Below are 144179 nucleotides of genomic sequence, written 5' to 3'. Positions count from 1 at the left end.
ACAGCCAGGATACAATACAAAGTTACTCAGCACGTTAGTTTTCAATTGCTGCCGAAACAAATGACCACAAACTTAGTGGCCATTTATGTTTTACGCCAGTTAGTGGCTTCAAACAACACAGCATTTTAAATGTTAAAGTTCTGCTGGTCGAAAGTCCAAAATCAGTCTCACTGGACTAAGTTCGGGTGTCAGCAGGGCAGATTCCCTCTGGAGGCCCTCAGGGAGAATCTGTCCCTTCCCTTTTCTGCTTCTAGGGGCTGCCCACATTCCTTGGCTTATGGACCCCTTTCTCCATCTTTAAAGTCAGCAACGTAATATCTCTCTGATCCTTCTTCTGCTGTCACAACCCTTTCTGACCACAGTCAGGAAATGTTTTCTGTGTTTAAGGATGCTTGTGATTATGTTTGGCCTATCTGGATAAGCCAGTATACTCTCCTCTCCTCAAGGTCGTCAGACAAGCAACCATAATTGCATTTGCAACCTTAATGCGTGGCAACCTGAATTCCTTTGTGTCATGTAACATAACATATTCACAGGTTCGAGGAGTTAAGACATGGCATCTTTGATGAGACTTGATTCTGCCTACAGCCCTCACAATAAAATGAACCATCAAATCTCAACCCACATGAAAACAGACAACCAACAGATGCCAATGTTGATGTGATGCAGATGTGGGAACTTTCTGACAAAGACTTTAAGGTGGCTATTATAAAAAAAATCTAAGAAGTAAGGAAGAGGACTCTTGAGATTAATGGAAAGATAGAAAGTCTCAGTAGAAAAACGGAAGGTATGAAGAAGATCCAAATGTACATTTTTAGAATTAAAAATATAAAAACTAAAATTGTTTAACTTACTAGATTAACCAGTAGAAATTATCCAATATAAACAATAAAGAAAAATAGAGTTGGAGGAAAAAAATGAAAAAAAACTCACTCCTCAGGGACCAGTGAGTCAATATCAAAATCTCGAACAGTTGCATCACTGGAGTCCCAGAGCAGAGGAAAAATACTGGCAAAATAATGGCTAAAAACTTCCCAAATCTGGCAAAAGACATAAACCTATGGATTCAAGAAGCTCAGTGAGCTATGAACAGGATAAACCCAAAAAATTATGCCCAGTCATTCTATAATCCAACTGCTAAAAACTAGGATGAACAAAACTTTTGAAAGTAGCCAGAAAGACGACATATTACTTATAGGAGAACAATTCAAATAACTGTAGATTGCTCATCAGAAGTCAAAAATATGCAAACATAGACGAATTGAAAATTTTTGCCCATCAAATCAGCAATTTAAAATTCTTACTATCTGGTGTCAGGATATGAGAATGTTGTTGGGGAAAAAAAATAAGAACATTTGTGAAGGGCAATTAGTGATTATCTATCAAAAATTTATATTATTATTATTATTTTGAGATGGAGTCTTGTTCTATCATCCAGGCTAGAGTGCAATGGCGTAATCTCAGCTCACCGCAACCTCTTCCTCCTGGGTTAAAGCAATTCCCCTGCCTCAGCCTCCTGGGTAACTGGGATTACAGGCGTCTGCCACCATGCCCAGATAATTTTTGTATTTTTAGTAGAGATGGGGTTTTGCCATATTGGCCAGGCTGGTCTTGAACTCCTGACCTCGCATGATCTGCCCACCTTGTATCTATCAAAATTTTAAATCTACCCACCACTTACCCTCAATTCTGATTTTAGGAATTTTTCCTAAAGAAATACTTGTACATGTGCTCAAAGATGCTTGACTGTAGCATTGTGTATAATGGCAAATAAATACATTAATTAGTAAAACATTATGAATTATTACAGCTAAGGCAATATATAAATAAATTATGGAGCACCACAGAGTGAGACATAATGTACCTTTTAGAACAATTACATTGGAGTCAAGTATACTGGCATGGGAAGGAGTTATGATATATAGTTAAATGAAAAAAACTTGTCGAACAGCACACACACACTTGTCAGATTTTATAAATGCGAGTGTGTGTGTGATTATAATTGATAGGGAAAAGATCTGGAAGGATAAAACCCAAACTAATAGCAGCAGTTGCTTCTGAGTAGTCAGACCAGAGGAGAAGAAAGATACTTGCTCTTTTTATCTTATATATCTATGTGTGTACTTTTTACAAAGAACAGTATTATTTTTGACACTTTTGAAAAATGGTAAAAGGCCTATCAATGTAAGTTTGATAACATTATCCTTCAGTGTTCTGAGTTTAGAAATTCACTAGTCTTTCACTGTTTTCTGGGAACTTAGCATTTTATTCACTTCCCTTAAGGAAATCCAACCATCTCATTCAGCATCTACTAGTATAAGGGATATTTTACTGTGTAACCAATTATCTCAGGATTTACCAGCCACAACAATAGAAATATATTATCTCATGTCATTTTTGGGGGTCAGGATGCCAAGAGTGACTCGGTGGGGTGCTTGGGTCAGGGTTTCTCATGAGGTTCAGTCAAAACGTTGGCCGAAGTTGCAATCATCTGAAGGCTGGACCAGATTGGAAGATTCACCACCAACTTCCTCATACAGCTGTTAGCATGAGGCCTCTGTTTCTGGCTGGCTAGTGGTAAGAGGCCTTAGCCCCTCACTGCATGGGCCTCTCTCTAGAATGCTCACAAGGCAAGCTGCCTTCCTTTAGAATGAATGGTCAAAAAAAGAGGTAGAGCAATGAAGACGGAAGCTGCGATGACTTCTATCACCTAATCTTGGAAATGACAAACCATCACTTCTGCTATGGTCTATTGGTCACACAGGCTGACCTTGGTACAATGCAGGAGGGGACTACACAAGAGTGTGAATACCAGAAGACAGGGATCATTGAGGGCCATTTCAAAGATACTACAACTAAATTTTTCTCCACTCTCTTTCTCTTCTCCCTTTTAAAGTTCACAGATGTTCTAAAAACAACTCTATCCATACAGTATCACTGATTCATTTAGGGGTCCTGGAGCATTCAATCTTTCATCAAAAGAAAAGCTTATGGACTAATAAGGAACTCCAGTTTGTGTAGCTCCAACCTTTTCCCATGAACAAGGGTATTTTGATTTTCCTATAGTGTGATGATGGAGAGTAGGGGAAACTGCAAGTGTAAATAATTGACCAAAGAGAAAAACATAGGGAATAACCAGGTGCCTCAATGAGAATCTCTTCAATAGGGGGTCACATCATTCACACCTACCCTGCAGCCTCACCTTTAATCTTCACAAGTCAGGACAGGCATCTGTTCTCCCAAGTGGAATTTCCCATAAGCCATGCAGACAAAGTAGAAATGCTTGCCAGCTCACACATCAACAATAAAGGCTACTAGAATCATCTGTCACTTAGAAAATGTTAGAAGGCAACAAATAAAAACTGAGGGTTAAAGGATACCTGTGCCTCTGCACTAAAATAATATGAAGTACTCCAAGGCAGGGCATAACTGAGCATTTGCAAGAAATTATCCTGACATGTGAATGCACCTGATTGCAAAAGATATGTGTCGTCTAACTGGGAGTATAATACAGTGTTATACTGTATACCTTAGGTTCACCCAAGCATTTGATTAAGGTTTTCATAATATGCCTGTAGGTATGATGGAGAAATACAAGGAAGAGTCGATTCATCATAGGTTGAGCAATCTATGCAAAGAGTGTTGATTGAATCATTGTTGTCAGCTTGAAAGAGATAATATACCTCAGGGCTTTGAATTTGGCCTTGCTTCATTCAAAATTCTTATAAACTATTTGGACAAAGACAAAGAAAATGCATTCATTAGATTTTCAAGTATTATGTAGTTAGGAGAGCCAAGAAGTTGAACAATAAAATCAGAATTCCCTCCAAAGGTCTCCAACAGGCTGAAAGGATAGGTCAGAACCCTTGAAAATGACTAGGAAGCAGCATAAAATCCTGTGCAATATGGGAGAGACCTGATGCAACACTAGTTAATGCAGAAAAGCTTGAAGTCAACCACAAATGAAATATGTCAGCAGCTTGCCAAGTCTGCCAAAAAGGCAATGCAAAACTTCAGTCTGCATTGTGATGAATATAGTGCTTAGAATCAGGGATATCTAGTTGTGATGAACCCCACACTAAATATATGGCTTCCTAGAATGACTGAGAGATTCGTCTATGACCATATGTACCTTCTAACACCAAGATTATGCCATCCTCTGCTTATAACAGTCCCCTTTGTGACCAATCTAGTAATTTTATCAAAAAAAGAAAATGAGTTTGTTTTATTATTTTTGTATTCATTCAAGCAATATTTATCAAGAAAAACAAATTAGCCAGTTACTCTTCTGGAATCTAGGGACACAAAGATGACTGGGACACAGACCCTGAGGATTAGATTCTGGGGAATGAGGATGCTATGGTCTGAATGAGTCCCCCAAAATTCATGTTAAACCCCCAATGCAATAGTATTAAGAGATAGAGCCTTCGGGAGGTGATTAGGTCGTGAGAGCTCCACCCTCACAAATGGGATCAGTGCCTTTATAAAAGAGGCCTAAGGGAGCTCACTCATCCCTTCTGCCATGTAAAGACTCAGGGAGAAGGTGCCATCTATAAAGCAGAGAGCAGGCACTCGTCAGACACCATATCTACTGGTGTCTTGACTCGGACTTCCCAGCTTCCAGAGCTATGCAAATAAATTTCTGTTGTCTATAAATTATCCAGTCTAGGATATTCTGTTATAGCAGTCTGAATGGACCAAGACAGGAAGTATAGAGGATGTGGTAGGCAGAATTCTCAGATGGCCTTTCAAGATTCTCAGCCTTGGTGTACATATATCTTCTCCCACTTATTCAGCCAAACACAAAGATTGGTGCTGCTGTGAGTAATTTTTTCAATGGAATAGGGTTCCAGGTTAGTTGACCTTGAAATAAGGAGATTATCTGGATGGGCCTAACCTTATCACATGAGCTCTTTAACGGCAGAGTCTTCTGGGAACAGATGAGAAAGCCAGAGGTTCATAGCATGAGAAGGATTCCATGCATCATTGCTGGCTTGAAGATGGAGGGAGCCATGGGCTAAGGAATGCAGGCACTGCAGGAGCTGAGAGTGGCCCCAGCTGATAGCTTACAAGGAAACAGAGACCTCAGTCTTATCACCACAGGAAATAAATTCTGCCAATAACAAGAATGAGCCTGGGCCAGGTGTGGTGGCTCACACCTGTAATCTCAGCACTTTGGGAGGCCGAAGCAGCATAATTGCTTGATCCCAAAGTTTGAGACCAGCCTAGACCTCATCTCTAAAAGAAAAAAAAAAAAAAGAAAGAAATTAGCCGGGCGTAGTGGCACATCCCTGTGGTCCCAGCTACTCGGGAGGCTGAGGCGGGAGGATCACTTGAGCCCAGAAGGTCAAGGCTGCAGTGAACCATGACCACACTACTGCACTCCAGCTTGGGTGACAGAGTGAGATCTTGTCTCAAAAAATAAAAGAATGAGCATGTAAGAAGACCCCAAGTCCCAGATGAGAACTGCAGCCCCAGCCAACACCTTGATTTCAGTCTAGTAAGATGCTAGCAGAGCATCCAGCCAAACCATGCCCAGACTTCTAACCGACAGAAATTGTGGGATAGTAGCTCTGTGTTGTTTCACAACATGAAGTTCGTGGCAATTTATTACAAAGCAGTAGAAAGCTAATAAAGGGGATAAATAAGCAGTGGCCATACAAGGAGATAAATGGCTATGAAGGAGCAAATTTGCAGTGTACATTGTTGGTTGTTGTTTCAGAATCTAGTCCCCCTCTCCTAGGCAAGTCTCAATTTTGCTCAGGTAGCTGCTCCTCACTCATATTCATGGCCACTAGCTGTACTCCCATATGAGTGCAGGACTAATTGGGCCAAAACAGGGCTTCTCAGCTTTGGCACTATTGATATTTTGACCTGGATAATCCTTTGTTGTGGAGGGATGTCCTGTACAGCGCATTGTAGAATGCTTAGCAATGTCCCCAGCCTCTGTCCTCTAGAGCTAGTGACATACATTTTCTCTGTCTCCCTGCGGTGACAAACAGTCTCCAGATATTGCCAAATATACCAAGTTCAGGGCAAATAGAGGCAGGAAGCAAAAACATCCCCTGTTGGGAACCATTGATCCAAAGGTAGCTCATTGTCTTGCTGATGCTTGGTTCAGGAGTAGGTATGTGACCGCTCTGGGAAACTAAGCTGTAAAAAGAAGTTTCACTGGGATTTCTGAGAAAACCTTCCTTACTCTTCAGGGTATGCTACTGGAAGTAACCCTGTTTCTCTTTCTGCAGAGGTTCTGATGCACAGATTTGAGTCCTAGCACTGCTGCAGCCATCTCAAACCCAGCTTGAGGGTGGAGCCAATACACAAAAGAGGACACAGCCAAGAGTACAGCAGGGACCTGGGCCTCTGGCCCCTGGCTGAAGCCAATTGTGAAGTCTACTCTACCTATAGACTTCTGGTTATAGGAGCCTATTAATTTCCTTATTGTTCAAGATAGTTCAAGGGATATCTGGTTTTGACATCCCACAGCAGCTAATTGGCACCACTCTATAAAGGTGCTAAGAAAGCCCAGAGAAAGACACACTTCATGAAGCTGAGTCAAGAAATTAAAAAGGATGGAAGGTAGGTCCAGAAGTGTACAGTTGACAGGCTGCTTTCCCATGACACCGTGGATCCTAACGCTAGCCTGGAAAAATGGACTATTATCCTCATTTTATATCTCAGAAGAGTTCATGGTTTGTCCATGGTCACAAGGCAAGGATGAGTCAAGATTCAAACCCAGGCCTTCTAGTGCCACATGGCATACTTTCCCCCATATTCTCCTGAACCAGGACTTCTTTTCTATCATCCTTCTGCTCAAAAATATTTAACATATGCGCTTGTCTCTAGAGCATGTTCAAACTTTCTAGCTAAGGATTTGAAGTTTTCCACGAAGCCGCTCTACTCCAAAATATTTAAGCTCATCACTCCAGCTCATTCCTCCAATTGGACCTTCGCTTAGACTTCCCTCATCTATGCTTTCTTGCCATTTCTTCTCCATGTGTTTGAGTTCATTCTTTCATAAAGTTCAAGTTGATTCCTGAGAATATGCAAAACTGCCCTAGTTCTTGGTGAGGTTTCTTCCTCTTAACTCTTAGAGTATAAAACTAAGCACATGTTACCCAGATGGCCTCAGGTTTCACCAGATGGAGCCCTAATAGTAGTCACTATATTTAGAATGTTTACGACTTTGGTTCCCACCTTCTTTTGTAGACCCCATCACCATCAACTTCTACTAAGCCCTCGTCACTGAGGGCCTCCTCTTGGGATACTTTGCCCCCATCCCTGCACCCCCTCACTATGAGAACGTCAGGGTGTGATGCCCTGAGTCTTCACCCTTCCAGTTGCAGAGCGGACAGATGTGGTCATCCATTAAAAGAGAAAAAAAGAACATTTCTCCTAGTCCAGGTCACTCTTCGGCACCTGGAGGCTGAAGCAGCTTTGCTTCTGCCTCAGCTCCTTTATGCTCATCGAAAAGACAGAGCCCTGTGAGAAACCGCTTCTTCCATTTCCACCTGTTGCCCTTCCTGATGTGGCATTGCTGGAATGGACACAGACCACATGCTGCTACCAACCTCTCTTGTTTGTTTATTTCCAGAAATGGTATCAGCCGCCAGGTTTTCACTGCTTTCTCTGGGCCAGAAATTATGTTAATCACTTGACAAGTCACTTTATTTAACCCTCACTATCAGCCAAGGTAAGTGCCCTTATTATACCCAGTTTACAAAGTGATCTCTTATAAAGAAAGAGTTTAGGTAACTTGCCCAAGGTCACCTGGTTCATTGAAGAATCCGGATTCCACAAAAGTCCTTGCTGAATCAACACAGCACCAAAGTCACAAGTTACTCCCCTGTCTTGGCCAGTCAAAATGGAAAGCCCTTTTAAAATGAGATCATGCACATCAGCTTCTCTAGTGCCCACTCACCTGTTCTGCAGATGCACGCAGACATGCTACACATGATATCATAAATAATCATTAGCATGTATCGAGTGCTTACTATGTGCCAGGCACTATTCTAAGCACTTTGCATTATTAATGAATTTCCTCTTCAAAATAACTCTGTTAGGTAAGTACTATCATTACCCTCACACCGCAGTTAAGAGGCAGAGCTCAGATGAGGATGCAAGCAATCTGGTGCCACTCTGTTACTAATTATTGGGCATACTCAATGTCCCAGATACCAGCCTGGGTCATCTGCATACATTTTCTCTAATCTTTACAATATTCCTATAAGAAAGGTATGTCCCCAATTTTACAGCCAAGGAACCTGAATGTCAGAGAGATTCAATAAACTTGCCCAAGATATTGTTTAGTAAATGTAATGTCCAGATCCCACCAGGCCTATGCTGTCTTGTAAAGTTATTTGCCTTTTCATACACATGTTTTTTTCCATAGCATGAACCAGACTCCCTACTTTATCCTCCCAGGACCTCTCTGAAAGCTATAGCCCAGGTCTGTGTTCTGGGCATGGGTAGGAGGAGGAGGGAGAGAAAAAAAGGTGGTGGCTGCCAGCTGCTGCTTCAAACAAAATATATCCACATATACAAAGGCACCAGGGCTGGTTGCCTAGCAACATCTTTCTGCCTCCCCAACCTGCTTCACTCCATCCTTACCCAACACATTATGCATACCCCTTGACCTGCAATGCCCTTCTGAGACATCCCCCTTCATGGCTGCCTTTGTTCATCTTAACCTGATTTGCTAGGCAAAGGCTTGCAGCTTGAAGCTTGCAGGGAGTCCAGGAAGCACACAATTTGTATCACAGATGGCCCTGGGACAGGCAAAACAGAGCTATCCTCCCTGCATAGCCCATACCTTGGCACTCACAGGGTATCCAATGCTGCAGGAAGGAGGGGGTCTCATTTCAGGAGCTTTGTCATATCGCTAAAGGTTTAAAAAAAGAGTTTTGTTTTTCACATATGTCAGGTCCTTTAAATAGTTCTTTAAAATAAAAGTTTGATTGAGATAGAATTAAAGCAGGCTGTCTGGATTTCTTTTTTCATCTTATCTCCCATGTTGGAAGTTAGAGCCTCTTAAATTTAAAGTTATCTTCAGTTCAACCAGTCCAAAAGGCCTTGGGGATATATTTGTCCTAGAATCTTAAAAAGAGGCAGAACAAGGCAGATACCCAGTTCTCTTAGTTCTTCAAGCATAACTGAAAGGGTACAACAGTAGTGGAGCCCCCAACCCAGTCGAGAGCTTCTGACTTCGTGGTAAGAAGGTGATGCTGGACTGAGAGCCAGGGCTACATTATTGCTTTCATGGACCCTAGGCAATTTTGCCCTCATGGGCCCATTCCTCCATAAAAAGAAAGAAAAAATATTAAAAATTGTATTTTATGACTGTGCTGGTATAAAGAAAACTGTAATCCACACTGTATTCATTTGTGTATATATTTATTGTTTTCATTATGTAATATTCATTTTTCCTGATTTTAAAAGAAACAAAGAAACTAAAATATATTTATGCACCCCCAAAAGTATTGTAGGTCCAAGCCTACTGTGCCCAGTGGATAAGATGGCCCTGCTGAGGGTATGTCAGCACACAGCAAATGTTATTGAGACATTGGTGCTCAGCCAGTGCTCAGAACTGTGGGGTAAGGATGCTGTGGGGTAAGGAAAGCACAATGCTCTGTGCCCAGAATTGTGGGGTAAGAAAAAAATTAAGGTGTAGTACCTGTACTCAAAGGCTTCGAGCCTAACTGCAGAAAAAAACAAAGCAGAAAACTACAATCACTGAGCCACAAAAACTCAGCTTGGCAACCACTAAGGAAATCATTGAAACCCTTTTCTTGCTTAGTTGTATTATCACTTAAACAAATAATACATATTTAAAACACCACATACTGAGGAAAGGCCAGAGAGGTGAGAGACGACACTGGCAAGTGTAGTGATGGATTGGATACTGAGGTTAAAAAAAGAGTCAAGAAAGATTTCTGAGTTTGGGCCTGGGTGATCATCTACATAGACACAAAGTAAAGAAAGAGGAATAAGTTGGAGGAGGAGACGACGGATCCAGTGTTAGGCAGATTGGTTTGAAATGCCTCTGGGGATTACAAGGCAGAGACCGAGGCTGCTTTACTCCCCACTAAAGTCTCATCTCCTAGTATAAAACCTGACACTTCTTCTGTATTAAACAAATGTTTGTGGAATGAATTAGATACAGGTAGATAAATCTAGTGATTGATTAGTTATTTTTATGGGCCTAATACCCAGAACAAAGACCTGGGGTGTTGTGGCAGATGCTGGTCCCTGACGTTCACTCTCTACTCCAAATCTGCTTATGTGAACAACTGCAACTCCCTGCCTTGCCCTGGCCTCAGGAACAGATTTGGCTTAAGTACAGGACAAGCTGGAATCTCCAGAGACTTAATGCCTGGAAGCAGCCTTCAAACAGTGATTGACAAGGAGTTAACATATAAATAACCCATCTTCTGCAAAGATAACTCTGAGGCATAGTCTATGCAATCTCCTAGAATTCTCCAGTGATGTTAAGTTTCTAGAGCCCTAACTGAGGCTGGAAATATCCTGCCACACCTTCTTTGAGTGAGAGGTTTCTTTGGATGAAAGGGCTGTGTAGCCAGCACCAGAACTATGTGCATACGGAAAGCAAAGGCTGATATTCCTAACAGATGATCATCCACTTCTACTGGACGATATATTTGCTCATGTAAAGAGAGCTTTGTATTAATCTCTAATTTTATTCCATATGGCTGGAGAACATACTTTGTATAATCTCAGTTCCTTCAAATTTATTATGGCTTGTTTTATGGTTTAGCATTTAGTCTATCCTAGAGAATATTTCATGTGCTCTTGAGAAGAACGTGTATTCTGTGTTTTTTGCACTTGTTGGGTGCAGCAATCTCTTACATTTAGTTGGTTTATAATGTTAAAGTCATACATTTTCTGTTTATCGTCTGCCTAGCTGTTCTATCCATTACTGAAAGTACGATATTAAAGTTTACAACTATTACTGTTTGATTGCCTATTTCTCTTTTCAATTCTGTTGGTGTTTGCTTTATATATTTTGGAGCTCTATTGTTAGGTGCATACATGATTATGATTGTTATATTTTCCTGATGGATTGACTCATTTTTATTATAAAATGTCCTTCTGTAATCACAAAGGAAATTAGAAATTAGAAACAAATGAAAATGAAAACATTCTATACCAAAACTTACACAACACTGTAAAAGCAGTACTAATGTAATTGATAGCTATAAATGCTTACAATAAAACGAGCCAGGTATGGTATAGTGGCACACATCTTTAGTCCTAGTTACTTGGGAGACTGAGGCAGGAGAATTGCTTGAGGTCAGAAATTTGGGGCTGCAGTGAGCTCTAATTGCACCATTGCACAGCAGCCTGGTCAACAGAGTGTGATTCTGTTGAAGAAAGGAAATAAAGAGAAAAAAAGGAAAGGAAAGGAAAGGAAAGGAAAGGAAAGGAAGAAAGAAAGAGGAAGGAAGGAAGGAAGGAAGGAAGGAAAGAAGGAAGGAAGGAAAAAGAGATCGAGAGAGGGAGGGAGGAAGGGAGGGAGGGAAGGAGGGAGGAAGGAAGGGAGGGAGGGAGGGAGGGAGGGAGGGAGGAAGGAAGGAAGGAAGGAAGGAAGGAAGGAAGGAAGGAAGGAAGGAAGGAAGGATTTCAAATGAATAACCTAACTTCACAACTTAAGGAGCTTAAAAAAAAAAGAATAAAGTAAACCCCAAAGTTACTAGAGGGAAATAATAAATATTAGAACAGAGATAAATAAAATAGAGAATAAAAAACAGAGAAAATTAACAAAAACAGAAGTTGGCTTTTTGAAAAGATTAACAAAATTGACAAACCCTTATCCAGATAGACCAAGAAAAAAGAAAGAAGATTCAAATTTCTAAAATCAGAAATGAAAATGAAGACATTACTACCAATTCTATAGAAACAAAAAGGATTATAAGAAAACATAAATAATTGTATGCCAACAAATTGGACAACCTGGATAAAATGAATTCTTAGAAACACAAAACCTACTCCATCCATTTGTATTGTATAACAAAATACTTGAGACTGGGTAATTTATAAATGACAGAAATTTATTTTCTCACAGTATTAGAGGCTGGAAAATCTATCATGGCTCTGGCGGGTTCAGTGTCTGGTGAGGGCCTTTGTCTTTGCTTTCATGTTGGCACCCTAAATACTGTGTCTTCATATGGCACAAGAGTAGAAGAGCAAAAGGGAATGAGAATGGAGAACTTGCCTCCTCAATCCCTTTTATAAGGCACTGACCTCATCCATGAGGACAGAGCCCTCATGGCCTAATCACCTCTTAAAGGCCCCACCTCTTTGTATTGTACCCTTGTGGATTAAGTTTCAACATGAATTTTGGTAGAGACACAAATATTCAAAGCATAGCACCCAAAAACCGTACTTTCAAGAATCATTTCTATAGTTTGTTTCAAACCACAGCACCTACCAAGGCTAATTCACAAAGGAAGAGAAAATCAGAGTAGACCTATAACTAGGTATAACTAGGTAAGGAGATCAAATCGGTAATCAAAAAATCTTCTGAGAAAGAAAGCCCTGGGCCTAATGACTTCACTAGTGAATTATATTACACATTTAAAGAGAACTAGTAGCAATTCATTTCAAATGTTTCCAAAAAGAAAAAAAAATTGAAGAGGAGGGAACATTTCTTAGCTCATTTTATGAGGCCAGCATCACCCTAATACAAAAGCCAAAGACGCCACAAGAAAAGAAAATGATGAACCAATATTGCTTATGAACACTGATGCAAAAATTTTCAATAAAATACTAGCAAATTAAATTCAACAGACATATTAAAAGCATATAATAGATCATTACCAAGTAGGATTTATTCGTGGAATGCAAGGATGATTCAGCATAAATAATCAATCAATGCAATACACCACATTAACATAGTACAGTGAAAAAAACCATATCATTATCTCAATTGAGACAGAAAATGCATTTGACAAAATTCAATATCCTTTCATGATAAGAACACTCAACAAACTAAGAATAGAAGGAAATTATGTCCACATAATTAAAACCATACATGAGAAACCTACAACAAACATCACACTTAATGGTGATAGACTGAAAGTTTTCCTCTAAGATCAGAGACAAGACAAGGATGCTCACTTTTGGGTATAATACTGGATGTTGTAACCAGAGAAGTTAGGCAAGAAAAAGAAATAAACATCCAAGTCGGAAAGGAAGAAGTAAAATTATCTCTGTTTGCAGATGATATGACCTTATATGTAGAAAACCCTTAAAATTCAAACAAACTGTTAGAGCTAATAAATGAATTCATTTGTATTTTGCAAAATAGCAAAATACAAATTCAACACATAAAAATTAGTTGTATTTTTATACACTAACAATGGATAATCTGAGAAAGAAATTATAAAAATAATTTCATTTATAATAACATCAAAAAGAATAAAATACTTAATAACTAGCTTAACCAAAGAGACAAAAGCCTAGTACAATAAAAACTACAAAACATTAAGAGGTTAAAGAAGACATAAATAGGCCCGGGCGCGGTGGCTCAAGTCTGTAATCCCAGCACTTTGGGAGGCCAAGACGGGCGGATCACGAGGTCAGGAGATCGAGACCATCCTGGCTAACACGGTGAAACCCCATCTCTACTAAAAAAAAAAAAAATAAACTAGCCGCGCGAGGTGGCGGGCGCCTGTAGTCCCAGCTACTCCGGAGGCTGAGGCAGGAGAATGGCATAAACCGGGAGGCGGAGCTTGCAGTGAGCTGAAATCCAACTACTGCACTCCAGCCTGGGCGACAGAGCAAAACTCCGTCTCAAAAACAAAAAAACAAACAAACAAAAAAGAAGACATAAATAAACGGAAACACATCTCATGTTCATGGATTAAAAGATGTCAATACCACGCAAAGCAATGTACAAATTCAATGCAATTGAAAATTATTAAGGTGTTAATACTACCCAAAGTACAGATTCAATGCAATTGAAAATTGTTAAGGTATCAATATCACCCAAAGCAATGTACAGATTGAATGCAATCCCTGTCAAAATACCAATGATGTTTTTTGCAGAAATAGGAAAACCCTATGTGAAGACTCATATGGCATCTTAAGGGACCATGAAGAGCTGAAACAATCTTAAGGAAAAAGAACAGAGCTGGAGGAATCATACTTTCTGATTTCAAAACTACTACAAAGTTACAGTAATCAAAGCAATGTGGTATTGACATAAGACAGACATATAGACCAATGAAACAGAATAAAGAGCCCAGAAATAAACTCTTAAATAAACAGTTAAATTACTTTTGGCAATGCCAAGACCATTCAAGGGGGAAAGTACAGTCTTTTCAACAAATGCTGCCGGGGAAATTGGATATCCAAATACAAAAAAGAAAAGAAATTGGACCATTACTTGACATCATATCAAAAAGTTAACTCAAAGTGGATCAAATACCTAAATTTAAGACCTAAAACTATAAAACTCTTAGAAAACACAGTGGGCAAAACTTCACAACATTGGATTTGGCAAAGAATTCTTGAATTATGACACCAAAGGCACAAATAACAGAATAAAAAATAGACAAATAGAACTTTATAAAAATTTTTAAAGAGAATATCAACAGGGTGAAAAGGAAAGCCCAGAATGGGAGAAAATATTTGCAAATTGTGTATCTGATAAGGGATTAATATTCAGAAAATTCCTATAACTCAATAACAACAAAAATATGACAAATATAGCAAAAAACTCAACAAAAAATAGGCAAAGGACTTATATAGGCATTTCATATACAAATGGACAATAATCATATGAAAAGATGCTCAAATCACTAATTACCAGGAAAACATAAATCAAAACTACAGTGAGATACCACCTCACATCCATTATGATGACTACTATTAAAAGAAACAAAAAGTAACAAGTGTTGGTAAAGACACGGAGAAACTGGAAATTATGTACACTGTTGGTAGTAATATGAAATGATGATATGGCACTGTGGAAAACAGTATGGCAGTTCCTCAGAAAATTAAAAATAGAGTTACTATATGATTTGTTAATTTCACTTCTGGATATATATCCAAGAGAACCGAAAGCAGGGTCTGAAAGAGATATTTGTACATCCATGTACACAGCTGATTTACTCACAATAGCTAAAATGTGGAAGCAACTCAAGTGTCCATTGATAGAAAAGCAAAATGTGGCATATACATACAATGATGTATTTTTCAACTTTAAAAAGGAAGGCAAGTCTGACACATGCTACAACGTGAATGAAACTTGAGGTTATTTTGCTGAGTAACTCAGTCACAAAAAGACAAATACTTTATGATTTCATTTAAATGTGATATTTAGAGTAGTCAAAATAGTAGAAACAGAAAGTAGAATCATGTTGCCAGGCGCCTGTGGGAGAAAGAGATTGAGGAGTTATTGTTTAATAGACAGCAAGTTTCAGTTTTGCAAGATGAAGAGTTTTGCAGAATGGATGTTGGTGATGGCTGCACAACAGTGTAAATGTGCTTAATAACACCTAACCATTCACTTAAAAAGGGTTACCAGCCTGGGTAACATAGTGAGACTGTGTCTCTACAAAAATAGAAATGTAGCTGGGTGTGGTGGTACACACCTGTAGTGTCAGCTACTTGGGAGGCTGAAGTGGGAGGATTGCTTCAGCCTGGGAGGTCCAGGCTGCAGTGAACTATGATCTTATCACTGCTTTCCAGCTTGAGCAACCGAGAAAGACCCTGTCTCATTAATTAAAGAAAAAAAAAATTTTTTAATGGTTACTATGGTAATTTTCTTTTTTTTTTTTTTTTGACAGAGTTTTGCTTTTGTCGCCCAGGCTGGAGTGCAATGGCATGATCTCGGCTCACTGCTACCTCTGCCTCTCGGGTTCAAGCGATTTTCCTGCCTCAGACTCCCAAGTAGCTGGGATTACAGGCATGCGCCAGCACGCCCGGCTGATTTTGTATTTTTAATAGAGAGGGGTTTCACCATGTTGGTCAGGCTGGTCTCAAACTCCTGACCTCAGGTTATCGTCCCGCCCCGGCCTCCCAAAGTGCTGGGATTACAGGCATGAGCCACTATGCCCAGCCTGGCCTTCGAATATAAAGAGTCATGATATTTCCCCTTATCTTTCTTTCCAGGTGAACCATTCCAGTGACCATTAACTATTTCTTTGAATGACACGATTTTAAATTTTCATCATCCTGGACTTCCTACTCTCCCTGCCTTAAAGCTGTTGGAATAATAATCACTATATGACAGTAATAAATACTTACTGAATGCTTGCTGTGTCAAGCACTGTGCCAACCTTTTTATATAAATTGTTTCATTAATTATTATAACAAACCCATGAGATAGATGTTATTAACTGCATTATGTGTGGATGAGGAAACTGAGGTATAGAGTGGTAAAAGAACTTGCCAGGATCTTATAGCTAATGAGTGGCAGAGCCAGAATACAAACACAAAGAGTCTGGTTTGGGAGGCTTCTTTCTTAGTCACCTCCTAAAAAAAACACACCTATTCCATTAAATTCAAGAAAAGTTTGCTTTAATAATTTAATAGAAAAAAAACACATATTGTATGATATCATTGTGCAAAATTATTTCTCTCTCATTGCCTGTTTCTGCCTGTCAATGTGCATTTTAAAAATATCTAGAATGTCCAGGTGTGGTGGCTCACACCTGTAATCCCAGCACTTTGGGAGGCTGAGGCGAGCAGATCACCAGAGGTCAGGAGATTGAGATCAGCCTGGGCCAACATGGTGAACCCCCATCTCTCCTAAAAATACAAAAATTAGCTGGGCGTGGTGGCAGGCACCTATAATCCCATCTACTCTGGAGGCTGAGGCAGGAGAATCACTTGAACCTGGGAGACAGAGGTTGCAGTGAGCCAAGATAGCACCACTGCACTCCAACCTGTGTAGCAGAGTGAGACTCGATCTTAAAAATATATATATGTGTATTATATATAGTGTGTGTATATATATATAGAGAGAGAGAGACATATAGATACACAGATACTCCTTAAATATTGATCATGACTATTTCTGGGTAATGGAATTTGGGGCATTTTGTTTGTTTATATTTCCTTTGTTATTGTTTTTTTGTTTTCTTTGTTTAACTTTTTATGTTGCTTGAGTTTTTATGATGAACATGTACTATTTTTTCTAATGTCTTCATTAAGATATAATTTATATCTTATATAAATTAAAATTCACTCATTTCAAGTATATGGTTCAATGAATTTTAGTATATTGACAGTGCTGTGCAACTATCACTACAATCTAACTTTGGAACATTTCCATCACCCTAAAAAGATACTTTGCTCCCATTTCAGTTACTTCCCTTTCCTACTCCAGCCCTAGGCAAACCCTTGTCTACTTTCCCTATCTACATACTTTCCTATTTTGGACATTTGACATAAATGAAATAATGCAACATGCAGTATTTAATGTCTAGCTTCTTTCACTGAATAGAATGGTTTTGAAATTCACCCACATTGTAGTACATGTATCAGCACTTGTTCCTTTTTACTGTCAAATAGTATCCTGTTGTATGGATATATACAGTATTTATTCATTCATCAGTTGATGGGCATTGAGTTGTTGTTTCCATTTTGTGGGTATTGTAAATAATGCTGCAAGTTTTTGTGTGAGCATGTTTTCATTTCTTAGATCCCTAGGAGTCTAAGATTGCTGAGTCATATGGTAAGTCTATGTTCAATTTTTCAAGAACCCGCCAAATTGGTTTTCCAAAGTGGCTGCACCATTTTACAGTTCCACTAGCAAGGTATGTATCTTTCCATTGCTTCACATTGTTGCCAATGCTTGTTATTACCCATCTTTCTTATTATATTTATTCTACTGGATGTGAAGTGGTATTTCATTAAAGTTTTGATTTGCATTTCCTAATAACCAATGATATAGAGCATCTTTTCATGTGCTTATTGGTCATTTGTTTATCTTTTTCAATGTGTGTTATTTTTATAATAACCAAAACTATTATTTTTGAACAGATTTTGATATCTACTATTAGATTTATCATCTAGATGACACCTGACCAGCACAGAGTACAGTTAAATGTGGTTGCCTGTGACTTGCTCTCTGCACTTCCACTGATGCAGCCAAAATACCGAGCTAATATTTTAGCAGACACGTTATGCCACTGGCTCAAATTAGGCCTGCAGTCAACTAAATACCCCAGATTCTTTTCTCATTGACTATTGTAGAGCCAGATTTCTCTCATTCTTTATTTGGGCTATTGATTTTATTGAATTTAAATGCTGGAGCTAATATTTATCCCTGTTGAATTTTATCTTGTCAGTTTAGGTACATATTGTCATCTGTACAAGTAATATTTTATCTTAATTCTGTCATCTCATTTTACATACCTTGAAACTCCCTTTTGGATGTCAAAGTAACTAAGAAGGTGGATTTTTAACCATTATATTTTTGGTTTTCTGTTTATTTTATTTTATTTTGTTTTGTTTTGTTTTATTTTTTGAGACAGAGTCTTACTCTGTCACCTAGGCTGAAGTGCAGTGGCACAAACACAGCTCACTGCAGCCACGACCTCCTGGGCCCAAGTGATCCTCCCGCCTCAGCCTCCCAAGTAGCAGGGACTGTAGACGCACACTACCATGCCCAGCTAATTTTTATATGTTTTTTTAGAGATAGGGTTTTGCCATGTTGCCGAGGCTGGTCTTGAACACCTGAGTTCAAGTGATCTGTCCACCTCTGCCTCCCAAAGTGCTGGAATTACAGGTGTGAGCCACCACACTCAGCCTTCTGTGTTTTCTGAATCAAAATGAATTTATACTTTTCCATAAGCAACACAAGGACTCAATTACAATGCATGAGTTTGTTAATGGCCAGGCACAGTGGCTCATGCCTATAATTTTAGCACTTTGGGAAGGTGAGGCAGGCGGATTGCTTGAGCCCAGGAGTTTGAGACCAACTTGGGCAACATGGCAAAACCCTGTCTCTACAAAATATACAAAATATTAGCTGGGTATGGTGGAGCATGCCTATAATCCCACCTTCTTGAGAGGCTGAGGTGGGAGGATCACCTGGGCCCAGGAGGTGGAGGTTGCAGTGAGCCAACATCGTTGCTACACTCCAGCCTGGGCTACAGCGTGAGACCCTGTCAAAAAAAAAAAAAGAAAGAGAGAGAGAGGAAGGAAGGAAGGAAGGAAGGAAGGAAGGAAGGAAGGAAGGAAGGAAGGAAGGAAGGAAGGAAGGTCAGTTGTTAAAAATAAGCGCCTCAAGAATAAAACTGAAATATAAGACTCTATATTTTCATTTTTCATAATCAACATATGTATCTCTAATACATATATGAAAAATTGTTAAAAGTAAGCACTGCCACTCAGCTTTGCATCATAGTAGAAGCCACTTTTAATAGATTTCTGTTTAAAAAGAACAAGACTGATGAGAAAAGAAAGTATATACAATGTTACTGAAATGTAGACATGTCTATGTAGGATTTTCTATTGCATTTTGATTGTTTCTAATTTCACTCTCAGTAAGACTTTTTGTCTGGACATTCTGGACGTGATTAACCATCACCTTTATGTACTAATTACTTTACCCATAACTATTCATATTCCAACTCTTTCTTGAAAAGCCTTTTGGATCTTCCCAGACCACTCTGACCTTTCCCCTCCTGGGAAGTTTCTACGCAGTACTGAATCACTCATTCTCTTAGGTCCACGTCATATCCTTCCTATTTTGTGCAGTGCCCCTTTTGGTTTTATTTTCTCCTTTTCACCCTCCAGCCTCAATTCTCACTTCTCTCCCCTCTCCAGCACCCACTCTACTGTATTTAATGTGTGTCCTTCCAGTCCAAATTGCAAATGTCTGCTTAGATAAATGTGTACCATAAGAAAGTGTTTATGTGTCTTTGCTTGTAAATTGCATAAATTACATTGTGCTAGAAATCTTACTTGATTTCTAACTTTAATTCCTTCAACACCATGTTTCTGAGAGATATCCATGTGTTACATGTCAATCTAATTTAATACTTCTGTATGCTGCACCCTTTTCTGTCAAATGCACACACCAAATATCACCTGTGTACTTTAGGATGGACCCTCATCCTGAAAAACTCTTTTATGAACTTCCTTGCAAATTTGCTGTACTTACTATTTTATATGGGGATCAGAGAAACTGTACATAGACAAAAATTTTCTTTTCTTTTTTTGAGACAGGGTCTTACTCTGTCACCCAGGCTGGAGCACAGCGGTGTGATCTTGGCTCACTGCCACCTCTGCCTCCCAGGTTTAAGCTATTCTCCCACCTCAGCCTCCCAAGTAGCTGGGACTACATGCATGTGTCACCACGTCCAGCTAGTTGTTTGTATTTTTGGTAGTGACAGGGTTTCACCATGTTGGCCAGGCTGGTCTCCTGGCCTCGAAAGATCCATCCACCTTGGCCTCTCAAGAGAAATTTTCAGTTTCCACTTATGGACAGTTTCTCTGAGGCATGTACTCAGGAAGGAGATTGCTGAGTCATAGGATCATGCATGTAAGATTTCTACGAAAATTGCCATATTGCTTTCTGGAAGAGCTACAGTAATTTACATTCCCATACCAGTAGGGCAAAAGTTTTGTTCCAACTTATACTCAATAGCACTTGGTGTTGTCTGATTGTATAGATTTTGCCGATCTGATGGATGTGAAGTACCATCTCAATAGTGCTCTGTTGCGCTGTTCTCTGATTGATGGTTAGGTTGAGTATCTGTCTTCAGGAGATTATTAACCACTCAGGATTTCCCTTCTGTGAATTACCTATCCGCATCATGGTTTTTTCTATCACTTTTTTCTATCTTTTTTATTGCTGACCTGCATTAATCTGCTGTACATTCTAGCTATTGATACCTTAAAAGTTTTAGGCATTGCAAATACTTCTAGAATGTCACCAGTCACTTGTCACTGTTAACTTTGTTCACGATGCCCTTCATTGAACGCAAGTCTTTCATTTTTGATTATTGTACAATTCATCAATTCATTTATTGGCAGCTTGAGCATATGAGGCTTTATTTAATAATTATTCTACCACCCAAGGGCAAACAGATATTCCCCTACATTTTCTTCTATTCGCTTTACAGCTTTCCTTTCACATTTTGAAATTAATCCATTTTGAGCTTTTTTTTTTTAATGGGTCAATATAGGGATTCAACTGTATTTTTCTCCCAATAGTAATACTTTTCTCCAAAGGATTTTCTAAATTGGCCTATTCTTTTGCTATGCACTTGTCAAGCTGTCCCCATCATTACTTATTTTTCACAGATGCACAGTTTGATTTGGGGACTTTTCATTTTTCCCTTTGGTCTCTGCTTATTCTGCACCTAAACTTTATAACATCAGTTACTATGTCTTTCTCAAATCTCATTTTCTAGTAAAATGGTTCTATTCTTTTGTTCTTTTTCAAAATTGATTAGTTACTCAAGAACCTTTATGCTTTCTTATAAACTTTAAAATCAGTTTACCATAATTTCAGAAATTTCTACTTGATTTTGATTGGAATTGTCGTGAAATATGTAAAACAATCTGGAGACAAATGATATAATAGCAATAATAAATTGCCCTAGTCATTTATTTAGGTCTTTTCTTTTTTCCTTTAATAGAGCAATAGAGCTAAAATGTTTTCCTCAGTAAAGATTCATACATTATTACTAAAATACCAGACACTCTTGTTGCTTCAGTAAATGATATCTTTATATATAATTTTATAAATTCATGCTACATTTGATATTTGTACCCTGTGGTCTCTTCAGGGTTGCATATGAGAAGAGGGAGCCAACACCTGAGGGATATGCCCTCTTGTTTGTAATCATATTTAATATCTATATATTCATGCACATATTCAACATCTTGTTCCATTGGTAACTAGTGGTCCCAATAAAACTGGAATGTTCACTAAGATGGTTACCTGAATACTAAATGTCATATTACTTTCCTAAAGACTTAGTTCAGTGCTATATGCACATAGACAGGAGATAGCTATAGCCTGAAAGGTACACAGTTGAACTGAAATCAAAAGACTTGAGTGAAATCTTTTCTGTACCTCTGACTCTGAGCCAGGCAATAATCCCTCTGAATCTCAGCTTCCCCATTCCTAACACATGATTAATGAGGTTGTCACAAAAATTCAAAGAGAAAATGGATTTATCATGCACAGAATTTGACACATGGAACCAATGCCCTGCTATTTGAATCTAAAGGCAAGAAATACTTAAATCAGCTACAGCCAAGAGAACAGTAATGGCAGGAAAGCATTATAAACTCCAAAAACTCTTTTCCAGGGATTAAAAATTATTACCAAAGTTACTCCAGTCAAGGACATCAAAGAAAATTTATAATCTTGTCTCCAGATAACATGTACGTTCATCAGTTGTGGCTGAAAAGAGAAGTTCTCACCACCCTGAAGACCATTACTGGCCCTGGACTTTCTAAAGTAGCCCAAGAAACATTTTCTCTGGAAATCTGGTCTTTTGTGTGAGGGTGAAAGCTACTGTGGGTGTTGCAATACTCTTCCTCTGCAAAGAGATGATTTTAGCAGAATCCCAAATAGCACAATAGAATTATCTGTATTCATATGCAAATATGCACATTTTAAAATATAGTTGAAACAAATAGGAATCCCTTTTATTTCCAATGTCATCTCATGTTTCCATAATGGAGATACTGGGATTAAAGATGATTGTAAAGCGAATGTAGATTTGTGAGAAGTAGGCTATCATGAGAAATGCTGCGGGTATGGAGCCCCTGAAAACCCTTCCCAGGATACCACAGCAGAAAGGATAGTGGAAAGGCATTAGACTAAGCCATGAGAGTCATGGCAGGAAAAAGATTTGAAGAATAAAGCTTGCAGCACTCTTGTTGAAAGACTGAAGGTAAATGGGCACCTCTTCAATAGCAGCCCTCCCTGACCGCACTAACAAAAATATTCCCCACACCGCCTTGCCTCCTCCCGAGTTACTCTATCATACCACCACCACCTGCTTCATGGTTCTCTTTAAGCTGATCACTATGTTGTATTATCTTGCTTATTTGTTTGCTTGTTTGTTTCCTTTGCTATTATTTATCTCTTCCACTAGACTGGAAACTCTAGAGAAACAGGGACATGACCTATCCTGTTCATGTGCCTCGATCAGTGCTAAGCACAGAATGGACATTCAATAAATGCTATTTGAATGAACAAAGGGAGTCCAGAGCTATCAGAAATGAGGTAATAGCTGTTTCTTGATTTTTTTACATCACACATGGGCATTAGAGGATCTTTGTGGTAGGAAGTAAAATTAGAGGATGGAAACTTGCTATAAGGTGCTTTGGTGGAACAAACAACTGTTCAGGTAAGTGCCATCTCAAGCAGTGCTTTGAATTGATCTGCCTGTAACCCTAGGAAAAAAAAAAAAAGAATGACCATACATTGGCCCTGACTTGTGAATCCATACGTTCCTGGGTTTATCTTTCAGATAATTATTGTGGAGTAATACGAGACATAGAGTCTATGGCAATGGCCTCAAATAAATGAGTAATGCAACAAGTTACAAAGTTCTTATAAGAAAGCCTGAGTATATCTCCTCATTCTTTTGTGCTTCTCTAGCCTATTTCCTTTATATATGGTGGCTGGAGTTGTGAGGGGAGAATTTCTATAGAGTAATAATCAATTGTTCTGTTGTTCCTTTGCTCATACCCTTCTCACTTTATTTTTTGAGGGAGAGAAGGAAGAGAATAGGACTGGAAAAATGTCAGACTTCTAATGAAATTACAATTAAAAAAAAAGAAAGTGATAACACTAAAACCATAAGGCAAACCAGCAGGGGGTGTTAAAGATAAAATTACCACTCAGAAGTCAATGGAAATGTAGTTACAGGCAATTATTGCATGTTCTCTGTGTCTCTTATAAATGAATTGACCTTTAAAAATAAAATTGCTCTTGATTGTTTTTTAAATCTCATTTTCTGTGCTTCTGAGATTATTTCCAACTGATGCCCATATATTTTTAAAATCTCCAAATGGATTATTATAAATAATAGTAACCAAAATTTCTTAGATTATTAACCTTCCCTTAAACTTAAAAAATATTTATGTTGTGTATCTAACAATGAATAAACAAATCATGGCACTGCCATAAAGCAGGCTGTCACACAGCCATGAAATAATCTATTTTAAATGCCATTTTAAGATACATAGAAATGTTCATTATATAATCTTAACCATTGTATAAACAGGTATTAAACCACACATAGAGAATGCTTTTTGTGTTTTCTTGTGTTTAAAATGATTATGGAATTATGAGTGTGATTATGGGTGAGTTTTGTTTTCTTATATAACTATTTCTCTGTAATTTCTGAGTTCTCTTTAGTAAACACGTCAGTCTAATAATCAGAAAAAAATTCATAAAAATGCTCAGATACCTTTGAACAGAATTTAATTTATCTGTAAGGTATTTGTTTCGATGGGTAAGGAATAGAAACTATTCATCTTTTTTAAATGGAAATACTGAGGCATCATGAAATGCCCTGCTTCTAATCATATAATTCATGGCAAAGAACTGGAATCTGAAATAGAAACCAACCTCCTGGATTGGCAGGGTTTATCTTCCTCTTTACTTACATAAACCTGGTGAGAAAGGCGCAGGGACAGTCTTTCCCTGGGGCCTCTGGGTGGCTGGCCCTGCGGGACTGCCTTCCTCTCTGCACTGGGTGTCTCTGGAGGAGGCCCACTGTGTGAGTGAGCCTGAGGCTTTCCTTTCATTGGTCAGCTCTCTCTAACCTTCTACTAAGGGAAGGGAACAATCCTGGAATATAGCTGCAGATTTTCAAAACTTTTAAACAATTGGATCTATCTGGTTGAGATCATTTCAGATGCAAATGCTACTGTCAGCAAAGGGTAATGTTTCCATGTTGCTAAATTGCTGGAAGCCTAACTTCAGAATCACTGTGTTCTTGTCTCCTTGAACAATGCTTGAGAACAGGGACTATGCCTATTTTTTTTCCAAAGACTCCTAAACCAATCCCCCATACGGAGACATTATGCTCATCATGAAATATTTGTAAATATGTATTAACTCACTAGTCATTAGCCTTCGAGCATTGCACCTAGGGGCACTAGTTCACATGTTGGTGGACAGCACGTGCCGTATGCACTCTCTCACCACCATGTGAGATGGCACATTCATCAAATGTGGGATCTCTGAATTTCCATTTGGAGAATCAGTAAATCTTTTCACTTACTTTCAAGTGGTTCTTTTAATTTTTTAAAGTGCCAAATGACAACTATGTCTTTCTTTTGGTCCTGGCTCTTAATAAACAATAACAACAAAAGTGGTTACTTGACCCCACCCATAGAGATTTGGCTTTAATTGGTCCCAAATGATGTGCAGGCATTAGGTATTTTAAAAAATATCTTTTGACAATTCTAAGGCTCAGCCAGGGTTGAGAACTACTGATTTAAACTGTGAATCTTTGTGAATCTTTGCCTCTATGACATATTTAGTATCTGTGATTTATCTGATGCCAAGTCTTTGGTCAAGAAATGCAACATCCAATTATAACACAGATCCCACGGGTAAGATCAGTTTTAGGATTTTCCATGTGGTTTCCAGAAATGTACTGCAGTATTGTTGGATATTTTATATTTGGCCAACGCTCCCATACCCTCAAAAAAAGTACCTAGGAGAGACCTGTTTCCTTGATGTTTGTAGAGGTTGTGGGAGTACCCAGGAAAAATCACAATATGGGTCTCCTACAAAAGCCTAATCTTTTATTATCAGTGAGATATGGTAAGAAGAGTAGCCTGAAGAAGGAAAATGAGGTTACCCAAGGAATTTCTGATGCCTGTGTTGAAAGAGGGGAGTTGTGCTGCTAAGACAACATCCCCTGTCCCTAGGGTACTGGGACTCCAGGTCCCTCCAGCTTCCCTGCATCCCTCTCCAGCAAGTAGACCTAGAATCTGTACTTTCCCCACCAGCACCCTATTCCAAAGCATGAGGAATCTGATTTTTTTGAACTCTAAGCAAGGATTCAGATGTGGGAAGATGGAGTCTTACCTGATTAAAGTCAGGAGAAGAGGCTATTCTACATAAAGGCAGGGATATGAATAGATGAATGCCACGGCATCAGAGAGAGAAGCAAGAGTGGGCCAAGGAACCAAGAGAGTTGAGATACTGTCCATTTGGCAAGAAGGAGGAGAATGAAGAGACAATAATGTCTCAGAGGCTTAAAATGTTAGTGATTCATGATCGATATTGAAAGAGTCTTATTGGACAGAAATTAGTTTTGAGGAGGAAGTTCATGAACTTAAATGCCTGAGGACAGGATATTGTGGATGAAATAATATTATGGCACCTTTTCAAATTTAGGCAAGTGGCCCTTTATTGGATTAAGAAAGGAGATCATGAGGCTGAGTGAGCCTGCTGGGAGTTGGTCCAGGCTATGTGAGGCTGTGTTAGCCTCAATCTCCATCCCCAGTATCTGCTCAGGCCTGCTCCACCTGCACACAAGGCCCAGGCCCTCAAGCCGCTACCCTCCCTGTCCTCATCAGAATTTTTCTGTAGGATCCTCCTGTTCTCCTTGGCTTCTACTGGAGCCAAGATGGCCATGGAGTGGAGCTGAGCAACATCACCCAGCAGCCTGAGGAGCCCCTGTGCAGGTGTGATGCAGGGCCCAGGGGACTGTCATTGGACGGAGAAGTGGCTTCTCAGGAAAGAAGTTGAGGGAGCTAATCCTGAGCTTGGGAAACCTGTAAAAAATTTTTAATTTAACCTTACCTTGACAAGGCCAGGCATGGTGGCTCACACCTGTAATCCTAGCACTTTGGGAAGCCAAGGCAGGCAGATCACTTGAGGCCATAAGTTTGAGACCAGCCTGGCCAACATGGCAAAACCCCATCTCTATTAAAAATACAAACATTAGCTGGGTGCGGTGGCACATGCCTGTAATCCCAGCTACTTGGGAGGCTGAGGCACGAGCCGAGATCACACCATTGCACTCCACCTGGGTGATAGGGCAAGACTCTGTCTCAAAACTAATAATAATAATAATAATAACAATATTTTTACCTTGATACAATTTTGCTAAAAGGAAGATGCTTCCATGAATTCTCTCAACTTGAAAACAGTTTGTGTGTATCTCTGTATGTGTGTGTGTGTTTGTGTGACACAGAAGTACACAGGGCGTCATGGAAAATTCTGTTTTAAAGGAGCTGGCCTTTTAAATTACATGTTTTGGATAAGCCTCATTTTTTTGTTTAGAAGCAAAACATTTCTACTCTCAGAATTGATTCTTTTCTAGTGGCCCCTAACGCCAAGGAAACAGCATGGTGCAGTGGAAAGAGAAGGGGCTGGGGATCTCGCTTTGACATTAAGCAGTAGCTCTGTGACCCTGGAGAAAGCACATGTATCCACTCAGCCTCAATCCCACCCTGTAAAAGAGGAGGGGAAATTTCTGGTGTAGAATTCTCATTCCATAAGCTCAGTGCTCTTTGTAAAACCCAACCTACTTGTGAACAAGAGTTCAATCCTATGCATAGCTATCCTCTCAATTCACGAATCCAACGTTGCCTGAGCAAAGCTCCCACTTGCACACAATTCTGTTGCAGACATTTCAGACACATGGGAAATGGACTCAAAGGACTTGCTCAAGACCACCCAAGTTCACAGCAGTTCTGTTTTATGCTATATCTTGTCCTAGCCAACCCTTTCTCTTGGCATCAGCTCTGTGCACGTAGATGGACAGCATCGGTGGCCCAGACAGCTCCGGCTGGAGAGGTGCATATTTGTCTTAATAAGTGAGAGTCTGAGGTTGGGGAACACGATGGCAACTTCCACAAACCATTCATGCTGCATGATTGTGCTTCCCCTGGAGGAACAGGAGTAACTGGCAACGAAGAAAGCAGCAGAGAAGGGTAGGATTTGGCATCCAAACCTAAGGTAGATCCTTGACATCTCTCCCAGGCTGCCCACTCCTCTCTCCGCTATTGGAGAAGCTGGAAACGCTAAGCCTCTTGAATCCTCTAGGAGAGCAAGGTGATTTAAGTCACACATATTTCTGTGACATGAATGTCCAAACAGGAAGCCAAAGGGAACTGGCTTTGCAGTTTTTATTTTTTTAAGGCACCATGTGGCTAGGAATGGACATGACCAATCATTACTGCTATAATTTTATGTGTCTGCAGTCAAAGAAATCTACCATGCATTGAGGTAACCTGATATAAAACCGCTCTCACTATTTTGAAATTAACGTTTTTCCACTGCTCATGGAATGTGAGCCTGTGTTTAGAAGTCAATGCAGGACCTTAGCTGACACTTCCATACCTGCCAAGAGCCACTGATGTGAACCAGGTGGCCTGCTTCAAGCAGAATTCAATTACCCAGATGGCAACTGTTTCTTAATTCAAAACTGTAACAGTGTTTTTTTCTTTCCATTATGAAAAATGAGAGGGGAAAAAGAATACATTGAGTTTGAGCACTTCTGGTTTATGAGATTAGAGGCAGGGGAGGGAACTGGGTCCCTGGCCTCTGCCAGGTCCCTGCAGCTCCAGCCAGCAGCACTGTGCCTGCCTGACTCGGCTGCTTATTCCTGGAGCAGGAGCGGTGGTCCTGAAACTCAGCCTCCTCTTGGGTTTGTTCTTAGGAAGCTAGAATAACTCTCCCTCACTAATTAGTGATTGCATTAGCAGATGGTATCTTTTTATTTAAGTAAAAAGGAAAAAGAAGAAAAGGTTTTAAAGGTTTTAAATTGCATTTGGAGACAATGCTTTCTTTCTCCTGAGGAAGTCAGTGCAGTCTAGATCCTAGATAGTCAGGCTTCTTATTCTGAAGGTGAAAATCAATCAGCTGGGCGACGGCTCTGATATTTTAGTGGACTTATTTTCCTGGTCCTCGCCTGAAGTTTGGTAATAACCAGACCAGTTCAGACAGGTGGAGTGCTGACTGACCTCTACCTCCCAACTCGGTGCACTCGGCTGGCTGCGTTTCAGTAGATGGGTTCTTTGTTGGATAAAGGAGATTGATGTGGGAAGAGGTGAGCCAGCATAAAGTAAATTCTGTTCTCATTCTCTCCTCCTGTAGACAAATTTTTGTAACTGCCTTCATTTCTTCCTTGGACTTTATATCTCCCAGACTGAGTAGGAATTTGGAATCAAGACAAGATCATTGCTTACACTCTTTGAACAGTTACTACATGGCAGGCAATGTTCTAGTGCTTTAAGTATATGGTGTCAATTGTTTCTCATAGCAGCCCACTGGTAAAGTTACTAAGTTGGTTTTTCTAGATAAAAAGCTGCATGCTTATACGCATTGTTTGAAGAATCTATGTGGTCAGAATCCTGTCACGTGATCAACTATTTTGGGTCTACCACCTCCATCACCACCATCCCATTACCTCCTACCATCACCTTCATTACCGCCACCACCATCTCTATCTCCACCGCTATCTCTAACATTGTGTCCATGACCACACGTCAAATGTTAAGTTGACAGGGACTTGTCAAAAAAACAAAAAGCCACGCCCCTGTTTAGGCGGGGACATCTTTAACTTGAGCTATTTGAACTTTTTTTTTTTTTGAGGTAGGTCCCACTATATCACTCAGGCTGGTCTCGCATTATTAGCCTCAAGTGACCCCCTCACCTCAGTATTTGAACAATTGAAGCTAAATTATTCATTAACTTGGCCTCTTCCTTCTTTTCTTTATCCTCTATAATTTCAGTCTTCATATGTGAGATTGCTTACCAGGCAGCTTAACATTTCTTTAGTCAGTGGAGTTGCATCAAGCACTGGACTCTGAGAGAAATGGAAACCAACAAAGTCCTTGGCCTATTTGGAATTTGCCTTAGCGAAAAACACTGAGAAATCAGATAAAATGCCTGAGCCTTCCCCGCAAATTGAACTATCTTCTGAGGGCTAGGGAGTTATATGTTGACCAATTGTTAAAATTATGTCCTAATTCCAGTTTTTCATCATATCCAGCAATTCAAAAGCTTCTGTTCAAGGGATGTAGTAGGTAATAGGGATGGTAACGGGGGTTAAGGCATGCTACCTGTGTGTGCACAAGAAAAGGAAGAAAATAAAATTAGCATACTATGACAAAAATATACAAGGAAATATAGGTATCTTGAGATTCTGAATTCAATAATGTGATCAGAGAAGCTTTCATAAATGTGCTGGCTATGAAGGCATATCTACTGGAGAAATCTTTCCAAAGCACAAATCTGATCATGCTACGCCCCTGCTTAGAACCCCGCAGTGTCTCCCTATGGCCCATAGGATCAAGTCCAAGCCCTTTGATGGCATCCAAGTCCTCCACAATCTGGACTCTGCTCACCTCTCCAAGCTTATTTCCTGCTGCCATTCCTCTCACAACCTAGGCTCTAGCCATTTTAATCTACTGGCCAGTCCTCCAACACTCAGTTTGTTTCTGTCCTGAAGACCTTGCCCATGTGCTACTTTTGCTTGCATCCCCCTGGTCCTGCCTAACACACTGCCCATTCAATGAACTCCTATTCATCTTTCACAATCCCAGCCAGGGAAGCCTTTCCCATTCTGCAGGCAGAGCTGACCATTTCTTCCTTCATGCCCCCATGAAGGCCTGCATATATACAGCACCTCTCACTGTGTTACTAATATATCTTTGCATGTCTTTCTTTTATGCCAGATGGTGAGGTATTTGAGGGTAGAGAATGTGTCTTAGTTATCTTTATACAACAGCAACAAGCACTGTGCTAGGCTCAGAGTAGATACTCAATAATGTTTATTCTGATTTTTTGCATGAACTAGTTCTTACTTCTGTTAAATCCTGTACAGTAACTAGAGTTAAGGATTGGAGTATGCTCTTTATAAGAGGGGGAAAAAGCGGGGAACCCTTCTTAGGGGCTTATTTGTAATAGTCCACATGTAGAGGTCACCATCGCCAAAATGGAAGCCTCCAGAGTAAAACATAAGCTGTTAAAAATGAATTGAGCTGGTTGCTATTTTTGCGTCTGACCTACTTTTTGGTTACTTCTGCTGTTGCAAAAACTTCCATTCTTATAAATGAACCAAACCACTTTTTGATGGTTTTGTATTCTCTCTCTTAAGGTAGCTCTTTACTGAAACGAAAATCTGCACAGTCTCTGAAACCCAGCTTTAATGCAAAGGCATCTATGGAAAAGTATTACTCCCAGTAGGACCAACTTCCACAGAACTCCCTCAATTGTTTTTCCATGGAAGAGTTTAAGGCCAAGCATAGCAAATCTATCCACCACGATGATGGCACTTATTTCCTTAGTGCTTTGTGGTTGTGCGCCCTGGAGAGCAGGAAGGGTTAGATGCCAGTTACCTCCTGCCACCTCTTCCCAGCTTTGGGCTTGCCCTTTCTGAGCCATAAGCCTGCCTGAAGCCGTCTCTGTTGGCTGGATGAAGATGGGACTCTGGCAGTGGAATATTTTTCAGTCCAGATCCCTTCTTTGTTACCATTTGATTTTTTTTTCAATGCCTCAGTAGTTGTTGATTTACTGAAAACAATTGGTGAGTTTTTAAATGTAGCATATCGTAACATCACATAGTGTTGTGAACTTGGGTGAGGGGAGTAGAACTGTATTGGGGGAGTGTGCTAAAGGAGAAGACAGAATCCTGGCTCAGGATCTGGTATAAAACACACAGGAAACAACTAAAGAATCCTTTATTACTGTTTCATTTACAAAGAACGCTATTAATAAGAGCAAATTATTTAAAGGGCAGCTAGGTTAAAGGGATGCTGAGTAAAACACCAAGGACTTGATTCTGTTGTGGTTGGTGATAACCTATAATAGTTACCAAGTAAATGTGGACTCTTTCAAATTTCCCAATTTCCCAGAGGCACAACTTGAAGTTTTCAACCACCACTAACAGGAGAAAATATGTTTAAAAGAATACTAAGGAACTTTCTAAAAGATTGAGAAATGGCCAGGCGTGGTGGCTCACGCCTGTAATCCCAGCACTTCAGGAGGCTGAGGCAGGCAGATCACTTGACATCAGGAGTTGAAGAACAGCCTGGCCAACGTGGTGAAACCCTGTCTCTACTAAAAATACAAAAATTAGCTGGGCATGGTGGTGCGTGCCCATAATCCAAGCTACTCAGGAGGCTGAGGTACAAGAATTCCTTGAACCCGGGAGGTGGAGGTTGCAGTGAGCCAAGATTACACCACTGCACTTCAGCCTGGGCAATAGAGTGAGACTCTGTCTCAAACAAAAAAGTAAAAATGGAGAGTCTGGGAGGAAAAGTTATAGGAGTCAGAATTATTTAGCTGTCAGATTTTGATAGTCAGTAATGCACCCAGAACTGTGCTTTTAAAGACAGGTGATATGTCTGCTGCTGAACAGAAGAAAAGGAAATAGATTTGCAATGGATGCAAATTTGCAATGGAGACAGAGATTTGCAATGGAGGCACAGAGATTTGCAATGGAGGCACAGATAATGGCTAGGAGGAACTTTGAATGATGAAGAGAGTTGACTTTAAGGCAGCAAGAGTGGCTTTCTGAATAACATGGAAAATTCTGGATAATGTGGGAAATAGGTAAAGGATAAAGATGCATGCTTATGACTGTATCCATGCTAACCCGGGAGCACCAAAGCCAAAGAAAATTCTCTCCTTACAGATCCCTAGCTCATAGATCCCCCCAATTTTTGTGTCCTATGGAAAATGCTAAGTTGGTGTGGACTCCAACTCATATTTTAAAGCCCTTAATTGCAATGGTGTGTTTATTCAATTCAGCAAATACTCAAAGTGCTAGCATTCTTGGCTCAAAAAACTGACTTGCATCATATTTTTCATACATCTGCTGACTCTATTCACAATGACTGGAGCAACCATCCACAGTTGTGATCAAATTCTCCTCGAAGCCATCCATACTTGGCAGCCTTAATGTCTATAAATGGCTGAGTCTCCAGGACAATCAGTTTAACTGTGCCCCAAGCTAGGAGCTTGAAAAGAGTTGATAGGATAAGAAGCAGACAGAATAGAGAGTCTTTACTTTCTTCACCATCTCTTCTGGAATCCAAATTTGTCCGCTGCACTGGAATTAGAAAAGCTACCTGAAAGTCTTGCCACTATTCTTGGAATATTCAATAACAATTACTCCCCGGGCCTCAGTTTCTTCATCATAAAATGAGGGAGCTTGATGCTTCATCTGTAAAGTTTCGTTTCATTCAGAAGCCCTCTTCCAAGGGAAGAAAAGAAGGCTTTTTCTATTTAAAAAAAAAAAAAAAAAAAAGACTTTTCCTCCTTTGGTTATCCATTTTCCAAGGTGTCTCTCTCACATCTGAGATTTCTGTCTGCACCTCAGTCTTGGTCATGCCTTACCTTTTTCTTTACCTCAAAGACTTGTGAGAATTCAAGGGCACTGTGCATCTGAAATTACTGTGTGGCATCAAAAGCAAAATACAGATTTAAGATAATGTTTCTTATAGTTTTTGCCCTTTCTTCACACCGGAACACAGATAGAACTCTGGGATCTTCCTGAAAGGACCTTCGGCAATTTTCAGTTGCCAAATAAATAGCTCTAGAGACAAAGGGAAGTGCCTTGATCTATCAGGGTTATTTTGTTGAGTGAATTAATGAGAATTTTACTTATGAAGGGAGAAAAAGGAGATCAGCTGGCAGGAGAAATCTACATTGTTCCGACTCTTGCTTTATATATTTAGTTGTTGCCACAGCACTTTTCCCACTCAGACTAGGGCCCAAGGAGTAATTAATCTTTTGTTTGTTTTATTTATTTATTTATTTATTTATTTATTTTGAGACGGAGTCTCGCTCTGTCGCAAGGCTGGAGTGCAGTGGCGCCATCTCAGCTCACTGCAACCTCTAATTCTCTGGTTCAAGTGAATCTCCCGCCTCAGCCTCCTGAGTAGGTGGGATTACAGGCATGCGCCACTATGCCCAGCTAGTTTTTTTGTGTTTTTAGTGGAGATGGGGTTTCACCAGGTTGGCCAGGATGGTCTTGATCTCCTGACCTCATGATCTGCCCGCTTCAGCCTCCCAAAGTGCTGGGATTACAGGCGGGAGCCACAGCGCCCGGCCCAGGAGTAATTAATCTTAAAGAAGCTATCTTTAGCAAGCAAAAGCATCTTACAAAGTACAGTAACTGAGGCTATCAGTTATATTTCCGAGCATGTAAAGAAGGCATTTTCTAGAAGCTTAGAGGTGGATCCCTGAACACTCTCTCTGTTGAATTAACAGCCTAGGGAATTCTGTTCTGAATTTGGGGGCTCTTCTCTAGGCAGTCAGGGTTTTGAATTCTATTTACAATTCCTCTGCTCTCCATGGCCTGGACTGATTGAACCAAGTCTCTAGATCACTGTAGGAGACATCAACCCTTAAAAATACATTCTTGAGGAAGAACAGACTCCATCCAGTAAGAAACTGTCTTCTAAGAAGGGATGAGAATTACCCTAATGATGTAACTGACAACACAGTTTCTAGTTTTTCCTTTCTTTCCTTCCTTCCCCATTTTTTCCAGCGTCATATCCATGTTTGTTCATGCTACATGAATACTTGAAGTTGATAGAGTTGGCTTTAACTTAGGAACCTTTGCTTAGAAAGTCAATATCCTGGCCTTTCTCAGAATACTTGACTTCCTGCAAATCTTGTTAATAATACTTTGTTTTTTAAAATGTTGGAGAACTTCAGCCATTGCAGCCTCTTGCTAAGAAGCAAAAGCTATAACGACAGAGAAGCCCCAAAGTGCAGTGGAAGCAGGGATATCCGGGGAGAGGGGTACTTTCCTGCCCCACCTCCCCCACCAGAGATCCCAAGGCTGTGCTGGAGATGCTCCCCTGACAGGTGGAGTCGTGGAGAGGCACCTGGCAAGTCCTCAAACGCATCCCCCTTCATTTAGCTCCTCTAGCTAAAGATATGCATTCCTTTGGGTTTCAGGTTTTTCTTCCCTAAAAAGAGAATCCCCAAACTAGGCAAACAGGTTACATTGACACAATAGCGTGAATGAATTCGCTGGTCGCCCTTTGGATTCTCATTTTGGAATCTTGAAGAAAGAGAGGTGGTGGGAGGAGGACGCTTGAAACTTCTGGCCATGCCAGTTCAGATCCATCCCAGCTATGACGGAGCGGGAAGTGGATAAAGAGGACCCCAAGTCAGAGGAGGCACTCTGAGAGCACCAAGCGCCTGGGGAGGCCATCCGCAGGTGGGCGCGGGGCCTGGATTCCACAGAGGGGCGGAGTCCCTCAGTCAGGCCTGGCTGCAATCACACCCGAGCGCCAGCCCCCTTCAGCATCCCTGAGTCCCAAAGGAGATCCTCGAAGCGCTGGAAAAGCCGTTCCGCCCAAGGTTTCTGGTGCCGAGTCGGCGGCGACTGGGGGAGCTCAGTTCGGAGACCGTACCGCACCCACTGCGGACCTCCTGGGCCCTACATAGCAGGCGGGTCATGCAGGGCGGCGGGAGGAGGGGCGTGGGAGGGCCAAGGCAGCCAAGTCCCTGCTACTCAGCCAGCAGGAGCGCCCCGCAGCCCTCCCGGGACACGGTGGACACTCTAGTCCCGGGCCCGGGCGCCTTCCTGCCGGGAGCCGGGACTGGCCGCAGCAGGCGCTGTCCGGGCCCGTGGGCGGGGTTTGGGGAGGGGCGGAGCCAGGCCCGCTGCCGGTGTCAGGTTGCTCCGGTAACGGTGACGTTTCGCGGCGTGGGCGGGGCCAGCACGCAGGTTGCATATTTTAGGAAGTGAGGAGGAGGCGCGGGCTGGAGCTGCGGCGGGGTCTGGGGCGCAGAGCAGCGGCGGGAGGAGGCGGACACGTGGCAGCAGCAGCGGTAGCAGAACCGGCGGCGGCAGCAACAGCGGCGGCGGCATCGGCCCGAGCCGCCGGCCGCCCTCCCTCCCTCCCGCCCCGCGGCAGCCCTAGCTCCCTCCACTCGGCTCCCCCGGCCCCGCTCGCTCGGCCGGGAGCTGCTCTCTGCTTTTCTCTCTGATTCTCCAGCGACAGGACCCGGCGCCGGGCACCGAGCACCGCCACCATGGGGAAGGGGGTGAGTGTCCGGCGCGACCGAAGAGGGGGCACGGGGAGCCCTCGAGGGGAAGAGAAGGAAGTCGGGAGGGCAACCGCGGCCAGCGGGAGGCGGCGGAGGAGGAAGCGGCGCGGCGCGGAGTGGGCTGGCAGAGCCGCGCGGCTTAAAAGACGACGCACTTTGGAAATGGAGGGAGCGCAGTAACGGGGGGCGGGGGAAGGGAGCGCCGAGGGGCTGGAGCGCAGCATTGCTCGGGGGCGGGTGAGCGGACCCCAGGCGAGGGCTGCGCGCCCCCGAAGCCGAGCGGGCCGGGGGCTCGGAGAGGCGGTGCTTGGGAAGCCACGGGGCCGGGAGGAGGGGGGCGACCTGCAGCGGGGCGGCCCTGGGACCGAGCCGGCATCCCTGAGCCCGGCTCCCCTCCCTGCGCCCGCCGTCACCTCCTTCTCTCTCCTTCCTTTTCCCTCCGCCCTCCGTGCCCTGAGGAAAGGCGCGCTCCTCCCCTTCCCCTGGGGCGCTCCGCCGGGGCCCCTCCCGGGCCTCCGTTCCCGCCGCGGCCCCGGCGCCGGCGGGGGCAGTCTTCGGGTTCGGGGCTTCTTCTCCTGGAGGCGCTGGGGCTTAGCTGGCTCCGCGCAGAGGCGGCCGCCCTCCCCCAAGGAAAAAACTGGCTTCTCCTGAGTGCGGAGCCGGCTGGGCGGGCTGGTGCCAGAAAGGGTGTGTCTTCACTGCCCTAAGATGGCCTTTAAGGTATACTTTTGAGGTATACTTTTATTGGGCCACTTTCCGTAAACACAGGATGCACCGATGGCAACTGGAGTTGTCATCCGACGGTGGGGAGAGGCGTGCAGATTTTTTTTGAAGGGACGAGCCCTGAAGGATAGGCAGACCCATCAGGGCCTCAGGGTACAGTAAACCCGAAAAAGGACTGGAGGCTGCAGGCAATACGGTGGTAGGAATGCTTTGCCAGTTTCCAGCGTCGCGGAAGCACCAAAGGGCGGTTCCTGAAGGAAACGAGGGGTCTTGGGGCTGGAGAGCAGCGCGGAGCGTGGTGGGAATATCATCACAACGCCCCTTTCCTGCATTTCTGAAGCGAAGACTTGATTACCCGTAGCTACTGCAGGAGACTGGGTCCCGGACCCCAAAGGAGCCAAAGTCCAGTTGAGAAAAATTTACATAAAATAACCTCGGAATTCATGGGTTGAAAGTGACCATGTCATGAGAATACAAATGGGAGAATACACTCCGTTGCCTCCAGGGTTTAGCACAGTGCAGACACTGAGTAGGTCTTTGAAGGTCCTGAGGCTTCTGGGTGTAGACAGAGTGACAGGAGCAGAGGGAGGCTGCACTCCTTGGGGACTCTAAATGAGTTTTGAAGGAGATAATTGAAAGGCTTGGACCTGGTGGGGAGAACAGGCACAAGTGGAAATGCACAACTCGCCTTGCTTTTGAAAGCATACAGCGTGGGGGGCCGGTCCAGGTCAAGTGGCATCAGAGAGCAGAGCGGAGTGCAGGGCGTCTCCATTCCCCTGATGGAGACTGGGTTAGTGGCCTGTGCTTTTACCACACCATCAAACCCTTGCTCATTTCTGTAAACAAGCACTTTAAAGCTCATTGTTTGTCTCTCCTCCCTTAAAAAAAAGAAAAAGAAAAAAGTTTACTTCCTGAGCTAATTTGGGGGGGGGTTAGAGATCACAGATGTGTGCCCCAGGCCTAGGAAGGTGAAGTGACTTGCTCAAGGTCAAACGGTTAACTAGTGACAGACCAGGCGTCCCTGATTCTTGAACAGCCTGTGGCCTCAAGCCTGAACATACATTTACTCTTTAACATTGAGTTCTTTATACAGAACTCAAAACTTATTCTTCAGATGAAACTGGGGTATTTGTGATGTTGAATTAATAGGCCATGGAGATGGTTTGGGTAATTAAGTTATGCCCACGTATCTAGATGTCTTTTTTCTAACCACACGCAGGCACACATGCACAGTAGTGATGCGGTAGTAACCCACCTGAATAGTTAGTAGAGCTTAAACCCAGATGTCTTACAATAAAATGTATAGTGGCTAGCAAACCCAAGATTAAATTACAGCTGCGAACACTGGGATAATGAGCTGCTTGGCTGCTGGGTGGTAGTTAGCGTTTTGAGTATTCTGATACATTGAACATTAGTTTACTTGTGTGTTTGTGTGTGTGTTTGTCCAAGTGTGTTTGTCCTCAGTGACTTATTGTGATCGTCCAAATGTTCAGAAGAATATTTCATGTTGGGATTTTTCCACATGGAGATTAAAATGTGGGTGGAGTGGTGACTAAAGCCCTGCTGATAATTGGTTAACCAGGAAGCCTGTGCTGGCAGCTAATTTTTAAGGTCATTGTAAATTTCTTCCCCTCCTCTCCTCTATACCCTTTGTGGCCTAGCTTTTGATGATATTTCAGGTGGTTTTATATGTCCTTAAAAGTCTAGTTCCTAAGCATTTGGTAAGAAAATGAAAGAACAGCTCTTGCTGAATCATTCCTGGATGAAATAGGATTTTGTCCCTTTTTTTCTTACTGGGTTTTATTGCCAATGACTCGGCTTAAACCTTCAACTAGGCCTACCACCCGCAACTGTTTCACTCACCAAAGGTACACACCATAACTGTTGAGAAATGTGGGAAAGTTTATTTTCTCAAGTGTGTAAAAGATGAGGAGAGGGAGTCTCACCAGGTCCTTCACTACATTCTGGATTTAGTTTGAATATTAGTTACCTAAAAGATAAATCATAGCTTATGAGTCGTGATTTAAAGAGGGGCAGGGAAAAAAGGTTCCAGTGAAGGTGGCAGTGGGGGATGCACATGTCAGCAGAAATCCTGGTTGTATGGTACTGTTATCAGCTGCCCTTTTGGAGCTCAGCTTGAAAGTGTGACTAAAGCTCCTCTGGCTGCTATAAAGCTAGTACTTTAGACTTAAAGTATTGTAAGGCAGAGGCCTCAGAGTGGAAAGTTGCCCGGGCCTGGCTGGGAGCTAGTGGAGCAGTTACAGGAAGAACTAGTGCCTAGAGCTGGGGGGAGGAGAGAGCACTTGTGCCTCACCCTTTGCCTGTCAGTTGTTCAGTGTGTAACAGTTCCCTGCTTCTTGGGTTCTTTCTGTACCCTTTTATAAGGGTGTATCCCCTTTTGGTAACTTACTGTTAATTTGTAGTGTTCCCTGCCAGTAAGCTTGTAACACTCTAGTGACTCACCTTCAGGTGGGAGGGTAGGAAAGGGGGAGGCCTGCCTCCTAAACCTGGGAAGATGGGGAGAGAGTGGTAAACCTGAGAGCCCAAAAAAAAAAAAAAAAAAAAAAAAAGATGCCTTTAAAAATCCAGTTGTCCAGATGAGGGCTAACACTTCAAATATACAGATTTCTGGGAACGTTATTCCTAAGTTGCATTTAAAAATAAAAGTGAATTCAACATTTTATAGCACAATAGAGTTGGCACTCATCCATGCTCCATTCCAGTACCCTCAGTCATTGTTTTCTGATTATTTTAGCAACACATGAACAGATAAGTGACTTTCTATTCAAATCAGGCTATGTTCTTTTAAATATATCTAAACTTAAGAATAAGAAAGGCTTTAACTGAAATAGCTTTTAAGGATTTTGTATGGTAAAGTAAAATTGGTTTCTTCACTCAAAAACAAACAGGTTTAAAAAATAAAATAAAAGCCCTGAAGCTTCGGTTTCTCATCTGGCTCTTGGATAGAATGCTCATCCTGGGGATCAAGTGAAGTAATCTATGTTATGTTTATGGAAGGAGTGCCGTGCCAGCCTGAGTTGTGGCTATTGTTATTGGGCTTACATAGGTACAGTAATTAGAGCCAAGAGAAGATCAAATCTTTACAGACTGGGTTTGCTGTTCGTCAGTAAGTCATTAGCCCTTTCAAAATTAGAGAGCAGTTTTTTCCTTCACCATGAGAACATACTAAGATTTGAAAATAATGGGAAATAATGTTAATTGCCTTTCATAGGAAAGTCAAGTAGAGGTGTCAGTTGACATTACTGCAACTGTTATCTTTGCTCAACAAGCAAATCTCTTGTTTAATAGCATCTTTCTGTCTACTTTCACTTTTCAGGTGAAGGACTTTGTTTGCAGTTGATGATCATTTTTACGTTTTCCAAGTCTTGCAAAATAAAATGGGCTTTTCGGCCTTCTGTGATGAGAGGGAGCCTGAACATTTGTGCTGTGCTGACTTCTTCTAGCTGCCCAGGGCTCTCTGCCAGCCAACAGGCTAGAAGAAGAAACCCGAGTGTCAGATCAGATGGGCTCACAGTAATCAGAGTGGCTGGGTTTGGACGACAAAACACCAGGGAAAATGTTTCCCATCCCTGCCAGAGCTGTCCAATTCTAGATTACACTGAAAGTACATGTCTAGTACATGATAATGTGCAGTAGAGAGAACTGTAAAACCTACTCACTCATTTTTAAAACTCTCCTTCATTTATATATTTTGGAGGAAGGATATGGAACCTAGTCAGGTCTGAACTTTCTCACGTTGCTATGAATTGAGTGTATGAGAGGAAGTGTGTATTCTTTGGCTGGAGTCAGAGAGAGACTGTTCTTTGCATATGACTCACCTCATTAGTTGTGCTGAAAACTGTTGTCAGGAATCCACAAGAAGTTCTTCGTATTTATTTGGTGTTTTGGATGGCAGATTGTGTTAGGAAAGAAGTACCCTTTACCCTACACTTTCTCTTTGGTTTAGTTTTTATTTGGGTCCTGAGCAAAGGGATTTTTCACCAATAGACTGCATTCCTTAGTTCCTTTGTGACTTTACAGTGAATCTTTTTATCTGGTTTTAGACCTCACTCACTGGTTCCTTTGTGACTTATGTTGAAATATATCTGCACGTGATCTCTTTCTGGTTTTATTCAAACCCTATTTAGTAATGACTATTGGCTGTCTCGGTGATTTGACAAGTTGATTCATGGTAGCTTATGCTTTGTCTTTGGGACTTGTATTGTTTGGGGGCCTGATGATCAGTGTAAGATTTTGTGACTCAGTGGGCCTTGCTGTGTGGATCAGTGAGCTGTGATTTCTCTTTCTAGTCTGTTACCAGGTAGGGGCAGGTCCCTAATGCACTTTGGGGGTTATCCTCTTGTGTGTTTCTTTTATCTTCCATGTGATGCTTCCATGGCACCATATTTGTTTTATTACTTCAATTCATGTGACATTTCTTTAGGGCCTTGGACAGCCTTTATCCTTTTCAGCCTGGCAGTCATTTTCCTTCCTAGCCTAAGCTTCAGGGTACTAATTGAGGAGTGATCAGGACTTACTGGGAATTGTTCTGGTCCTCTCATAACGCATATGCCGATTATTAATCAGTTGTCTCAAACCAGAGCACTCTGGTAAAATGAAAAAAAGGCGGTAAGGTGGTCAGCAAATAGTCGGAGAGTTAAGGAATAAGCAGAAAGTTTTAACCCTTCATAACCCATGTGCCTAATGTAGAGGTAGAATATTCCATTGAAGAAACTGAAGTTTTTTTTCTGAGTCTTAATAACTGTTAAAACAAAAGTATATCTAAACTGCACTGATTCTTTACACCTTTTAGAATTTTTATTTTTTGAATGATCATGGATGTATACTACTCCAGGTAGGGTAGGCTGTCAGACTCATTAAGAATTGACATGCAGGCAGATTGGAGAGGAAGGTCAAGTCATTTTCTTTTGGGTTGAGGGAACTTGCTGGCTAGATCTGTCACTGTTCTTTGACCCTTGCTGGCTGATGGGCTGCCCAAGTTTGGATATACTAAACTGGGTTCACAAAGGGACCTCCTGCTTTGGCCTTAGTAAATTATATTCTCCAGCATGCTTATTTGGATGGGCAAGAGAAGGAATATGAAGGCATGGTGGCCCCTCAGGCTCACCTCCTCTTCCTCTGCAGAGAACTGCTGCTCCTGCAGTGATGTGCTGCTGCTGGGACTGGATAGCAGCCATGGTACTATGACAGTGTCCTCCCTCAACCCCGGCCATCCCTTAGTCCTCCACTCCCTGGCTACACAATTCCTTGCACATAAACTAAACTACTTAGTCATTTAGGAGCAAATGGAGATGTAATAAACTGGGCCAGATCATTTTTTTGACTGTTATTTTCTTTAAGTTTTCACTGATAAGATCAAATGAAAAATAATGCCAAAGGAGTTTTCTCTTCAATGGTTTGAAAAGAATTTTTGTAGAAAGTGAAAAATGGCAGTAATGTATATGTTGATTAAGACCAAGTTATAATAAATAGCCTTTGTGTAGTGCTTTGCGAATACTTTTACATACACAATGGTGTTGGATGATTTAAAAATGTATTGTCCAGGAAAATGAGAAAGCACCCCTCCCCCATACCTATTATATTAAGGGGAGCCTAGACTTGGCAGCCTCTAGGGAACCAGCAGGGTCAGAGTCCATCACACAACTTCCCTGCTAAAGTGGTATTTGCCACATCGTGTCCAGAGGTGCCGTTTCTACAGTCTTCTTGGCAACTCTGAAATGGGCTGCATTTGGGGCACTTCCTTTTGCTGTCCTGGCCCTTCTTGCCAGTCAAAAGCTTTTGTTTGTGGGCTTTGGAAATAGTCCAGTTTTTAGATGTTTTATTTTTTCAGAGTTGATGGTTTCTTGACTAGACTATGAAAATGCCTTCTTTAGGTTCTTTAATAGTTATACCAAGTATTATTCCAATTTTAGGGATGAGGAAACTGAGGCCGACAGGCAAAGGTCATGTAGCCAGCATGTGGCAACACTAGAATAAATTGACAGACTCAACACCATTAGCAGACCTGTCTGAAGGGATTGGGGGGGGGTCTTGAACTTTCAAGTACCCTCTAGACTTTTTCAGCAGGAATTTCAGAAGTCTGAAGAATTCTGAGCTCCCTGCTGGCCATGGGACATTGTGCTGATATGGTGGGGAAAATGCAGGTTGAGAAAGCCTTCACATCCTGCCCTGTTGGAGGCTGGTATGAAGGCCTTTGGTGGTGGCTGTAGTTTATATAGACCTCAAGCGATACACCTCTGGGATGGAAGCTCCTGCTTATTTTGGGATAATTTCTACATCTGTCATATCTATCCCCAACCCTGTCCCTATTAAATGGCTAACTGCCAAAAAAGAGGAAGGAACATCTTTAGCTCTAGCAGGTCTTGGGGATGTCTCACTCATTGTGAGGACTGTGAGGATCCGGTATATGTTTTTAAGTGAGTGAACCTTGTTACATGTTTTAACCTTGGTTCCTCCTGTCAAGAATTTTATCTTCTTATCTCTCGGGCACCTTTTCCCTCTACCCAGATCAAATAGCAAAATGCTTAGTTAATCTTTGAGAGGATAGAATCCATGGGAAGCACAGGATGAAATGATGACGCTGTGCTAAGCTCTGTCACCGTGGGTAAACCCCTGCCCTTGCTGTGACTTTCCACTTCCTAAATTAGAATGGAAGGGCGGGGGGGGAACCATAACCCAACTTCATTTTTATGAGTGGCCCTTTAGAGAATGGTGTAATCCATTGAGTTTCCACTGTACCTTTCCTCAGAGATGCTCAAAGGGGCGGGGGTGCCCTTACATGGAACATGGTGAGAGTGAGGATTAATCACTCCCAGTCCTCTGGGAGGGTGGAAGTGACCTGAACTTTCTAATTGAAAAAGTAGAAGTGTGTGCCCAATGCCCAGATGAGCAGGAAGGTCACAGCAGTTGATCGAGGAAATGCCGTATTTATCATTCACCCTTCCCATGACCTTTGTTTTTCCCAAATGCCTTAAAAAATAATAAGGAAACATTGCCCTGATTCTACCACTGTTCATCTCACCCAGTGTGTACTCCCTGACTCTGAATTTTGCAGCTTTGAGACTGCGGTAATTGAGACTGATAGGGACTTAGGTAATATTTGGTTCCCACCAGGGTAAGCTAATATTAAGTTATTATTTTACTTGTGAAGAAGAACTAAATTGTATAAGCTGCCTGGTTCTTCTAGACACACATTGCCTAGTGAAAAAACTAAAATTTAGAAGAAAAAGCAGTTTCACTTGTTAATACTTACCATGTCTCACTCACAAATGGCCTCATTTAAAACTTTGCCTTACCTAGCATGAATGGATAAAGAAAAGGGAGAGTTATTAGGGAATCTAGATTCCCAACTAACTTTAGCATTGATAGTGGTGAAGCTATGGGCAAGACATTTATTTTGTAAGTGGGGGTAAAACTTTGGAACGTGTTCAAAGCCTAGCTGCTCTAGTAATCCTCTCTCTTCTGGAGTGGAAGATACTGGAAGTCTGAGAATAAGCAAAGTATCCAGATGATGAAGCTGAGGGGTTATAACTATTTCATTTATTGAAATATATTTCAGTGATATTCAACTTGCTCAGAGAGAATCTGTGAGCTGTATTTTAAAAATCAATACAGGCTGGGCGCGGTGGATCACGCCTGTAATCCCAGCACTTTGGGAGGCCGAGGCGGGTGGATCACAAGGTCAGGAGTTCAAGACCAGCCTGGCCAAGATGGTGAAATCCCGTCTCTACTAAAAATACAAAAATTACCCAGGCATGGTGGCAGGTGCCTGTAATCCCAGCTACTCGGGAGGCTGAGGCAGGGAATTGCTTGAACCCATGGGCGGAGGTTGCAGTGAGCTGAGATTGTGCCACTGCACTCTAGCCTGGGTGACAGAGTGAGACTCCATCCCCCAAAAAAAAAGAAAGAAATCAATACAGAGTGGTCACATAAATCTTTCAGAGATCCTTAGTCAGTGTCTTTAAAATGGTTTTTAAGTGTTGTGCTTTCTCATTAAAGGTATGAAGGAAATACTACTTTAGCTGTGGTTCCTTTCTGGTAGATGACTTGCCTTTTCCTTTTTGTTTTATTTGTCCATTTGTATGTGTTACTATTTTGCATTTAAACTCTGGCACCAAGATCTGTACTGAAAGAGGCACCAACAAATGTGGTTGCTCCATAATGGAGAGAATGTCAAGAATGTTGACTATCTTTAGACCTGCTTCATTAATAGATAAGATAGAAACTAAAGAACCCACCCAGTTGGAAGAAGTTATTAGTCAAGTAGTGCTGCACACGTGACCACAGAAGTTAAAAAGGTAAATAATATGTCTCTACATGGGGGCCACACCAGTGAATTTGGAGAAGGATTTCTCCTTGGAGTCTTAAGAGCATATTTTTAAATTTAAGTGAACACTGTATTTTATTTGCAACTATATTAGTTATGACTGAAACACACATAGACTTTTTGATTTTCTTTTTTCATTTCAGCACAATAAAATTACAATCTGGACACGAGTTACTAATTACTGCTTTAGTAGCTGGTAAGGCACTTAGGAAAGTTAGAAATGAGTAAGGGAGAACCACAAAATAATAGTAATAGCACCATATGTCATGCATTTTAAGAAAACTGCTAATGTCTACTTTTTGGCCTTAAGTTGTAGTTGTGGGAGGCTGCTTCAGGGGGAGGTGTCTGGAACAAGGGGCTCTTCTGCTCCTCTCAGCTTTGGAGCACCAAGTTCAGGCTTTGTGTAGATAAGCTCAAGGATTTTCAACAGGGGTGGGGGAGTGGAACAATCTAAATTTAAACTATAGAATCAACATTTTCTTTAAAAATTGTTCCAGTTTTCGAGAGGCGTAGGTGGATCCTGTGAATTATGTGATAATGCACACGCTTTTCCTACATCCTGCTTATGTCAAAACATTTCCAGAGACTTTCATTTGGAGGTTTTATTTTCACGCTACAGAATGGGGTGGGGGCTCCCTTTTTTTTTAATCTCTTATGCAAAGAATTTTAAGGAGTCTTAGGCTGACTTTTTAATATGAGAAGCTGGTAAAGGTGAGTGTTCTTATGTGAGCACTAAAGATATTTAAATTTGATATGTAATAATGTATTTGCAAAGCAAAGAATATAAATAATATAAAAGTACTAGCATTTAGATGTCTTGTATCATTTAATCCTTAAAAACACAAAATGAGGTTGGCAGTATTCTTTATCTCCATGCTATGGAAGAGGAAATTGAAATGTAGGAGTTAGTAACTTGCCTAAGGATACATTGCTGGTAAGTGGTAAAGCCCAGGATTTTAACTCAAGCCTGTCTGATTGAGACTGCGGACTCATAAGCACAATATTGCACTCTAAATTAATAATGTAAAGTTAGTTTCAGTCTTTCAGTAGGGAAGATGGAAGGCTGCAGAATAGGGATTTTGATAGCAAAAATCTCATTAACCCCAAATGGAAGTGGCGCTGGCAGGGCCATTCTGAAGCCTACCAGTGGCTTCATAGGTGTTAAGAGTTTCCCACTGGTCTTAATGCTCTTGGATGGAGAGAATGTATCTTAAGCCAATGTATTAATAGTAGATTGCTTTGCTTATGTAGTATGCAATATACGGGCATACATTTTCTTGACTATTATCTTAATGACTATTCCAAATTATGACTACCTTAAAAACTACCAAAATCCCCTGCTCCAGAATTTTCAGTTTCAGATGAGGTCATAATTCATAGCCTTACTTTTCCCATATTCTCCTACAGGTTGGACGTGATAAGTATGAGCCTGCAGCTGTTTCAGAACAAGGTGATAAAAAGGGCAAAAAGGGCAAAAAAGACAGGGACATGGATGAACTGAAGAAAGAAGTTTCTATGGTAAGTACTAGGAGGAATATTGTATTCCATCCTTATTAAAAATCCATGATTTTTAATCCCCCAAACCTCACTGTATTCTTCAGTCAAAGAACTGCTTTATATTAAAAGAGATCATAGCAGCTGTACAGATCTCATCTTGTTGTAGAGGTTAATATTGAACATTTTCTTTTTAAAAGCTGTTAGAGGATAGGTAAAGTTAATGCAGTCACTCTGGCATAACCACAGATCAACAGAAGGAACTTAGGTTGATATCATGAGTCTTTGCTTTTCTCTGTATTATATCAAACACTGGGAAATTCAGCCTCTCCAGGCTATGGAAGCTTCCATCTACTTAACCTGTCTAGAATTGACCTAGTCATCAGAGAAGGCAGATAAGGTTTTACTAGATCCCTGAGAGCTGCTGGGTTTCTCTGAAGTGTTGCGGCAAGTAGTAATGGGCCACCGTCACTCAGCTTCAGCCATTCTCCAGTGAAGAGCTGTCAATGATAGCTGTATGGTTGTGAAGCCATGAAGCGATGGTGAAAAGTGTACCAACTTCTGCACTGAAGAAAACATCTGCACTTCGTTTAATAAGCTTAATGATAGTAATGAGTAATGCTATTTTTTTGTCATTTTTTTATACTACACTGTTTATTTTCTTTGTTTCTGTTTTTTTTTTTTCCCTTAGGATGATCATAAACTTAGCCTTGATGAACTTCATCGTAAATATGGAACAGACTTGAGCCGGGTATGTTCTAGTTTGAAGGCTGTTGTACAAAATCCTAGTTTTCCGTATTGTACTTTCCCCTGTATTGCATACAGGTCTAACTTCAGGGGCTCTAGTAAGAAAACGACAGACACATCTGCGTATCTAGTATGTGACATGCACAGAGCTTGGGCTTTTATATGCTACTGTTTCTTTTCCCTGAAACTTTTTGAAAGTGGATGTTATTTTCTTCTCCCTATTTTATAGTAGTTGAGAGCCAGTAAGTGGGAACACCAGGAGTTGCAGTTGGCTTCAAAGCCATGCTTATGCCTTGACCTTTTGATGATACATTTTCCCTTTATTTTTCTACATTTGTTAAATTCAGTTGAATATTTCACCTAGTTGAATCTTCAACAGTTCACATTTTTGCCCTTTTCCCAGCTAGTCCGTTGCAGTATGTTATAGTTATACTATCATTTGTTTAGTTATTCCATCATTTATTTGTAAATTGTTTTGCACAAAATTTAAAGAAACCTTTTCATAAAATACACGTTATGTATCCTTGTTATCTAGAGGATTTTGACATTAAATGTGTAACAAATGTTATAAAAGTAAATAGTCTAGGCATGTCTTATTTCCAGATAATCACTGAAAAGTCTGGGAATAACTTGAATAGCAAGCCAATATGTAGTATTTTTTCAGTAAGGCATCAAGAGCCATGGGTACTGTGGTGTTCTGATATATATTGTTTTTTGTCCACAGTTCCTGGTTCATAACTCCCTTAGCCCTTATTACAGTCTTTTGTTATAATGTTGGGTGTGTTAGACCTCGGTGTCAGGCTTCAAGAAACAGGATCTCTCTCCTGCCCTCCTTTCACCTGCCACAAGGCAAGACTCTAATCTTGTTCCACCTTTCTGATTTTCCAGGTAGATAGTGTTGGAATTGAACTGGAGGAAATCTTGGTGGTGGGGAGAAACCGCCACACCTTTGGTCACAGAAGTCATCTTCTGTGTTGATTGTTGTGGTGTAAGAGTAGAGAAGAGGCCGGGTGCGGTGGCTCATTCCTGTAATCTCAGCACTTTGGGAGGCCAAGGCTGGTGGATCACCTGAGGTCAGGAGTTTGAGACCAGCCTGACCACCATAGAGAAACCCCGTCTCTACTAAAAATACAAAATTAGCCGGGTGTGGTGGTGTGTGCCTGTAATCCCAGCTACTCGGGAGGCTGAGGCAGGAGAACTGCTTACACCTGGGAGGTGGAGGTTGCAGTGAGCCGAGGTTGCGCCATTGCACTCCAGCCTGGACAACAAGAGTGAAACTCTGTCTCAAAAAAAAAAAAAAAAAGAAAAGAAAAAAGAAAGAGTAGAGAAGAACGTGGTTTGAGAGCGTTTTTCTTGACACAGGCACTTTAAGCTCCAAGAGGAGGCCTCGACTCGACTCAGAACAACATGCCAACAGTGACTCTGCTCACTGTGTGCCAGGCAGTCTCTGTTGCCACTTCACATCTCACTTAGGTTTTTATTAGAGTCTTAATGAAGTGTGCTCTCTCCGACCTGTGCCCATTACTCAAATGCTGTGGGTCTATTTCCTTCCTTGTAAAATGAGGTTAATAATGCCTTAAAAAGGATTGTCATGAGAATTAAACAAGTTAATTAAAACACTGAATTCAGTTCCTGGCATGTAGATAGCACTCAAATGTTTGGTAACATGAGCACAAAATACAGGTAAATAGATTCTTTAGACAAAAATATTTTATTTTTTTTGACTTGATATTTTGAGAGTATAAAAGTGATCATATTTTCCTCTCTTAATGAGAGCTTATATATAATTGCCTGCTGTCAGTGAATCTTGGGTTTAAGACCCATTAGAAAAATAGCAGGCTTTAGTAGAGTAGATTTTTCCAGTGAGTACTTTTCAGTCAACAGGTTTATTGGGAGTTGGCTAAAATGCACATGGAGGTGAGCCCTTGCCTGCCAGACAAGCAAAGAATCAAGCTGTATATTTAAAACTTGGCTGTTAACCCAACGGATTTCTACAGGAAGTTTTTTCTCCTTTGATGTTTGTAGAGGGGTTTTTTTCCCCTCCCCACAGAATCAATACATAGAAAACTCAAAGCTGTTAATTTGCAAAACTGAATGGATTTGTGAAAGTAGATACCTTTTTGGCAGAAATGCAATTTGGCATTAATCCCTTGATCTAAAACTTAGAAGAAACCAGGCTGAATTCAAATTTATTGATGGATCAATTTAAAGAGTTTTAATCTGGGTGTTACGGGTTCCTTGGGAAACGTGGGCATATTGTTTGCCCGAACCCTTTGGAGGCTGGCTCATCAGCAGAATTATTCATGGAGGAATTTGCTAGGTTTTACCTTGGCTCTCTAGCTTGGGACATTTTGTTTCTTCTTTAAATCCTTATTGCAGCTGTCCAGCTATCAGATAGGTATGTTGGCTTGTAAGTGCTAGTACAGTTTGCCTTATTTATATTCCACTGCTTCTCAGGGATTAACATCTGCTCGTGCAGCTGAGATCCTGGCGCGAGATGGTCCCAACGCCCTCACTCCCCCTCCCACTACTCCTGAATGGATCAAGTTTTGTCGGCAGCTCTTTGGGGGGTTCTCAATGTTACTGTGGATTGGAGCGATTCTTTGTTTCTTGGCTTATAGCATCCAAGCTGCTACAGAAGAGGAACCTCAAAATGATAATGTGAGTTCTGTAATTCAGCACATGGATTTGTAGTACACATCAGATATCTTCTCTGTCTTTGTCTCCCACTTATTCTCAATTACCACTCTTTACTTAATGGTTATGAACACTGAGGAATAGTGTCAGCAGCTGTTGCCTTCGAGGCCCATCCATTCTTCCTTCATTTCCAGTTCCTCTCTCTACCACCCACGTTGTAGATGCTCTTACACGTGGGATGCCCACGTGCATGTGCTGCTGTCAGCAGGCAGCTCTGCTCAGGCCCCGGCCGCCACCCACTGAATGGCAGAGCACAGCTTTTAATGTTGGCACATCCACCTGTCCAGAAATGCTTGGTGGCCATTTTTCAAAATCCACAAGTTGGTTGAAAAACAATCTTTGTTTTATAAAGCAGGAGAAACTGATGCATCTAGAACATTTCCAAAAGTCCAGTTAGTGGTCAAGTGTTGGTGTGACTGACTCCATTTCTGACCCTTTCTATGTGGTCTTTAGAAGGATAAATAAGAAAACATGAGTTCTATATTTCTGAAATCTTGGTTTCTCTATTAAAAATCTGTTTTTTATTCAGTCAAAAAATTAATTGAATGCCCCTAATTCTTGTGTAGAGCCACGGGCCCTAACTTGTCTTTTCCCTTCCAGCTGTACCTGGGTGTGGTGCTATCAGCCGTTGTCATCATAACTGGTTGCTTCTCCTACTATCAAGAAGCTAAAAGTTCAAAGATCATGGAATCCTTCAAAAACATGGTCCCTCAGGTACCAGACGCTTTGTCCTTCCCCAGTGGATGACTTGACAGCCCCAAGCATGTCAGCCTGTGAATTAGTGTGAAGTTAAGGTTTTCCAAATATTACATGACTCCATCAGAGAGATGGATGTCTTCTACTCCGCCCCAAAACAACCTGTTTTCCTTCTACCCCAAAAAGTGGTAGCCTTTCTTTTGAATGTAAACTCTGAATACAGGCACACTGTTACAGCAATATCTCTTAAACTGGTGAGCAAGCTTTTGTAACTTGTGTAAATAAAAAAGTGAATAGTATAGGTAATTAGGATAATAGACCATTCTTAATTTTATTTTCTTGTTTTGGACACTACCTTCTCTTTGTTGGTATACTAACGGTATAAATGGTTTCCTTTCCAAAGCAAGCCCTTGTGATTCGAAATGGTGAGAAAATGAGCATAAATGCAGAGGATGTTGTGGTTGGGGATCTGGTGGAAGTAAAAGGAGGAGACCGAATTCCTGCTGACCTCAGAATCATATCTGCAAATGGCTGCAAGGTAGAACTTTTATTTTAACAAACCTCATGGCTAGCTCTGCTGTTTGGGCAGCTGGATTTGAGGGGTACAGTAGCCCATGATAAGGCAGTGTATTCACATGACATTTTTCTTCTTTTCCTCACATACAGGTGGATAACTCCTCACTCACTGGTGAATCAGAACCCCAGACTAGGTCTCCAGATTTCACAAATGAAAACCCCCTGGAGACGAGGAACATTGCCTTCTTTTCAACCAATTGTGTTGAAGGTAGGCCGTTTTTTGGCACTTTGAGCACTGTGTGGTATTTCTCTTGGGCATTAACAAAATCAAAACCATAGGCACAATCTCTTGTTTTATTGGCTCCATTTCTGACAACTTGTGTCAAGCACAGAGCAGAGGTGTTTTCCTAGCTGGCAGGAAACCTTGTGGCAGTTTCCCTTACCTCCACCTGCCTCTTCTGTCAACACCACCAGTCTGGCATGGGTGTTGGAGCTGCTGTCCTGCTAATGGAGAGAAGTCCCTTTGCCAAGCAGCATGTACAACCAAAAGTCTGGCCCTTAAAAGTGTGCTTTTGTCAACTCTTTTTCTTTTTTAGCCATGTTATGTAATTGTGTAAAATCTGTGGCTTCCTTCAGGTTAGATACAATTAGGTACAGTTCTTCCTCCCCTTCTTTTTAAGGCACCGCACGTGGTATTGTTGTCTACACTGGGGATCGCACTGTGATGGGAAGAATTGCCACACTTGCTTCTGGGCTCGAAGGAGGCCAGACCCCCATTGCTGCAGAAATTGAACATTTTATCCACATCATCACGGGTGTGGCTGTGTTCCTGGGTGTGTCTTTCTTCATCCTTTCTCTCATCCTTGAGTACACCTGGCTTGAGGCTGTCATCTTCCTCATCGGTATCATCGTAGCCAATGTGCCGGAAGGTTTGCTGGCCACTGTCACGGTAAGAGGCAGGTGATGGTCACCCTGACTCAGATCAGCTTGCATGAATGTTACATTCTTCTGCTATCCTATTCTAAGGTATTGCCAACTTATGTTTTATTCTGGATGTTTGATACAGTTTTTCTTGAGAGCCACATCATATGGTGAGTTTTGACAGTGAGAAAACCTCAGCATTTGTTTATACGTAAGATAACCCCAAAGCATACATTTTGCTTTTAAATTATCACGTGGTCTAGAACAGTGCAGTGGAGAAAGGAGAAGAACTTGGGATCAAGTAGGGGGATAGAATAGGGTAGAATCCTGTTACTGTTTTTCTTAATAGATTGCTTTTCTGGAAGGAAGGGGAAGCCTCATGTATGGGTTCCCCTTACTATTTCTTCAGACTTCAGAAGAAGGTTGGAGAGATTTAATTTTAGACTAATTTCTTCCACATTAGGGTATAGCAAGAATCTGTGTAGAATTCCAACCTGATTGAGTGAAGTAATAATCTTCCTTATATTTTTTAGGTCTGTCTGACACTTACCGCCAAACGCATGGCGAGGAAAAACTGCTTAGTGAAGAACTTAGAAGCTGTGGAGACCTTGGGGTCCACATCCACCATCTGCTCGGATAAAACTGGAACTCTGACTCAGAACCGGATGACAGTGGCCCACATGTGGTTTGACAATCAAATCCATGAAGCTGATACGACAGAGAATCAGAGTGGTAAGGCCAGGGCTACCACACACCTCAGCCACCTGCTCCACTTGGTTTTTTTTCTTTTAAGAAATTACATGAAAAAAAAATTTCTTTTTTAATGCTCATGACAGCTTTTTCTTTCTTTCTTTTTATCATTTAGTGAAGAGTCAAGGGTATGGGATTTTGATTTTTTGCATGTTAGCAGAAACTTTAAATTGCCCTACAAATGTGATTGAAGAATGCCTGAAATGTGATTGGTTTCATTAATTGGGAAATGAGATGTATCACTGCAAATTTCTGTAGGACTTTAATAGGAGAACTGAGAACATAGCCTTTAATGCATTATTGTCCTGTTGTGTTTTCTTGCCTCCATCAGGTGTCTCTTTTGACAAGACTTCAGCTACCTGGCTTGCTCTGTCCAGAATTGCAGGTCTTTGTAACAGGGCAGTGTTTCAGGCTAACCAGGAAAACCTACCTATTCTTAAGGTAGGCTCAAGAGTTAATGATGGGTTGCCTTTTGGAGGGGTGTAGACAGCACATGAGAACTGCCATTTGAGTGTTAAAAGTAGCAGATTACCTTTGTGGTCTGTGTGACTGTTCACTGTAGAACACTTGGAGTGGTCTGTGCAGTACTTTGCTGTAACTTACATTGTGTTGCCTGTAGATCCTGATGTATTATAGGACCCCCTGCTCCATATAAGTTGATTAAAAAGGGAAGCTGCAGTAAAAATCTGACCAAAGTGGGATGGGAAGAGATGGAAGACAGTCTTTATTGGTGAAAAACCTAATTCATCTGCTTTTACTACTCTGAGTTTATGTTATCACCTAACCTAGTGGACAGTGAGAGCTGAGGGCTGTAGTGACTCGATAATCGTATTTGCATATTAGGATACAGTAGATTCCAGTAAATCCTTTAAGCCATTTATTTTCCTGAAATAGCTCAGCTTATCTTATCTTATTGGTTCTTAGCTTATTTACTAATGATGTAAAAATAAGCTCCAGGCCAAAATAAGCCCAGCCTTAGCCTGTGGAATTCTGATGCAGTTTGAAATGATTGAGATTTTACTGTGCTGCCCAAGTGAAGATGCAGTCTCAGAAGGATCGTGAATTGTACAAAGTCCTGTAGGAGAAGAAAGCTATGTGAGGCTCTCTGGGTCCCACATTCTCTGTGAAGCTGCCTGTAGTAGTTGTGGGTATAAACTAAGTTGCCAAAGGGAATGTGGCTTGGATGTAACTCAGATGCCTTCTGTGGTGAGGATAGGGTTCATTTATTCTGCAAAGGAGATTTTCTTGGCATTGAATTGATGTTGATTTGAGGATAATGTTGTTTATCTTGGGGATAAAACTTGAGATAAGTGTTTCATGTTTTTCTTTACCTCAAAGTGGAAATGTTCTAGGCTTTGAGCATCAGGTTCCACAAGTATCAACTCTTTCCTGATTAAAAAACCCCAGAAAGGTAGCAGAAGCTGTATTCCAAGTATTTCTGGAGTTGGGCCATATTGATGGCATTATTACTAAAAAGTGGGGAGGGGGAAGCAGCCCTATTTTGCTTTTATTAAAATAGCTGGCTTTTATTTAAAATGTCCCCCACTTATTTTGTGTTTCTTTCCAACCCAGCCAACTTTCTTGCTCTGTGGAGCTGCTATACTTCTGAGCATTGATCTGTTCATCTGCATATACAACCTTAGATGTTAAAGTTCTAAAAGGCTTACCTATATAAAAGTTGTTTACAACTGAAAATGCTTTCAGTATGTCAAAATATAAGTGTGTCATCACGTATCACAGATAATATGTGTCACCTGAGGCGTGGGCTTTGACTAAAATGTTACATGGTTCGATTTTATTACTGTTGGAGCTGGTAATAGCTTTCAGTTCACATCCTTCAGGCCCAATTAATTTTGCGCAATTATGATTAGAATGTAAAGTCTTCTACTTTGCCCTTGACATAGGCAATTTGTCCCCAGTCCTGAGACCCTAAGCATTTTCTTATGAATTCTACAGTAATGAAAGGTGCTATAAATGTTTAGTCTCTCACTTGGTATTTTCAGATAAGGAACCAGAAATAGGTAGTTGGGAATAGCATTGGCTTTGAGACTTTTCAGTAGGCCGGGAGAAGATAGAAATAGACTGCAGTAGGTTGGAAGGGTGTGTTATACCTCTTCTAGGGAAGGTGACACCTTCCCACAGCCTTCTTTCACTAGAAGCTACTGTGGGCCGGGGAAGGACATTGGGGTTTGAGTCTGAAGCACTGTGAACAGCAGTGGTCTGGGCTAGAGGGACTTCTGTCCCACTTAACACCGCTGCTTCCTTCTTGCCCATCCTTTGCTACCTCTGACAAGATTGGAATGTGTCTTGAGTTATTTTTCCTGTTTTTCAGTGATGCCTCAGTGAAATTTTTTGGAGATAATTTACAGATGATGTCTCTGTTCACAGCGGGCAGTTGCAGGAGATGCCTCTGAGTCAGCACTCTTGAAGTGCATAGAGCTGTGCTGTGGTTCCGTGAAGGAGATGAGAGAAAGATACGCCAAAATCGTCGAAATACCCTTCAACTCCACCAACAAGTACCAGGTCTGAAGATAAATGGGTACACGGAGGGCGAGGGCAAGCTGGGGGACAAAGAGGGGAGGTACATGAGCAGGAAGAGGAAATATTCTCCCTTTGGAGTTTTATAAGCTTTAGCTTTAAATTTTACCCTTGATTACATATAGAATGTCATAATTTAGTTGAGTATCAGCAGGATAAATGAAGCCTCTTGCAAAACACTGTTGAGCCCTTTTGAATACTTTTGGTTTGGGGTGGGTGTGGGCATGTGGGGTGGGTGTGGGCATGTGGGGAGGGTGCTGGAGGTGTGTGTGCGCAAGTGTGCCCCAATCCCTGTGTTCTGAAATTCTGTATGTGTTATTTTTTAATGTGAACAAGTGTCAGGAATTTATGAATACATCATAGTGCTCTTTTTTTTTTTTCTGTAGCAGTCAGAGTATGTTACAGGTATAAGATACTTCAGAGTTCAGAAAGAAGGGATCTTGGGTCTTTTATAGCAAATACTAAATAGTAAGTGAAGCTCCATTTTCCACCATGGACTGCCACACATCCAACCATCCAATGTTTATATCTCAACAATCCTTCACAGTTGTCCATTCATAAGAACCCCAACACGTCAGAGCCCCGACACCTGTTGGTGATGAAGGGTGCCCCAGAAAGGATCCTAGACCGTTGCAGCTCTATCCTCCTCCACGGCAAGGAGCAGCCCCTGGATGAGGAGCTGAAAGACGCCTTTCAGAATGCCTATTTGGAGCTGGGGGGCCTCGGAGAACGAGTCCTAGGTATGCAGACAACCTGGTAACAAAGCACCTGGGCACGTTTCTATCAAGTAACCTAGTCTGGTAGACAGTTAACAAGTGATCCTATGAACCTGTATGTCTTGTTGACCTTCCTCTGTGTCTTTCAGGGGCAGTCCTCCTACTTGTTTATTTGCCCCCTATCATTTTGAAAACAATAAGTGCTGGAGAAATGGTCAGTGTATTGGGCTGTGAGAAACAGCGTCCTGATGGTTTGCTTCTGACTTGTACTTAGACCTTTGGTCTCATGCTAGTCAGTTCTGTTTGTTTTTTAAAAAAACACAATGGTGGAAGAAGATCTTTCTTATCTAATCTTTGTTGCTATGGACATAAATAATAAGCCTAATTAAATTAAAGGTAATTAATTCTTAGTGTGTCTAAGTTAGACATACTATTTCCTGACTGCTTTGGAATGGGTGTGAATTTACATGAGCATTTATGTGCTCAGCTCAGAAACTAGACTAACGGTAAACTTTTAGTCTAAGATGCTATCCATTTTTTTCTACCCTGACAGCTACTGAGGCTGAGAAGTTCACTTTACCCATTGTCTAATGTATTTGGGGAAGTGGTATTTATAATACTTTGTAGCTTGACAGATACTACATTCATTATTTATATAATGCTTCCTATTCTTCTTAACTTGGGTAAATCTAATTCATGGTATCTTTCGTATGTGTCTATCCAACCGAAGGATTGCTATCTTCTCTTAAGTATTTTTCACTTCACTACCTCCACCACCCCAGAGTGGAAGCAGTCTCTCTTCTTTGAGTCTACATGGCACGTTAAAGATCATTGTAACCTCATACAACATTGAAAGGAATGTCTGACATTATCTTGATTTTTGTATTAACTACTAGATGATAAACCCCTTGGGCAGAATGCATCTGATCTGTACTTATCCTCAAAAGTAGCTAGTATGATGTCCCATATTGGTGCTCGGTAATATGTTTCAGTTAAATGAACGAGAGAGCAGAGGTATGGCCTTGATGTTTCCAGAGAAGGCAGCTGAGGCACGTAATTCCATGATTTGCCAAATCCAAATAACTTAGTGTCATCATCAGTGGGCAAGTCTAGAACCCTAATATCCTGGTGCTCAAAATTAGGGTTATCAATTCAGTCTTCTCCACATTAAACAATTTCCAATTCCTCTGAGGCCTGGTGTGATGGATTCTCTCTTTCAAATGCTTTTTTTCTTTCAGTGACTCTGTCGTTCATAAATGTTAAACAAAACCCTCACTCTGTTATAAAAATATAGACTTTAAAAATTTTCCAAAGTAAACATTCCAGAGAAAGGTAGGCGGGCTGAATAGGCTGCTGTTGTCCTCCTTACTGCCTGGCGTCACTGAAATTTTCAAAGGCTCCTGTCCTCCCCTCAGGTTTCTGCCACCTCTTTCTGCCAGATGAACAGTTTCCTGAAGGGTTCCAGTTTGACACCGACGATGTGAATTTCCCTATCGATAATCTGTGCTTTGTTGGGCTCATCTCCATGATTGACCCTCCACGGGCGGCCGTTCCTGATGCCGTGGGCAAATGTCGAAGTGCTGGAATTAAGGTAGTGCCCAGGCGCCTCCTTGGCTTCATCTCTTAGTGCCTTGGGACACCCTACTCAGTGAATGTTGCCCTTTGAGGTCCGGATGGCCACTGTTTTATCTCACCTGGAGTATTAATTTCTATCTCCAAAGCTTTACTTGCACCCAGAAAAGACCAAATCGTATTAAAATGATGGTGTAAACACACAAGAAATTAAAAATTTTTTGGAAAGCAGTTGTTTAAAAAAGAAATGTAAGCAAAGTAAAAACAGCAAAAGACTTGAAGTTTTAAAACATTGCATTATTCTAAATTAATGTACCTTATGCAATGAATGGCATATCTTCTGTGTTTTCAGTTAACTGTTTGTTAGTGAGTGTTTGGTGTCCTCTGTGTATCCGTCTTTTTTTAAGTAGCTGAATGTTACTCAAGTGCACTAATAATCCTGTTGCTGGGTATGTGATTTGTTTCCGTTTTTTACTCTCAGGATTTTATTTTATTTACTTTTTGAGACAGAGTCTCGCTCTATTGCCCAGGCTGGTGTCATAGTGCGATCTCAGCTCACTGTGACCTCCGCCTCCCAGGTTCAAGCAATTCTCCTGCCTCAGCCTCCAAAGTAGCTGGGATTAGCTGACACCACACCTGGCTAATTTTTGTATTTTTAAGTGAAGATGTGGTTTCACCATGTTGGCCAGACTGGTCTCAAACTCCTGACCTCAGGTGACCTGCCCACCTCAGCCTCCCAAAGTGCTGGGATTACAAGCGTGAGCCACCACACCCGGCCTGCTCTCAGGGTTAATACTGCCCTGAAAAGCTTTGTAGAAGTTATTTCCTCACCACTCTGACTACCTCTTTTTAAAGTATATTCTAAGTACAATCACTGCATCAAAAAATAATAACAATTTTGAATTCTTGTCACATGTTGCTTTTCCTCCAAATTGTGCCAATTTGAGAATGCTAGCCAGTAGCATGTGGTGTCTTCACAGTCCCACCAGCATCAGATTTTTATTTTTTTATTTTTATTTTTTTTTGCTGGTGTAGTAATTTTCGAGTATTTTTATGTGACTGTGTAGAAGGAAAAATAGACATTGTATATGCTAGTGATCGTGTACCAAGATAAAACCTGAGTATTGCCTTTGTGTTTCCTTTCTGTGGATACATATGTTTATATTGTTGGCTAATCGATGTTTATTAGTTTTATATTTGCATTCCTTTACTTTTGATACTCTAAGCCGAATCATCCTTAGTATTTACTCTTGCCTACTGGATATAAGACTTTAAGGTCATTTACTTGGCAGTTGCATTCAACACATTGTCTTGTTTATTACAGGTCATCATGGTCACAGGAGACCATCCAATCACAGCTAAAGCTATTGCCAAAGGTGTGGGCATCATCTCAGAAGGCAATGAGACCGTAGAAGACATTGCTGCCCGCCTCAACATCCCAGTCAGCCAGGTGAACCCCAGGTAAGGCAGGAAGCTCAAATCACAGTCTGCTGAGCAAGTAGTGATGGTTTAAAATCTTCAGTGTGGTTCTATAATGGTTTGCATCCAGGCTTGCTCTGAGTAGGAAATGTACCTGCACTGCCAGAAAGCAACCTTGTCATTCCTAAGGAGGATTTTAAGTAAGAGCAAGTCATAATAATTAGCATTTAGATGGTATTTACTGTTCTAAGAGCTTGATATGGTGACCTATTATTTGCAGAGCAGGGAAGCTAGGGATTCAAGAGGCTTTTGAAGTACCTCAGAACTGGTGAAGTCATATAGTAAATTCAGCAGTCTAGCTTCTGATTTCATGCTGTTAACCACTGAGCTCTACTGCCTAGCACCTAGCACCTTGACACTTTCCAGGTCCACACTAACAAAATAAAATAAGGAAGGGACAATTACTTAGGTCGTTCAGGCAAACACAGGAAACACTTGGCAATGAAGTAAAATAGGTAATAGCAAATTGGTTTCGTTTTAAGGTTTAGGACCCTTTCACCCTATGTTAGGGTTAGAGGAGGGTTTGGTCTTGTATCAGCGCTGCCACTGTCTAAAACTTACATTTCTTTTTTTCTTTGATGGAGTCTCAGTCTGTCGCCCCAGCTGGAGTGCAGTGTCATGATCTTGGCTCACTGCAACCTCCGCCTGCTGAGTTCAAGTGATTCTCCTGCCTCAGCCTCCCAAGTAGCTGGTATTACAGGCCTCCACCAACACACCCAGCTAATTTTTAAATTTTTAGTAGAGATGGGGTTTCACCATGTTGGCCAAGCTGGTCTCGAACTACTGACCTCAAGTGATTCGCTCGCCTCAGCCTCCCAAAGTGCTGGGATTACAGGCATGAGCCACCACACCCAGCTAAAACTTGGTTATATTTCAGCATGTCTTATAAAGGTAGGGAAAGAATACAGACAGGCCTGCCCCAAAGATTGTCATGAGCCTCAAATGAGATAAAATATATGAAAATACTCTGTAACCTGTAAAGTACTGAACACTTAATAGCTTTTACATGCTGGGGAAAATTCCTTCTTTGTTTTGTTTACAGAGTGATCTGCATAAGAATATCCCTTCTTGAGGTGATGGACACGTGCTGGTGATGTGATGAGTGACTTTTTTTTTCTTTTGTCCTAATTCTAGGGATGCCAAGGCCTGCGTAGTGCATGGCAGTGATCTAAAGGACATGACCTCCGAGCAGCTGGATGACATTTTGAAGTACCACACTGAGATAGTGTTTGCCAGGACCTCCCCTCAGCAGAAGCTCATCATTGTGGAAGGCTGCCAGAGACAGGTCAGCCAGCACAAGGATCGGGCTGCTTTGGGCACTGTTGGCTTTAGGGATTGGAGTTCCAGTGGAAACACAGCAACGTTGATGGATGCAAACCTCGCTGTATTAGACTCTGTATAAAACAGGCCAGAAGGAAGCTCCCAGGCATAGAGAGGGTGACTTGTTAATGGTTTAGCAGTGACAGAAGCACTTTAAAGTCCAGGTGTCCCACTGTGTCCCAGAGCTTGACCCCTCCGTGGAGTCATCTGATATGGGGTCCTAGTGTTTGCAGTAGACATGTGAGTGGTCAGGAGACTACTGGGCATGCATACAGGAATGGGATTTTCTGGAGTGCCACCCACCAGAGTCATTACTTTGAGTAGCCCTTGTTAATGCCGGGGGCTATGTTTGTTGTCACTTGTCAGTTCTGTTATTTGGTGTAGGGCCTGTGTGAATACTTCCCTATGATGGTTCTCAGGCTTCATAAATAGTCTCAGTAGGAAAGGAGTAGTGTCTGTAATGAGTGCTCAGAGGGGGCATGCGTCGCACTATTTCCATCACTAGAAACAGTGATTGGTATTAACCCATTTTCCCTTTTCTGGGGTAGGGTGCTATTGTGGCTGTGACTGGTGATGGTGTGAATGACTCTCCAGCTTTGAAGAAAGCAGACATTGGGGTTGCTATGGGGATTGCTGGCTCAGATGTGTCCAAGCAAGCTGCTGACATGATACTTTTGGATGACAACTTTGCCTCAATTGTGACTGGAGTAGAGGAAGGTGAGAGCTGTTTAAGGTGTACACCAAGATCTTATTCAGATACTGCCCATTAGCATCCATTTCTGTATATTTCTTGGATATGTTCAGTTTCCAATGTGCTTCTCTCATAAGCTAACAGTAAAAAATCTTGCTTCTTCATAGGTCGTCTGATCTTTGATAACTTGAAGAAATCCATTGCTTATACCTTAACCAGTAACATTCCCGAGATCACCCCCTTCCTGATATTTATTATTGCAAACATTCCACTACCACTGGGGACTGTCACCATCCTCTGCATTGACTTGGGTACTGACATGGTGAGTGTCGCAACAGCCACAGATCAATAGTAGTGAGGTGTGAACTGTGTCTTCATTCACTGGCACTGTGCTCCCGGCATCCATGAGGCTGGTGTTGGGAAAAGAAATTCTCAGGACCAATATCCAGTGTGTGTCCCAATCCCCACATCACAGAATCAGTATTACCGCTCTTCAAGGCAACAGTTAACATCAGATGGGAATCTTTATTTTTGTGTACTTCACCTAAAAGATTTTTAAATGGGAGGGCAAGAATTTTATAACAAAAGGTTCACCATATTAGCTTCCTTATTTTTAGTAATTAAATTCCTTGTCCCCACCCCTTCCCAGGTTCCTGCCATCTCCCTGGCTTATGAGCAGGCTGAGAGTGACATCATGAAGAGACAGCCCAGAAATCCCAAAACAGACAAACTTGTGAATGAGAGGCTGATCAGCATGGCCTATGGGCAGATTGGTAAGCTGCAGCCTGGAGTGGGAAGCTGGCACATCTAAGGCATCTGAGGTGATGGCGTCCTCTTCAGGTTGTGATTTATTTCAGAGACTGCAAATCCAGGGTGACTTTCAGGTCTAGGATGAGCCCTAACAGGGTGAGCCTGTGGAGTTTCTGTAAACTGTCTTCCATGTGAGAATACATCTGTTGCTGTTTGCCCAGTTACCTTTTGTGGAAACTGGTTTTCTCTAGTGAGCACCTTGGAACTGGTCTCAACTCTGCCTGAGAAAAGAGGATGTCCTTCCTCACTGAGCCTTGTGGAACATGAGGCATGGTTCTGAGGAATTGTGTGTGCTGACACACAGGCTGCTTTCCCTGGAGATACACACTTATCTGTCACTCACTTAGATGGAGAGTTAGGCATTGGAGAAAGTATATGTGTTTGAGGGTTTGGCTAGTAGGTCACCACCAAAGGGTGATCCTCCATCCACCTTATGCTGGACTTCCGCCCCCACAATGGAGCATGACTAGCTAACAGGTGGTCTAGGTGGTGGGCAATCAGCATGCCATTTGTTTTTAAATCCTCTGCCTAGGGTTCTTTCAAGAGAACCTGGTGAAGCCACCATGAATGTCTTACTCTCCTGGATTAATGGGTCACATAACTGTGAACACTTGGATAAAGTAGAACAGATTAGAACATTGTGGAAATTATGGCAAAGATTCATTAGACAGTTTTTGGCAACAAAGTGATTGGCTGGTGGCCCATCCTGACCTTCTCCAAGGAGGCCTACTTTTGAGAGGAAGGAAGACTAGGTCTCTGGTGGTATAGGATGAAACCTTGCCCTGAGGAACTTGGAGCAGTGTGGTTAAATTGGATGCCAGGGGAAGAGGGTCCTGAAGGTGTAAAGGAGAGTCAGAAGGTGCCACAGTGGCTAGAAAAATGGCAGCATGTGGGAATTTTGAAAGATGGAAAAGAAGTTATCATTTGTCAGAGATTAAAAAGTAGGGAAGTGGATTTCCCCTAAGGGTCATGCCCTTAGAAGCAGCCGGTCAAGTAACAGAGGTGGGCATTTTGAGAGCAAGGCACATGTGTCTCTGTGTCAGCTCCAAAAAGTGACTCAAAAAGCAGAGGGCCCTGAGATTGGAGTGTACCTCTGGGGTCCTCCATCCCATCCCTCATAGCCTGTGAGTGACCAGGCAGTTCTTCCCTGTGCTTTTATCAACCAGTGGGAAACACTCCTCCATATGTGCTCTCCCAGGCCCGCTGCAGTAATCAGCTAAAGGCTATACAGGTACCGTTGCATGTGAGGTTCTAGTAATTGGGATGTTTTTCCAACTTAGGTATGATCCAGGCCCTGGGCGGCTTCTTTACTTACTTTGTGATTCTGGCTGAGAACGGCTTCCTCCCACTTCACCTGTTGGGCCTCCGAGTGGACTGGGATGACCGCTGGATCAACGATGTAGAAGACAGCTACGGGCAGCAGTGGGTGAGTGGGCGCCTCTGACCTGACCAATGTCAGAGCTCCTCAAGCCCCAAAAGACTGAGGCCACACTGCCACCGGCCATGCAGGTGAAGAGCCAGAGCTCATCTTCTGCCTTCTGCATTTCAGACCTATGAGCAGAGGAAAATCGTGGAGTTCACCTGCCACACAGCCTTCTTCGTCAGTATCGTGGTGGTGCAGTGGGCCGACTTGGTCATTTGTAAGACCAGGAGGAATTCGGTCTTCCAGCAGGGGATGAAGTAAGTAATGAAGGACATATCAGGGCCTTGGCTCAAAGAAGGGGACTGGTGATTTGTAAACCCTTTGCCAGAAACTCAACATGTGACACATATAGCCAGGTTTCTGGAATCCCTGGTTTATAGGGCAAATTTAGGAAGCAAGAAATGTAATTTTCTAGTTTTTTCACCTGACCTCCAAGTTTTCAAGTACAGCTAATACATAAAGATGTTGATCTGCCATTTTAATGCATAGCATTAAAAGATAAACCTTTATTTGCATCTTTTAAGCTTTTTCTCCCCCACTTTGATTTTAGGAACAAGATCTTGATATTTGGCCTCTTTGAAGAGACAGCCCTGGCTGCTTTCCTTTCCTACTGCCCTGGAATGGGTGTTGCTCTTAGGATGTATCCCCTCAAGTAAGTTGATCCTCTTGTAGCTCCAAAAAGTATGAAATAGTATGTGTGGCTTGTCCCCCCATTATTTGTGGTAATAGCTGTTATTTTCAGAATTTTTAGTGGTATGTACAAAAATTCCCATGGATCAGAAAACTGGGAAAGCTTTACATGTCAGTAAATCAGACTAACAAATCCTGAGGCTTCCATGATAGCAGCTAGTGCTTAGGATTTGGCCCAAGGTAAGATAAAGCCACACAGGCTTTAGCTCCATGGAACAGCAAACCACAACACTCAGGTCTACCACAGCTGTAGTCCAGTTGTCTTTAGAGGCCAACTGGGGGTACCCTGGAGCTTAGGCACCCACGCTCAAATCTTGATTTGCTTACTTAGTCACTGTCCCATTACAAGTCCTCCACCTTTCTGGGACTCTGAATCCTCTGCTCTCAAAGAAGGTTGGAGAAGCAGATCTAAGGTCCCTTTTACTTCATAATCAGTCATGGGTAGAGTTGATGAAAGGAAACACTGCTAGTCTTTGGCCTTAAACGCAGTGAATGACTCTGCATTTCAGATAAAGTTGAATTTTCAAATAGAGGGTTTATCACAAACTCCATTAGCTTTTTGCAACATTGGTTATGTTTGGTGATACCTGGTAACTGATACCTGATTGAGGTTAAGCAGCTGCAACTTGATTAAAACGTGCAAAGCCACAGATTGTGGGATCCATTTACAAGTTCCTTCGAAGCTTTTGATTTAAAGCATTAGTCTCCTTCGAATTCCCACTGTCCCCATCCTTGCTTACACCCGTCTGGACCATCTCTCAATCCCCCTGTTGCCAGCACTTCCTTTAGCTCATCTTATCCCTAAAGTAACCAGAACTCATCAGCCTCATTCACTTTCTGTGGGGTATGTGCAGACATCATCTGTGGTGCAAGATGAGACTGGCATCCAGAGTCAGTCTCATTGTCCCAACCTGTCTTTATAGCTTTATCTTGTATCCCTTACCCATCCAAACTCATGTTAGGTGAATTCGACTTTCTTCCTCTTCCTTTGTATTTGGTAAGGATGCTTCCTCCCCACATCCCTCCTTCTGTTCCCTCCTACCCTGCCAATCCCGATAGTCCCTTCAGGGCCAGTTTCCTTAGAGCTTGTCCCTCCAGGGCCTGTGCACTTGCACCTCTTCTCTGGCATTACTTGTTGCTTATCATTTCACCTCCCTGCTAGGTTTTAATCTAGAAGGCATGGGCCACAGTGTCTTTCTTCTCTGTGCATCCCTAGCTCCCTACACAAAGCTGGTGTACAGCAGGGGCCAGCATCTCCAAATTGAATTCTGTCAGCTTGGGCCATTATGTATCAAGAAGGGGCTGGGAGAGGTCACAGAGCTTTCCAAAAGGGCTGATGGAAAATCACACTGTAAAGGGGGCATTTCCATCTTCTGGGTCCTTCCATGGTGTTTTTTTGTTTGTTTTTTTTGGGTTTTTTTGGTTTTTTTGCCACCACCAAAGAGATTGTTCTGACAGGTTCTGCCCATTTTTGGAAGGTGGTTCAGTTATTCGGTGACTGAGTCAAATGAGGTCATCTCTCTTAGCTGCCGTGTCAGACACAGGAAGAAGAGGAGACCACCAGAGTCCTGCCCAGGGACAGCCTTTCTCACGTCATAGCAGGGAGCTGGTGATCATGGAGGCTGCCTGGAGCCTGTTAGCAGGCTGGAGACTGTGTGGCTCAGCCTCTGGGCCCCTTGGAAGCCTTTGGGCTCAGCTTTTTTCAGTCCCCAGGACCAGGACTCAGAATACAGAGCTGCATATCCCAAATGCTGTTGTCAGAGATCAAATTTGGGGAATGAATAAACTGGTTTTGACCCACACTGGCAGGTCTTTATCTTCAAATGCTGGGATATTAGGCAGATGGTCTTAAGAGCTTCTTAAACACTTTAGAAATGAAAGAAAGAAAAAAATGTTCAGTTGCTCTGGGATGTTTAACAGAAAATGTACTCTGCTCATCCTATAAACCAACTCTTATGAAACCCAAACTGAAGATGAGTAGGGATTCCATTACAAAGTCTGCAGACTGATTTCCTCTGCGTCTCTAGGCCCTGGGCACATGGAGCAGCAAGCAATCTGTTTTAAGACATTTTTATTTGTTCTGTTAATGACTCAGTAGTTAACTGTGACTGTACTTGGCTTCTTCTTTCAGACTGATTACTTCGTTGTCACTGTGGTGACGTGCAATTTCTCTTTCTTTATTTGAACTGTGTTCACGTGCGTATAAATTGGTACCTCATTCTATTTCCAGACCTACCTGGTGGTTCTGTGCCTTCCCCTACTCCCTTCTCATCTTCGTATATGATGAAGTCAGAAAACTCATCATCAGGCGACGCCCTGGCGGTAATTATGGGCATTCTGACTTTGGTTGGAGGAGAAGCGGGGAGGGGCTATAGTTCTGTTGGCTTTTTGTTTCCCTTGAGGTGTCTGGGCTCCCTCAGTGGTCAGTCTGATTAGCTAAGGTGACTGGACCAGCAAACTGACCATAGTCACATCTTCAGAATGTAGATCTCAGTTACAGTTTGAGGACTGGTCATGTTTTAGACTTTAAAATACAAACCAAGTATGACTTAGTGAAAATTTGTCAGAAATCTAAACCATCTTTCCAGGTAACTTGGTATTCCTAAAAAACATTTAAATAAGTACAGTTGAGGTCCCATGTTGAATTTGGATTTTAACACACCCTACCCCCGTCATCCTTAGGTTGGTTTTCATCCGTTTCCCTCTGTAATGCTGGAGCGTGGAAGATTCACTGTTGTGTGTCTTATCTGTCTCTTTGCCACCCACAGGCTGGGTAGAGAAGGAAACCTACTACTAGCCCCCCGTCCTGCACGCCGTGGAGCATCAGGCCACACACTCTGCATCCGTCACCCACCCCCTCTTTGTGTACTTCAGTCTTGGAGTTTGGAACTCTACCCTGGTAGGAAAGCACCGCAGCATGTGGGGAAGCGAGACGTCCTGGAATGAAGCATGTAGCTCTATGGGGGGAGGGGGGAGGGCTGCCTGAAAACCATCCATCTGTGGAAATGACAGCGGGAAGGTTTTTATGTGCCTTTTTGTTTTTGTAAAAAAGGAACACCCGGAAAGACTGAAAGAATACATTTTATATCTGGATTTTTACAAATAAAGATGGCTATTATAATGGAATTTGTCTGTGCCCTCGTCGCTTCTCTGGTACAGATGTCTGTGTGATCTGGAGCTGTGGTTTTCAACATGTGCATCCCTGACCAGCATTTTATCAGCATCACCTGGTTGCTTGCTAGGAAGGTGGGCCCAGACCCACTGAGTCAGAGATGCATCAGCAATGTGGCTTAATAAGCCCTCGGGTGATTCTGATTTACATTCAAGTTTGGAAACCACTGGCTAAGAGGAAGCATTCTGCCCATGCTCTTTTATTTGGAGTAGGTGAGTTTACCTGACATATTTTTTCTGGCTGCTGCCTGGGGTGATAGGGCTGTAACTCCACCTGCTGCTTTCGCATCTGGCTTTTTGATGGAAAAGCACCTTGCCTAAAGGACTTCCAGAGCCTCAGAGTGTAATAAACTGCAGATGAGGCCCTTCTCTTCCAGTCTGAAACACAGACCTGAAGCCTTCCTGCTTTCCCTCCAGAGATCACCACCACATCTCAAGTATGTCTAGCCCAGGGCTTATCTGAGAAGCAGAAATCTATCCCACACAGTCTGCCTGGGCATGTGTGCTGAGAAGTGGTTCCCTTCCTTCCATATAATGTGTTCCTAATTTAGCATCAATGACACAATTTCAGCAAGTGGTTATGTGCCAGCAGGCACTCAAGAAAAAGGTGAAAGAGATGTGTTTACTTCAGGGTCAAGTCTGAGAACACCTCCTGCTTTCAGAGCTGCTGTAAAAGGCTCCCCTCAGTCTCAGCCATGAGTGGTGCAGAGTGCTGTTAACTGCTGGTGCTTCTCCCAGGCTGTCATTGCCAAGTGTCACCTCCAAGCAAACACAACAAGCAAACTCCTTACCTCTGGCACCAAACTGATCGTGATCTGCCAGATGATCAGTGTCTTTTCTCTGAAAAGCTTAACTCAGTCCTCATGCTTGGTTGCTGTGCATTTCCAAGCTGGGCCAATGGGGGAGAGGGCAGGAGTGACTCTTGTACACTGGGGCTGTGGTTGCTGTACCCACCCACTCCAGCCACAGAACCCACCAGGGGCAGGTGCTCTTGGACTCTCCTTTCTTGGGGCACTTCCCCTGGGATGATCTCTACATTTGTCTGCAAGTCATCTTTAAAATGTGTCATTTGCTCAGACCAAGATAAGGAAACTAGGATGAAACTAACAGAACTAAAAGATCTTGGGATTAGAGGGTTGTGAGTCAGGTAGCAACTAGATCCTCCTGGAAGGCACTTTACTGGCCCAGCTGTGACGGCAGGGCCAGTCACACAAGACGTCTCTTGTGAGCTCAGGCTGGCACACTGGTGATATCCATACCTCGACTCCCTGTATGTCTACTCTTGGCATCCCTGGAGAAGACCAGTGCACTTAGCTGCTGTGATGGAGGTCGTGGGCATTTCCTGATGCAAAAGATTTGAAACACTGAGACTTTAGCTTCTGATGAGGGGACCCCAGAGAAAGCTAAGCCAGTGTTTCTCTGACAGCTTAAGAAGCCCTGGTCTTCTGGGGAAACCCTGGAGGGAGCGAGGCGAAAGGCAGGCTCTGAACTTCCCACTCGATTTTCCACCAGAATATTTCTGCCCTTTACTATGTGACAATCCTTTGAATAAAAAGTTTTACAGCCAAACATTTGATTTAGGAAGAGCAGGTAAGTGAGCGGCTCTTCAGGGGTAAAGCTGGCACCAAAGCCAGGCCTGCTGTGGGTTAGAGCTTTCCTAGCTTTCTAAAAGCAGGAATGCTTGGGCTGTCATTTCTACCTCTATGCTCAAACTCTCCTCCTGGCCCTGTCACTAGCAGCTAAAATCACTCCAGAGGATTCACAAGCAGCTTCTCAAAATGGCCCTCAGCATTGTCAATTCCCTACAGATCTCTGTCTCTGACCCCCCTTTTAAATGCCTTCCTAACACTTTTGACCACATACCTTTTTCAATATATGGGCCCTCACTGATATGTTCAACTTCTTAAGGTCCTTCTCAGCATTTAAATTGGAGTCTTACCCCTTTCACATCCTGACCCCTACCCCTTTCTCTAGCTATCACCCTCCCTCATGGACAAACTTCTAGAAGAGTCACTGCCACTTGTAATTGTTCACCTCCCAATCATCCCTCTGCCTCTTCCAGCTCCCATGAATACCAGTTCACAGAAATTGTCTGATTGAGGTCACTCATACTGACCTCCTGATGCGTCTTAGTCCTTCCTTGACCTCTGCTGCATCTCTTCCATCTATCACACACTTCCTGAAACCAGACCTCCCACCTTTCTGTCACTGTCTCTGTGCACTCCTTAGTTCTCAGCCCCCTCTTCACCGGCTTGACCCCTCGCTTCCTCAGGGAGGGCCTCCACACCTTCTCTCCCTGCTTCATACTCTTCCTGGCATGATTTCCAGCTCTAATCTGGTCCTCTCCTGAGCCCTGGATGTACAAATCCAGTATGTCCTGGACATCTGCATTTGTTCAGAAAGAGCACAGCATACTTGAGTCTTAGTACCAATGGCAAGCCTAAGTTTGAGGTTCCACAAATAAATATGCTTTAGGCAGTGATGACATTCAGCACCCTACTATTCAAGGCAGAAACCGGAGAGGTGAGTGAGCCCTCTCTTTTCCTGCTCTGCCCCTCACCCAATTACTGTGGATTCCAATGTTGTGGTAGAGAACGTAGACTTTGTGTCTTTTAACATAGACACAGATAGTGACCCATCACTGAATGACGAAGGGCACATAATTAAGCCTCTTTGTGCTTCCTTTACTCTAGAATATTTCAGAGCTGTTAAAAGGATTAAGTGAAATTATGCATAAAAGGGAGTCTCATAGTGGCTGCTGTTCAATAATTCATTCTCTCTACTGCTGGTGTCCTTTACATCTGGGTGCCTGAAGCAGCTTTTTGGTGGTATCCCTAATTTTTGCCTTTCTCTAATCCAGCATTTCTCAAAGTGTTTCTGGACCAGCAGCATCAGCATGTTAGAAATGCAAATTCTGATGCAGACTTACTGAATCAGAAACTGGAGATGAAACCCAGCAATCTGTTAAAAGCAGCTTTCCAGGTGATTCTGATGCACAGCAAAATCTAAGAACTAATGCTCTAATCCACCCTCCAAGCCCACATGGCTGCCCCTCTCCACCATCCATCTTCACACTGGACTCCAACACATAAACCCATTTCTGCTCAGCCATTCAAACTCCTGTGCAGTCCCCTAATGTGCCATACACCCTTTCTTCTGCCATCCTATAAGTCCCTTTGGCATTCTCCCAACCCACCCACCTTACCCCCGACCTTCATTCACTTGGCAAATCCACTCACCCTGTGAATACCCATTAGGTCTGGATCCTCACTTTTGCACACCTTAGTGTAGCATTTCCACTTCTGTTGATTGCCTGTTCCCAGATAGACTATGAGTTCCTAGATGACATGGACCAGGCTATATCCTCCCCAGCATCTAATGCTATGGATGTTTACTGAATGAATGGATGCATGCATATTTTTCTGTTGCCCAAACAGCCATCATTTTAACATTTAACTATCACTTTGAGTCTGCTGCTTGGCTTAGGGCTGCCACTTTAGCCAAGGGAAATCCATGCCCCGACTTGCTACCCATCTGTGAGTTAGGGCCTCTCCTCTCTCAAGACTTTGAAGTTAGAGAGGGTAAGAATGAGTCATGCATGGAATTAGGGTGTTAGAAAGTTGAGTGGGGACCCATGGCAAGCAAAGGTACTAGGTAAAGAGATCCACAAAGACAGAGACACCAAGAGGAACATCAGCCCCGGACCTGCCTGGTTCCAGAGCTTTTTAGTCTCCGTCCTGGGCCTCTAATGCTCTCACAAGAAACCCCTCCCTTCCCCCAACTAGACTGGAATCTCCCATCAGATAGTTGATAAGTACTCTGTATTTCTTCAAAGAACTCACAATTCTAATTATCTATATTACTCAGTTATGTAACTATTAATTTAATATCCCTTTTTTTTTCCTGCTAAGCTTTATGAGGTCATAAAGCCAATCTGTTCTTTCCATGTTATCCCTGGTGCTCAGCTTAGTGCCTCACAAAGAAAACTAAGCACTTAGCACAGGGGGTCAACACTCCCTAGTGAAGGAGGAGGGCATAGAGGCAAAGGGACTTGTCCATGGTATCCTGTGGTTAAGAAGAGGAGGCAAGGCTGGAACAAGACTGGAATGGGTGGGTCTCACATTTCCCACCAGCTACGCTGTGTGCTGCCCTCCTAGATGCAAACCTGAGTGCACAGGATGTTCGGGCGTGCACAGTGGGAGGCATCTCCTGGCTGGGCTCAGGCTTGCTGGTGGGGCTACACAGGATTTGTGCCCACAGACTTTCAAGTGCTGGGTTTCCTTTTCAGCCCCAACCCCTCACCCGTGTGCCTGGAGACAGTGTAAGTCTCAGTAGTGGGTTGGGAGGCCTGGATACTGGGCGTATTAGGTGGATAATGTGGGCAAGTCATGTGGTCTCTCCAAGCCTGTCTGTAAAATGGAGGTGACCCCCGTTCCTACTTCATGAGGCTATTGTGAAGACTAAGTGAAGGAAAATGTGGAAAGGGCTAAGTACAGTGACTGGCCCTTCATCATAGTTCAACAAAAGGTCACTCACCTCCTACACCCGCCCACACACACATCTCCACCCCAAACTGTGCTCCAGATGTTTCCTGAAGATAAACCCAGGGGAACGCACTGCTGTTCCCACCTAATGGAAGTAGCTACTTACTGTATAGTGGTTGTTACATGCCAGGCAATATCCTAAACTATGACCATTTCACAAGTGAAAAAACTGAGCCTCAGAGAAGTGAAGTAACTTGCCTGAAGTCACACAGCCACAAAGTGGCAGAGTTGGGCGAATCTGCCTGAACCCAGACAGGCTCGAATCCTGGGCTCCCAACATGCTAGGGCAGTTCACTGTGGTGGTAGAAAGCACTAGCAGGGGCCAAGAATAGGAGAAGGGCAGTGTTTTTATGAAAAACAACAGGGAAGGTTAGAGTTGGTGTTAAAACATAAGATCATGGAAAGTTTCTTGGAAATTAAGCACATGCTGTTGAACAGTTACTCAAATGGATTTGCCCCCAGGAGCTGCCAGGTGATCAAGCTGCAACTTGTGTAACTGGGGAGCAAGAAGGTGGGAGGCTCTAATCCCAGGCAAGCTCAGCATTGCCTCTCCTGTTAGGTGAATGGGCAGATCTGCTCCCCCAGGCTGCGGCTGTCTGCGTACAGGGATGTGTCCCTTGCCTCCTGTGGGCTGTAGAGAGGCCTCCTCTGTGTTCATGATTGTCCTTTAGCTGACAGAAGTTTTAACACTGTCCCTTCTGGCCCTGTCTTCTATAAGAAGCAGGGATCTCATCCCTTCTCATCTCTTCTCTTCCCATTTAGGACTCTGATGCAGTACAGTTAATCTGTGCATAGGAAAGAAGAGCTGTTTAAAGAGGTTATTCGGTAAATGCAGAGAATGTCTTTGTAGTATAAATCATTGTTCTATTTAAAACTGCTTGTAGGTTTTTGTTGGCGGTGTTTTTGTTTGTTTGTTTTAGAGATGTGGTCTCACTCACCATGTTGCCAGGCTGCTCGCAAACTCCTGGGCTCAAGAGATCCTCCTAACTTGGCCTCCCGAAGTGCTGGGATTATACCTATGAGCCACAGTGCCCAGCCTGGTTACAAGTTTTTAAAGTTTTGCTAAAATGACAAGCATCTGAGGACATTATTGCCAACTATATATTGTCCCAGAAACAAACATTCATCCTTTACTATAAAAATCTTCTGTGTATGGGTTCTCTCCCAAAGAAGAGACAGCAAAATGCTCACAGCCAGCTCTTCACCCGATGTGCATGTGCCAGGAGAGAAGCCCAGAGTCCTTGCTGGTCACCCAATCCAGTTCCCTTATCACTGGTGCCAACAAGGCAATGTTTTCTAAGGGAAGGGAAACCAACATTTATTGAACATGTACTACTGCCTACAGCACTATTTTGGGGACTTTTTATTTCATTTCATCCTATGAAGTAGCTAGAGGTAAATACAATCCCCACTTTGCAGAGAGGGAAATTGAGAGGTTAATAGCCTGTAAGAAGTGGTTGAGAGTATGTTTGAACACATATCTATAAGCCTTAATCTTTCCACTAGATCAAGCTGCTTCCCATTAGGGACATAAAAGAACCCTGTGTTGCCACTGGAGGTTTTTACCTCAACATACCCTAAAGCCAGAGACTCCCATATACTACTGTGGACTCATCAGATTCTTGTGGGTCCATACACTTGAAGAGCTAGCTAGGTATACTTATTCCAAATAAGTAGCTAATAGATAGGCATGGCAGAAACTTATTAGTTGTTCAACAAACCATACCCATTCTTCTTCCTAAGCACCCACCTTGAACACATTTCTCACCCCAACTTGTGGAGGTACAGCCATGTGACTGTTCTAGGCAACGGAATAGGAGCTCACCTGATGTACATATCACTTGCAGGCCTGGCCCATAAGCCCTTCCACAAAAAAGCACTCTCTTTGTATACCCACCAGATGCATGGTGGAAGAAACAGGAAGGCCCTCAAGCAACAGTTATCATCATTGGCTGTTGACTGAAATCACAGGGGAGTTTTAAATATCCCCATTGTCAGGCTGCATCCTAGACCAAATAAAACAGACACTCTGGAAGTGGAACCAGGAATCAGGACTTAACAAAGCTTTCCAGGTGATTCCAATGCGCTGCCAAGGTAAAAAAATCATTGCCTCAGGCCAGGCACGGTGGCTCACGCCTGTAATCCCAGCACTTTGGGAGGCCAAGGCAGGTGGACCGCCTGACATCAGGAGTTCGAGACCAGCCTTGCTAACACAGTGAAACCCCGTCTCTACTAAAAATACAAAAAATTAGCTGGGCGTGGTGGTGGGCGCCTGCAATCCCAGCTACTCAGGAGGCTGAGGCAGGAGAATCACTTGAACCCGGAGGCAGAGGTTGCAGTGCAGTGAGCTGAGATCGCATCATTGCACTCCAGCCTGGGCAAAAAGAGCGAGACTCCATCTCAAAAAAAAAAAAAAAAAAATCAAATCACTGCCTCAGAGCAATGATTCTCAAAATGTGTCCCTCAACCAGCAAGACCAGCAAAGACTGGGAACGGTTTAGAAAATGCACATCTGCAAGTCCCATCCCAGACCTACTAAGTCAGAAACTCTGGGGAATTGCATTTTAAGTTCTCCAGATGACTCTGATGCATATTGAAGTTTGAGAACCACTGCTCTAGAGGAAGTAAGTGCCAAGACAGAAGGAGCCTGGTCCTGAGCTGCTGCTTGGAGGAGGGCCATGTGGGAGAACCACTCTATCAGGAACAACATATCACACTATTGTGTGAGAAATCCACTTTTATTGTGTTAAGCCATTGACTCAATGGGTACACATTTATGTGGCTTATGACAACATAAAAGATTGGAAGGTGGGGTCTAAGCAGTGGTGTGCAGGAGCTGGTTCACACCAGCTCATCTGTTAAATTTTCAGTAATTTTGCAAACAAGGTGACTTCTCATTGCTAATATTAAATTGGCCAAGGTTGGAATAGTTGCACCATGGAAACTGCCAAATGCTACAAACCAGGACTTGTTTTCCCAGAGAGCTGGTTGTTAAACATTAACCAGCACACCACTGGGATTAAGCATCAGACAGTAGAAAGGCAGGATGATGGTATAGTGGCCCTGGGCTGTAATGAACCATCAAACGAAATGCCATCATGTGAGGCTCCCTAGGCCCAGCCCACACTCAGGCTTCTCTTGAAAACATTGTGTCTTTGCCATGTCCTTGTATTTAGAGATTCTGGAAGCTGAGAGAGAAAGACTGTGGAACCAGAATGATGGTCAGAACTATCATTCAGGTTAAGAACTGGTGGGTTTCAAGCAGGGTTTCTCAACTGCGGCACTGTTAAGATTTTGATCAGATGAATCTGTTTGGGGGATGCTACCCTGTACATGTGCATTTTTAGCATGTTTAGCAGCCTCCCTGGGCTCTACCCACTAGATGTCATTAGCCACCCTTCTCCCTCCATTTGTGACAAGGAAAAGTGTATTCAGATACTGTCAAATGTTGGTCCGCTGGAGGGCAAAATCACCCCCAGTTGAGAACTACTAATTAAGAACTACCTAGAAAGCAAGAGACACCCCCATAAGTGTGAGCTGGGCCTCAGCCTACCATCTCAACCCCATAACAATTTAGGGAAGATGCCTTTGGATTCAACTGTAATCACTTCCTATCACATTCTATTAATCTCTTTTCCAGTGTTCCCCATCTCTCTGATCACTCCACTCCCTTCTCAACCACACAGCTCCTAGAGCCTGTACCACCGCATTAGCTCTTGGTTTGGGAGTGTCTGATGGTGACTGAAAAATATTTCAAGTGTGTTAGCTTCTCTCCTCGACACCACTGGCCTCCATCCCTCTTCAAGATAGTATGGTGCAGAGACTGAGAACACTGGTTCTAATGGCAGCTGGTCTGCCTGGATCCTTGCTCTGCCACACTTTAGCTCTGACTTTAGGCAAGTCTCTTAACCTCTCCGAGCCTCCTCCATTTCCTTGTTAATCAAATGGGTGAAAATACTATTTCCTACTTCACAGAGTTGTAGAATAAAGTGAGATAATACTCAACAAACATTGGCTACTGTTTTTCACTAAATGGATTTTAGAGCGCACCCAGAATGGTGGACCCTGTGCCACATGCTGGGGGCATGGAATTGAGCAAAACAAACACAGAGGCCCACTCGCTGTTATAGTCTTGTGGGGAAGACAGTGCAATGAGCAGGTCTTAAGATGATGTGTGGTAAGTGCCAGAATAGGAAAATCCCCTGGTACCACAGAAAACCACAGGAGGAGCCTAACAAGCCTCAGGGGTTGGGAGGAGGCTCCTGGGGAAAATAAAGATGGGCTCCAGGCAGGCCCTGCTGGTTGCCTGCCAAATGTACATGCCCTCCCCTTGGTCATCCCAATTTTTCTGGACCTTTTTCCTTTACATTTTTTTCCATTTATTTACTTATAAAAATATGGAATGCTTCATGAATTTGCACGGCATCCTTGCACAGGGGTCATGGTCATCTCTGTGTGGTTCCAATTTTAGCATACGTGCTTCTTAAGCCAGCACTCTTCACTTTTTTGCACTACACTCAGCTCTTCTTCCTTTCTTTTCCTAAAAGGTAACCAACCATTTTAATGTTTATCTTCTTACTTCAATGTGTTCTTGCAACATGGGTATTGTTTTGTGTGTGTGTCTATGTACTTTTAAACTTTTATCATATAAATTTTCTAAGGTACACAAAAGTAGAGAAGATAATATCACAAACCTCCATGTAGCCATCACCTAGTTTGAACAATTTTACCAACATTTTGCCAACTGTGTTTTATCTAGTCTCTCTACACCATCCTTACTTCTTTCTTTCAGAAGTATTTTAAGACAATCCCAGACATCGTTTCACCCATTATACATCTCAGTATGCATGTTCAACAGAAAAATGACCTTTCAATAAAGCTCATAACCACCAAGTAGATTTTTTTTTTTTTTTTTTTTTTTTTTGCTATGAGTACCCCTGATCCATTGCTTCTAACCGCTGCACAGTGCTTTTTGTGTGCCCGCCCCGCATCTGACCTATTCTTTTCCACAATAATTGACACTCAAGTGGTGGGCAACTCCCTTCCACCACTAATAAGACTGCAGGAACATCCTCGCTTTGTGAGAATTTCCCCTGGGACACAACTGTGGGTCACACGATATATTCATTTATATAATTTCACCAAGAAGACCAGACTGCCCTCCAGAATGGCTGCACCAGTCCACAGTCTCACCAGCAGCGTGAGGTTCCCATGTCCTCACACCCTGCCAATCATTGGAATTATCCAGCTGGCCTTTTTTCCTTTTTTTTTTTTTTCACTTTCTCAGACCTCACAGGTTTCTATTAATAATTGTTTTCAGTCTAATGTATGTAAAGTCTCATTTAAATTCATATTGTTGATGATTAACAATGATTTTGAGCATTTTATCATATTTTGTAAGATTTTAGGGTTAATTCTTCTATAAATTGCATGTTCATATCTTTTACTAATTTTTCTATGGGGTTGCTGTCTTTTTCCTGATTTGTAGGAATTTCTTGTGTATTCTAGATATTAGTCAGTTTTAGATATTGCAAGCATCTTCTCCCATTCTATCATTTGGTCCTACTTTTTGATCACTTTTGTATCCACCTTTCTCTCCCACCTTCAGCTCCAGGGGGATCTCCTGCTCAGTCTCATCTACTCATGAGACTCCTATACCCTCTTGCCAGTGATGGATTTAGGAATACAGTTGTGACCAATTCTCTACTGAGAAAGTGAATTCAGCCAGAGGGCTTCCAAGAAAAATTTCTTCACTCCTCAGAGACATGAGAAGATCTAGTCTCTTGTCTCTCCTCCCACTGAGTGTTCTCTGGATATGACATGGAGCTTCTGTAACCATCTTACTACCAGTTTGAGGATAAAACCCACTGTGAAGGCATGGTACTGTTGGTGGCAGGGTTGAGCCACTGTATTAACCACCCTGGGGCCTGCAACGCCTCTAGTCTTCCCTTTAAGTGAGATAATAAATGTCCTCCTCGTCTAAGTTAGATTGAGCCAGGGTTTCTGACACTTGCAGTGAGAAGGATACGGACAGACGCAGCCTCTAAGCCAGGAGTTTCTGAATCTTTTTTTTTTTTTTTTAATCACAATCACCAGTAAGAATTTGGCTTTTTATATCATGATCCAGTATACACATAACTGAAACAACACTTAACTTCATGGTGTCCAGTGTGCTCAGATAGCCTCTTTTCTATTTCCTTTGTTCTTTTGGTTTTTGTTTTTTTGGAGGGTATGGGGGACAGTAATGCTCGATGTAACCTACTAAATTAATTACACAAGCTACTAATGGGTCATGACCCACAGCTTGAAAAACATTGCTCTGGGTTTTAGGCCTCTGAAGTGAGGCCTATAAGAATAATGGGCTTTAGTCAAGTAAGATCTGGAGCGGGGAGCGAAGATGGTGGGGAGGATGTTTTCTAGGAAAGAATACTGTAAAGAAGCCCTCAGCAGGATGGGGCCAATCAGATACCTCCCTCCCCCAAGGGTGACCACAGGGTGAGCCCTTGATAAACCTTTGTTGATTGGTTGTATTCCCTCCCACAGCTCTCCTCCCAGGGTGCCTTTCTGCAGCCTTATTCTATGAATAGATGAGAGCTTTTATCTCCCCTCTGCCTAACCCTCAGAACTCCGGAGAAGGGCGGCGGGTGGGGGGATCCCTGAAGTCGGCTAATTAGAGATGGCTGGGAGGATTACCAGGGCCTTGCTCTGGCAGCTGTGCCCACCTCTAAATTCAATATCCAGAACCTGCAGAGAAAGGGCTCACCTTGAGAAGCCCCGAGACAAACAGATAGGGTTTGTTCTCAACAGAGCACTCACCCTCTGAATACAGTTTTTGTTTAAGCCCCAAGGCTGGGAACATTCCACAGCCTGGCAAACTCCCTGTCTCCTCAAGGTCAGTCCTTCCTCAGCATTCCTCTTTGGAAACGTCTCCCACGGCTGGCCCTGCTCCTGCCCCCTGGCTTTGGGGGCAGTTATATAATTCTTAGGAAGACCTAGAAATACAAGCATATGGTGTCCTCAATTCCCAGCACAGACTTGCTGCTTCACATTTTTAGCTGGTGCTGAGAGACTGGCTTTCACACACAGACACACACACGTACACATCCCTGACTCATAACTACATTTCTGCTGCAGTATTGCAGATTTTTAAAAAATTAAATCCTACCTCTGGAGCCACATAAGGGTGAAAGCATAGGACGTTTTGTCCCAGTAACTGTGAGGATGGAAAGGCCGTATCAGGGCCACTGCAGGGCCAGGGGTCCTAGCACCCCTGGCTTTGGCTATGAGGGTTTGGTTGCTTGTAGCTGAATTCCCTAACCAAAGCCTGTCATGTGTGGTGCCAAGCTCACAAACTCAGCATGCATCTATTACATGTTTGCAATGACTAAAAGATTAGGGAAGAAAGCCTGGTTTGTGGGGATCAGGGATACTTAGAAAATATGTTCTGCAAAATGTTTTATTAGAGGTTCTGAAAATTAAGACACAGAAAGCATTTTACTTAATGAAGAAAATAGGGTAAATATGTTCAAAGGAGTATAGTTGTTAAAAGCAAACTGTTTAGAGTCAAGGTCAACCCAGATTCACTTTCTGGTTCTCTGCAGCTTACTAACTGTGACCTTCAACAAGTCTCTCTTAACCTGAGTCTTAGTTTTCCAATATGTAAAATGGACAGAGCATTGTGAGAGTGGTTGTAAGGATTAAATGAGATCAGAGACTTTAGCACCATGACTGTAAAGACAAAGGGCTCTATAAATGTAGCTGGTACTACAATTCACTTTTTTTTTTTTTTTTTTTTTTTTAGACAAGAACTGATTCTGTCACCCAGGCTGGAGTGCACTGGCGTGATTACAGCTCACGGCAGCCTCGACCTGACAGGTTCAAGCCATCCTCCCACCTCAGCCTCCAGAGTAACTGGGACTACAGGCATGAGCTACCATATCCTGCTAATTTTTGTATTTTTTGTAGAGATGGGGTTTTTCCATGTTGCCAGGCTGGTTTCAAACTTCTGGGCTCAAGCAATCTGCCTGCCGTGGCCTCCTAAAGTGTTGGGATTACAGGCAAATGAGCCACCACGCCAGCCCACAATTCACTTTTAACACAAGTGAAACACATGTCATTAGACAATGGAATAGACTTATGCTAATTTTCTTTTCTCTCTTACTTTACACAGTCTGATTTCCTGAAGAGAGGAGGTGAGAGTAAGCTAATCAGGCCCTGAGTTAGCTGTCTCCAAGAAGCTTAGAGTGTCCCACTTACCTACGGGTTGCAGGGCCTGCACTGCCAGTAGGGCTGGCTTTTAGGGGTGCTGCTGTTGGTGTGTGCTGTACTTGTTTTCTAGGATTGGGACAAGCATCCTAGAGCTCCTGGCTTTAAAGGCCAGGTCTGGGAACTGATGGGTGCAGCAAATGCAAACAGACAGCAAACAGGCCAAAGAGGAGATTCATTCACTGAAGAGGGCCCTGGTACAGTACTGCTGAGGTTTTGCTGCGGCCTGGACACGGCTGGCTCCTTCGACTTACACAATATGTCTTCTCTCTCTCTTTACCTGCACTTATAAGAATCGGTGCTAAGCATATGTGCCTACCACAGTGCAGCCTGTAGATTATCTAGTGAAGAAAGAATTGCTGCCATTTCCCAAATATTAAACGCCAGGTTCTGCCTATGCGTAATTTTCTCAATCTTCACAACACACCTGCTAACTCCAGTTTACAAATGAGGAGACGTACCGGCCGGCTGTTGCAGGCGTCTGGTTTTAAGGGCAGTGGCAGTAGGGAAAATGATTTATTTTAGCATCAGCCACTGTGCTAATCCCTTTAGATATCATCTCATTTAATCCTTTTAACAACCCTGAAGCATTATCCTTATTCTAAAGGGACTTCAGACCTCTCTGCCGTCCACACTGTCCCCTGCTCGGTGCAGGAGTGTAGACTGGCACTGTTCCGTCTGGTGGTCTCCCCGACAGGGGCTCACCTGGAAACTGGCCTTTGGGCTGGGACTGTGCCTCTGTACTTAGGCTGGCAGCCCATATTAGGACAGGGCACCGTGAAAAGCACTTTCTTACCGCATATGCACGATTTCACTCGGCCCTCACACAGCCCACGAGGTGGGCACTGCCACAGCGCCACCTCACAGGCGAGGAGGCCAGGCCCAAGCCCTGAGGACGCGCCGCTCAGGTGGAAGCCTCCTGGTAGCTCGCGGCAGCCTGGGGGCGCGCGGATTCGTCTCTGCGCTACGGCGGCTGCCGAGGACCATCCCGCGGAGGCGGCGTTTGGCGGCGGGTCCCCGGCCTGAGGCTGGGTGACGCTTCCAATCCCGGCCAGACCTACGTCTGCAAGAAGAGCAGAGGGTCCTCAGTCGGGAGCGGACCCCTCTGCGGCCCCAGCCGGCCCTGCCTGCAGCCGCCACCTGAGCGTGGGCGCGGCTGCTATCTCCCACCCGCGCGTCGGCCAGTAAAGGGCTCCGTGCTTAAACATCATTCGTTACAGAAGTATTGCAGCCATCACACGGCATTTTAAAAACACGAATGATGATAAATGACTTTAACACTGCTTCCAATTCTGCCCCAAGCACAGCATCATTACCATTTGCATGCGTTTCACTTCATTCGATTTCCATGTGTATGGATTTGTTTCTACACAGCTGTGGTAAAACGCACATAATAACCTGAATCCAGGGTTGTTTTCCACTTTGTAACATGAACATTTTCACTGTGTTATTACAAACGCTTCCTACCTATAATTTTTAATGGCAGGACTGTAAAAAATTGGGTTGATAACGCTGTCACTTCTCTCAGCATCTCGCAAATGTTTAACATTGAAGTGGCTTCCAAAGCTTCACCTTTATAAATTATTCCTTTTTTTTTTTTTTTTTTTTTTTTTTTTTGAGGTAGAGCCTCGCTCTTGCCGCACAGGCTGGAGTGCAGTGGCGCGATCTCAGCTCACTGCAAGCTCCGCCTCCCAGGTTCAAGAGATTCTCCTGCCTCAGCCTCCCGAGTAGCTGGGATTACAGGCATCTGCCACCACGCCCACCTAATTTTTGTACTTTTAGTAGAGACGGGGTTTCACCATGTTGGCCAGGCTGGTCTCGAACTTCTGACCTCAAGTGCTTCCCCCTCAACACCGCCTCGGCCTCCCAAAGTGCTGGGATTACAGGCGTGAGCCAGGGCGCCTGGCCCATTCTTGTGTATAAAGTCCTTTCAGTATTGAGATCAGTTTCCTTAGCTTACATTCACAGGAGTGAAAGTGCTAGGTCAGAGTGTGAACATTTAAAAGCTTTCGGTATTATTGCCAAATGGCTTTTCACAGGTGACTTAGGGAGGTTTTGGTACTTGGAGCATTGCTACTTATATCCCATTTTTTCCCCCAGGAAAACATCTAAAATGTGCTTTCATTGAGAGATAGTGACCCTTTCTGAGAGTGTCTACATTTAATTGAGATCAGAGCTTGAAGTTGAAAATTTTGTGCCCTAATAGTGGGCCTTCAGACATCAGAAAACAGGGTAGGAAGGTTCTCACGGGTTAGGATTTTTCTGGTGACCCTGAATCAGGGAGCCACTTATTCTGCTTTCACTTAAGGCTAAACCTAGACTCCCAGCCCTGTGTAGAGTTCTGAGGGACGCCAGGGTCATAATGCTGGTGGTACAGAGTTCATCTGGAAGAAGTGAAATAATTTATGAATTCACAGAATATTGATCATGATATCCTTCCTCCTCTAGATGACAAGGTAATAAAGAATAATGAGATGTGATCATGGGAAATAGCCACCATGAGCAGCAGCCACCAAGGCACATAAACACTGTGGAATTGACCCTGCTGTCAGCATGTGGGTTTCTGGGGTGAGAGATTAAACCAAACTCAGTCCAGCTTCTTGTTTACTCTGTGTAAATCTACTTACTGTCAGGAATCTTCAGGCCAGTGTTGCCACCACTTGTTCTGTCTGTGATTCCAGTGATGAGTAGGAGGTGACCGGCAGGCAGACTGTCTCCCTAAGGGTAGGGAGCCTCAGAGTTCTGCAGAGACTGGGGTATAGGTAGAAGATGAAAAAATATCCTTTCTGAATCAACTCTTTGCCTGCCTGGGAAAATCCCTACATTTCCTACCCACACTTTCTCTGCTCTAGGACCTAAGCCTTGGAGAGTTCCCCCCAGTTCATTGACCAGCTCCCTACACTAGAGTCCTTTTGTAGTGGGCATTGGGATGCACCACTCAGATTTCTCTTTAGGATTGGTGAACTTATTCCCTCAAGCTGCTGGGGATTTGCTGGCAGACAGACTTCTCCAGGAAGTGCCTTAGCTGAAGAGAGATGCCTCACTCAAGGTCACACCCCATTCCCCTTCCTGGAGCAGCCCACATCCAATGAGCTTTACTGGTCTAGCACCCTCACCCCACCTTCAGAGTTCCCTGTGGGGTCAGCAGATACCTTTGCTGAGACTGCTTTGCAGTCCAACTTCTCTCTCTGCACAAATTGTTTATCATTTTCCTTCTGTTTCGAAGGTGTTAATCCGAAGACCACTCCTAATAAATGTTCTTCATGGAAGTTTCCATTTCTGTGTTGGCTTCTGGGAAACTCAGCCTGTGACACCAATCCCACATGAAATATTTATGTGCTACTCCCTGAGTCCCTTGTTTGATAAACATTATCTAGCAATAACATGGGGATAGGGTCACAACTCAAAATAGGCTAGCTTACAGCTTTGCAGCTTGTTTTGTGTCACTTCTTTTTTTCTGATTCTCACGAGCCCTGTCACACTACAACTCCTATTTCTAGGTGTGGAAGACAGAATAATGGCCCCCAAAGAGGACTGCATCCTAATCCCCAGAACCTCTGTATATGTTAATTACATGGCATAGGGAAATTAGGATTGCAGATAGAATTAAGGTTGATAATCAAGTGATCTTAAAATAGGAAGATTATACTGAATTTAACAGGCTCAATGTAATCACAAGGATCCTTAGACGTGGAAGAGGGAGGCAGAAGAGAATCAGAGTGAGATGTGACTATGGAAGAGAATCAGGGAGATGTGAAAAGTACTCACTCGCCATATGGAAGAAGGGGTCATAAACCAAGGAATAAATGTGGCCTCCAGAAAATGTGAAAGGCAAGGAAATGGATTCTTCCCTAGAGCCTCCAGAAAGAAGTGCAGCCCTGCCAACTCCTTTATTCTAGCCCATGTCAGAGTTCTAGCCTGAAAAACTGTAAAATAATACATTTATGTTGTTTTGAGCCATTTAATTTGTAGTAACTTGTTACAGCAGCAATAGGAGACTAAGACACTGGGCAAATCTGCTTCCTTCCCAAGGGCTCACTTATAGGTGAGGCCGCAGCAGGAATAGTGAGGAGGAAGCAGTTGGAACAGAACAACCTCTCACATGAGTAACGCTTGGCCCTCCTGTCTTGATGCTACCATGAAAGAAGAAAGCATCTAATATTTCTCTATAATCTACCTCTTTAAAGTGAAATAATAAATCTGAGAATTTTAGCAGTAGAAAAAAGGATAAAGTTCATCTTTATCAATGACTTTCAAGCTTTCATTTTGCAGAGGATCATTTTTTAAAAATAGGGAATCACAGACATACAGTATCTAAGACATAAAAGTGGAGCTATCCTGATTGAAGCCCAAGGCCCATGGTCTTTTGCCTCCCCTGAGGAACTCTAACTTTCGCCTCCCATAAGGAACTGAGGACGAAGGGCAAAAACCATCCACCTAGGACACTTGGCCCCTGGACTAGTTAACAGCAAAACAAAAATTAGAACTCAAGTCTCTACCTCAGCCCAGTGCCTAGGCAGAGAGATTGACTATAGACTGTTCTCAGAACACTTGTGTGACAGGCTTCGCTGGTCAATGAGATTTCTGCAGCATCACAGGACATCTGTGAATTTCCTATGGACAGATCTACACCTCTTCTTACATGTTTCTTGTGGATGTTTCACTTTGTTATACACTGGATCTTCACACCTAGAGCCAGTCCCACTGGAGATGTGAAATAAGCAGCTTACTACATGATGTGACTGTGTGACAACACAGTCATCTGACTCCAAAGCCCTCCCCCAGCAGTCCGCCAAGATGCCTGACACTCTACCATTGGAGTCACTAAGGTATTACCTCCAAAAGCCTCCCTTCAAAATTTAAGTACATTTCATTGATTGCAAGGCTCACACTGTATCATTTCTAAACATCAGGGCCTAACAAATCTCTGGATTCTTTTTTTTTTTAATAGTACATAAATGAATGTAGCATCTTGCAATCAATGTCATTTTAGATTTGAGGAAATATGGTATGTGACTTGGGCGAATGATAAATAAATTAACCCATTAGCACCTTTGAAGGTTGAAGCAGATCAGAGTCCTCAAAGAATGGAGATAGGAGTGTGTGTGCATGTGTGAGTGTGTATGTGTGCAAGGTACAGTCTCCGCACTAGGAGGGATCTGAGCAGACAAGAACAAGCACAACAGGGAAGTGAGGGAGACATGGGAAAGGTTTCTTGGGCTGTGTGGAGTTTATATTCTGACATAGAAATTGAATAAATTAAGATCCTCATTTGGAGACATGGGAAGAGGTTTTTTGGATTGTGTAAAGTTTATATTCTGACATAAGAAATTGAATAAATTAAGATCCTCATTTGTTCTTGGCAGCAAATGAGATTCCAAAATGGTTGCTAGAGTTATGTTACAATGACATTCCTTATTTCAGAGTCTATAATCAAGCAAATCAAGTTAATCAAGTAAATATAAAATATATAGTTTTAAATGTAACTCATTCGTTCTACCAAATGGACATACTCATCATTTCTCTGTACTGGCTAAAAATCAGATGGTCACTAACATGAGCCTTAAAGAGTAACAGCTGGTCAACTAGACTTTTGTTTGTCCAATAGTTCATTTGGCTAAATGAACTATTAATTCATTTCACCAGCATCTTCTGACTTAATCAAAGGTCAGCAGCCCAAAGGTATTTGCCAATCCTAGGATGACATTTAAGATCTAAAAAATAAAAATATACTTTTGAAATACAGACATGCATTCATTAACTAATAATTATGATGAAGACAAGAGTTTATTATTTAAACAATTTTGTTTGAGAACAGAAGGAGAAACCAAAATTGCAATCCAGGGACTTGTTATTTCGTCTCTCCTGCTGCAAAAATTAGCTATCACTTGGTATCCAGCCAAGGCCATGAAGTCCCACTTTGCTTGCCTTTCATTATAAATTTGGAGATGTGCTCCTCTGGAAAACAAATTGGCACTAACATATAATAAAATTCTCTGCAAAAGGACAACAGACCTTTACAAATCACACAGAGGAAAAACAACAGTTTTCTGCTAAAAAAAAAATTCATCATGTCACTGTCTGTAATTCACCAATATGGGTGCAAATGCTTGGAATATTTTTATGTTTGGCAGAAAAGATAAAGGTCTAAAGAAGAAATATCACTGATGGCTTAACTGAACAGAACATAATGAACTGAAAATCTCTCAATTTTAGCAGCTCCCTCTTCAGCCCTTAGAGCACTCCCAGTAGTGGTGCAAACCCTGTACTTCCTGCAGAAGCTACTGGCGTTTAGCAATGTGCTAGCTGATCTGAGGGAAGGCACAGGGAGATACAGAGATGCAGAAGTTGACCACTGAATGCAGCCCTAAGTGAGCAAATGGATGGAGAGAGCTCAAAATCTTGCAAACAGGTACCATTTGTGAAATCAGTTCCCCTTGTTTCAAACTCATTAATGGTGAGTTCCTGTATGCTGAGTTTCTGCAGAACATAGCCCATCTGGTTAGAAAAATGCCTACACCATCACTCAGCAGACATTTTCTAAAAACATACCATGTGCAAGGCATTGAATGGGGCACCATGAAGGATACATATTGACATTGTAGAGTATACCTGCCCCCAGGGAGCTCACCATCCATGGTAGAGACAGAAATACCACAATAGGAAGATGAGCAGGGCGACAGTGCTGTCACCCAGCCACAAAGGATAATGGGTGTGATGGGAGTCACAGAAGGGGGGAGTTGCATCCTGATGCTGGATGGTGGGAAGAATGGAGATGATGTTCACATCTTAACAGAAGAGTAGAATTTTAACAGGGAATGACGAAGAAAGTTCATTTAGGGCAGAAGACACAGCATGAACAAAAGAGATGATTGCAGGAAAATGCAGGGGTGTTTAGAGCAAAGGTGAGTTACTTGGGGTGATAGTGATGGAAAAAAAGAGGCTGGATTGTGCTGGTTTGCCCAGATGTTGTCTGGCAGGACTGAGGAAACTGGGAAGCTGTGGAACAGGGGCATATCCTATCAGGTCACACCATGTGTCTTTGCCACCAATCCATCCTTCACAGGCTCAGAAGAAGGAGGAGTAAATGCCTGTGATAGCCTGATTTTCTAGCAATTACAGGAATCACTGCCCTGCACGTGGTCTGACCTCATGCCTTAGCCTTCATCTACAGAAACTGAGGCTTTATTGTAGTCTAGCAGCCACCACAACAAGCCCACTTACAATCAAAACGCCCCCTGGGATACCAGCCAAAGGGAGCAATGAGGGCAGAGCCCAGCCAACTGAGTGATGCTCATCCACCCCTCAACTTGGAGTTGAATTCACAGAGGTAAGCCCCATATTACATTTAGAACATTTTCAACACCCCAAAAAGAAATTCTATGCCTCTTACCCCCTCGGTTCTATCTACCACCTCCTCAACCCTAGGCAACCACTAGATCTACTTTTTGTCTATAAAAATCTATAGAGATTTGTCTATTCTGAGCATCCCATGTAAGTGGGATCATGCAATAACACCCTTTGCATCTGGTTAGTTTCACTTCACAGAATGCTTTCAAGGTTTATCTATGCTGCAGCATCTAGCAGTATTTTATTCCTTTTTCATGGTCAAATAATATTTCACTATGGATACATCTCATTTTATTAATCCATTCATCAGTTGATGGATATTTGGGTTGTTTCGCTTTTTGTTCATTATGAATAATTCTGCTATGAACACTTATGTACAAGTTTTGTGTGGACATATGTTTTCAATTATCTTGGGTGCATATATATGAAAGTGGAATTGCTGGGTCTTTTCTTCTCCATTCCCATTTCTTCTAGCACTTAACATGCATATCTATTAAACGAATAAATATCTGTTGAATGAATGAATAAAAGCATCTCATCTTCTTAGAAGACTTTTTGGCAGTTAACTACAAAACACACCAACATTAACAACTACAATTGGCAGTTAAGCCTTGTCACAGTTCGCTTTGTGGCTTATTTAGGTTGAGGTAAGCCGGGGACTCCTCTTACCTGCCTGATCCTTCTTTTGAAGCTGAGGAAGCTGGGGTGGGTAAGCAGAGTGAGCATGGACCTCCCCAAATCACCCAGGAAGACAGAAGCTTATCTCAACTCTGGCAGGTTCTCAGAGCAGCAAAGGCCCCAGAATCTGGCTGACTCACTCCAGAAGACGGAGCTGCCAGGAGCCTAGTCAGCCACGATGGGGCTTCACAAGGATGGCACCTCCATGCTGGGCTGTGGGATGAGGACAAGAAGGGACAGGGGCTGCATTCCCACCGACCCACCAATCTAAAGATGCTCAGGGCCTGGTGTGTGTGTATGTGGGGAGGTAGGGGTGGTGGCCTAGGGCACATGCAACTGTGTGCACTTAGTATTCCTATGAGTATGCTGCTGCCCACAACCCAAGGGTTATTATCAGTCATAAAGGGACACATGGAGACTTGGAATTCTTATCCAGACAGCAGATGCCACGGTGAGGCCTTAGCCCATACCTCGTGCACCCTCCACGCTCCTGCCCAGCCAGTACCGGGCTGCTCAGCAGGACAGCACAAGCACCGGACAAACTGCTTTGGCAGCTGTAACCCAGATTTATTCAGGGCAATGGGCAGCTAGGCAGGTTCCCTCCCAGCTGGTGCTGGGTAGGGCCGTGCCCTTCCATGGTTATCCCTATGGCATGCCAGGCTGGGTCAGACTCCTCACAGATGGTCTGGCAACACTTACTCTGACCCAGCACACAGCTTCTGGGGTTCATTGGTCCAAGCAGAGCTACAACAAGCGGCTTGGATTTCTAGGGAAGGAGCAGAAGGAAACTCCTCCTGCCACCGCTTGCCACCCCCTTTCCTCCTCCTATTGACTTTCCATCTGCCCTTCAAGGCCCAGCTGCCCACACACAGCTCCTGCCTCTTGTCATTGTGGGGCCCACATGGACACCCCCTCCTTCCTGTGCTCTCTCATAGTTTGATGGGCTATTTTCTCTCCAGCAAGACTAAAATCCTTAAGGCAAAGAATAGTTCTCCTTCCATAACAGCTTTTTTGAGACTTTCAGAACAGAGCCCCCAATTCAGAAATCAACAAAAACATTTTCTCAGCCTCATCGAGCCACTTTCATGTCTGATAGCCATACCCACTGGCCTGGCCCTTACTCAATACCTCGATGGTTCATTCAGCATGTAGCCAATATTTCATGCCTAAATAAGAACAGTCATGTTTTTAAGATGTCAAAAGGAGCACATGTTCAACAGAGAAAATACAAAAGCATTAAAAAAAAAAACTACCCATCACCCCACATGCAGAAGTAACTCCTATAAAATGTTGGTGTGTATGTTCCTCTTATTTTTCTACTTGTGTTTATTACTTTTTTCAAAATTGTGATTCAAATGTGCATGCTGTTTTACAACAAACATTATGAATATAGCATAGTGCTATTTGATTGGATTTTTTGCAATTTTAATGGCTATGTAATATTCTATCACATGGATGTCATGTGTTTTATTTAATCAGTGTTTAATTGTTCCTTATATTGGTTGCTTTCCATTTCAAAATTTATAAATAATGCCATGATGAATAATCTTATACAGAAATAATTTTGCACACTTCTGAATATTCTTTTAGGATACTATGGGATCAAAAATTATAAACTTCTTCAAATTTTTTTTAATTTCCTTTAAAATAGAGACAGGGTATCATTATGTTACCCAGGCTGGTCTCAATCTCCTGGCCTCAAGCGATCCTCCCACCTCAGGCTCCCAAAGTGCTAGGACTATAGGCATGAGCCACTATTCCTAGCCAAACATTTTTAAAGCTTCTTAAACTCATTGCCTAATTGCCCATCAGATGAGTTATAGCAATTTACACTCCTACTGAATTTGCCTGCAACAGTTTGTAATAGGCATCTTCCAATTGGAATCCTCAAAATTAAGAGAGGACAAGGGTTGAGCAGGTCCAGTGATATCAAAAGGTGGAGTAAGAAAAAGTAATACCCAGGCACAATGCTATGCAGAACGGAGAGCTATGTGTTCACAAAAATACCTATATTCGTCAAGAAAATGTTACACCATCCCACACACTCCCTACCCCCAGTGTCCTCTGCTGTAAGAGGCAGGCAAATATATAACACATTTTAGAAAGTGTTCCTTCCAAAGCCAGCACAAAAGCAAGCGTCCTTTCAGTGGCAGAGCGAGGAGGAATCTCAGTGTCAGGAATCCTGAGTCTCAAGGCCCAGCTTGTCTGCCATTCCCACAGAAACATACCCATTGGGTGCCTTCAGCCTGACCCTCAGTTTCCCCATCCAAAAGTTACAAAGATTATGAGAAGCTACACAGTGGGATTATGTGAGCGTCAAACATGATCAAGTAGGCCAAAATACTCTGTAAACAGTCAAACGCTGACCTTATTGCTAAGACTGGATGCTTGAAGGGGTAAGCACTATTCACTTGAGAGAAAGATGTTCTTCCCTGGAGACACTGGAAGGACAGAGCGCTGCTGCAGCATCCCCACAGCACCTAAGAATACAGGAGAGTCGCTATCAGCGACTCTTTTCCACATTGCAGAGACTGAATAAGAACTAGTTTCTGTAAGTCACAGGAGGAGAAAGAAAAGACCTTTGCCTATTTAAATTCCGGCCCACAAGGTTCTGCTTTAGACATGGCCAATTCAAGGTTTTTCTTGGTCCTTCATGTCATGGGGATTTAACTGCTCTACATTTGCAGGAAGCTTAATTGGCTCCGTTGCTAGAGGATCTGCTCCTACCATTTTCCTTTGCATTCGTGGCAGGCCTCAGAGGAAAAGCTGGAAATAATAATGCTGCAAGGTGAAATGAGGCGATGTGCTGGAAATTGCTTGGAAGAGTATAAAATACTAGGCAAAGGTAAGGTCTGATTATCACCCCTGGTGTGGAAGCACTAGCTATGCAGGGGAGCCTGTGTAGCAGTCAGGTGAATTCCAGTGCCAGATCCATGTGGTGTTAAGTCCTGGCTCTGTCCCCTACAAAGTGCACAACAATGGGCACAGTATTTTACCCACAAACCCTTGTTTCCTCCTCTTTCCAGCACCTTCAGCTCCCTGAACGTGTCTTTGTTCATGTGTTTGCTAACTACCTTCTTCCACAGAAGCAAGCTCTAGGAGGCAGGGAGATTATCAGCCTTGTTGACTGGAAGATCCCAAGACAAGGAAGAGCGCCTGCCTCCAAAATTACTTGTCAAACAAATGAGTGCCTCTGGCACTCCCTTAGGACACTGTCTCCAGGAATTCTGTTTTGTCCCTCCAACCACTTCAAGGACTCAGCTTGATGTCTAGAATAAGGGTGACAAGTTAGGGTTGTCGGTGGGTGATAAGAGGATGGGCAAGGAGGGGGCGCCACTGGAAAAATAATTAACCTACGTGAGCTCACAGCAACTTCCTTCAGGAAACTTGACCCACTCCTTTTTTCAAAAAAAAATAGCCACTAAAGGGATTGTGATTTTAGCATGGAATCTCTGTGGGCAATAATCATTCCTAAAAGGGAGTGTTAATTTTAGATTGAAAAACGCTCTTTGCTTTTGAAGAACATACACTCAATAAACATAATGTTTCCACTGGAAAAAAAAAAAAAAAGATGAATAGACTAACTCCAAACCAGAAAAGCTTAATTCTTCAAATGTATATGGCCCCATACAGGCCAAGGCAGTCTCTGTGCCGGGATAGCAGTTCCCACTTCAGGCCTCCCTCCCTCTCTGCACCTCTGGAGAAAAGGCAGCTGGCTGTGGCCAGGCAGGGTGCAAGGAAGCCAGCCTCTCCTGATAGAAATTTGTGGGGGATACAAGTGCTGAGTCAGACCTGGGCTCTGCATCCAGGCCGGGACCTCACACTCACCAGCAGCTGTCAGGCGTAGGGATCCGCTCAGGACCAGTTCTGCTCTGCATCTACATTCCTAGCAACATATGTTGAGTGAATGATGGAGGAGAAGCCAGCTTGAATTAATGAGTGAATGAATGAATGGATGTGTGTTGAGGATGTGTGTGATGTGCCAAGTACTGCAGCAAGCACTGTCACCTACTTCATCATCTGCACAGCAATTCTGTGAAGTGGATGATCATGCCTATTCAAGGTCAGATAACTCAGGCAGTTTGCCAAAGAACTAACCCAGGACTCAACCCATTGTTTGGACCTACCAAATAGCTGATAAATCTCAATTTTGGGCTTACTACATGAGGAGTTCATAAGTACTTTAATCCTTTCTTTCTTTTCCTTCCTTCCTTCCTTCTTTTCTTCTTTCCTTCCTTCCTTCTTTTCTTCTTTCCTTCCTTCCTTCCTTCCTTCCTTCCTTCCTTTCTTTCTTTCTTTCTTTCTTTCTTTCTTTCTTTCTTTCTTTCTTTCTTTCCTTTCTTTCTCCTTCCTTCCTTCCCTCCTTCCTTCCTTCCTTCCTTCTTTCCTTCCTTCCTTCCTTCTTTCTTTCTTCCTCTTTCTTTTGAGACAGAGTCTTGCTCTGTCACCCAGACTGGAGCGCACTGGTGTGATCATGGCTCACTGCAGCCTCGGCCTTCCAGACTCAGGCAGTCCTTCCACCTCAGCCTCCCAAGTAGCTAGAACTATAGGCAGTGCATGCACCACCACTCCCAACTAATTTGTTTTTTTGTAGAGATGAGGGGTCTCGCCATGCTGCCCAGGCTGGTCTCAAACTCCTGGGCTCAAGCAATCCTCCCATCTCAGCCTCCCAAAGTGCTGGGATTTTAGGCATGAGCCACTGCACAGAGCCTTTTTTTTTTTTTTTTCCAAAATGGTTGTAGGAAAGGAAGAGTGTCAGCACTATTATCCGAACCTAGAGAGGGTCTCTTGGCACTGTGCATGTGCTGTGGGATCTACAGTGAAAAAACTTGAGAGAGATAGTTACTGTATTAAACAAAAGAGTTGGGATCCAGAAGATCTTGAAGGTTTGAAGGAGGAGCTGGAATTAAAGTAATGCCCCACCCCGAACTTTTTCAATTACAAAAATCAAACCAATTCACTTAAAGTCCTGTCAGAGTCATTAACCTAACTCTATACAGAGGGAGGAGGAGAGCTTGCAAGAATCAGTAGTGATTCTTGTCATTAATTGGCTATGTCATAGCACTTACCCTGTGGTAGTCTAATTATCAGAGGGAGGGGCAGGGGCAGGAAAGGGCTGAGTACAAGATCAAGATTAATGTAGCTGTAGGGTAGTCCTCAAGGCCAGTAGGCCAAACTACAGCATTTGGTAGGTGCCTGAGGAAATTATAGGAGTTACATGGTCATTGCAGGTTCTATCTCATTGTTCCCATCTTATAAAGATGTAGCGAGGATTAGGTGAAATAATATATTAAGAACTTAAAGATGCATGGTACATAATAGTTAATAAATATTAGTCATTGCTATTTTTTCTAAGTCTTCCATGTTATAAATTTCTATGATGTGTATTTTTATTTACATGAAGTATTTTCCTCTTCAGGTTTATTTTCTTTAGCTAAATTTTCAAAAGTGAGATACCTGAATGAAAGGGTACAGGCACCCTTAGATCTCATGATAGTTCATACATATTACCAAATTGCTTTCCTAAATCATTAGAATGATATATGCCATGACCAGCCACAAGGGAACCATCACTAGCGCTGGGTATTTTGTTTTTTTTTTTCTTTTTTGAGATAGAGTCTTGCTCTGTCGCCCAGGCTGGAGTGCAATGAATGCAACCCTCTACCTCCCTGGTTCAAGTGATTCTCCTGCCTCAGTGCCCCGAGTAACTGGGATTACAGGCGTATGCCACCACACCCAGCAAATTTTTACATTTTTAGTAGAGACAGGGTTTTGCCATGTTAGCCAGGCTGGTCTCGAGTTCCTGACCTCAGGTGATTCACCCGACTCAGCTTCCCAAAGTGCTAGGATTACATGCATGAGCCACCATGCCCGGCCACACTGGGTATTAGTATTGATTTGTATTTATAATAATTGGATTGATTTTTAGGGTTGATCCTTCTACAAATACCCATCCAGAGAAACAGCAGACTGGGTTTAGCTGGATACAGGGCAGGGCCAACCAACCAACTAGAATGAAACCAAAGGCAGGAAAGGGCCTCTCAGGTCAGGGAAGACTGATAAGAAAACTAGCAAGGATATGACCATTCTCAGGTGCTCACGGCAGGAAGGAGTGGAGCCATAAGATGCACATTGACCCCCCACCAAGAATGCTGCAGATAAACCCAGATAAGATGAGAGACCTCTGAGGCCTGAATAGCTTGTTCAAGGAAGAAAGAACGGACCAGTGGCAGGCAAGAAAAGCTCACAGAAGCCCAGCCCGTGTTGCCTGGCAACGTGTGGAGGAGAGGTGATAAAAGGAAGGGTCCCCAAATTATACTTTTCTGCAGAGGAATAAGAAGAAAAAACCTGTTGGGAAATTCAGGAACACAATACCTTATAAGGACTTCTGGTCACCAGAACTTAGTACTTTTCTGTTGTTTAAGCCACTCCGTTTGTGGAACTTTGGTAGGCGGCCCCAGCAGACAATGCAAAGGTCCTCCTGGATCTAGCCTCCCTTCCTTCCTCTCCTCAGCTCTCAGTATCCCCCCTCATTCACTCTCCTAGCACAGCCGACCTCCTCCTATTGCATGGAGACACTAGGCACACTTCCACTTTGGGCACTTTGCAGGGCTGTTCCCTCTGCCTTGAACTTCCTTCTCCCCAAATCTGCCTGACTCCCTCCTACACCTCCTTCAGATCTTTACATCAATGTCACCTTCTTAATAAGGCTTTTCTTGACTACTTTGTTCAACACTGGACCTTCCCCTACTCCCACCTTCTCGTTCCTCTTACCCTGCTCTGTTCTTTTTCCTGATAGCCCCAGTCCCTCTGACATACTATACTATTACACTCCCTTGTTTATCACCTTTATTGTTTCTTGTCTGTCTCCCTGCACTGGAAGTTGCATGCCATGATGTCAGCAATTTTTGTCTGTTTTGATCACTGATTCCTCTCAAGTGTCTTGTACAGTGTTTGACATATAAAAGGCACTCAATAACTGACGAGCAAATGAATGATCTTGAGTGGCTGATGTGTCTGGTGTCTGTATGTGTGTGTTTGTGTGTGTGTGTATGACTTCAGTGCTTACTCTATGTCTACCCCATGCTAAGCACTGCTTGAATGCCTGTGGAAACCTCTTAACAACCCTATGGGGTAACAATGATTATCTTCATCTTACATAAACAAGGAAACCAAGACTTACAGAGACTAAGAACCTTGCCTATGCTTCTTCTGTAAGTCGGCACATCGGAGTCCATATTCACACTCCAGGCTTTCTGATCCCAATGCCACACTGGCTTCTTGCTGGGCATTGGCAGGGGCTCTGTTCAGGAGAATGCCCCATGTCCCGTTTCCTAGGGATCAGGGTAGTAGCCCAGGGCAGCTGCAGCCCAAGGCAAGTGTTTCTAGAGTGGCCCTGAGCCACAGCTGGCCACCACCCAGCTGGTAATGGCTCAGGCTTCCAGGCTTGGCTCACTGATGATCAGCAGGGTCCAGATCACCCTGGATCTGCCACTCACACGTGTGCCTGAGAGGGTGAGAGAAAGGGAAGATGAGAGAGGGCAGTAAATGAGGGCAGGGAGCAGCAGGCTATTGAAATTCTAGACTCACTAGGAGCCAAGTGGGCCGGGAGGCTGGTATTACTGACTGTGCTCAGCGGGCACCCAGTGGGCAGAAATCCCATTGCCCAGTTCTCCTGGGGCGGGGGTTGAAGGGCAGACTGTAACTCTGTAGTTGTATTGTGATGGCGAAGGAGGAAACAAGAGCAGCTGATCCGGCCTGGATCAGGAGTGCCCACGTGCAAACAGACAGGCCTTTGTGTCCTGGGCCCAGACAACAGGCTGCATTCTTCCCCCACCTCGGTGACGTCCTTCACGGACATGTCCTCAGAGTGCGTTTTCAATCAGCTACGGATCAGATGACACGGCATTCCCTCTGTTACCCACTCTTTGCCGTAGCTGTGCCTTCACTTGTCTCTGAGCACAGAGTTGGAGGCCAGCCCCAGCCCTGCCCTTGGGGTGCTTACAGTGGTCCCCAGGTAGCTGCAGGCCTCAGAGATCTCAGCTGTCAGAATCTCAGAACACAGGGGCTGAAAGGGCCCAAGAGCAAGTCCGACCCCTGCTTTTTATTGGAGAGGTGATGGAGTAAGCGATAGGGCCATCACTGGGAGCCAGGGGTCCTGCCCCTGACAGCAGTGTCCTTTCTGGTAGGAGCGTTAAGCTGCCCCAGAGTCTGACAGATACATCAGCCCCCACCAAAGGACCTAAATCACCTCCTGGAGAAGCCTGAGGGAGATGGCTTCTTGATGAAGGTAGACTTAATTCTCACTAGGCTTAATTCTGGCTGGTTTCCAAAGCAAATGGCTTTCCTTGCCCAAGCCAAATGCAGGAGACAGGAAGCACCCAAGGATGTTTATTGCTGTCCTGCTTAACCACACTGTGGGACCCCTGAATGATCAGTTACCTTGTGAAATGCTTCTTTCTCTAGATGGACAAAAACATCCCTTGGATACTAAAATGGCCATCTTCCCTGGCTTTTGGGGATCATGCTCTCAGAAATTAGAAGACTTGGGTTCTACTTCAGGTATGGCAACTTCAGACTGCAAGATCATAGAAAAGGAGCTCTCCTAACCCCTGATAACCACTGATCTGTTCTCCATCTCCACGATTTTATTTTATTTTTTAAAGAATATCCTACACATGGAATAATTGAGTATGTAATCTTTTTTTACCTTAAACTTTTAATTTTGAGATAAATGTAGGTTATGCAGTGGTAAAGAATAATACAGAGATTCTATGTGCACTTTATCCAATTTCCCTTAATGATATTATCTTGCAAAACTATAAAGCCGAGATACAGAATATTTCCAATAGCACAAGGATTCCGCATTGACCTTTTATTCCCATACTCACTTCCTTTTCACCCCCGCCGACTCCTTAATCCCTGGCAATCACTAATCTATTCTCCATTTCTAAAGTTTTGTCATTTCAAGAATGCTATATTTAAGGAATCATACTATATGTAACCTTTTGTGATAGGATTTTTTCACTCAGCATAATTCTCTGGAAATGCATCTAGATTATTGTGTGTATACCTGCTAAGTATTATTCTACAGTGCGGATGTCCCACAGTTTGTTTAACCATTCACCCACTGAAGGATATCTGGGTTGTTTTCAGGTTTTGGCTCTATGAATAAAGCTATTATAAACATTAGTCTGCAGGATTTTGTATGAACATTTGTCTTCATTTCTCTGGGATAATTGCCCAGGAGTGTAATTGCTGGGTCATATGGTAGTTACGTGTTTAATTTTTAAAGAAACTGACAAATCATTTTCAGATTGGCTGTAATATTTTTACTTTCCTGCCAGAAATATGTGAGTAGTCCAGTTTCTCTCCATCATCATCAGCATTTAATGTTATCACGATCTGTTTTTAGCCATTCTGATAGGTGTGTGGTGATAAAATTGTCATCTTAATTTTCTTTTCCCTAATGGCTGATGATGTTGAACAACTTTAGATGTGCTATTTGCCATTTGTATATCTTATTCAGTAAAATGTCTATTTGTGTGTTTTGCTCATGATCTAATTGGATTATTTGCTTTTTTACTGTTGAATTTTGAGAGTTCTTTATATATTCTAGATACTAGTCCTTTACTGCATATGTGATTTGCAAATATTTTCCTCCATTCTGTAGCTTATCTTTTCATCATTTTAACAGGAGCTGTTATAGAACAAAAATTTTGAATTTTCATTAAGTCCAATTTATCATTTTTTCTTTCATGATTATGTTTTTTGTATTAAGTCTGAAAACTCTTTGCCTAGCTGTAGACCTCAAAGATTTTCTCCTAGTTTTAGGGTAAAAGTTTTATATTTTTGTGTTTTACATTTAAGTCCATGATCCATTTTGAGTTAACTTTTGCTTAAGGGTGTGAGACTTAGGCCAATATTGGTTATTTAGTTGGTTGGTTGGTTGGTTGATTGATTATTGCCCATAGGTGTCTATTGGTGCCAGCATCATTTGTTGAAAAGGCTTTCCTTTCTCTAAGCAGTTGCTCTTGACTCTTGTTAAAAGTCAGTTGGGCATAAAATGTCCAGAATAGGCACATTTATTGAGGCAGAAAATAGACTAGTGGTTGGTCTAGGGCTAGTAGGGGGAGTTGCGGAAAAGTATGGATCACTGATAAAGGGTACAAAGTTCTTTGGGGGGTAATAAAAGTGGTTTAATATTGATTGTGGTGATGGTAGCACGACTCTGTGAATATATTAAAAACCATTGGGTTTTACATTTTAAGTAGATGAATTGCGTGGTGTGTGAACTATATCTCAGTAAAGCTGTGACCCAAAAAAATCAGTTTGGCATATTTGAGTGGGTCTATTTCTGGGTTCTGTATTCCATTCAATTGGTCTATGTGTCTATTACTTTGCCAATACCACAAAGTCTTGATCGCTGTAGCCATAAAGTAAGTCTTAAAATGTGACAGATGGTTTCCTTTCACTTTGTTCTTTTTTTCCAAAATATTTTAGCTAGTCTAGTTCCTTTGTCTTTTCACGTAGATCTTGGCATGATTCTATCCATATCTGCAAAAATCTTATCAGGATTTTGATAGGTACTGCCAGTCCTCTCTATCAATTGGTTTCACATCTGTAGATTCAACCAACCAAGGACCAAATATTAAAAATAATAATAATAATAAAAATGCAACAAAAAAACACAAATAAAAACCATACAACATATCAACTATTTACATACATTTAATTGTATTAGGTATTATAAGTAATGTAAAGATGATTTAAAGTATATGAGAGGCTGTGCTTAGGTTTTATGCAATACCATGACTTTTTATTAAGGGACTTGAGCATCCAAGGATTTTGGTATGGAGGAGGGTGTCCTGGAGCCAATTCCCTGAAAATATCGAGAGATGATTTTTATTGCAATAAGTGTATATCAATTTGGGAGAAATTGACATCTTTGTTAAATTTTCCAATTTATGCTTTGCAGGAGATGGGTTTTATGAACATATATATATATATATATATACACACACACATATACACACACACACACACACACACACAGGAAATACACATATAAATTTTCCAATTCATGAACATGGCATGTCTCTGCATTTATTTAGATGTTGTTTGATTTCTTTCATCAATGTCATGTGATTTTCTGAATTTAAGTTTTGTACGTTTTGTTAGATTTACCTAAGTATTGCTTTTTTTAAGGCTATTGTAAATGATACTGTATTTCTAGTTGTAGTGTTTAAGTCATCACTGCTAGTATATAGATGTATGATTGATTTTTGTATGTTTGTCTCACACCCTGTTACATTGCTGAATTAACTGATTAGTTTTGGATGTTCTTTTTGTGGATGCCATGGAATTTCTATGCAAATAAGCATTTCATCTTAAATAGAAACATTTTTATTTATTCCTTTCTGACCTATATGCCTTTATTTCCTTTTCTTGCCTGATTAAACTGGCCAGAACTTCCAGCACTATGTTGAATAAGAGTGGTGAGAACACACATCCTTGCTTTGTTGCTGATATTAGAGACAAAGTATTCAGTCTTTACAATTAGGTATAATGTTAGCTGCAAGTGTTTCATAGATGCTTTATATCAAGTTGAAGTTTCTTTCTATTACTGTTTTTCAAAAAATTTTCTTTTATCATGAATAGGCATTTAATTTTGTTGAATGCTTTTTCTTTTACATCAGTTGATATGATCATCTAATTTTTCTCTTTCTTTTTTAGTCTGTTAACATGGTGAATTACATTGATTGCGCCAGCCTTGTATCTCGGGAATAAACTCTTAATTGGTGACTTTTTATATATTTGCTAAATTCTATTTAGCAATACAATAATTCTTTTTATATATTGCTAAGTTCCATTTCCTATTTTCTTAGAAACTTTTGCATCTGTATTCATGAGAGATACTGTTCTGTAATATTCTTTTTTTGTACTGTCTTTGTCTGGTTTTGGTATGCAGCTAACACCAGCTTGACGAAATAAATTAGGACAGGTTCCTTCCTATTTTACTTTCTGGAAAAGATTTTGTAGAATTGAAGTAAATTCTGCTTTATTCTTTTTTATTCTCCAAAGACACTATTTGGGCCTGAAGATTTCTTTGTTAGGAATTTTTTCACTACCAATTAATTCAATTTATTTAGTAGCTTTGGGCTATGAAAATGATCTATTTCATATTGGGTGAGCTGTAGTAGTTTGTATTTTTGAATAGATCTGTCCATTTCATGTAACTTGTCAAATTTGTGTGTGTAGAGTTGTTCATACCTTTTTTATTAACCATTTGATGCCTCCATGGTCTGTAGTGATATGCCCTGCTTCATACCTGATATTAATAATTTGTGTCTTCACTCCTTTTTTCTTTGTCAGTCTTGCTAGAGAGGTTTGTTGATTTTATTGATCTTTCAAAGGATCAACTTTTTATTTCATTGGTTTCCTCTACTGTTTTTCTGTTTTAAATTTCATTATTTCTGTGATTAATTTTATGATTTTCTTCCTTCTGCTTGCTCTGGTCTTATTTTTTTCTTCTTCTGTATGTTCCTGAGATGGGAGCTTAGATTATTGGTTTGATACTTTCCTCCTTTTTCTAGAGCATGCTTTCAGTGCTATAAATTTTACTCTCAGCACTGCTTTAGCTGTGTCCCACAAAAATTCTTGTTGCATTTTCATTTACACTTAGTTCAGTGTACTTTTTAATTTCCTCTGAGACTTTCTCTTTGATTTATGTATTATTTAGAAGTGTGTTATTTAGTTTCTAAGTGTTTGGTCATTTTTTCCATTTTCTTTCTGTTATTGATCACTAACTTGAGTTTATTGTGGTCAGGAGAACACACTCTGTATGATTTCTTTTAAATTTGTTGAAGTTTATTTTATGGCCCTGGATCTGATCTATTTTGGGATATGTTACACAGACAATTGAAAAAACTTATGTATATTCTGCTGTTGTTAGGCACAGTATTCTATAAATGCTGATTAGATTTTTGTGTTTTTGTTTTGTTTTGTCTGTTTGTTTGTTTTTTAGATGGAGTCTCGCTTTGTCACCCAGGCTGGAGTACAGTAGCACGATCTCAGCTCACTGCAACCTCCCCCTCTTGGGTTCAAGCGATTCTCCTGCCTCAGGCTCCTGAGTAGCTGGATTACAGGCGTCCACCACACCTGGCTAATTTTTGTATTTTTAGTAGAGGCAGGGTTTCATCATGTTGGTCAGGCTGGTCTCAAACTCCTGACCTCAAGTAATCCACCCACCTCAGCCTCCCAAAGTGCTGGGATTGCAGGCATGAGGCACCGTGCCCAGCCTGTATCTCCTTATATAGCTTTTTCAATGGTTTCTTTTGGTATTGTGTTACATATACATATCATAGTCTACTGCTGCCATCAATTTTTTAAAAATTGTACTCTGTGACAGATAGACCATCATTTTATCAGTACACATGAAGTGTAGAAACCTTAGCCTCCCTTTATGTCTTTTTATCCTCCCCTTATTATATTTTTCTTAAATATTTCCTTTTCACATTTAGAACCACCTCAGACAGTATTATAATTTTTGCTTCAGTTATCAAACAAAATCTAAAATACTCAAGAGGAATCTTTACCCATATTTCTGCTTACCACGTTTTTTTGTTCTTCCTGCCATTCCAAGATTCCATTTTTATCATTTCCTTCTGTTAGAAAACTTTCTCTAGCCATTCTGTTAGAGTAGGTCTGCTAGTGATAAATTTTCTTAGTTTGACTTTATGTTCACTGAGCATGTTTTCATTTCCCCTTCATTTTGAGGATGTTTTCCTTGGATATAGGATTCTCAGTTAACATCTTTCAACACTTGAAAACTGTTATGTCACTTCCTTCTGCCTCCATGGTTTCTGATAAGAAATCCACTGTTATTTGAATGATTTTCTCTTATGAGTAAAGTATTATTTTTCTCTTTGCTTTGAAGACTTTTTTCTTTGTTTTTAAAATTCTGAAGTTTGCTCAACATATGTCTTGACATAAGTTTCTTTGGTTTTATCCTATTTGGATAAAACTTTTACAATCTGCTTTAAAAATCTATAGGGGTTTTGTGGTATTTTGCCAAATTTGGGAAATTTTCACGTATTGATTCTGTAAGTGCTTTTTCAGCTCTGCCCTTTATCTCCTCTTCACTCCAATGACAAAACGTTTTATTTTTTTGTTATGGTCCCACAAGTGCAGAGACTATTCATATTTTTCTCAGTGTTTTTTCTCTCTGTTGTTCACATTGATGATAATTTGGGTAATTTCTCTATCTTCAGACTTGCTGGTTTTTTTCCTCTTTTTCCTTCATTTTCTTATCGAGCCCATTGAGCTTATTACTTTCATTATGGTATGTTTTCATTCTAAAATTTTCATTTGGTTCTTCTTTACACTTTCTATTTCTTTACTACTTTCTGTTTTCATTTGTTTCAAAAATGTTTATAATTGCTTTTTAATGATGGCTCCTTTAAAATCCTTGCTAGGTAATTCTAACATTTCTGTCATCTTGGTGTTGGCATCTAATGATCACTTTCTTTTTATTCAGTTTGAGATCTTCATGGTTCTTGGTATGATGAATAATTTTCTATTGAAACCTGGACATTTGGGGTATTAAGTTACGAGATTCAGGATCTTACTTAAGTTTTCTATTTTAGCGACTTTCTCTGACACTGCTGGGGCAGGAAAATGGGGGAGAGGCACTATTTTATTACAGCGAGGTGGAGATGGAAGACCAGGCTCTTCACCTGGCCTCCACTGACACCTGAGATTGGGGTTCCTTATCACTGCTGGGCTGGGGTGGGAGTTCTAACTCCACTGTGCCTCCACCGACAACCTCCTGGCTTGGTGGGGTAGGGTTGCTTCTTACTGATCTCTACATGGCCACCACAGGCACCAAGTGGGTGAATGGCCTCTTTACTCTGTAATGACGAAAAGCCCTGACTCTCTGTAAGTCCTGACGCTACCCCAGTGGGGAGCAGGAGACGCAACTTCTTACAGCCTGTTAAATGTTTAGGCTCCTGATTTGATCATTGCTGGTATGGAGGTTACAAGATTTTTGTTTTTTTCACAACGGTTGTCAACAGTAAAGTAGTTAATTTCTAAAATGTTTCTGTTTGGTCAAGCTGCCCTTTCTTTGGTTGTCTGGCTAGAGAGAAAATACTTTTGTTGGAGCTTTTTTAGTCTGCATTCATCAGCATTTCCAGATTGTCAGTTTCTTCAGCACCCATTTTTGGATATATAAGGCAAAAAACAACAACAGCAACAACACCATAAAACAAAAAAAAAAAATCACAGGAAGTTCAACCCCTTGTTGTTCCTCAAATCCTAAGGTCACTAGCTGGTCTGCCTTCTCTCAACCCTCGATTTTCTTTTCTTTCTTTTTTCTTTTTTCTTTTTTTAACTTTTGTTTTAGGTTCGGTGTTGCATGTGAAGGTTTGTTACATAGGTGAACTCGTGTCATGGGGGTTTGTTTTACAGATTACTTTTCATTGAGGTATTAAGCCCAATACCCAATAGTTATCATTTCTGCTCCTCCCATCTTCTACCCTCAAGTAGACCCCAGTGTTTGTTGCTCCCTTGTTTGTGTTCATGAGTTCTAATCACTCAGTTTTTACTTATAAATGAGAACATGTGACATTTGGTTTTTTGTTTTTCTGTTCCTGCATCAGTTTGCTAAGGATAATGGCCTCCAACTCCATCCATGTTCCCACAAAAGAAACAATCTTGTCCTTTTTTATGGCTTCATAGTATTGCATGGTAGATATGTTATCACATTTTCTTTATCCAATCTGTCACTGATGGGCATTTAGGTTGATTCCATGTCTTTGCTATTGTGAATATTACTGCAATGAACATTTGCATGCATGAGTTTTTATGGTAGAATGCTTTATATTTCTCTGGGTATATACCCAGTAACGGGATTGCTGGGTTGAATGGTAGTTCTGCTTTTAGCTCTTTGAACCCCTCAGTTTTCTTATGCTTCTTTTATATATGATTTCTAGGCTACGTTTCTTGAAGAGTGGAGAGAAGCATCTTCCTGGAAACAGAGTCACAATGCAGCCTTTGAGACTGGCTTCTTGCACTCAGTATAATGCCTTTGAGATTCATCTATGTTGTTGCATGTATTAAGAGTTTATTCCTTTTTACTGCTGAGTAGTCCACTGTATATTCCAGTTTGTTTATGTGTGCATCTGTTGAAGGAAATTTTGATTGTTTCCAGTTTGGGAGACTATGAATAGAACTGCTATAAATATTTTTGTACAGGTTTTTGCAGGAACACAAATTTTCATTTCTCTAAAGTAAATATCCAGCAGCAGAATTACTGGGTTGTATAATAAATTTATGCTTAAACTTTATAAGAAACTGCTAAACTGTTTTCCAGAATGGCTACATCATTTTTCATTCCCGCCAGCAGCATTCCCACCAGCAGCATATGACATTTTCTGTTACTCCACATCCTTGCTCACATTTGGTATTTTTAGTGTTTTTATTTTATCCATATTAACAAATGTGCAATAGTATTTCATTGTGGTTTAATTTGCATTTCCCTAATAGCTAATTCTGTTTAACACTGTTTCATGTGCTTATCGCCATCTATACATCCTCTTTGGAGAAGTGTCCGTTTGAGGCTTTTGCCCTTTTTTTTTTCTTTTTCTTTTTTTTTTTTTTTAGACAGAGTTCTCACTCTGTTGCCCAGGCTGGAGTGCAGTGGCCGGATCTCAGCTCACTGCAAGCTCCGCCTCCCGGGTTCATGCCATTCTCCTGCCTCAGCCTCCCGAGTAGCTGGGACTACAGGCGCCAGCCACCTCACCAAGCTATTTTTTTGTATTTTTTAGTAGAGACGGGGTTTCACCGTGTTAGCCAGGATGGTCTTGATCTCCTGACCTCGTGATCCACCCGTCTCGGCCTCCCAAAGTGCTGGGATTACAGGCTTGAGCCACCGCGCCCGGCCTGTTCTCTGTATTTTTTTGTTTGTTTGTTTGTTTGCTTTTGTTTCTGTTTCTGTTTTGAGACAGGGTCTCACTCTGTCGCCCAGGCTGGAGTGCAGTGGCAAGATCATGATGTTGGCTTACTGTACCCTCTGCTTCCTGGGCTCAAGCGATCCTCCGGCCTCAGCCTCCCTGATCCTCCAGCCTCAGCCTCAGCTGGGAATACAGGCGTGTGCCACCACACCTGGCTAATTTTTGTATTTTTGGTAGAGATGGGATTTTGCCGTATTGCTCAGGCTGGTTTTGAACTCCTGAGCTCAAGCGATCTGCCCTCCTTAGTCTCCCAAAGTCCTGGGATTATAGGCATGAGCCACCACACCCGGCCCTGTTTGCTGTATTGTATCCATTTCTTCCACTTCTCTGCACTTAGAACCAGTTCTGTCTCTCTCCCTCTACTGCAGTATGCTCAAGGACCATAATCAGCTGACTCCTGGAGGTTTTCATTTATCAGATTGATTTACAACACTGACAGGTAACCAGGAGGAATGAAGTCCAACATGAATTTGGCCCCCATCAGATGTGTAGAGGAGCCAGGAGATGAGGGTCAAGAGAGGGAACAACTGACTAATAATAACGCACCCCAAGAAAATTCACATGCTTGGTAGTATTCCCCAGCTTTTTCTGCTCCTGGCTCCTGGGGAGAAACATGTCTCCTGCTAGTTCTGAGGCAAACCCAGTGCCACTGGACTCCCAGGGACACAGGCATGTCACCCATGCTCATGGGCTTGATTGTGTTTCAATGGCATTCCTATTTCCCTGTCTCCAAAGGTACCTTCTGTTGTACCTGTGTCCCAGCTGCAGCTCTGCTTATGAGACTCCTGGAAGTGGATGCCCTGTTGCCAGCCACGTCTCCAAGGTTACTTACTACAGCAGCCACACCATTTTCTGCCCATTTTCTTCCAAGCAAAGAAGCCCTGAGCCATTTAGCACTCATAATTGTCCTTTACACCTCAGTCCACCCATACTTTTATTATTATTGTTGTTGTTGTTGTTATTATTTTCTCTATTTAATTACAAGGAGAAATCAACAAAAACAACTATTCTTTTTCTCAATCACTTTACTTATTTTTGTTATCAGTACTGAACAATTCCCAGCCATTATATTATTGATGTATCCCCTTGCCCATTCTCTTTCTTCTCTATGAATTCTGGACGGTTTCTCGCATGCCACTAGAAGCCCACACACAAGGGCCCTCTGCTTTTCTTTGCGGAAGGCCACTCAGTGCACACAGGAGCAACCCGACAGTGCAGGTCACGTGTGTCCTCAGGGTCCTTTGCTTTTAAGAATGTGTAGAATGTCAATGAATTATTTTTATTCTTTATGAGATACCTGTAGAGTTCAATGCTTATTTTGTCATTGCTTTCTTTCTTGAGATGCACATCAGCATTGTGCATCTCAGAGTGAAACCTCCCACAAGAGCTTCATCCACTGGTCCTATTTGTCCAATAACAAGATGGATGGAGAGTATAAAAAGATGCCTTGTGCTTATAGTAACAATGTTGATGATGAACTAGGACACACATGAAGACCTTCCCCTGCCACTCACCTCCATGTGATGAATTTGGGGACATAGTTTGACGTGAGTCCCCTGGAAGGACCAGGAGATGTGGAAGTCCAAGATGAGATTCAAACTGGGCTCCCCTACCACCTCCTCACACCTCAGTCCAGATAAAACAAGGGCGGCCTTGATCAGAAGAACCTAGGGCTTCTACCAGAAAGTGCTAGGAGGGAAGCGATGGAGCCAGAGGATGCAACTCACGTGGATGAGACCCATTTGGCCAACGAACAGCCTAAGAATGTGAGTGGAAGCTCATCCCTAGTGTGTAGGGGTATGCAGTCAGCCACAGTCTTAGGCCCAGCCCAGCCTCAGCCCCACTGATGTCACCTTGGTGCTGGATTTGTGAGGACAAGGGACACCAGATCCTGGCTGCCTTGCCTCTTTCTCCCTCCACTCTCCATTGCCTCCCTGAGTCACTGCTCAACAATAACCACTTCAAAGTGGAAGCTACAGCAGCCCCAACTCTGGGCTTGTTGTCAGACCTGTCCAGTTCAGATGATGTAGACATTCGAACTGCCATCCTTTTGGCTTCAAGTCATTTGATTGGGCTTTTCTTCAGGACTTATACTCCCTTTACGCATCCTAACTGCTCAGAGTGTGCTGAGAGAAATCATTTTTTCAGGAGTCAGTTGAGATGAGGGTCGGAGAGCAAGAGGGGTCAGTGTGTCCTCTGTGGACCTGCTGTGATGTGACCAGGAGGAGGCCTCACCCAGAAGCAGGCAGAGGCAAGAAAGGGCACCCTGGGAAGGGGCATGTGGGGCCGTCATGCCCTCCTGTTCCTCTACAAGGTGGCCCCAGCCTTTGAGTTTGGACTAGGAGACCTGGCCCTTTTGGAAGCAGGATGCTGACACTATGGTTATTAAAAGTTGCCCAGTGTGCCTGCCATTATACCTGACCTCATCCCCTTGCTTTGGTTAATCCAGTCACTTGTCTCATCTTCAGTATATGCTCCAAAAACCCTGTAATTAGTTCCTTTGGGAAACCTTGGGTTCCAGATGCCCCAGTAATTCTTTCAGGGTTCTGAGGGCCATAAAACTAGCAAACTGAGGGAGAGGCAGGCTAACGATTCCTCTGAGTGTCAGGCAGATCTGGTTTTTCCTTTGACATCTCTTCTATCTCAGAGTACATCTTGCTTACCTTGCTGGCCACACATTGCTAAAGGGATCTGTGCTAGTTTTTTTCTTACTCCATTTCTAGATTTTTTTTTTCCCAGACCAACTCAACACATGAGAAGATTAAGCCAGTATCCAAGGTCAAGGCGGCACCCCCAACAGCCTGATGTGTATGTGGGCAAAAGTTCTAGAAAGGATAGCCAGTCCTCCCCTGCCCTGCTGTGGCCTGTAGAAGACTCTTCAGCAAAGCAATACCCCTAGCTCCACCTTACCCTGGGCCTGACCTCCAGCCCAATCCCAACAAGTACATATGGAGCAACAGATCATAGTCAAAACGTGCTGGGCTTCCTTCAGTGACTGGCTGTGCATAGTCACAGAACAGAGCTGCAGAAAAAGGCCAGTTTCTATCCATCTGAATTTTGACATTTGTTTGCAATTCAACCTTGAGTCCAAACTACTCACGTCAGTTTCTTCATATGAAGATGAGGGAACTTATCTCCCTAAATTTTGGTTTCCAGTGAGACACATGATCCAGTTTGAATCGTATTATTATTAATTAGCCGTGTGCCTGATTTCTACTTTTTATTTATCCTTAAGATTGCCCTCTCATTGTGGTTTTAATTTGTATTTCCCTGATAATTAGTGATGATGAACATTTTTCATATGTTTTCTGGCCATTTGTATATCTTCTTTTGAGAATTGTCTATTCACGTCTTTTGCCCATTTTTTGATGGGATTATCTGTTTTTGTTTGTTTGTTTCGTGCTGATTTGTTTGAGTTTCTTGTAGATTCTGAATATTAGTCCTTTGTCAGATGCAGAGTTTACAAATAATTTCTCTCACTCTGTGGGTTGTCTGTTTACTCTACTGATTATTTCTTTTGTTGTGCAGAAGCTTTTTAGGTTAACTGGGTCCCATCTATTTATTTTTGTTTTTGTTGCACTTGCTTTTGGGTTCTTGGGCATAAACTTGGAGGAACTTTTGAAAGCTCCAATTGCGGACAGTAGGTCCTGGGACCTGTAGGCTTTAACAGACGCCCAGGTGACTTCAATGGCCGGCCAGGTTTGGAAATCACAGGTTTCCAGGCTCACAGCCCAACTCCTCTGCCTGGCATAGAAGGCTCTCAGTGATCTAGCTCCCCCTGCCTTCCTCTCCTATTTCATTTCATGCCTCTTTCCTAACAGTTTTTGGAATTTTGTGGCCCAACAGTGCTGAAAGTCAACAGTATTCACACACATGATGTTATTTCACCTCTCTGCTTTAAGAGACAGTCATGCATCACATAATGACGTTTGGGGCGATGATGGAACATATATACAATGGGGGTCCCATAAGATTATAATAGATAGAAAAATTCCTAACCCCTTGTGATGTCATAGCCATGTTAAGTTCGCTGCGCAATGCATTGCTCATGTGTTTGTGGTGATGCTGGTGTAAACAAACATACCACATTGCCAGTTGTATAGAAGTATAGCACATATAACTACATATGGTATGTAACATTTGATAATGATAAAAATGATTATGTTACTGGTTTATGTATTTACAATACTATATGTTTTATTGTTAGAGTGTATTCTATTTATTTGGGGGAAAAAAAAAAGGTTAACTGTAAAACAGCCCCAGACAGGTCCTTCAGGAGGGATGCAGAAGAAGGCATTGCCTCATAAGAGATGACGGCTCCAGGCATGTTATTGCCCCTGAACACCTTCCAGTGGGACAAGATGTGGAGGTGGGAGAGAGTGATATTGATGATCTACCCTGTCTAGGCCTAGGCTAATGTGTGTGCTGTGTCTATGCTTTTGATAAAAGGATTTAAAAAGTTAAAAAAATTAATAGAAAAAGGCTTAGGGAATAAGGATATACAGAAAGAAAATATTTTTGTATAGCTGTACAATGTATTCATGTTTTAAGGCTGTTGTTACAAAAGAATCAAGGTTTTTTAAAAATGTAAAAGTTTATAAAGTAAAAAATAACAGTAAGCTAAGGTTAATTTATTATTGAAGAAAAAAAATTTCTTAAATAAATGTAGTGGAGCCTAAGTGTACAGTGTTTATAAAGTCTATGGTACCGTAATGTCCTAGGCCTTCACATTCACATACCATGCACTCACTGACCTGCCCAGAGCAACTTCCAGTCCTGCAAGCTCCATTCACGGTAAGTGCTCTATATAAGCGCACCATTTTTTATCTTTTATACCATATTCTTACTGTACCTTTTCTATGTTTAGGTATGTTTAGCTACACACATCCCATTGCGTTACAATTACCTACAGCATTCAGTATGGTAATGCTCACAGACTCAAGTTATACCTTTCGGAATACTGTCGTGTTAAGATACCAAATATTGTAGGCAATTGTAGCACAGTGGTTAAGTATTTGTGGGTAGCCTAGGTGTGTAAAAGATTATACCGTCGAAGTTTGTGTACGTATATTCTATGATGTTCATACAATGATAAAATCGCCTAATGACATATTTCTCAGAATGTGTCCCATCATTAAGCAACAGGTAACTGTACTTCCCCTTCTTCCCACAATGGCCTCTTCTACCTTGTGCCCTGAAAAATCCCCATTTGTTCTTTCAGTTCCAACTCAGACACCAAAGAGTTTTTGCAGAATTATTCCACTTATGTAAAGTTCAAAATAGGCAAAACTAACCTATGCTTTAGTAGTCAGGAGAGTGGTTACCCCTTGATGATGGTGGCAGATGCTAGTCATGTTTCTTGATCTGGGTGCTAGTTACATGGTTTTACTCTAGTTTGTGAAAATTCATTAACTGTGCACTCATGACATGTGCAGGGTTTGTACCAGTTCAGATGACTCTTCCTCCAGGAAGCCTTTGTGGATACCTCTTTTAGAGTTAATTCTGCCCCTTTCCTGTTGCTTCTCTGCCTAGTTCTATGTTCTTTTTGGGTATTTAACACTCTGAATTACAATTCCTTTATTGACATGTCTGCCTCTCCATCTAAACTGGGAGCTACTTGAGGACAGGATCTGAGAATCCCCAGCACCTGCCAGCGCTCTCCTACATGCTCAACAGACGAGAAGGACTGAATGAAGGAGCAAAAGGAGGAAGAAAGCATGAGCTTGGGTGCAATGGCACTTGCTCCTTTTATCTTTCTTTTTATCAAGAATACACAATATGGTGCCTTTGAGCTGTTTTTAACCAACCAGGGCAAGAAATGTAAACAGTCTCCCTCACCGCCCCTCTCGTGCCTGAGAAGGATTGCCTGTGCCCCCGCAGCTGGGGATCTGGCCTCTGCAGCCCCTGGGGTGCTCTGCTGCGCTCTCAGTCCACCAAGCCGGTAGCCACCCCTCTGACCTCATCTCTTGTGTAAACGCCACAGTCCAGAAGGTTTCCCATGGGATCACTGAGTTGGCATCTTCTCACTGTCTTCTATTATTGCTTAGCTGGAGAAAACATTTCACTGCTCCAGGCAAGTCATAACAATAACAAAAAAAATTTTTTAAGGGCTTAAAGGACTAGGAGGAGTTCCTGTGGCCACTTCTGAGCTAAAAGCAGACTCACCACTTGACAATCGGGATGTCACCCCCTTCCTGCATCGTTCTCTACCTTCAGTCCTCCCTGTGTCGCCTCAGGTCCCACTTCCTGCGGGTACCCCAGGCTTTTTCCCTCTCTTTCTACTAGCAAGACCAGCAGCTGGGACAATGGCCACCTATAACTCAGTGTACACAAATATGGCTAAGTCTGAAGTAGCTCTGGTGTGGTGAAAAGAGTTCTGGGCTCAGAACCATAAACTCCAGGTCTCAGTTCTATCACTGTCACCTACTGCCTGGGAGTAAGTCACTCCAGCTCTCTTGACCTTGCTCTCCTTTTACATAAACCAAGACATAAACAGGGTATCTTGCCTATGGATTGCTAGGAGCATTCACAGTGAGATGAGGAAGCGCAAATACTTCCATATTGCTGTAAACCTCCATGCAAATATGAACAGTATTACAGGTCACGTGGACGGAAGGGTGTCTTTTCAAGGGGCAGTTGCACTTTAAACCTCACATCCTAAAGGAATTTCCAACATCATTGACTGAGGTGGGGAGAAATTGTAGGTCAGATGGCTTTCTGATAAGAGCACTCCAAGACAAAAGGAAATGGAAGTATGTGGAAGGTCACTCACCTCCTTCAGGGAGCTATATTTCCACATCCTGAGCATCCTGTCTCACTGGTTTTCAACAGCCTGTCCCTAAGGTCACAGGAGCCCTTCACTATGTAGTAAGGGCTATTCTCCAAGACATAGTTGAAGCTCCAGCCTCATTCAGTGGCCACCACTGATGGCCCACCCCTGCCTACTGCTCCTCTAAAGGACTGCTAAAATTCCCTGCACACACCTGTCTCACAGGTGCTGAAGCCAAACCAGATGGGCAGGAAAACACACATTCGCCCGTCAACATCCCATGTCATTGGATTCGAATGGTAAAAGTGAGTTTGGGGAAGCCATTGACAGCTAAGGGCCTTCAGCTCATCAAAGGGAAAAAACAAAAATTCCTAGTATCTAATCTAAGTCTTAACATAGGATATTTTCAGCTTCCCTTTGAGTTAACTTTTATAGGGTATATATGCCCAAGGAATCCCAGGTGAAATTGTAGTGCAATTGCATAGGAATATCTGTTGGAGCGAGGGCTGAGACATATTCCTGTGATGTTAGCAAATTGTTCCCTGAGCATCTAGAGGGGAAACAGAAGATATTCATCCTCAGATGCTCACAGCCACTGACATAGCACCCAGTAACATGGTGGCAATGAGAATGGTATTGCTGTTTGATAGGTTTGGGATGGAATCCTGGCTCTGTCATTTATTCAGGGTGGGACCTGGTGACCCTTGGAAAAGTTAGAGTTAGGTGCCACTAACTCAGTTTCCTCAATTATACAATAGTAATTAAAATGCCCACCTCATAGTGGAACTTCGTGAATTAAAGAAAGATGATGCATGCAGAGTGCTTACCAGTGACTGGCAGGTAAAAACTCACTAAATGGTAGTTGTTTTAATATTCTGCTTCAGAACTCATTTTCTAGCAAGTGGCCATTTACATAAGGACACAAACGAACATAAGCATAAGTTAAATTCCATTTTCATCCTCCAAATATCTATTAGGAAAGGAAGCGGGGACACCTAAGCAAAAGGTGTATTAAAGAATATGGTTTCTTATCACTTCATTTAGGGCATGGTACAGGCTGAAGGTGAAAAGTATCTATGGGGGTGCATTCTGATAGCCTGTCATTCTCACCTAAGAAAATCAGATCCTCCCAAGTGGGGGAAGAACAGAACTTCCAAAGATGGTCCCAGTCTAAGCCACCTACACCGAGTAAAGAGATGTTCTAAAGTTGCAGCCAGTCCTAAGAAATAGCCACATTGACTATCTCTTATGGGGCCACCTGGTATCATCTTGATTCTTAATGAGAATGACCAGTCATTCAGCGACTGGGCTCCCCATGCATAAGTAACCTCCCAAACTTCTAAAAACATCTCGCTAAAAGAGAACTGAACTCTTATATTTCAACCACAGCATAGGCACCTAATCCCACCTACCAAATTATAATCATTTTGCATCAGCCATTTCCATACTTGTGGCCTGTAAGTTTCATTACTTTAGGGGATAGTCAAGTAACAAAGAAAGAGAGTTTCTTTATAAGAAGGCCTCCTTTATGGAGCTTCTAGCTCAGAAAAGCAGTCATCCTGCCAAGATCCTACTAGAGTATATAGTTCATAAATGTTTATTGAGCAATTGACTGATTCATTGATTCATTAATTTAGTTACTCAATAAATGCATGCTGGGCACTTACTTCTGCAAGGCTCAAAGGCCAGAGATGATTAAGAGACAGTTCCTGATCTAAAGAAACTTAAAATCTAATGGAAGAATATAAAAAAGCTGACAATAATATTAGGAAGAACAAAATACATGCTCTAGACGAGCTGCAAGTGAATTGCTGTGGAAGCGCAGTGGGAGGAGCAGTTTCCCGGCATAGAGAAAACACTCAATAAGATGCTGGTAAATGAAGGCTGATGGAGCTGGTGAGTGCTTGGCTGCTGGTGAAATACTGGCTCCCAGACATGCTCTGCAAAGCAGCCTCATCTTGGCCCACTTCACTTCTGCACCACCTCTGCCCACCACAGACCCCTACCTGAGGCCTTGTGATGGGCTCTGCCCTTAGCAGAGCTGGCCTGACTCCTTGCAGCATTCTGAGCTCTGCCTCTCTCTATTGGATGCAGGCCAAGCATTGCTCTTCCAGCATCGTCCACATGCCACATCACTTTGCAAAGCCTGCATCTTACAGGCTAAGCTAATAACCACCAAGGGATCTTACGCAGGAGGCTCAGGTTGCAGAAAAATTGGGTCAGTTCTGAGCCCTGTTGTGACTAATCTTTTCTACCTTCTATTAAATGAGGATCTTATCAATCTGGGGGCTTCTTTTGCTTTGCATAGGAAATTGAATAGAGAGAAGTACAAGACAGGCAAAAGGGAAAGGAGTGAAATATATAGCAGCATCAGGAATTTTGGCAAGAGACATAGAAGTGCCCAGCCGTTGATAGTTTCTCTGTTGTACAAATAGAAGCAACCTGCTGACTTAACACAATAAAATTCCAGGGGCATTCTGTGATGTTTCATAATCATAATGTCTGGGACTTGTCAGTTTTGAGAGTCCCAAAGTTTTAGTCTAATGGCAAAGTGGAACCAAAGCGGACCCTTTGAAAGAGGTGATCTCAGCAGCCCGGTGGGTCAGGGGAGCAGGGTGTGGCCCAGGGGACCGTGGGAAGGGTCCCCTCAAGGCATTGGCACAGGACAGAGGAAGGGCCAGGGTCTGCAGGGAGAGGTCTGGATTTGGGTCCTGGCTCTCTACAAACCAGACATAAAACCTTAGATAAATCACTTCACCTTTGTGAACCTCTGCCTTCTCGTATTTAAAATGGAAGTATTAGCCGGTCCACGTGCAGTGGTATTGATATTTACAACTAATTGATCACAAGCAGTTACAGATTTCTTTGTTCCTTCTCCACTCCCACTCCTTCACTTGACTATCCTTGGAAACAAAGAGCGAGTAGACCGGAAGCGGTGGCTCATGCCTGTAATCCCAGCACTTTGGGAGGCTGAGGCGGGTGGATCCCTTGAGGTCAGGAGCTTGAGACCAGCCTGGCCAACATGGTGAAACCCCGTCTCCACTAAAAATATTTAAAAATTAACCAGGCATGGTCGTGGGGGCCTATAATCCCAGATACTAGGGAGGCTGAGGCAAGAGAATCACTTGAACCAGGGAGGGGGAGGTTCAGTGAGCCGAGATCGCGCCACTGCACTCCAGCCTGGGCGACGGAGCGAGACTCCATCTTGAAAGAAAACAAAATAGGAGTAGTAAGATCTTCTCTGACAGGATGGTTCAGAGACATAAACACCATGAAGTCATTTTCCGGAAGACAGAAATCAGCAGTGCAATGAGGATTTAAACACAGTGAATTTATAGGCCCAAACCATAGCTCTAGATAGGGTTAGCAAACATGAAGAAACCAGTTTTCCTTTTCTTCATTTTTTGAGAATTGACTATTTGTCATCTCTTGAGACTTCAAGTTCCTAAAATGGCAATTAAGTATAATCATAATGACCATTTATTGAGCGCATGCTCTGTGCCCCACAGGCCCTGTGTTAACTTCTCTATAGGTATTAACTCATGCAATCCTCACAACATTCCTATGAGATAGGAATTTCACAGATAAATAAAGAGTTAGGTTAGAGAGGTAATTTTCCCAAAGTTACACAGTTAGAGGCAGAGGCCACATTGGGACCCAGAGCTAAATCTTCTTCAGGGCTAGTTTTGATTTTAAAAACAGAGGCAAGAAGATGGCCCATTCCTTTCCTAGGTCATAAAGAGCAGAATCCTGAAGTCTCTCCTTTCCTTACCCTCTTCCTGGGACTTTTACCAGAGTGAGAATGGAGAAAAACCAAAGCTTGAAGCTTATGGGTTCCAGCTCTTCACTGATGCCATTGCTCGCTGCTACCCTGGCAGCAGGCAATAATTGTAATTGTCATTCCAGGAGCCACATTTATTGAGCAGCTGCTAGCTTTGCTCGGCATTCAACCCTCATCTCATTTAACCTGTTTGTCCTGCTCTAGAACTTCCCCTACTTTACAAGTGAGTAAACAGATCAGATCAAGAGAGACTGAAACTCCATGCTCTGAGTCTTACAATGTAAAGTGACATGGCCCCTCTTGTTTCTGCTGTATTCACTTGAGACTCAGAGCCCATTAATTCTGTAAATGTTGGTTATGCAGCCCACCCGATGCCAACATGAACAGCTAGGGGAAGAAAGCTGGTTTCCGGAGACTCACCACGGGCAGCCTGCATCTGTCTTTCCAAATTGCTTTGAGATGAGCTGAATTCAGACCCCTCCCCCTAGTGTGGTTATGGTAGTGGGAGATCGGAATGGAAGAGAAGGAAGGCTGAACAGTTTCCTCCCACCTAGGAGTGGGGTGGACTGAGCCACTGTGCAGATCGAGGAGCCGCACACAGTGCTTTCAGGCCAGAGCAGGCTCTCTTCCCTCAGGACATACTCACTCCGCAGCAGATTCCTGAGATTCCACATAGTTCTATGGCGAGGCCTTATCCTGCTGACCTCTCAGCCCAGGCTGCCCAGGGGCAACCACCCACCACTCCCAGAAGGAGCCCTGTCTCAGTCAAGGCCTCTGAGCTCACTCTGCTTGTCTGCTTGCTAGGGCTAAAGCCTTAGTGTGGTCAAACAGTGTAGCAGATACGGAAGGTGAGGCAGGGAGAAAAGAAGGAGAGGAAGGAAGGGGAAGGGGAAGAAGAAGAAAGGGAAGGAGGGAGGGAGAGGGCTTTGGAAGCGGTGCAGAGGGAAAGGAGGTCAGGCAGAAAAAACAGAAGCTGCGTGTTGATGTCCAGTCTCCCTGCCCAGATGGGGCAAGAGAACAGGCCCTCGCCATGTATCTCTGAGGCCCAAGCTGGACATGAGAACACGTAGGCCTGGTCTTGGGGTGGAAACTCACGCAGTTCCAGAGGGGTGAGATGTTAATACAGTCAGAACTGAAACTAGAAGGCCTGGACCAAAGCACCAGGTGCAGACAAGGAAGGACACGAGGCTCAAGCCAAGATTCAAGGCAGTGGGTGGGGAGTTGACATGCAGGAGCCTGGGTGAGGGGAGGGTGGAGAGGCAGAAGGAGGTTGAGACAGAAACTTGAGAGACTCCTCCAGTGGAACCTGGGGCTGGGGAGGGCTGTGTCCTGAGTGGGACGGAGCAGGTTGTCTCACTGTCCCTTCCTGCTCCTGCCCCCTTCCCTCCTCAGAGCAGCCCACCTAGTCCAGCTCGAAAGCAGAGTCGCAAGTGGGCACCTGATTCCTTCCTCCCTGTGCTGAATGAGAAGGCAGATTCAGCCCTCCTTATCCATTCTGTAAGAATGCATGCAGAGGCGCCTTCTTGGGCACAGCCCCACTTACCACTTACCAGAGCTTGCTTGTAAGTCCTCCCTGAACTATTGCCTGCCCCGAAGAATCACCCAGAGCCATGCTGATACAGCCACCGCACCAGCGCCATTGCAGATGACCTCGTGTTTTATCTCAGGCCCAGGCTCAATCAAACAGAGACACAGTAAGTTCCTGAAGTGATGGGAACGCGTACAGAACAGCACTCAGAGTTCCAGAAGCTAGTTATTTTCATCAAAACAAACAATCCTTATTTATTGCCCACAGGACAAGGCCTGGTTTTGAGCAGGCTTCCCTCCCTCCTGTCCACCCTCAGCATACAGACACACCCTCCCTCTCCACCTCTGTGCTGGCGTGGGTCCGAAACCCACATGCTGACCTGGCTGCCTGAGATCCACCCCACACTGCCTCCCACGCGCCAACCTTTTCAAGTCCCTAACCATTCCCACCAAAATTAACCCAAGCCTCCCTGAGCCCAACTGGGAGTTTCCAGAGGGGAAATAATATTAACTAGCTGAGGGTCCCACTAGACTCCAGCCATTGGAATAGCTTTACAAACGTTCTATCTTCAGTCCTTACAGCAGTTCTTTGGGGAATTGTGTCAGGAGGAACTTAAAGCTCAGAGAAGTTAAAGACTGCATCCAAGATCACACAGCAAAAAGCGCCAGTGCCGATATCTCAAAGCATTTTTTTTTCACTCAGCTTGTCCAATTTTTAACATTTTTCTGAAGTCTAAACTAAGTTAGATGGGGATGGACTTTATTCAATTTTGTATGCCCTAGAGCTGGCCTACTGCTCAGTAGGTAAGAGGTAGAACATCAATGTTGAATTAATGAATAGATGAATAAATGAACGAATAAGAGACACTACATATGTTGAAATGAACCTTGATGATGATAAATGAAGATGTTAGTCTTCTCAGACAACATCCGTATGTATTTGTATGCTGAGGACAATTCTGAAGCAAAGGTCCTATTTTAGTTTGTGTCTTCCTTACCAGGTCTTAAAAAATGGGCTTGGGCTGGGTACAGTGGCTCATGCCTGTAATCCCAGCACTTTGGGAGGCCAAAGTGGGAGGATTGCTTGAGCCTAGGAGTTCGAGACTAGCCTGGAAAATACAGTGAGATTCCATCTCTACAAAAAAAAATTTTAATTAACCAGGCACGGTGGCATGTGCCTTTAGTCCCAGCTACTTGAGCGGCTGAGGTGGGAGGACCCCTTGATCCCAGGAGGTTGAGATTGCAGTGAGCACTGATCGTGCCACTGCACGCTAGCCTGGGCAACAGAGCAAGATCCTGTCTCTTAAAAAATAAAAATAAACCAAAAAACAACAAACTGAAGCCTGTTCAGAGGAAAATATCAGGATTAAAAGGAGCCCCACAGTGATATATCAGGAAGAACCATTGTTAGTACTGTTAGAGAACAGAACATTCTGTCCCCAAATATTTGAAAGCTGGGTAAGGGTGTGTGGAAGAGGAAGAGGTTCTAATTCCTGTTCTCTCCATGAGAACTAGGATCAGGTCGGGCACGGTGGCTCACATCTGTAATCCCAACACTTTGGGAAGCTGAGGCTGGAGGATCCCTTGAGCCCAGCAGTTTGAGATCAGCCTGGGCAACATAGTGAGTAAGACCCTGACTCTATTTTTTAAAAATTATTTTAAAAAATGAAAAAAGGAGTAGGATCAAAAAGTGAAAATGTGGTGGGGCTGACCTATCATCAACATATTTGATTTCATGCATTCATTCAACGACATTTTGGGGGGCACCTCCTGCAAGTGAGGCACAATTGAAGGTGTCTAAAGAAGAAATCTTATCTAAATTGCAATGCCTCTAAGAAAAATTACACAAAATTTACTAGGGGCTTCTCTTAGGGCCTTGAAAAAGATCTATATGAGTAAGGGGCCCTGAAGCTTAGACTATCACTTTCACATTCAGTTTGCCTCTACCCTGTTCACTCCCTTAAGTAATCCTTAAATTTTATGATTCATGCTTTCATCAAAAACAAATATATGTATTTACATCCCCCTTTTCTTAAATAAAAATAAAATACTGTACTTGTTTTCCAACTTGAGTTAACATAGCCTCTAGATAGCTGCATAGCAGTACATATAATTATTCCTCATTTCTTTTTACAGCTGCATAATATTTCATTATGTGGATATACCATTGTTTATTCAAACATTTCCCTTTTGATGAACACTTGATTACTTTCTAATCTTTTACTGCTAAACAATAATCTAATGAATGACCTGGAGTGTCATCTTTTTAATATTTGTGCCAACAAATCTTTTGGATGGATTACTAGCTGTGGGATTTCCAAAGGGTCCATACATATGTAACTTTGTTAGATATTGCCAAATTCCCTTCCACGGGAGTTGTAGCTGAGGCCTCTCTTAATATCATACCAGCCTCTCCCGCCACCTGCTGCTGCTTCATGCACTGCCCATAAAGTGTGGCCCACAACCACCTCCAGAGTGGCCAGTATCTAGGGAGCACTCTGAGAAGAGGGAGAATCACAGAATCACACAGTGGCAGGTTGGGAAGGGCCCTGAGGTGGAGACACCTATATTACAGGGACATTGCTAAACTACTGCCATCCAAGGCTGCCTGGAGTCAACAAGCTTTGAGGATCTATCTCTGAGTTGGGAGATGATTAGTAACAATGTAACATTAATAATGATCTGAAAGACAATTATTATAAGATTAATAATTTGAAAGATCGGATGTAACAGAGGAGGACTGGGAAGGCAGGTAGCTGTGCTCAATGTGCCTCATGCCCACTGGGGCCTCCAGACCCCAAGCCCAGAAGAAAAGGGCCTCAGCTCTTCAGGGAGAGATCCTGTCCACCCTCTCAGTGTGTGTTCACATTCAAAACTGTAAAGTCAAACTAGCTGAGGGACAGCAGCTGCCCAGGACTTAGCTTGTTTATAGCACAAACTATAAATATGCCCCCCTCCCCACCCTACCCCTCCCTTGTGAAAATGGTGTAAAGAGAACAATGCAGCAGGATGGGCTATGTTGCCATCTGTGACTCTGTTCCTACAACAAATGCTTCACAGCTGCATGTCACCTGCCAGCTCTGTCAGCGCACTGGCACGCTTGAGCTGACGGCATTTGGGGTGCAGCTGGGGCAGGGCCAGTGGAATCCCAACCCTCTGTTAGGAAGGAAACCTCACCGCTTCTCAGGAATAGCTTGACAACAGGACAGCCCGCAGAGGTCACCCCAAATGCTCCTGAGACAATGAAGAACCATTCCATGACCAAAGAGGCTGTAGCGCGAGGCAGTGCAGGCAACCCTGGGCATCTGCAGCAGGTCCCTCCATAGTTTGCAGCAACGTAAGGCTCTTTTTAAAGCTTTTAGACCACAGGGTACAGTTGGGAGCAACAACTTCCCACTCCAGCGCAGAGGCATGTGAAATAGACCCATCAGAAACTGAGAGCAAGTACATTTCAAAATTTGCCTCTCCACTTGGAAAACTTGGAGGACAAATTTTATGTCCACATTTTGTCACTGATTCTATTATTTCCAGGTCACTACTATTGTTTTTAAATGATTAGGGTCACACTCATTTCTTTCTTTTTTTTTTTTTACTTTAAGTTCTAGAGTACACGTGCACAAAGTGCAGGTTTGTTACATATGTATACATGTGCCGTGTTGGTGTGCTGCACCCATTAACTCATCATTGACATTAGGTATTTCTCCTAATGCTATCCCTCCCCCCTCCCCCACTCCACACACTCATTTCTTTTTAATTGTTCCAGGTGGTCAGGGGCTTTGTTCTTCTCTGCCCTTCTTAGCTTAGCAGCCAGCCGGCTCTCCCTGCACTTGCACATTTGTAATCTGTCTGCAGCTCGAAAGAAAAGCCAATGGGCCCTCACCTCTGGCTGCTCCTACTCCTCCTGACTCCAGATTCATTTCAGGGTTGCTTGGGTAGATTTGCTAAAAGCTTAAGGAGAAACAATTAGGGAGGACTTCAGCTTGTCCTGGGCAGGAAAGGATTTGAAGAAACCATCCCCACATCTGGAACATGGCCTAACAATGGTAGAGCCTCTACCAAATGTGACTGTGGCGACAGCCTAGGAAGAAGAGGGTGCTTTTAAATCTCCCACTCCTTATCTGTACACCCACGTTCATAGCAGCATTATTCACAACAGCCAAAAGGTGAAAGCAACCTGTGTCCATCAACAGAGGAATGGATAAACAAAATATGGTCTATACACACAATGGCGTATTATTCAGCCCTAAAAAGGAAGGAAATCCTGATACATGTTACAACATAGATGAAACTGGAGTGAAATAAGCCAGACACAAAAAGATAAAACCTATATAGTAAAATTCAAAGAGACAGAAGCAGAATGGCGGTTGTTGGGGCTGGGAGAGGAGAAAATGGGGAGTTTTTTTAATAGGTACAGAGTTTTGGATTGGGAAGATGAAAAAGTTATGAAAATAGATGATGCTGATGGTTGCCCAACAATATGAATGTACTTAATGCCACTTAAAATTGTTAAAGTGGTAAATTTTACGTTATGTATATTTATATCATTAAAAAATAATCTTTTTTTTTTTTTTTTTGGAGATGGAGTCTCACTCTGTCGCCCAGACTGCAGTGCAGTTGCATGATCTCGGCTCACTGCAACCTCTGCCTCCTGGGTTCAAGCAATTCTCCTGCCTTAGGCTCCTGAGTAGCTGGGACCACAGGCATGCATCACCATGCCTGGCTAATTTTTGTATTTTTTACTAGAGACGGAGTTTCACCATATTGGCCAGGCTGGTCCTGAACTCCTGACCTCAAATGATCCACCCTGCTTGGCCTCCCAAAGTGGTGGGATTACAGGCATGAACAACCACACCCGGTCACAAAAAATAAAAATTTAAAAAATAGATTTTTTAAAAAAGATTTATGCCAAGGCTCATTTAAAAGTACACTTGCTTTAAGGATTAATGCAACAATGAGTTTAAAATAAGTGTGTGATTTATCAAAAAAGAGGGTGAGTCTACAAAGGCATCATAAGACAAAAGTGAAGGAAACAAGGACAGATGAGGGCCCCGGGACAGGGCCTAACAGTAAGGAGAAACTCGAGGGAAGTAGGGTTAACTGTAAGGTATGACCTCATTTGAAGTAGCCTGGAGAAGTCAGTGAAAAAAAAAATCCTCATTCCTTCAGGCACTATTGTGACTTTGGGGGATCCAGACCTGTCTTGAGGGTTCTGGTAGCTACAGTTGGGATCTAAAGTTCAGATACATCATTTCCTTTCAATGGCTTGGCCATATGGATAGAAGAGTGAAGCATGGGAGCTGATGTGTTGATCTCAGGAGATTGATTGCTGGCTTTCTGTGTCCTTAAGCTCTTCATGGAGAGCTCAGCTGCCCCACCTGAGAGCCATCCCAGTCTAGAAGAGCAAACCCTCTTTTGACTCTCAACCCACTTGGTGTTTGCTTTTCTCTCCCGGTTCTCAGGTTCTTGCTTCTGTACCCAGGATGCTTTATCTGCATCTGGCTCCTTTGACTTGGAAAATCCCCAAATTCTAGCCTTTGGGGCTTCTTAAATGATCTTAGCTCCACCCACAAAACTCCTTGCTTTATTCTCTAGCAGAGAAGGACAGCATCTCCACTCCTACAGTGCAACTCCCACCTAGAAGAGGCAGAAAGAGCCTGCCCTCCAGGTCTTTTTGAGAAGCCACCCATGCACGGAGATGTTGAACGCTAGCGAGGTGGAGGGAGAGCACTGGCCCTTGCAGAAGCCAAGCCTGGAGAGATGGGCTTCCTCTACACAGAGCAGAGTCCTGGACCTTCAGACCTAGAGGCTCTAAGATCAGGGGCCAATCTGGAATCATCTCTGCAGTAAAACACCTGGGCGTCAGTGATGGCAGTGGCTCCCTGCCTCTGTCATTACACCTGCCAGACTGCTCTCAGGGCAAGGGGCTCCCTTTGGCCTCCTAGTTCCTCAGCATTCACCTTCCCACCCTGCCTGTGTCTTTCTCTGTTCCACATTAGAAATGGTTGCATTTCAGAGACTCAGAGACATCTAGCCTCAAACAGACCCGGGGAATCTGACCTATGAACCTCTGGGTGACTGCCCTGGCCCACGTTCTGCTGATTGCCCTCAATGAATAAATAAACTTTAGCCAAGGCTAATATAGTTGCTAAAGATCACTTACTCTACTAAAGATCTAACTTGACTTGTGGGTCCCTGTGACTACCATCTGCTTGGGGAAAGTGCAGAAAGTAATGCAGAGTTGATAAGAGCCCCTGCAAGAGAGGTGTCCTGTTAAGTCTCTCCTGCCTTTTCTCTATAGGCAACCCACCCAGAGTCTCACCCTTGACAGCTGAACTGGCTGTGAACCAGAAACCAAACACATAAACTTTCACACACACATGTACACACACACACACGTATGTGACTATACACACAAATATATACTTCAAATATACATACATAGAAATATAAATAAATATAAATATAAGTGTGTGTATATTTGAACGTATATATGTGTGTGTATGTATATGTATTATATATATAAGTATGTGTGTATATTTGAATGTATGTGTGTGTATGTATATGTATTATATATATAAGTATGTGTGTATATTTGAATGTATATATGTGTGTGTATGTATATGTATTATATATATAAGTATGTGTGTATATTTGAATGTATATATGTGTGTGTATGTATATGTATTATATATATAAGTATGTGTGTATATTTGAATGTATATATGTGTGTGTATGTATATGTATTATATATAAGTATGTGTGTATATTTGAATGTATATATGTGTGTGTATGTATATGTATTATATATATAAGTATGTGTGTATATTTGAATGTATATATGTGTGTGTATGTATATGTATTATATATATAAGTATATGTGTATATTTGAATGTATGTATGTGTGTGTATGTATATGTATTATATATATAAGTATGTGTGTATATTTGAATGTATATATGTGTGTGTGTATATATGTATTATATATATAAGTATGTGTGTATATTTGAATGTATATATGTGTGTGTATGTATGTGTATTATATATATAAGTATGTGTGTATATTTGAATGTATATATGTGTGTGTGTATATATGTATTATATATATAAGTATGTGTGTATATTTGAATATATATATGTGTGTGTATGTATATGTATTATATGTGTAAGATATATATATATATATATATATGAAATCCAGGCACTTAGTGCTTACTACATACCAGGCTCTGACTTACGCACTTCACAAATACTAGCTCCTTTAATCCTGGTGATGACCCTGTGAGGTAGACACGATTCATGTCCTTATTGTATAGATGGGGACACTGAGTCATAGAGAGATGAACTAAATTTTCTGAGGTCATTCAGCTAGGGAGTGGCAGAGCCAGGATTCAAACCCGGGATGCTCAGCCCTAACCACGAGGCAAAATCTAATGTAAAGCACTTGGTATATAACAGGTACTGGGCAATGGTAGTAGGATTAGCATTACTATTTTACCACAGCCTCAACTCGCCTACCTTTTCACTGTGGAAAAATGACTGGGAACAAGCTTCTTTGGTAAATGGCCGGTTCTAGTCAAGTCAGGGATATAGGATGATACAAAGTAATTCCACATACATGATCTTTGGCACTCCTGCATTTAATATTAGTTCGTTTGTCTAAAGACCTATAACTCATTATGATTCCTAATTTTCCAGAGGCATAAATCTGAGTCATGTGTCGGATTCAGAATCTGGTTTCTGAGCACTGATCTTGTCGTCAGTGAATGGGCCGAGCCAGCTGCGACGTGCCTGCATCACATCACAGCTTCATTACCCTCTGTTTGCTGCTTTTCTTTTCTTTTTTTTCTTTTTTTTTTTTTTTTTTTGAGACGGAGTCTCGCTCTGTCACCCAGGCTGGAGTGCAGTGGCCGGATCTCAGCTCACTGCAAGCTCCGCCTCCCGGGTTCACGCCATTCTCCTGCCTCAGCCTCCCGAGTAGCTGGGACTACAGGCGCCCGCCACCTCGCCCGGCTAGTTTTTTTTGTATTTTTTAGTAGAGACGGGGTTTCACCATGTTAGCCAGGATGGTCTCAATCTCCTGACCTCGTGATCCACCTGTCTCGGCCTCCCAAAGTGCTGGGATTATAGGCTTGAGCCACGGCGCCGGGCCTGCTGCTTTTCATATAGAAACTTGTGAATGACAAACACTCATGTTTCTTTATGGAAAATGGATGCCACAAGAATGATAACTGCTGGTGCTGATGATGGAAGCAAAGACATATACAAAACTGATCATTCATTCTTCAAAATAGGAGTCTTAAACAAATTGAAGAAGAGTGGAACATGGGATTGGCAGTGACCCAGATCTGTACCACAATCACGTCTACCATAAGCTCTGTGCAAAACCTCAGAATAAGCGGTTTGTGAATTTCTACAGATATTTGTCTGGAAAACTGTGTGAAATCTGAAAGGGTGGGAGCTTGAGGTATGAAAACGCGTAAAGAGAAGACGAGACCTGACCGAAATGATATACTATAGATGTCTTTACCATTTTAAGAATTTCCCCAGGTCTGGGGATGAAAGCTTCGTGAATGCAATGGATTTGCTCTACCTAAGAACACAGCTTGGTAGGGCCTTGGATATAGAAATCCCTTTCTTTTTTATTCAGGGAAGAAAGTAAATGGGAGCATCTGGGCTCATGAGGGTCTCATGTTGGAGTGAGCTGGGCTAAGACTCCCCATGACCCCTCCCTGTCCACAGCCAAAGAGCTGGCTCAAGACTCTTCCCCAGCCTCTCTATTCCCAAGGCAGCACAGGTTCCTGCTTCACGATTGGCAGGTTCAAGTATGATCGCTCTACACTTGGCCTCCTTTCCTCAATGCCCTGCCCTCCTTTACTCCTCCGTTTTCCTGACTTCAGTGTTTCTACCAGCATTTTCAATATAGAAGGGGACTCATCAGATCAGCTTCTACCAGGGCTGATATTTAACTTGCTGGGGAGCCAACAGTTGTGACATTAACAAAGAACAGTAAGAGCAAAGGCGTGGCTGAAAACAAAGATAACTAGTGGGCTATTTTATGCACAAATGGTCCTTTGCCATTCCCATGAAGCTGAAAACAAATATCCTGAAACTATTGATCAGCAGCCAGTTAAATTAAATATCTAATTAAAAGAGAATTAGAGCTGTTTTAAAATCAGACGCCTCAAACACTTGCCAGTCAGAACATGATGAAACTGGGGGTTTTAACTGAGTAGCAGCAGCAAATAAAATATTTACAGATCTAAGCAGAAATAAATGCATAGATTCTCATTTTTAATGAAAATGCACATATGGCTATTTCAAACACACCCTGGTGAATACTTGATGCCCCTGATTTAGAGAATGTGCAGGGAGCACAGAATGCAGGCGAAGCACCATTTGTCAGGAAATGGGATAGAACCATCCAATGTTTCCAAGTGTGATCATTTGTAATGGAACAGGGAGAATGCTGCAAATGGAATTCAAGTAGGATTACCAGATGAAATATAGGACAGTGAATTGTCTTTTGAATGTATGTCCCAAATATTGCTTGGGACATACTTATGCTAAAATTTTATCTGTTTATCCGAAATTCAAATTTAACCAGGCATACTGTATTTTTATTTGCTAAATCTGCCAACCCTAAATCCAAGATTGTAAGTGACCTGGAGAATAGCTGGGTGACCAGCAGAAGAGAATCCTGGAGTGGCTCAAGTGCTGCAAGGGTGTTATGTGAGAATTCGAGCTTCCATCTCTTCATTTGTACAGGGGAGAATGATACTGTGCAGAGCTGCTGCTGTAAGGATTATCAGTGAAGTCATAAATTACATAAATGTCTGTCACATTTCCTGTATGCAGGAAATAGTAGTCACTATTGGTATGTAGAGGGCCTATAGCCAGCGAGTGGCAAACAATAAGCCCTTAATATAAGTGGTTCTTATTTCTAAAAGAAAGAGAGCTGTTAAGAGTGGCCATCATTTATGAGCACCTATCATATATATCAAGCACTTTGCCACATTGTCTTTTTTTTTTTTTTTTTTTTTTAGATAGAGTCTCACTTTGCTGCCCAGGCTGGAGTGTAGTGTCGTCATGATCATGGCTCACTGCAACCTCAACCTCCCCAACTCAACAGATCCTCCCACCTCAGCCTCCTGAGTAGCTGGGACTACAGGTGCATGCCACCATGCCTGACTAATTTTTTGTATTTTTTGTGGAGACGGGGTTTCGCCACGTTGCCCAAGCTGGTCTTGAACTCTTGGGCTCAAGCAATCTGCCTGCCTCGGCCTTCCAAAGTGCTGGAATTACAGGTGTGAGCCACTGTGCCAGCAACATTGTCTCATTTAAGCCTCATTGAGGATCCTACAAAAATAGGTATGACTATTATCTTTTCATGGGAATAGAAACTGAAGCTCAGAGTTTAGCTGACCTAACATTATACCCGTTAGAGGCAGAGCTAGGATCCAAACCTGCTTAACTCCAAATCCTGTGACCCTTTAACCACATCACCCTATTCCTCACCATTTGACTCCAGGCAGGTAAGAATCTTGCTAGAATAACAGATTACTATGTTTGCCACAGAACTGACCTCAACTTAATCTCTTCTTGTGATAAATTTTTATCTCCAATAATCGGGGGATTTTTTTTTTCCTGTAGGAACACATCTGCCGTCTCATGATGAAGTCAGTGGAGAAATGGATTTTGCATTTTAGAAACTCACTTTATTGTCTACCTGGCTGATGTGCCTATTTTGCATAAAATAACAGACAATTGTAAAATTTTAAAATAAAAATACATAATCCTTTTAGAAAACTGGCAGGAAGTTAGATGGTAACTACAGATTATCTAGAAGCTTTTATCTTGTCCCAGTCGTCCTCACTGCGCCACCTCATTTGTTTAAACTGAACCCCAAAAGTCTGCTGCTCTTTCCCCTGTGGGCTTCACTGGTTAGAATAGGAAATAAAATGGTGGGCAGGGAGGCTGCCATGCTGGAAAAAGAGAGCTTTCGGAGGAAGGACAACCCTGAAAAGTCAATGCCTCTTTTTATAGCAATACAAAGGCTCTTAGTTGGGGCATCATCCAGGAAGGAAGAATTCCTCCTTTGAAGGAAACCGCGTTGTGAGGAGAACATGACTCAGCGTCATTTCTTGCAGTGTTTAAGGCATGGGGAACTCTTGGGGAAGACGCAGGAGTCAGTGTCCATGCCAACCATGCCTGGAAGGGTAGGTCAAGACATAAAGCCAAAACAATCCAGACAGAAGAGAGATTTTGCCAATCCATACTGAAAACGCTTTCCTCCCTGATGCCTTGGATATGTCTGAAATGTCGAAATGGGGAGACATGGCCAAGTGCTTTCAGTATGCATGCTCTCAGTAAGACTTTACCTTCCATTTCTTTTATTGATAAGAATATCCCAGGACTTTGGGATTGTCACCTAATCCTAGTTTTTTTTTTCCTACTTTTTATTGTGATAAAATACACATAACATGAAATTTACCATCTTCACCATTTCTAAATGTACAGTTCAGCAGTGTTAACATCGATGATGTTGTGCAACGCTACTTCATTTTGCGTTGTGATTTTGGACAGGGCAGGCAACAAAGAAATTTTACCCCTTGCCCCTTATAACAACAAGTTTCTTGGAAAATACTTAACTTACATGGCTCCCTTCTGAAGCTTGCCTGTTCGTTCCTTCCCTCTCCCTCCCTCTCCAATCATCCCTTTCCCTTTTGCTCTCCTTTAACTTTGTCAGCAACACTTGTGCTTCCTGGAGCAATCACTGCCCTTGTATTGATTATCCATTTCTTTCCAGGTCCTGTGGGAGCTGGTTTCACACCCGTTGGCTCATTTGCCTCCCCTCTTTCATATGGCTTGCCCTTCAGCTCACTGACGAATTATTTTGTGACCCCTTCTCTGGGGGCCCCCATTCCTCCAGCCCTGACCCTCTCTGGACTCATGGGTCTGAAATTAGTGTTTTAAATCCCGAGTTTGTATCTGAAGGTCAGCTGGAGAGCTGTTTACACGTCTGTAAGCCCCAGAGGGCTTATTTGCACAGTGTACTTACCTAAGCAGGGCTGGTTACAAGCCCCAGAGGCCCCAAGAGGGCTTCTCAGGCCTCACCAGCAAGAGCACAATTAGGGAGCCGTGGAGGACTCTTGTTGCCGAAGTAAGTTTTCAGCTTCCAAAACCAAGTCTTCTGATTTGCTACCAAGCCTTTCCCCTTGTTTATGCCAGCAGGTTCCTGAGTCTCAGCTTTCCCCGTGGAGCTAAAGTCTTCACTGCAGAACTATATTCGTCATGTGTTTGTGTTTGAGGCACCTTCTGAGCCGCCCTCTTAGACGCTGTCTCTGAGCTCTGCACAGGCCAGAAAGGGAGAGACACAAATCGGCACCAGGATGTCTGGGGTTTATCAGATGCTTCTTTCTTTCAACCTAATGACTCTGTTGCTTCAGGGGCTGCCCCAGGGGTGTATGAAGAAAGCTGAGCTTCCTTTATATCTGTTTATTATCTGCTTTCTTTTTAAAGGAGTTTTGAAGTCTTAATAATTTGGTACATGGTTGTTTTTTGTTAAGACTGTGGTGAGGAATTACGGTTCAGTTTCGTTTTTATGTTGGTATAATTGGTCTAGTTCATGCTCCACAAAGTGTGGCTGGTGTTATAAAAACTATCTAGCACAGAGTATTATTGGGGTTCTTTGGGATGGGAGTGGTGGTGAGTAGTATTCATGAACAATATCAAATACAGAAAACTCAATTTTTCTCCATAAATCAATGATGGTGATGGTGGTACTAGTGGTAGCAGTCATGATGGTAAGATAGTGGCAGTGATGGTGGTGATGCTGATGACGGTAATGATAGTGCTGATGATAATGGTGATGACGGTGACAATGGACAGTGGTTGTGATGATAGAGGTGGTGTTGAGATGATGGGGATAAGATTGTTAGTGGAGGAGGAAGAGGAAGATGATGGTGAAGAGAAAAGGAGGGAGGAGTGGTAATGGGGAGGGACATATTTCCATTATTATGCTCCTGGGTCTGTGACCTCCTTTCAGCCCGGAAGACTGCCCAAAGTGGATTCCCTTCCATAGGCCACCCCATTAACTCTTTCCTGCTAGCATTCAAAAATATCAAGTTTTTGTAGACAATAGCAGGATACTGAGAAAAACACAGTAGTTTCTCACAGAGCTTCCCACTCTGGAGAGAGTTTGATCATGTGTATGAGTCATTACTTGTTAGCTCACCTTGGCAATCTTTAGATACAGAAAGAAGATACCAGTGGTGACTACAGTGCTTTGTACCCAGTACTTGCTTGAGGAGAAAAAGCAGGGATTTTGGTATTATACGGATGAGGGTTCAAATTTCAGGTTTTTCATTTCCTACTAACTTGTACTCTTTAAGCCTGACTTTCCTCATCCGTGAAATGGAAATGACATCTACTTGACAAGGCTGGGCAAATTAAATGAGACAGAGCGTGGCACATAGTTCTCAGTGAATGTCACACTCTTCCCAGAAGGGGAAGTAATGGCGCTCCAGGCAGTTTTATGCTTACTTTCTGCTTCTCCTAAACCTAGGTCTTAGCTAGGACTAGCAGGCACTTCCTACCCAAAACATTTTTCATGAGTTACGTATTTACTTATTACGTAAAAATTAGATTTATATGACTGAGGATCAGAAAGCTTCAGACATCAAAACAATAGTTTTAAAAAGAGAGAGAGAGAGAATTTAACCACTCAATTGGTTGTTTTTTCAACTGCTGCCCAGCTGGTTTTTTCCACTACATGGACTAATATTTTGGTTAACTTGACCATTTGAAATGATTCTATAACTTTTTTTTTTACACTGTGAGATGTTTTCCTTGATATCTGGCACCAGTTCTCTTTGCTTATGTCATTTCATCATTATTCCTACTTATGCCATCTGGTACCTGAATAAAACATTTAGATTCTATCATTTGAATTTGAACCTTTCAAATATTTATAAACCATAATCATGACTTCATACAGTCAATCCTGTACATATTTAATTTTTTTATGATGAAGTCCTTTTTCCCTAAATTATTTATTTCCTCTCTGAAATCTTTCCAAAGTTGTTTTAGCCTTAAGATGAAGAGATGCCCCCAGGTGAATCGTCATCAGACAGACTCTAAAAAGTAGTTGTTGTGAAACGTGGGGCATGTATTGAAAGTTCAGACTTCTAGCCCTCATCACCAGTGATTCTCATTCATAGTTCTGGGGTGTGGGGCCCAGGAATGTGCATCTTAACAACGCCCTCCTTCCCCTCTCCCCAATATACAACGTCCCTCTCCCCAGTATACAGGTAATTTTGGTGTGAGTTCCCTGTAGAACACACTTGAGGCACATTGCCACCTCCCAGTTGACTTGGGAAAGTAAAACAGAAGACGTTGGTTCCCGCTTTCTAATGGGCAATCACATTCAGGCCTGTTTGCTTAAGATTATAGCAAAATTACCTTGACAGAGTTTTGAGTGTTTCCAAGTCTTCAGTCAAATAGCTATATTGTCTTGGTGTACTTGGTTTACTAAACAAAGTTTCTAGAAGACTATCAATTTACCCAACTCTTTAGTCTTTAGGTCTGGGTTGGTGGAAGAAGAAGGGTTGCAGAAGGGCACTTTATCTACCACGCCATGTCCCTAGAAATCTAGCAATTTTGAATCTTGTATGATTACTATTCACATTTCTTTTTTGTAAGAATATGATCCAGCAAATAACTAATAATAATTCTTCATACTAGTATAGCGCTTTGTGGTTCGTAAAATATGTTGACTTTCATTGTGTCATCTGATCTCCGCAGTAGCTTTGGTTAAGGTAAATTGGCCAGGTATTACTGTTTCCATTTTACAAATGAAGAAATGCTCAGAGAGAATAAGTAACTTGCCAAGGATTTATAAAAAGTAAATGGAAGTCCTAGGATTTAACAATTACGGATTCTTTCATCATCTCTGCCTTAAGGTTGCACTTCTCTAGGCTGTGGTATTGTCAACCCTATAGTCTGAATGTTACAAACTAATAAGTAATACATTTGCCTCATTAAAATATCTATTACTTAGCTGCTTGGAAAGGGTAGAAAATATTGAAGTAGAGAATTTTTAAACTACCCTTTAATTATTGCATTGATGTTATTTATGATTGTATAATATTGTTCTTAATTCCTCGAAGTTTTATTTTGAAAGCTAAACATAAAGACAATGGCAGTTTGTCATGTTGAGAAAAATATAATTATTAACCTTGTAGGTCCATCCCACAAGTAATGATTGTCATATGGACCCTGTTGGCAGGAGAGGAAAGATGAGAGGTCTCCCAGATCTTAGGTAAGGCCTAGCCCATGCGTCCAGTGTTCCCAGTTAATGGATCATAATTCATTAAAATTGTGTATTGGACACTGGCTACATCCAGAGTCTACACATTAGATAATATTAAAAGAACATAAAAGGAATGTAAATGAATCTAGGCGCTAAGTGACTTGGGAGTCCTTGAACTTGGTGCTTTTACCTCCATTTATTTATTTATTTACTCATTCATTCATTCATTGAACACATGTTTTATTGAGCACTTACTGGAACTACACACTGTGCTGCGCACTGGTATTACAATAGCGGGCAAGATAGAACCATCCCTACATCATGAGCTATCAGCCCAATGGGAGACACTAACAAGGATGCTGGCAGCCACAGGCAGTGTGATAAATGCTGTGGGCGGGAAAGGCAGGGTGCTGCACATACACTCACAAAGGGCATCCAGTCAGCCAGCATATTAGGCCTAATATTTTTAAATGGATGTAGATTTATTGGGAGTGGCCTGTAGGGGGTGTGCTGATGGCATGGCTCCTGGCCGCTTTATCCCTTGGCACCCTGAGCGTACTAGGAAGTCATTGCCCTACACATTTAGTTGCTGGCCGCTTTATCCCTTGGCACCCTGAGCGTACTAGGAAGTCATTGCCCTACACATTTAGTTGCCTTTGCCTGAAATATTTCCTTCTTCTCCTCCCTTAGCTAAGTTCTAGTGCCCACACATCCCTACAGGCTAGGGAACCCTCTCTGTATTGTTACATATTCAACCCCTGTGCACTGCGACATCCTGTGAAAATCCTTGAACATCATCCTCATCACCCTCGCTGTCCTTCAAGTATCTCCCCCATCAGTCTTTGAGCACTTCTAGATCAGGGCCTGTGTCATTTACCTCTGTATTCCCTGCACCAAGCAAATGCTTGGCACATACTAGAGGCTTAATAAATGTTTCCTGAATGCACAAATGAATGAATGCCCCTAACCTTTAATATCTGGTTGATGAGGAGGCAGGAAACTGAACATATACAAATAAAACCATTTGCAAACAATTAAGTGCAAGTCAATATTTCAATGTATCAAATCATGTAGCATCCTCTTTCCAATATTTAAAGTGCACCTTTTCTACCCAGCATGAATATTCCTGGGAGCCGTGGACTGTCCCCAACAGGGATAAAATGGGTGTAAATGTTATGTATACTTAATTTCTTTAATGAGAAAATATCAGAGGATTACTTGGAGTCACTAATGGTATTACCCCAGTAAAGAGTAAATCATTTTGAAGTTACTACATGCTATGGTTTGAATGTGTCCTCCAAAATTCATGTGTTGGAAATTTAATCTCCAATGCAACAGTGTTGAGATGTAGAACCTTTGAGAGGTGATTAGGTCATTAGGGCTCTGGACTAATGCTGTTATTGGGGGAGTGGATGAGTTATTGCAGGAGTAGGTTCCTCATTAAAGGATGAGTTCTGCCCCTTTCCTCTCCCTCTCTCACACCCTCTTGCTCTTCCACTGTCTGCCATGAGATGACACAGCAAGAAGGCCCTCACAAGATGCCAGCACCTTGATAGTGGACTTTCCAGCCTCCAAAATTGTGAGAAATAAATTTCTTTTTTTTTTTTTTTAAATAAATTACCCACTCTGTGCTATTCTGTTCTAGCGACACAAAATGGACTAAGACACCATGGGTAGGGTCTCTGAGAAATATGACTTGAATAGGAAAGTTTTCATCAAAAAGCTGCTCAGTTGCTGAGGTAAAAGCCAACAGGGCTCAGACTAGGGTGAGATGAGTGAGACCAGGTCATACAAGTTGCAGGATCACATTCTGTCTTTATTTAACTTTTTTAGTGCATCATGATTTATTGCATTAATTTTTATTTATTAAAATATAAATTATTTTGATTGATCAATTTTTTCAGCCTGCCCCCACAGCTCCCACCCTGTGAGCTCTGCCTTCCTAGTACACAGATTACAGGGGAAACTCAGACTCTCTCTGCGGGAGCTGGATGTCAGCTACCACCAGGGCTCAGCTGTGTATCCTTAGGGCTCACTCTGCTTGCCTGATTCACCTCCCTTTCCCGTTTTGCCTTCTCCTCTTCCTCTAGCAGTCTGAGCATTCTATACCTCCCCATCCCTGTGCTTCAATGCCATCTCACCCAACATCAACACTAGGGCTGCATGTTCTCCAGAGCCTGCTCTGTCTCCCTCCTCCCTTCCCTTCTACCCACAACTGACTTGCTTTATAATGGAAGAAGTTTTTAATGCCTGCCATGAAATCCTGTCATCGGGGCAGGAAGGACAAGCTCCCTGGCTGAATCATCAAGAGGAGAGCACCTGCCTGGAATAAGGCTCTGAATCTTCTACAGCTCTCTTTTCTGTTTCCCTTCTTCAGAAGCATCCCCTGGGCCCCGCAGAGGCTATAGAACCAATACTGCCTGCACTGGCCAACTGCAGGGGCAGTAGCTTCCCACCCTCTGTGTGCTGCACACGCACTCAAATCTATGGCCTGAAATAATTTCTGCACATCCCTGTGTTGCTCCCATAGGACAGATAGAGGAACAGAGGCCCTGGCTGATAAGTCACATCAACTGATCACAGAACCACTGATGGACAAAACAGAGATTAAACCTACATTTTTGAGCCCCCACTGCCCCCCATCCTGTGTCCTTTTCATTATTCCATAAACATTCCCCTCTACCACACCCTAGTTCCCCCTCACCTGCCCACCCCTGCAAAGTCACTTGATCTCTTGATGAATTAGCATGGGCCAGTATTGATGTTTTAAAATAGCGAACTTTCAGGCTTAAAAAAGTCAAGATCATCTTTAAGTCCCCAAGGATGTATGCAACCAGTGATGGAAAATTCTTTCCCACTTCTCCCCCTCCAGTCTGAATTGATTTAGCAACTTTTCTTCAGCTCCTCAGCAGAGCCTTTCAGAAATTCCCACTTGCAGCACTGCTGAAGGATAGACTCCTGATGTGCTCTCAGCTGGACTACTGCTGTGGGCTTCAAAAACACAGATGCAGCAACAGTGAGTGTGTGCCTGTATTATATTTCTCAACTGAACATCTTCAGAAGCTGGGGACATGCATTTTCTAGCCCAGCATGTAGGATCTGTGGCCCCTGAGCCTGTGGGAGGGCAAAGTCCTGTAGAGAAGCTATTGTTTTCCTTGCCTTTGCTGATAGCATGAGATCAGCTAAATGATGGTGGCAGGTCTCCAAAACCAAGAAAAAGAGCAACTAAGGGTACAGTAATGGGAAGCAGTAAATCGTGGGAGATACTTGTAATCTAACCAACAGAAATCAAGCATTTTCTGGGAAATACATGAAGCACTGAATGCTTGAGTGCCTAATGGGTTTTGGAGCCCCAGTTAGTTTGTGTGGATGGGTGCCAAGAGCAAACAAATCACTGCAGCCACAAGCCGCCTCACTCCATATCTGAGATGCACACTGAGAATGACTGGAAAGGCTACTTGGTATGGGAACCCTAAAGCAGTTCGGATGGAGAGGCCCCCAGGGAAATGCTATCCTTAGTGCTTTCCAGGAAGCATCATTTACAACTTCACCCTTGGCCAAACACTAATATATGTGCTTTACACATATCATCTCATCGAAGCCTCATTATAACACTAATGGGTTAGGTGTATTATACCCCTATTTTAAAGATGAAGGAAGTCAGACTCAGTTAAGATCATACATCTATTAAGAGGTAGGGCAAAATCCAAACTCAGTCTTTTCTGATTCCAAAGCACATGCTGTCAACTGCCCCACTTTATTGCCCTCAGAGTTCTCTGGCACCAGTTACACCAGGCATTCCTAGCTACAAGGCATTGTTCATTCATTCATCCATACATTCAACATCCAGCAATATTTCTTGAGCATCTGCATTGTGCCAGGCCCTTTGCTAGGCCCTGGGGCCTCACTGATGAAGTGAGGTTCATCATGGACCCTGTCCTCATGGAACTTGGAATCTAATGAGTTCCATGGACCCTGTCCTCATGGAACTTGGAATCTAATGAGTGAGTGCCAGGGTCTGGAATAGGAGTTAAGGTCTCACTTAAGATTGGGCAGGTTGTACCTTGCACAAAGGCTCTGCACTAAGGGGGCCAGTGGGTACTGAAACCCAACTTATATTCCACTAAGCTATGTGCCCACAGAGCAACATCTTCCAGAGGAAGCAATTTAAAAAATTATTTTCCCAAAGAGTAATATGGGCTATTCTGGAAGTACCTGCCTCCCTTAACTTTTCTTTCTTTCTTTTTTCTTTTCTTCTCTTTTTTTTTTTTTTTTTTTTTTGAGACGAGTCTTGCTCTGTCATCCAGGCTGGAGTGCAGTGGTGTGATCTCAGCTCACTGCAACCTCCATTTCCCAGGTTCAAGCGATTTTCATGCCTCAGCCTCCCAAGTAGCTTGAATTACAAGTGCAGTCTTCCACACCCATAGAAATGGGATTTTACCATGTTGGCCAGCCTGGTCTAGAACTCCTGGCCTCAAGGGATATGCTTGCCTCAGCCTCCCAAAGTGCTGGGATTACAGGCGTGAGCCACTGCACCTGGCTGCCTCCCTTAACTTTCAAGCCAGTGTCACCCTTAAAGACATCCTCATGTACAACCTGCAGTGTGCAGGGAACATGAATGCACCAGGTAGACTCTGGACAGTAAGGAGGTCAGCAGCAAGTCCAAGAAAGTGTACTCAGGTCTGTTTGACCCCAGTCAATGAGGTCCACATTCACCTTCAGGAAATCCTGCTCAGTCAACAATGATTTAAACCAATTCCTTCACCACTCCCAGGCAAAGTCCCTGTGTAAGTAAAACTTCCAGCGATTCCCAAAGACAGTACCCCCACCTCAGCAGACGGTGAAGGCCCCTGCTCCGCCCTGGACCTGCAGGCCTTCTGCCCACAACTGTCAGATCTCACAGGAATGCAAAGGAAGGCTTCTGGAGACACGTACTGCAGGGAACAAGGTGACAAAAAAGGCAAGCTGACATCAAGCCCAAACCCCAGTAATTTGGAGGACAGTATCCCTGGTAACAGAAACAGAGACAGAAGGAGGTCTCCAGGAAGAAGGATGAGTTCTTTATGTATGCCAACTTTCACATGTTAAACATGTCACGCCGGCCAGGCGCGGTGGCTCAAGCCTGTAATCCCAGCACTTTGGGAGGCCGAGACGGGAGGATCACGAGGTCACAAGATCAAGACCATCCTGGCTAACACGGTGAAACCCTGTCTCTACCAAAAAATACAAAAAACTAGCCGGGCGAGGTGGTGGGCGCCTGTAGTCCCAGCTACTCCAGAGGTTGAGGCAAGAGAATGGCGTAAACCCGGGAGGCGGAGCTTGCAGTGATCTGAGATCCGGCCACTGCAATCCAGCCTGGGCGACAGAGCGAGACTCCGTCTCAAAAAACAAACAAACAGGCCGGGCGCGGTGGCTCAAGCCTGTAATCCCAGCACTTTGGGAGGCCGAGACGGGCGGATCACGAGGTCAGGAGATCGAGACCATCCTGGCTAACACGGTGAAACCCCGTCTCTACTAAAAAATACAGAAAACTAGCCGGGCGCGATGGCGGGCGCCTGTAGTCCCAGCTACTCGGGAGGCTGAGGCAGGAGAATGGCGTGAACCCAGGAGGCGGAGCTTGCAGTGAGCTGAGATCCGGCCACTGCACTCCAGCCTGGGCGGCAGAGCGACTCTGTCTCAAAAAAAAAAAAAAAAAAACAAACAAACAAACAAACAAACAAACAAACAAAAAAAAAAGTCATGCCTTCTATCCATGGAACCTTCATATACAAGGCACTATGTGTGATATTTACAAAAGCCCTAACCCGATTCCCTTTCTATAGATATTGATATGCAGAGAAACAAAATAATTTGGCTTAGGTCACATAGCTAGGAAGTGGCAGAACTAGCAAGTGGCAGAGGTGGGCCCTCTTGATTCAAAAGACACTCAATCAGTGTGTAGTCTAGCTTAGAAGTCCTCGGCCTGAAGATAAAGATGAAGGAAGTAAGATAAAGGGAATGAGGCCAAGAAACAGTGAGGCAGATGGAAAGAAGGAAAAGAAAGGTACAAAGGTAGTAGAGGGTGCACCCTAATAACTCCTCACAGATAAAACAATACAGCTACTGTGACCAGCTACCAATGCAGTTCATAAACGCAGAGACTGTCAGAGCAGGAAAGGACCTCTGTGCTCCCAGCCTCCCCGTGTTATAGCTGAAGAGTAGAGGGCCAAGGCATCTAGTGGCTTCCCCAAGGTTCTCCAGGCTGCTGTGGAGGCAGAACCATGGCCAGGGCCCTGGCCTCCTGGCACTCAGGCCTAACAGCTTCCATCACGCTGTGCCACTGAGATTATTATCATCAGTGATGATGGTGCCATAAACAGCCATGGCCACCACTATTTGGTTTTTTAGCACCAGCCACCCTGGCAGCCATCTTCATTTTGTGACTTGAAGAAAACACTGCCCTGGTCATGCGAGCACAAGGGGAATGGAAAATTCCAGGTCAGGGAACAACACCCCCTCCAGGCATCCTTCTTCACCTGCCCTGCCTTCAGAGGCGCCAGGCCCTTTTGTCCCACCACCAGTTAATATTTCACTTGGGTGAGACTTTAGGGAACAAAGAACACAAAGCTGGCCTTGAGGGGCCAAAGGTAGGCAGCCCATGGTTCTCGGTGAGGCTCATAAATAAGAACAGGGCAAATGTACTTTGGATAAGGACGCACTCAGCCTCCCGCAGAACAGCTGGGGAAGCTATTCATAGGAAAGTGTGCTATTTGCGTCTGCCTGGCATTTGAATGAGGCTCACCTAACTGCGCCTGCCCTCCCCACAGATGTGAGTCACGCTCCCCACTCACGAGTGAGGAGTGGCCAGGGGCAAAGGAGAATTGCTTCTTGGCTCAGCTGAGAGAACTGTAGTGGCCGGGAGCAGCACTGCCAAGGATATCTCCCTCCCCCTGGCAGGGAGGGCCTCCAACTGAGAACGCTTATTCTTACAGAGCCTGACTCCCTCCATGTGAGAGAGGCGCCTCCTTGGACCCTGCTACTTTGTCCCTTGGCCCTTGGTCAAGCACAGGGGACAATTTTCAGCCCCCAACCCCTTGCTGGTGACTTTGGCTGTCTTCTCACATCTCGAGTACTCGGGGAAAGCAAGTCAGAGCAGCGTGGGAGGCCAGTTCCAGTGTCACGCTGCCGTCCTCCGAGTTCTACTGGTCCCTGGTCTCCAGTTGCAGAGCTTACAAGACGAGCTGTGGAGGTGAAGTGCGGGCGATTCCTCCCCATTAAGCAGCACTGCCTACTTCTGAAGGTCATCCACCAATGCTGCTGCCTCCTGTAGCATCCAGTGCAGTTCTGGCCTGGTTCTGAGCCGAGGGTGTGCTGGAAGCAGGGCCCATTATGGTCCAAAATAACCTTGGGAGGTCAAGCTCAGGCCTGGGCATCCCTCATCCAAGGAGCCCTGACTGGGGGGTCTCCCAGGGCCTAGCTGAAGAGTCAGTTCCACTCCATAGCAGCACTGATGGTTCAGATCAGTCTCAGGCCCATAAGAAAAACTCCAGTTCTGCACCAAAGCACAGTGGCCTTTGGAGTCCGTCAGACTCCAAGCAATAGGAAGGGCCAAGCCCTTCTCCCGTTGGAGGTTCTCACACACCTGTGGATCCAGAGAGGGGCTACCCACTGTGATCCTGGGAGCTGTGGTCTAAGGGGTCTCTGTATACCTGGTACATACTCAGCGGCGATTTGGGGTTTTTCATTAGTGAATGGCTTAGCTCCTCAGCTGGACCATAAACTTCTCAAGGGAACATGCTGCGTCCTTATCTTTACACAGCCAGCATGCAAACCATGACCTCATATGCACTTAACACTTGACTATATCTCTTTGGCTACCAGACTCTGCTCCTCGTGGACAGGGACTTCTTAATTCTGTATTTCTGAATGGCCTAGTGCTGGCTGTGACACAGGGTAGGTATATAATTGATGGTGTTGGTTTGAATTGTCCAGTTTGAATAAAGAATTTTCTAAATAAGTCGACATTATGGCACAATAGACATAGATGAGACTACTAATGCATTTGAAATTTACACTAGTGGACACATGATGGTAGATGTGATAGATACATGAACCCATGTAAATTCCAACTTCGAGAAACTAGTAACCTATTTAGAAATTAAACTTTCTCCTGTTCTTCATGGGCAAAGATGATCCAAGCATGGAGGACATGACATTTAAGCCCTCTTCCCAGTGGAAGGGATGTGTCTCCAGCTAAATTTTTCTCTCAGTCAACATTTATGGGCAGCTACTGTGTGTTAGGCACTGTACTATGGGCTGAGTATTCAAAGAAAAACAAGGCACAGGTGAATCGTGAATGGAGAGCTACAGGTCTAGTGGGGCTAAAGGCACTTTCTCAAGGAACTCACGGCACTGAAAGAGCTGCTGCTTGAGAAGTATGGCCTAAGCTCCATGGGTGTGAGAAGCAGTGAATTCTTCCTGCGGCCAGAAAGGGAGGATGAAATTAGGAAAGATCTCCCAGAGGAGCGGATGTTTGAAGGACGGACAGATCCAGATGGACAATAGAGTATGTATTCTAGGCTGGAGGGTATTAACCAAAGCATCGAACCCCCTCAGTTCTTTGGGAGTGGAACAATCTCTTCTGCTCTCATTGTGGCTGGTGGCCTAATTGCTGACCAAGGTCAGGGTGACACCTTTGGCCAAAGAATGGGGCATTTGCTTCTAAGTCAGCCAAGGGCTCTTTCTGTCTGAAAATAGCTGCCTGAATTCATTTCCCCAATTAGTCCCAGAGGCCAGCGATAGGAGCAGGCTTTCTCCACGTGCAGGGCAGAAACTGCAACTAGAAAGCCGGCGCTGCAGCATGAGGAACCCCTGGGGAGCTGGCAGGAGGCCATGCCTGGCCACACCTTGAGGTCTGACCGGCTACGTTTGGACGGACCCTCTCTAGCTCTTTCCCTGTCATGTGACTGAAAACCTTATCATAATGAAAGCCATAAAAATGCCAAACTTTAACCTTATTAAAGTCACACTGTTCTGGTCTTGGCAATCCTAATAGGATTTTACAACTCAACCTCTCTGACTAGAGTTCTTGAACAGCCCAGGGTCTGCGAGGGTCCGTGATGGGTGACTTAATGCCTTCAAGGACTAGTGCCCATCCACGTTCCCACCCTCCCTGTGTCCGTCCACCACCCGTGCTCACTGTGGCCTTCCATATGGCCTGCTGTTTTGTTACTCATAGAAACGGATAAATTTCCACTATCCTGGACCCCGGGAAAAACATATGAGCGTACCCTACAGCACTTACCAGCTGACATAGTATTTTCCTCCAGATTAATGAAGCACAGTGGAATTTTAGTGCTTGCTGTAATTATTAATATGTCAAATATGTTTGCAGGAGAGGCAAACAGGAGAGTGATGTGAGAACCTAGGAGGAGGGAGGAAAAACAATGGGAAGGGAAGAGAGGCGGCAAAGCCAAAGACGGACAGGGAAGGAAGAGAAGAACAAGGGAAGGACAGGGTGAAGAGAGGAACACGGACTCCCACAGGAGCTGGATCAGACAGGCTCGAGCACATTTAGGGACTTCCTTCTGCCCACGGCGACATTGGTAGGAAGGTGGGTCAAGTCAGTTCCTGAGGAGAGGTCTCCCAGAAGCAGTTATTAGCATAAGGTTCTACATATTGGGAGGCCATGGACCTCAAAGATTTGAGGAAAGGTTTGGGGTTTATCCCCAGAAAAAAAATACACATAAAGAGGTTTACTTAGGGGTTTACTAAGGCCCTAAACCTCTATAAAAAAACACAGAAATGAAAAACCCCTGTGTTCAGCTGATGGTGTTTCTGGAGCTGGGACTGTGTCATCCCTGTCACCATCCCCTCTTCATGTGATGCCTTTCAGAAACAAGTTTGGAAAGGTGACAGTGGCCTCAGCCACAATACACATTCTTTTTGCTGAGCCTCTGTCTTGCCCTGTGAGCGCCCACCCTCTCCTCCCCACCTGCAGGCCCACCGCCATGCAGTTCCCAGGGGGAGGTTATGCTTACTCACAGGGTCCCTTCCTCCAACTTTAGGTAGTCCAGTGCCCCTACATGAAGTGGTGTCCATGCTGTGCGTGAATATGCTCTGCAGTCTTGAGACCATTACACAGCTGGACAGAGAAATGCCTGGCCAAGCCACCAATGGGAAATGCTTTGCAATGCAAATGAATCCTCCAAAGCCAAGCATCCCCTTCTCCTACTAATTACTTTTACCTGGTCGCATTAGAAATCCTGGCCAACATGGTGAAACCCCGTCTCTACTAAAAATACAAAAATTAGCCAGGCATAGTGGCACGTGCCTGTAGTCCCAGCTACTCGGGAGGCTGAGGCAGGAGAACCATTTGAACCTGGGAGGCAGAGGTTGCAGTGAGCCAAGATCGTGCCATTGCACTCCAGCCTGGCGACAGAGCGACACTCGGTCTCAAAAAAAAAAAAAGAATGGCTTCATATTTTGTACAGTCAGGAGCTGGCTCAATGTTAATGTCATTGTCTCTCCTGAAATCACCTGTCAGTGCAAGAGGGCTCTGAATTTCCTTTCTTATTTCTCGATCTAAGCGTGTACATAGTGTCATGGGCCAGGTTAATTAAAGCTCACTGAACATCACATACTATCCTCTGAACAATCATACATGTTGCTTCTTTAAAAGCAGAAAAGAAAAAATCAGGTTCTGTATGCCCTACCAAGCTTAAATCGTCTCTGTGATGGGAACTGTACAAAAGTCAACAGGTCAACAACAAACACGAATTTACATACTCAGCAGGTGAAAGAGTGAGCCAATTCATAGATTTCATTTCTGATTGTACTTTTTAACATTTTATTTTGAAAGAATTGTAAATCCACAGAAGGTACCTAAAAGGTGGAAACAACTCAAATGTCCATTGATGGATAAATGGATAAATGTGGTATAGTGGTCCGCCCTTATCCTGGGGGGATACATTCCAAGATCCCCCAGTGGATACCTGAAACTATGGATAGTACCGAACCCAACTACTGTCAGTGGCAACACGTTTCTGTTCACATATTCCACCTACATAAATTGTATGTAGGTACATACATAAATTGTATGTAGGTATGTACGCTTTTTCCAGCTTAACTAAACACTTACCAGTATTGTGGTCGTAACTTGTGGTTTGAGGTGTGACAGCAAAACTAGCACGAATTTCTTTTTTCCCCTTCACAATTTCACAGATAGAAGATTCGTTCCTAACTATAGATCTTAGCAGCCTCAGCATACCATTTTTTTTTCTTTGCTGAAGTCGAGAATTTTCATCTTTTCACTTAAAGGAAGCACTTTATGGTTTCTCTTTGGCATACGTGAGTTGCCAGCATCACTACACTTGTGCTTTGCGGCCATTACTAAGTAAATTAAGGGTTACTTGAACACAAGCACTGCGATACTGGGGCAGACAACCTGACAACCAAGATGGCTATTAAGTCACTACTGGGTGGAGAGTGTAGACAGATGGACACATTGGACGAACGGAGGGTTTGTGCCCTGAGCAGGATGGAGCAAGATTTTTTTATACCACTCAGAACGACTCACAGTTCAAAAGATATGAATTGTTTATTTCTGGAATTTTTCATTTAATATTTTTGTATTGCTGTTGACTGTGGGTAATTGAAACTAAGG

General features: G+C 42.8%; 1 protein-coding gene, 1 long non-coding RNA gene and 1 other non-coding gene across 3 annotated transcripts; 1 reads left to right on the top strand and 2 right to left on the bottom strand.

Moving 5' to 3' along the window:
- The first annotated feature begins 35822 nt into the window (after positions 1-35822).
- ATP1A1 (ATPase Na+/K+ transporting subunit alpha 1) lies at positions 35823-67176 on the top strand. Its single transcript, NM_001266673.1, is given in 23 exon segments — positions 35823-35992; positions 46473-46583; positions 47251-47310; positions 49764-49967; positions 50604-50717; positions 51103-51237; positions 51366-51483; positions 51896-52164; positions 52670-52868; positions 53218-53327; positions 55275-55409; positions 55972-56164; positions 57556-57731; positions 59037-59173; positions 60326-60476; positions 61060-61228; positions 61370-61524; positions 61852-61975; positions 63293-63438; positions 63562-63692; positions 63986-64087; positions 66356-66447; positions 66894-67176. Coding segments are annotated over 23 exon segments (3072 nt in total). The 5' UTR covers positions 35823-35980; the 3' UTR covers positions 66923-67176.
- Positions 67177-76231: 9055 nt separating this feature from the next.
- Positions 76232-76335, bottom strand: LOC114674934 (U6 spliceosomal RNA). Its single transcript, XR_003726028.1, has one exon. It is a non-coding gene; the product is annotated as a U6 spliceosomal RNA (small nuclear RNA).
- A 9538-nt stretch (positions 76336-85873) lies between these two features.
- Positions 85874-142604, bottom strand: LOC107000398 (uncharacterized). Its single transcript, XR_001447502.3, has 4 exons — positions 142559-142604; positions 141819-141938; positions 90501-90613; positions 85874-86063 (listed from the first exon to the last, which is right to left on the bottom strand). It is a non-coding gene; the product is annotated as an uncharacterized LOC107000398 (long non-coding RNA).
- Positions 142605-144179: the final 1575 nt, after the last annotated feature.

This window comes from Macaca mulatta, chromosome 1 (genome assembly GCF_049350105.2).
Source record: "Macaca mulatta isolate MMU2019108-1 chromosome 1, T2T-MMU8v2.0, whole genome shotgun sequence".
In the NCBI taxonomy this organism is placed as follows: Eukaryota; Metazoa; Chordata; class Mammalia; order Primates; family Cercopithecidae; genus Macaca; species Macaca mulatta.
The sequence above is the reverse complement of the archived record's forward strand: the minus strand, read 5'-3'. Positions and strand labels throughout refer to the sequence as shown.